Consider the following 122,952-nt stretch of genomic DNA (forward strand, 5'->3'; position numbering starts at 1 on the left):
TTCTAAAACAATTTATATATGAAAACAATTGAAACAATTAAAATGATTATATTATATAATTTATACAGAATGACATCACGAGCTATTACATAATTTACATAATTTATATGTTAATATGCACAAATTAAGGCTACAGTTATCTCCTATTAATTTATATAGATTTATCTGGAAAAACAATGCTTGCAATATGTTCAGTGTCAAATTATGTTCAAAAAAATCAGTGTTCTCAAAAGCACAATCAATGTTTTCTGTACTGACAGCTGGATCTTAAATGTTTAACATATCAGTTCAACAACATACAGTCATCTTGGATTCATTTACAGTTAAAACACCATAACTACTATACACGGAAATGATTTCTTCTTGAAAAAAATCATGAATAGAAGAAACCGAACAAACCAGCGAAAACGGAAAGTATCTGGTTTTAAAGGCTAAATATGACACAAAATTAACAGAACAGAGTTTTGCAATTGTCTATACGTTGCTCAATTATTACATATTTGCTGTAAATGTCACATTTTATTATTATTTACACACAAACGAGTTTGACAGGGGTGACAAACATCTGCATTCTCTTGAAATATGGGATTCTGTGCTGCATCCAGTTTCAAATTGTTTGACCACTTCAGGCTGTTGGTACATCATAATCTGCAAATAACACGAATGCAATGTTTTTAACAGAATAAAAGTACTAGCTACAACTGTGAAGGTATATATACCAGTTAACAATCATTTAAGGCATACGCAGTTCTATATGTAGTCATAAATTTGATGTAGTCACATAGTCATAGTGTAATTTGACGGATTCAAAGATCAAGACAAAATAGATGAAATAGATTCTGTTTAAATATTTTGCAATGAGTATTAAACAACTCCCAAGGTAATTGACTATAAAAATGCATTTTGGAGGAGTCAGAAATGCACTTGATTAGAATCTCTTCTTACTTGAAGACAATTTCCATTCTCTGGAAGTGGTATGGAATTCCAGACAGAACTATCTTGAACAGGAGTTTTGTCCATAAAGGTCCTCTAGAGCTTCAGCAACCAGGTGGCTATAAAAAAGAACTTATACATTTGCGCTTTTACACAATGTTGAAATGTATTAAGAAGTATTGAGGGATTAGTCAAAAACCTGAAATTTATAAAACAGTAAACAAAATAGTTTCACAAAATTGAAAAACACGGAGAGGTTGTTGTTTCATTAGAAAATGATATAATCTCATGGTCGTGACCGGAAATAATTTACAACCAGCATGAAACAATGTTATTAAGGAATGAAACAAACAGAAAAGATAAACTTAAAAATTCAAACCCGCTACTGTTTGGATACATTTTCATAAAGTGAATGTAAAATACAAATAAATTACCGCATGATGTCTACTCCAATTTAAGTTCGGCTGGCCGGTCTGACATCATCTCCAACCTGTTGCAAACAATAAAAAAATAATAAGTAGTTATTATGGAATTGGATTACTAAAAATGTGCACTATACCTGGTTGATGTAATTACTAAAATCTTATTTTCATAAGGACATTCACTAAAGACTTCGAGTTGGGTTAGTGAAGCTGGCGTTTATGCACCAGTCAATTGTAACCACGCCCCCTCCAGGTCCGGGGAAAAGCGGGGACTTTGACTTACGGTCAAGCCAATCTCGGCTAAAATCCCCGCCCTGCGGGGACGAACAAATATATATATAAGAACAAAAACATACACATGAGTATTTAATAAACACGACATAGATGTATAAAATTACGTCTAAATGACTAAATGAACGCTGAATATTTTCTCTTTCTCTTTCACAATTTTCAATGTTTACCTGTCAATTAAAAACGATACAGCAATAAGACTAGCGCAATCACTGTTCATTTATTTCATTCAGTAATTTCAGTAATACGTTCAATCTTAAAAAAGAACAGCATTATTCTTCACGTATTTAAAAAGTACAGAACGTATCGTTTCTGGTCTGTTTTTGTGTGTAATGGGTCATAATGCAGATCGTTCAAAATATTCAAAATGGCTGCAGCTGTCTGCATGACATCAACAAATTATTTCAACTACTATAAGATCTTGTTTAGCAGCATTTCATCCCCAAAAGCGTTGTAAAAACGAAACATAACTGTTTAATGTGATGCAAACAAATAAAAAATGAGAAAACCATGTGAAATAAAAGTGGAAAGGGCAATATCTACATTGTGTCAGAAGCGTATTGGAAACGGACGTCGGAGAATTCGTACCCATTCAATATCGTACCGGTATGACTAGTTAGAGGAAAAAGCAATTTCCGCGGAAAGTACGAAATCGGTGAATGCTCCTGATACGATAGTTTAGTGGTTACTGGTACGAAATCTCCGTAAATCTGGCAAACCCCGTACCTTGATTGGAACGCGAAGATAGATAAACGTGAAGTTTCTAGATAAACAGTTTTCAAAATATGTAATTCAATAAAAAATTAAAATTAAAAGTCTTGTTTGCTATGCTTCCAAACTGGGAGTAGGATTTGTTACGGCTTCATTTGTTGTTGTTGTTCCCTATAAACAAAATGGCGTCCAATGCTCGGTTGAAATCTTCATCAAGTTCATTGTAGCGTGAAATGCGGATTAATATATTCAAGTTTGATTCCATAAGCATTTAGTTTCAGCGATACTTAGTGATTTTGTCGGCTGTCATAACTGCTTCAATGACAAATATTTTTAAGCTTCATACTGTATTGCGTATAAGTAAAACATGCTTTCCTATTAAATGAAGTACTATTTTTAACTCATATCCATATATGGAAGTTCCGATCTACACGGTTCATGTACCCCGGGTGTTTCCGTAATGAATTTTCATTGGTTTACGGAGGTCAAACCCCGCCCAAAACATGTACAATTTGCTTGCCAGCGTGCACGCGCTTTATATGAACAATGCATGAATAGCGTTTCTGGTTCTCATTTTCATGGTTCAGTGGTGCCCAAATTTTTTCATACCTATCACTCCGGCAAAAAGAAGTAGTCCCTTGCATATACGTACAAACTGTAAGAGGGCTTGTACAGACAGACACTTATTTGACGCGTTTGTCTTCATGCCCGTATTAATTGTTGTTGAGGCAATAAAATTATTTAGTATGTTCCACAACTGTTGTGTTTCATAGCAATCCCAATATAGATGGTCTATGTATTCAACACCTGAATGGCAAAATGAGCATAATCTACAATCGACAAGTTTGAACTTTAAAAGTAATGTATGTGTTGGTATTATTCTTAAAAGGAACTTGTAATAAAAACTACGTAAGGTGGTGTCTATTATTGATTTGTATATATTACTATATATCTGTTTCTATTCCATATGTTCATTTTCGCTTGCTAAGTTTCTGTCCATTTTAATTCTGAAGTTGGTGTTAATGTTGTTTGAATTAATATTAAGTTAAGAAAACTGTTTGATTGTTTTGATTGTACAACTATTTCTTTGATAATATGTTGTTAGTATGGATAATTCCATCTTTAGTAAGCTGTATTCTCGTTTCCATCGGCATTGATTTAATGAGGGTTTAGAATATTACGAAACCGGAGCTTTGTATGCCGTATAAATATTCAATTTGATAAAACTTGTAAAATGTATTGGTTCTATAATCAAAAATGTGCTCAACGTACTGTATCCCTTTCATACCCTTTTCATGCATTGTTATCTTGTACCAACAACTTCCTGTACTGCTCTAAAGTTTTCTTCAAACGCTCTGTATTTGAGATCTGATAAGCAGCACAATGCAATTATTATAAGATCAATACACACAATTTGTGTACCATACATGGAGGGGGGTCACTTATAGAAGGCTTAAACTAGGCCTTTAATGTGCATTTGGGTTTGGGGTACTCCTCCAAGGTTATTTAATAACAACTTCTCTCCTATATTGAAATAAAAAGTTTACTTGGACCCTTTTAGGGGGAGGAGATGCGCCCCACCCGGATCCATTGTGACTGTAACTTTTGTAGATCCGTTAGAACCTTTTGCCGTCGCCTAAGTGTAAATTGTTGCAGTGTTAAACCATTATCACATTTAAAAACGGTTTAATATGTAACGCTTTAGCAACAATATCAATACAGCACGAGTTATAACCAGCTACTGTAGGACGAATTAATATTAAAACAAGATGAAAGTGAAGTACGAAGAACTAAATTTGTTTAATCTTGGACTGCAAAACAGTAGCAGTTCCGTAAACTTTTGTCATTAAAATAACAGTAAAGACGAATTTGATTGGAGTTATTTAAAATGATGGCGTACGTAATGTTTAAAGCAAAGGGTTTGCTAGAGAAAAAAAATCCCACATAGGTTTGTATTATTGGTATTATTCCAGCAGGGAAAATAATGTAATCAGGCTTATCATTAGATCTGATGGTTTATTTTCTGATTGAAGGGTCAGTACTCGACCAATTCACCGTAAAATAACATGTGAGCTATTTATTCAGTTGTCAATTAGCAGTCATTAACCATCTCATTCTAAGTTATAAGGCATTTGTTGAATGAGGCAAATTCCTTGTTGCACACGTGCATAAACGCATTTCTAAATCCTGGCCTGACCCGGCCAGGCCTGGCCTGGCCCGGCCTGGCCCGCTGACTCAGCATTTTTTGTCGATACATATTGAGAGTACAAGCTCTGAATAAATTGAAGAAAAAAAAACAGTGATAGAACTTTATTTAGAAATTAAACTACATGTTACATAACACCGTACTTGATTTAGCATAGGATTATTGTAAATAATAATCGGATAAATTTATATTTTAGTACACCAATCAAGGTTTACAGATCAATTCTTAAAAACAATATGTTAATATATTTATTTAGTGTATGCCTATCAATTTTCTTTCCCATATTTAACACTAAAAATACAGCACACCGTATTGAAAGATCCGTATCACTACACTGCCGTTTTCTGATTCCGTATCATGCGAGTACCGTGTGTAGTCTCAGAACTACTTTCGCGTTGCTAAAATAGCGTGCCAAGAAAACGGGTAAAACCTGTCAACTTTTAAATACATAAAATTATTGAACTTTACTCATGTAAATATTCAGGAACATTGTTCTTAAAAGAAACATTAGGATAAGCACTAAGTAGAGAACACTTCCAGTCTATCAAGACACCTAGTTGTTTGCCATTTCGAAGTTAATAAATTGTAGCATTATCATTTACATGAGCAGCACGCCAATACAAAGAAGAAGGCGAATTCGCGTCATCGATAGAAATAGCGATTGACTCACGAACTTCCCTCATTTCTTCATATAATGATCGTCAAAAATCCCACGAATATTCACTTTGTTTAAAATTGCCGCGTTAAGTCTACAGGAAATAGCGATAAGTGTATACTCGTAAAATAAGTACCGTTTTTTGTTGTTGTTTTTTTTGTGGTGTGACATTCAATAATTGTTTTCGTATAAGCAATTTTTTTCATTTGACTAAGATATTAAATATTTTCATCTCATTTTACTCAATAAAATTAATTCTGACTTCTATATTAGCCTCCCTTGACTTCAATACACAAAAGTAAGTACGTAACAATTTCATTCGTGCAAGTCATTCCATATGTTGACATTTGGCAGATGGCGGTAAATTTAAATCAAATTGAAACCGACAAAATAAATATTTAGATAGGCAGGTATATAATAAATGGAATATTGCTATAAAACCCTTTTCTGGTGAGACGGATACATGTTTACTCACTTAACTCGACGTGATACAGGGCACCAGTGATCTACATGCATAGTTTAATTGAAAACATGATGTTTGTTAAAGTAAATTAATTAATTATGAAGTTTAACTTCATGATCATTACTCCGATGAATAAGTCGTTGCCGAGTATATAAGTCATCAGTTATATATTCATTATATCCTTTTTATACAAATTATCCTAAGCATCATATTGATATTTAATTGCGAGTGTAAATTTTGTATTAAAACCTTGTATTTTACTGGTATTTTACTGATTCAGTAGAACTAAACTTAATCAACTGACATTTCTCTTGTTATGAATAAAATCTGCCCTGGCCTGGCCCTTCCTTGCCCGACACAAAATGTTGAGTCAGGAAACCAGGCCAGGTCGGGAAGGCCGGGACAGGCCAGGCCAGACCAGGTTTTATAACATGCCGTGCCTAATTAAGCTAGGATGTTGGTGAAACAGACCGAATGATTCAATAATTGCCTGTCTATAGCTATTCGCAGGCAGCAGAATTCAGGCTTTAATCAATGGGCTGTAGTGCCTTCTTTGCGTGTGGGTTTCAGATCGATTTTCAATTGTATGACAGATAACCAGAATGAACAGGTTGCAACACTTAATTGGTATTATATACAACTAAGCCAATGCAGAAGTATATTCATTATGTAATAGTTACCTGTCTAAGAGACACTTTCTTCAAGAAGTTAAACACACTGATCTTCTCTTTTTTTGTTATGCGTGTATAAAGGTATATTGGTATAATATAATACATATAATAATCCAAGAACATCTAATCTTTGATTTGTTGAGACATCTTGGGACCTTTGTCATGTATGTATCATGTATGCAGTGGATGAAATAATATGAATGTGCATTATGCTTTACATTCAAAACAATGTTGTTGGAGCACATTTCTTCGGTTAAAATATTTAATTCACGGTCAATAAATTTCGTTTCGGTCGCTTTGTATTGAAGAAATTTATATCAAACAGAATAAAGCCTACGACCTCACCACATTGAAATTTAACCTTATGTGACGAATATCATATGGCTATCGTATGCCATTTAAGAACTAAAATCTTAAAAACATTTTTTTAAAAGGATGCAAAATGTATGCGAAAAGCTACAGAAACAAGCTCAGTAGCAAAAAGTTTAAACATAAACCCGGTTTAATGGCACTGGGTAATTGCCAAAGACATAGAACATAAAATCACAAACAAGAAACATGGAAGAACAGCACAAAACTCCACAAGCAGCACAGTGCATACATACTATATATAAAACACTAGGCAAGGTTTTTGACGTCTATTTTAAAACAACCATGAACTATGAGGAGCGTTCGCTTAATTTTATTTCGATGAAATACCGTTAAACACATTCTTACCAAGATGGTTACCTTCCTTAAAAATAGTTTACCTCACAGGCGTTGAACCCCTTTGCAGGCTATCTGTTCAGATGCTAAAGTACGGCAGATCCAGGATGGCACATCGAGATCGAAAACGGAAAACCTCGAAGAGCTTTTTAATTAGTATAGAGTTTTAATATCTCGCGAATAGGGTAGGTATGTCAGCACAGATACAAGTATTTCTTTCAGTAACGAATTCAAGAAAACGTGTTTGTTAAGCAGCGTTAACGCGTGTCTGTCCGTTCAATACAACAACTTGGTGAAGCTTTTTTCACAATGTTTTAAATGGACTCGCTCATGTTTTGGAACCAAAAATATTTTACACGGTTAATAATAATAATAATAATAATAATAATAATAATAATAATAACTTTATTTAACGAAGGTTACATACTAAGTGTACAATCATTACAGACATACTACTTATTTCCAGCATGGCATTCACAAATAAAGTATTACAAAAACACATATACTAAGTTACATATATTAAGCAACATAAAACAAAAACATACAAACACACTATCACTATCATACATTTCTTCGACAAACACAACTCGGTTTAATATGATGATTATAAATTACAATAATTTCATACTTTAAATAATGTAGATATATTCAGTAAAACCTCATTCAATCAATATATTTTCCACATTAACATATTTGGTAGTATCCATTACAAGTTGTTGCAAGAATGTCATATACGTACATTAACACAATTCACAATTTATGTAAACAATGAACTTTTTATTATAATGTGAATTAAATAAAGTGTCAAGATTGTTTTTCATGTGATAAAAAATTTCTGCCAATAAGTAGCCTTTTAATGCATGTTTAAAGGCTGGTAGCTAATCTTTACATTTAATGTATGTAGGAAGAGAATTCCAAATTTTCATTGCTTTATAGGCAAATGTATTTTTGATATAGTTTGTTCTAGGTTAAACAACAAAAAGATCCTTGTTTTCTGAAGAACGCAAGCTATAGGGCTCATTTTTGGCAAATGTTAACAATTCTGTGAAGTACGAAGGAGTCAAACATTTCATGCTTTTGAAAACAAGTAATGAAAGATGATAATAGCACCTGTCTTCAAAAGAAAGCAACCCTGACTGTTTGAATATGTTTCCACAGTGGCTAGTTCCCGACTTCATTATTAGCTTAATCGCTCTTTTCTGAATATAAGTGATTTTTGTGGTATCTGAGGAATGTGTAAGTCCACAGACACTACAACAGAACTCCATGTTTGACATGATATATGCATTATAATACAATAATTTCATCTCGTCTGTTAGATAATATGCTATTCTTCTTAGAAGTGCCAATTTTGAATTAAGCTTATTCACTACAGTCTTAAAACACTTGCATCCATAACACTTGAAGTTTCATTATTTTACCCTTTGACATCGAAATTCAGAAAACAAACTATTGAAGTATAAACAATACATGGCTGTAATGGGGATCGAATCGACACTGGTTCAGTCATGAAAAAACTATTTCCAATATAATATTCACTCGACCACTGGGATTCATACTAAACCGTCGGAAAACTAAAATTTTATTGAAATTATTGCTAGCATCGCTTAATAACGACCAATCAACCAATCGCTACAGCCTAAACTTGAATCGCGTTAGTAACGCAATCAGTCAATATTTGAGGATATATCAAAAGTTGTTGAATTGTTTCAATTGTCTTTATTTTAGTTTTAACACTCTCCTTATGATTTGCCACACTTTATTTCGTAATAAAAACATTTTACAAACCATGAACGAGTCCCTTTAAAGTTTGAAGTTGATATACTGATCCGAGATATATCTCAAACCTTTAAGTCATTGAGAGGTATCAATCGAGCATCGAGTTCCAGAAAATTGTAAATTATCTTGACTGTTTAAAGATACACTCTTACTTCAAATTAAGATTTACCACAATGAATACAATTGTTTAAATATACCAAAAAGGATGAATAAATGTCGAAAACAATGGTTCTTATGAAGGGTACCGTGTTTAATATGAGATAAAGGTGCAGAAAACACGTTAGTTCCACCTTATAAAACGATATTAGATCACAGTAAATATTCTAGCATTCACCAATCATTTAATACTTTTTGCGTTTTCAGCTATTAAATACACAGTAACAATCTTGTTATCAGTTATTAATATTTTCCATAAATGCATTATTTAGTAAGAAGTTAAAGGTTTATCAAAACTCAAAGTTTATGTTTGTTATACATGTGTTTGTATTCATTTTGAATAAGAGTGTCAATTTAAGATTCCACATCAATGTAACTTAGGAATACCAGGATTGAGTTGGTCTTCAACAGTGAGTACATTGTGTAACGATTGGTAATGATACTCCATGACTTTCACATATGTATTGCGTGTATACTGATCCGACGGATAATTGTGAGATATCAATCAAGCATCGATTTTAATAAATCGTGAATTAACTTGGTTGTTTAAGGTTCCACATCAATGTTATGAATACCAGAATATAGGGCTGGTCTTCTAGAGTGAGACCATTGTGTAACGATTGGTTACAATACTTCATGACAATCCAGGTGCATCACATATGAACAACGTGGTACAATTCTTTGAAAAAACTTTCTTCTTTCTTCTTTATTTCATTAAAAATTGTGTTGACTGGTATTACTAACCTAACGCGAGTTATAATCATTATTTAACCACGTACACTGTATTTGTGTTCGATTTTCACTTAGCATAACTCTGCACAGTATATTGAAATGTACCCTATATCAAAAGCTTAATAATAAACGATTCTGGACAGATTTTAAAACCCGTTGTATTATGAGGATGATAAAGAACCGGAGAACTTACGCGTAAAACCTTTTATGCAGGTAATGTGACAAAACCAAATGAACGCTCCCAATATTGTTTTATCCAGACTTTGCAAATATAAGTTTATTAAAGGCAGAACGTGTAATAGTTTAAAAAATAGAAAAAGGGTGAGTTCGCTCCGCCAATCTAAACCATTACAATTTTACATATTAGAAAAGAAAATGTGCATATGGTCGTTCTAGTAACTGTTTGCGTCTTACCCTATTGTTAGCTTCAAAACCATACTCCATACATTGTACATGCATTTTTTAAATGGACTGGCACCAAAAAAAATATTTCTGTAACGAATCTCAGGACAATTATTTAATAGAATGTGTTACACTTTGATTTCATAATTGTAAGTACCAAGTTGTAAAACAATAATTGTGTCGGAGACCGGGTTCGAACCAGTGTCGCCAAAATTGCCGTCCTGTGTTGTATTCACTGTGCTATGAAGGCTTACTCCAAACGAGCGGTATATATAAGCTATATACCTTACTTGGTAATATCACGTAACAACATCGACTAGCCAATCACGCATAAGAAATGAATTCTACTAGGTAGACATACCCAGTAATCTTTTTTAATGGAAAAATACGAAATAACTGCTAAACTTAAATAAATTGTAAACTATGTGGTACTTCAGTTAGTAATTTTCAATGCATTGTACACATTAATGCAAAGTTAATGTCAGTCTTCAACAGATTTCTTTGTTTTTCAAATTGATCATCTAGTGCACAGTTGCAACATAACATAACTCGTCGATTAAACGATCAAATAATGGTGTTAAAATCACGAAAGGCATTTCAAATCATGGAAACTGCATATTATATAATATAAGGAGTTATATATATGTACTCGGATTGTAATGTATACCTAGATGTGCACATTATACTTATAAGGGACTTGTTAACATATTTAGGGTAAAACATTGAACATAATAATTATGAAAGTAGTCTGAGATGTAAACAAAATGCTTGTCTCAATGATAAAGCGTCGTGAAAAGTTCAATATACAGCTTTATTAGTATTAATTATTTCAAAATGTGACATGACTGAATGCTCTTTTTCCCGAAAAAAAAATAGTTACGCTTTTAAATTGTCAAGGATTTTACGACTGGATTTAAAAAGTTCTTGTCAAATGAGAACCTGCTAGTTGCTTTTTGGTGTTTGTTCATAAAAGTAAGTAAGTATTTAAAGAAAAACAATATTGGCTTACAAAACATCTGTGCAAGAGGGCATAGAAGTAAGTAAATAAACCAATGCGAGAATAAGTCAAGTTGTTGTTCCTAATAGTAAACTGAAATAAATAAGCACATGCATGAGTGATATAAAAGGCTCGCTACTTTCACAGATTAACTTACTTATATATACTTAATTATAGCCACACTAAAGAATTGCACAATGTATTATGTCGAGCCACAGTTTTTGTTTACGTGACAAAGGAACAACTAAAAGCATGTGAATGTGTATGTTGCCTTTCCCTGTAACACAGAGTTTCTCATCAGAAAAATATCGACTGAGACGTTTATAAAACGGTACCTTATTTTTACAGTAAAACAACGTAGGCGCCGTATTGTAAACACTTGCTTTGAATTCGAAAGTAGGAAACGTAAACAATGTTTGATTACAAATTCTGGCTTTTTATTTTGCCCTTTTCAACAATATCGGCAATTGTTTATATTGTCACAAGAAAGAAGGAAAAAGAAACGTATACATCGTTGGAAGAAATAGGATTGTTTGATTTAATTGTAAAGCTTGGTTATAAACTTCTCAGGTGTCGACGGCAAGGGGAGTTAAAGATCTCAGATAAGCTCGTTTATACTGCGGGCTCTGATTCAAGCTATTCTTTGATAATCTATCCGAAGAATAATAAAGTTGGATCAAAATCTATCAGGTAGGACATAAAAGTTTCGTTTATTTCTTATACAGACAGAGAAAACATTTTATAACGTCGATATCAAAACGAAAGTAGGAATTCCACAGCCATTAATGAAATCGAAACTAATGGTAACACACTCTTTTGTTTTGTATATTGAGTACCAATAAACTGTCGATCACAATGCTCACTTTTTTACTTGAAATTTAAAAAGTTTTAGATGGACAAATGAACCCTATTAGAGGGATGTGTCGTAAACATGTCTTTAAATTAGTTTAATCAATTGTAGTAATTACATGGTTTTTCATTCTGAAACTTCTTAAAAATGTTAACAAAAAATGAACGCACTCTTTTACCCTCCATTTAAGATTAAACAGAGACCACATCGACCAGTACAAAGCTTTGTGTGGGTATGGCGGTCATGGGCACGGAGTGCCCGTCTGCTATGCGGAAACAATCTTCTTCAAGCTTCTGGCGACCTTAGTAGCGTCCGACCGCTTCTGTCTCTCTCCGTTAGGTACTGCTGTGTTTTGTTCAGATGATTAAGATGATTTAACTATAAAAAAGCCAACTTATTTCCTAAGTCACGACTGCCTAGAAACATGTTATTCTTTAAAAATAATTAATGCACCAGTCAATCAACTGACTTTCGGTCATTCCAATCCCGGGGAAAATCCCCGCCCTGCGGTGACAAACTTGGCTAGTAAACATGCCAAAAAAATCCTATCCAATTTTCGATTAAGAAGGAAACCCCTGTATGCCAGCATATACCTGGATCAGCATATGCATTATGTTCAATTCAGTAGTTTTGTGCTAAGGGTTAAAGGGCTGACTTGGTTCTCCATGTAATTTTTATCAGTTATCTACTGTAACAGCTAATTCATTTCATTTAATGGGCATTACGAAATTAAATTCAGGGGAGCAATGTTTTCGTTCATTTTTCGGAAAAATCTTTCTAGTGCAAGTTTCTTAGGTTTAACGCTTCATCTCTTTTTGTTTATTTAATACGACACTTGTCAAAAATAAAACAAAAAAACTCAGTAATAGTTTATTATTAAGTATTGACATGATTTTCTTAACTATAAAATGTATAATTATTAATTAACTAAGCTAAGCATTACATCTTTGATATTGTTTATGAACAATCTCCTTGATAACAATATTAAACTATCTAAACCACACTCTTGAATTATGTTTAAAGATTGAAAACATCAAGTACAAATGTACTAACTATATTTCTTAGTTCCCCAACAGCTTAATATTTTCCTCACGCCTCTTATAGAACAATACCGTAATCAAGTCGTTTAATTTAACAACTTGATTACGGTATTGTTCTATAAGAGGCTATTAGGATTTGGCCGGCGTGAGGATGTATTTTGACCCAAATAGAATCACGAACTCCAGTCAAACTTATCGACTACCGGCTCAAAATGTTATGACTCATGTATATTTAATAAAATGATAACGGGGAGTCGTTTATCTGTGGATGTCGAAAATCTGCTTAAAGGGGCTTACTCCGTATGATAAAATAGCGAAAAACAAAAAGAAAATAGTCGAGAACTGACATAAACTTGGCATCGATGTATACAATGCATTGAAACTTACTAACTGAAGTACCACATAGTTTACAATTTATTTAAGTTTAGCAGTTATTTCGAATTTATCATTAAAAATATTACTGGGTATGTCTACATAGTAGAATTCATTCCTTATGCGTGATTGGCTAGTCGGTGGCTAGTCGGTGTTATCACGTGATATTACCGAGGTACGTTTATAGCTTAATTATGTAATTAATAGAGTAAGCCGTCGTAGCTGGATACGACGCTGGACTGCAATTTTGGCGACACGGGTTCGAACCTGGTCTCCGACACAATTTTTTTTACATATTACTACTTTTTTTACAATTATGATATCAAAGCGTAACACATTCAATTAGATAATTGTCCTGAGATTCGTTACAGAAAAACAAAAATTTTGGTGCGAATCTGGTGTACAGTCCCTTTAAGGTTTCATTGTACTTTGCGCTCATTATAAATAGATAAATGTAGGGTCTTCGCATTGATACAAAAAGCTTTGTTCCTTTATTCACAACAACATATAGTTGATTAACGCGAGATAAGCAGCATCAGTAGTAGTTATATGATAGTTAGTAGAAGGAATAGTAGTAGCTGTTGTTGTAGAAGTGGCAACAACAACATCAACAATTCAGCAGGAGCGGCAGTAGTTTTAGGGGTATCATCATCATCATCATCATCGGTGGTGGTGGTGGTGGTTGTGGTGGTGGTGACAATGGCAATAGCAGAAGCAGTATGGGTAGTATCAATAGCAATAGCTGCAGCATTACCACCTGTATTACTAAGACTTAAGAGCACATGTATTAAATGACCAACATAGTCGGTTCTGTTCGGTGGGGTTAAATACCTATTTACAGTAACGATTGTTGGGAGTCATGTTATTATTTGGGGTTTGGGGGTGTGTCAATATTTTACAGAAAAGGAGTCACTTAAGGACAGCGACCATTGTCGTGATTTTATGTGGGTCAAAATATGTTCTTTCACCGGTCACGGTATGGAGACAATGCCAGATGAACACAAAACTAAGCAATTTTCAAGATTGAAACATTGCAAAAACAAATCGCAATCAGTTATACGAAAATGCATTTTAAACGCCTCAGAATGTGTTCATGATGATATGAACAAAATTGAAGTAAAATTAACATTTGGAGATTCAGTTTCGCCAATGTGATGTATTTTTTTCAAGTTTCGTTTGTATTTTCCATTTTCCATGGTGTATACGTATACTTACGAACTCAATATTTTTTACAGTGAAAAAAACAACAAAGCTTTAAAAAGGAATAATAAGAGTGTGTGTTTTTGTTAAAAAATGCGAACCCAATAAATCTGACATTTTAAAATCAGTATCCATACGCTTAGTAAAGCATAAATAAAATAAAATATAATTCGACCTATGAGACGACCAGATTCATATATAATGTAATATAGGTAACATTTTCATTCAAAATAAAGCGGTTGGTTAAGCACACCATTTTCATTAACATCTGTCATATGTCTAAACAAATAATGTTACTCATCAAAAACAACATATTTTTGTTTAAGAATAAGTAAATAATAAGTTTTACTAAATTAAGTACTCAGTAATTATGTCTAACACTTGATACTTCTTCACGTCTTTCTGGGCAAAATTAAATACATTTTTCCAAGTCTTGACCCGAACTACAGCAACTCCCTTGATATGATAACATGATTTAACACATGGTCAGAATCTCGGTCAATTAGGGGTTAATGTGTTGCTGAAATTGACTCTCGTGTAGATATGAAAAGTGGAAAAATTGGCTGGTATTTCTTGGTATGTCCCCGAAAAATGCCCCCGCACCCCTGGGACATCCTAGATGAGTCCCATTCCCCGCTATTTTCGGCGCGAAAACAAAACACCTCATTCACCTGGCACTGCGGGTTCACTTGGAAGGTAAGAACACGACCCATTTCACCCGCTATCCCTGGGGACCGTGGACGTGGTTACAATTGACAGGTGCATAACCGTGTCATTCTGGACCATTGTGCGTGCGCACTGTTTGAATTGCGGTACGTTTTGGGTAATAGGTCGATAAAAAAATGCATTAATTGCCCTTGCTGAATCTATGAGACGGAGGTGGCCGTATCTAGATGAAATGACGAATTGATAAGTATACGTTTGACGCAGGATTACGTAGTTCATCTATGTTGATGTCAGTCAGAAATGTTAATATTGCTTTCTCTTGTTTGCAGGCCTTATTCATATCGCCCAAACAATCAAGCAGCATGAATCCTTGGGGAGGTTTTTGGACAAGGAACTGTTCGCAGAGGTCGCTGTCGTGGAATACAGGTATTTTGATTCCGGTATCTCCCCATTGTATATCGGCTGGTATTTGCTTACAACCTAGTGCCTAGTCAACATAATAAACTTCCCCATAATGTTAGGATTTCATTTTCCCAAACATAAGGTATAAGGATTCTGAGCAGTTTTGACATTTATTTTTGACAGTGTTAGGAGGCTGAGTATTACTGAGACATTTGCAATGCATAGATATATATAAATATATATATATTGTCTTTAGTTATGTTGATTTTGCAAAAATCTGATCAATATAATGAGAATCAACATTGACATCATATTAGTACAGGCTAGTGGTATTCGGTAAGCGATAAGACTTGAACGCACACATGTATATACATACATTGTCCGCTAAATTCAACTTGCTCGTTGAGAGGTCGAGGTAAAAGTTTGTGTTATTTTCTCTTAGGAAAGGCGAAAAGGGCGTGGAGGTAGATTTCCGGTTACGTCTGATGGCATCTCGCACTTACTGTGTATGGGAGGGGCTCACCACGTGCCTGTCAAGGTCACATGACCGAGCGGCTAGGTCACGCCCACTCGAGCCTGAAGGTATCTTTTGCTCAGTTTATTTGTTTTCTATGTAAATGGTAATATAACGAACGTATATATGCGCATAAATTGTACGAAAATTGTTGTTTACGTTTATTGTACAGACTGCGCTCAGAACAACAGTGTTATAAAAATATACATTCACAATAAAAAAATAGAATTTGATTTTTCTTTCGATTCTCACTGATTGTATCCATTCTGTTACGTTATGCCTTTTGAGTAGGGATCAACTTGTTGTTAATTGTGCTTCTGACAAAAGATTTTTATCCTGCAACACTAGAACATGTAGTTGTGAAATGTACAGACAATCGATGTATATGGTACTATATTCTAGTTTACCAAATTCTATTTCAGACAATATTCACCAGTACAGTGAGGACATTCCTGTAGCTGATGACTGTGGAGTAAACTACGCACGCCTGACAGGCGACTGGAACCCGCATCATCTGTATCGCTGGAGCGCTTGGCTGCTCGGATACAAGCGCCCCATTGCACACGGAATTTGGACTCTGTCGAGGGCTATTGCATCCCTCGAAAAACGTACGTTTGGTCAGCGCTTCATCATACTTTTGTTTTATAATATCCAAAATGAAGGGCTACCATTTGCATATAACATGCACTCGCGTCAATTACTTTGCCTATTTTTATTCTGGCAAAACTTTTTTTTAACTTTTATTCTTTGATTTGAACTTGCAAAGCACAAATGTAATATACCTGGCTTAACGTTTCGTGTTTTCCTAATTGTTGTGATATTATATTCTTTTCGAATACCTTTAATTAGTTGAAACTATCGATGTTATTTCGCAGACTCAAGTTCAGACAGTGTAAAACAGGAGGTTCGCTGTACCTTCAAGGGGCCTCTGTACATGCCCGGGCGCATGCGCGTCCAATTCGAGGATCCGTCCTACGCGCAGACCACTTCCGGTTGCCGTCTTCTGGTATCCAACCCTGACACCGGGGAACCGCACGTGGAGGGTGTGATAAAATATATCGGCAGAGAGTAGAAGGGCGTTTGAAAGAAGTGGCACCTACTTCTGTGTTTAACATTATCACGTGTCCCTTTCTTTCCACAACTCTGCAAAAACAATGTCTTTGGTGTCGTATCTATCCAAATCTGTTAAATGATTTTCAAAGATATGAATTTTGATTAAACAATATTCTTTTCAGTATTTTGCGACTAAAACTGCACTCTCACAGATAAACCGTTTTTACAACTTTTTTGTTGTTGTCTTGGAATGAGCAAAGTTTGCGTAAATATCTGCAAACCAGTGATAAAAGTCTGCTGACAAAAGATTAGAACGCAGATTTTCATATTTCCGTTCGAAAATTAATGTTTTATGGCTAAAAGCGTTACTAATGGTTAAAGATATAGCATCGGTATCATTTTTTGAACTTAAATATAAAAATCTCCGATTTTTTTGTCAGCAGTCTTATATGACTGGTTTACATGCATTTTCGCATAAATTGGCTCGTTCCAAGACATAAGTTAAAAAGTTGTCAAAACGTTCAATCTGTGAGAGTGCAGCTTTAATGTCAAAGGTAAACGTGTTGTTTTCGTGTGTATGCAAGGGCTTAGGCAGTGTATGTTTTGAATTAATGACACAATTGTTTAGTAATACTCACTTTTATTATCACTAGTGTAGTTTGTTTGGAAGTGCATGTAAGTCGTATCAGCGTTTATCGTTTTAAAATCATTAAAAAGATAAAATAATTGTGTATCGTTGTATATAATAAAATCGTTCACTTATGCTCTTATTGATGTATTACTGTAAACAAAACCTTTAAGTTGGCCAGCTTATCGATTTTAAACTGGCCAGTTTGTTGAAAGATGTTTCGCCATCATTACGGTATTTGTCAACATGATGGACAATAAACACACATAGTAAACATTCACTAATCGCTTTAATAAACTGATCAATCGCGCTAATAGGATTCAAAACGTGCTTGAAAGTTTTCAAGCAATACTTTGCTTATATCAAATGCACTCGTTGTGGGTATTTGAATTATAAGATGGAGGATTTAAAAAATCTCATTAGGCACTTCTTGGTAGTGCTTATTATGTTTCGTGGTAAGAAATTGTATTTCAGACATAAATTCGTTAAAAAAAATCGTCTTACATTTAATTGTTTTGCATGACAATAAAATAAACTATTTCACTAGAATTATGAATTGCTTTGTATCAATGTATTAATTAAAAAAACCAGCATTTTAACCAACAAATTCTCTCAAAAGTAAGATGTTTACCCGCGTCTAGAAAACTTTTAAAGGTTTAAAAATCTTTAGTTTTGAAGAAGAATTACACTTATTCCGAAAGGTGATGTAAGCTCGGTGTTTATCCGTCTTCCCCCCGCCAACGTTACGGTACTTCAGGGCTGGGAGGCGAGATTCTTGTGCCAGATTCGAGAACAGCGCGGCACTGACTACGTTTTCTGGAAGAAGGTTCGTTGACAACTAGATCGAGCGAAATGTTAGATATTGATGGTAAAGAAGGATGGTTAAAAAAGCAAAGTGGCGTTCTATGGTAACGAGTTGATATTGATGGTCGGGTAGGCTGGTGGCGTTCTATGGTAACGAGTTGATATTGATGGTCGGGTAGGCTGGTGGCGCTCGATGTTAACGAGTTGATATTGATGGTCGGGTAGGCTGGTGGCGTTCTATGGTAACGAGTTGATATTGATGGTCGGGTAGGCTGGTGGCGTTCTATGGTAACTAGTTGATATTGATGGTCGGGTAGGCTGGTGGCGTTCTATGGTAACGAGTCGATATTGATGGTCGGGTAGGCTGGTGGCGTTCTATGGTAACAAGTGGATATTGATGGTCGGGTAGGCTGGTGGTGTTCTATGGTATCTAGTTGATATTGATGGTCGGGTAGGCTGGTGGCGTTCTATGGTAACTAGTTGATATTAATGGTCGTGTAGGCTGGTGGCGTTCTAGGGTAACGAGTTGATATTGATGGTCGGGTAGGCTGGTGGCGTTCTATGGTAACGAGTTGATATTAATGGTCGTGTAGGCTGATGGCGTTCTATGGTAACGAGTCGATATTGACGGGAGGGTAGGCTGGTGGCGTTCTAGGGTAACGAGTCGATATTGACGGTAGGGTAGGCTGGTGTTGTTCTTTGGTAACGAGATGATAATGTTGGTAGGGTAGGCTGGTTAAAAAGAATCGAAGTTGCGATCTAGTTATGGTAAGGAGTCGAAGCAGGATTTTGAACTGTGCCATTTCCTAATACATATACAGCAACGATTATTTTAAATTTTATTTAAGATTAATTTGAAATTTGTAATGATCTTTTGGCAGAACTGTTATCAATTTAAAATGTTAAGCGGTTGGAAACTAAACATGCACATCTTATGTAGACGAGACATCCAAAAACTACCTATGCCCCTTTATATACATGAGTATCTGTAAATTATATTTCTTATGCTACTGTGTATTTTTCTAGGTTCACAGCGATGGATTTACAGACCTAATTTCATATAACCGGAACGTGGTTAACACAAATAAGTACACGGTGGAAAGTGACTACACGATGAGGGTGCGAGATGTTATTTTGGACGACGAGGCTTGGTACGAATGTCAAGCAGGGGTCGATAGAGCAAAGGCTTTCCTCAGCGTTAGCGGTACATATAGAATTTAAGACTTTATTTAAAATCATTTGGCAATAATAATGCTCATATAAACACAAGTACTTAAACATATTTGTGGTATATAAAAAACAAGGGTCGTTGTATATGTTCAAATGTTAACATGTGTGTGAAGTTGGCTCAGCCATCGGCAATCGACAATCGACAATCGACATTCGATATTATATAGCAAATCTTCAATGTCGAGCTGGACGGAATTTTAGCTCGACATTCGATATTTAATTGCAAATATTCAATGTCGAGCTGCAATGTCGAGCTGGACGGAATTCTAGCTCGACATAAGATATTATATAGCAAATCTTCAATGTCGAGCTGGACAAAATTCTAGCTCGACATTCGATATTATATATAGCAAATATTCAATGTCGAGCTGCAATTTCGAGCTGGACGGAATTCTAGCTCGATATAAGATATTGTATAGCAAATCTTCAATGTCGAGCTTCAATGTCGACCTGGACGGAATTCTAGTTCGACATTCGATATTATATAGCAAATTTTCAATGTCGCGCTGCAATGTTGAGCTGGACGGAATTCTAGCTCGACATTCGATATTTTATAGGAAATATTCAATGTCGAGCTGCAATGTCGAGCTGGACGGAATTCTAGTTCGACATTCGATATTATATAGGAAATATTCAATGTCGAGCTGGACGGAATTCTAGCTCGACATTCGATATTTTATAGGAAATATTCAATGTCGAGCTGCAATGTCGAGCTGGACGGAATTCTAGTTCGACATTCGATATTATATAGGAAATATTCAATGTCGAGCTGCAATGTCGAGCTGGACGGAATTCTAGCTCGACATTCGATATTATATAGCAAATCTTCAATGTCGAGCTGCAATGTCGAGCTGGACGCAATTCTAGCTCGACATTCGATATTACGTATAGCAAATCTTCAATGTCGCGCTGCTATGTCTAGCTGGAGGCAATTCTAGCTCGACATTCGATATTATTTAGCAAATATTCAATGTCGAGCTGCAATAACGAGCTGGACGGAATTCTAGCTCGACATTCGATATTATATAGCAAATCTTCAATGTCGAGCTGGAATGTCGAGCTGGACGGAATTCCAGCTCGACATTCGATGTCATATAGGGAATTTTAAATGTCGAGCTGGAATGGCGAGCAGAACGCAATTGTATCTCGACATTCGATAATATATAGGGATTTTTCAATGTCGAGCTGGAATAGCGAGCTGGACTGAATTTCAGCATGACATATGATATAATTTAAGGAAATCTTTAATGTCCAGCTTGATGTGGATGTTGAATTGGACGGCATACATCTCGATATTTCAAAAATATAAAGCGAATTTCAATATCGAGCTGCAATTTCGAATTGGAAGGGATCCAAGCTCGACATTGAAGATTTGCTATATAATATCGATCCAGCTCGACATTCCAGCTCGACATTGAAGATTTGCTATATAATATCAAATGTCGACCTAGAATTCCGTCCAGCTCGACATTGAATATTTGCTATATAATATCGATCCAGCTCGACATTCCAGCTCGACATTGAAGATTTGCTATATAATATCAAATGTCGAGCTAAAATTCAGTCCAGCTCGACATTGAATATTTGCTATATAATACCAAATGTCGGGCTAGAATTCCATCCAGCTCGACATTCCAGCTCGACACTAAAAATCTGTTATATAATATCGAATGTCGAGCTAAAATTCCGTCCAGCTCGACATTGCAGCTCGACATTGAATATTTTCTATATAATATCGAATGTCGAGCTAGAATTCCGTCCAGCTCGACATTGAAGCTCGACATTGAAGATTTGCTATCTAATATATTATGTCGAGCTAGAATTCCGTCCAGCTCGACATTAAAGATTTGCTATACAATATCGAATGTCAATTGTCGATTGCCGATGGCTAAGCCAACTTCACACACATAATGTTAACACCTATCAGTTAATAATACAGTATTTTTGAAAACATGTGAAAATATACCAATATTTCCAACACCTTGATTTAGCTATTCATCTTGAAACCCAATTCTTTGTGATAACCTTCTAACCATATATACCAACGACTTACTATTTGTGTGTCTATCTAATTCCATTCACGTTTTGACATGTACATAATTTTAACATGTTTAATAAATGCAGATTTGCTATTTCTAGCCAATATTTCATCAAATTTAATAAGCAGTGACATTCTACCGAGCTCTCTATAAACAAAGTTTTTCTGAGTTTGAGTTTCTAACCCTTGTAATTCTTGACAAAACATTAAATGAACTATTTTTATTTGCGGAATATCAAAAAGAGCCAAAAATTAAGAGCCATTATATTTATTAGTTTATGAATTATGTCTAGTCTGTGCTTGATGTAGGAAATTAAGACAAGCACTGTCTAAGTTTAAAACATGGCCTTTTAAGCCACACACTCACAAGATATGAAACGATGTCAACGATTTTTAAATTAAATTAATATTTGTGATAATTGCATGTTTCTGTGTAAGATTGCAAAATATTTCAGCGATTGAGCACCAAAAGCAATATTTAATGCCGTCACAATTATGCAATGGATGCTACAAACCATTTTCCTTTTTATTATATTCCTAAAAAGGATATAAAATGACAGTAAATTGTAGTTTCCGACACTGTTTTAAACAGTGAAATCAAATCTTTATTTCAGTTATAAATATCCACTAACCACCAAGACATATACTTCAAGACAATATTGGTCGTACTTGTTTCCAAAGCATTCCTTTGACACAAATGCCATCTGTGTTATTTGCAATATTCATTACCAAAACTCAATTAAAATATACGTACATGTTGAATACAATAACCTGTATACCCTCCCTAGTAATGGCAGCAAACATGACATTGTCGGTGTACCCTGCACCCCCGTTTACCGGAAGTACGTTGGTCAACCTGACGTGCCGCGCTCATCACAGTCGCCCACCTGCAGATATCCACTGGTTCCACGGAAAGACTGACGTCACTACGCTCTCGTCTGTCACATGCCTCAAAGCCGTTGGCGTTGATGGTACGTGTTTAGTCAGTTCAAAAGACCAAGTGAAAACCTTGGTTCTACGTTATATAGGCTTCTTTCGTTGATTTTAAAGCTACGGGATGATTTTAATTAATTCAACGATCTTTCTTCTTTCTACAGTATGACTATGCGTAAAGCACTTTGGCCGTATTCATAAAGCACCATAAGTCATTTCCTAATTTCAGTCGAGTTCTTAAAACTCCACTCTCACAGATTGAACGTTTTGACAACTTTTTTTTTTATTTTTTTGTCTTGGAACGAGCAATTTGTGCGAAAATCCATGGAAACCAGTTATATAAGATTGCTGACCAAAAATAGATCGCAGATCTTTATATTTAAGTTAAATAAATTGATGTTTTATGCATTTTTTTTAAAAAGTTAGTAACGGTTTAAGCCATAAAAACATTAATTATCGAACGGGAATATGAAATCTATGATTTGAATTTTTGTCAGCAATCTTTTATCATTGGTTTGCAGATATTTACGCAAAAATTTGCCCTTTTCAAGACTAAAAATAAAAAAGTTGTAAAAATTGTAACTCTGTGAGAGTGCAGCATTAAAATTTTGAAAGTCGAAAATAACGGAAAATTTACAAGTATACGTGAGTGTTTTTAAAATAAATGGATGTAAATACAAAAATAAGGAAAGAGTCTTAAGTAACTTTAGATGCTTTATGAATACCGTCCCTGATCATCCAATACCTTATCAAAATATCACTTGAATTTGGATGAAAAAGTTGAACTCTTTTTAGGTTTCGGGAGCACATCGAGCGTTTTAACCGTTGCGGTATCAAATGACGGCCTCTCGTATCGCTGTGTAGCCTCACTTCCGGGAACTGACGCAACACTGGACCAGATATTCTCACCACTTACTTACGGCGCATCAAGTAATTTTGTTCTCCCTGTAAAGGCTGGGGTATTTGCTTATTTTAATGACTCCCCAGGAACTATTCGTACCATTTTATAAGCATAGGCACTTGCTTTGTGTATGTGTATGTTTGTCTACAAATGCAAATAATTTATAAAAAGACAAACCTTTAACTGTTCAAATATGTAGAATTATTTAATATCATTATTATACTTCCGACAGATGCAATGCTTCAAATGCTCGAAAATGCCTCAGTGAAAACTGTTTGCCATTGATAGTTCTACTCAAAAAAACATGTACATTATGTATTTGAATTGTCTTTCAGGCGCTGCATCTATCGTTATTCCAGACGTGTTGTTCATGACGATGATTTTTCTTATAAGCAGTTTCTGAATTATGTTAATTTCAATGGAAGTACTCTCAACCAAATGATGGGTAACATTTTTTTTCTGATATTTGGTTTAAAAAATGTTCTAAACTATGTGCATTGTGCCCTACCACTGAATATGTAGATGTATGCCTGATTTGAATTTTCCCAATATCATTTTGTTAATTACCAGAATAACTTTTCATGCTTGGAAACCGATTTTTGTTATTCATTTGTTCTCAGCCGAAATCCCACTAACAAAGAATTGAATATCATATTATATGTATGAATTCATGCCTTAGTTTATATATTGCAATGGAAATGGCCTGGTATCGTGCTGATTTGCCAATAAACTTTAAAACTAAAAATGTATCTAGATGCTTAGGTAGAAAGTTCATCTATTTTTCTTCATTTTTCTAGAATCTAGAGTGATTGTTTGCACTTAACTTAATCTTAAGACAAAAGTCCACACAAAAGTGTAAATATTTCAATCATAATCGTCTTGGTTATAACAATGATAAGAGGAATAATACAATGAACACTACAGGATCGAGCCCAGTGGTCAACAATGACGCGTGTCATTTCACTTCAAACATAATGAACATTATTAGCTGTCAAATGGGTTTTAAATTAACAAAATGTTATCGTTGATCTTTAAGTTGTAACAACTTTTCAACCCGATCACATTAGGTTTTTATCCATTCATTAATTTTCTCGATTTTATTCCTCAAAGGCGGTATCTGCATTTGTTTTGTTATGACACTTTGTTACTCTCGCTGAGTGTCTGTAAAGCTTTTATCAATGTGCCTTGAAACAAGCCATTGTTAAGTATTTGACTGCTGGTCTTCTCCCTATAGGTTCCAGTGTATTGCTTCATCATTTTCGTTGGTAAACCTCAGTTATTTTGGCAAATGGTATATATAATACTGACGTTTTGTAACATTTCTTGTCTATTGTCTTACTCTTGTTTAATTGTATGAATAAAATTCATATTACAATGGTTACAACAGTGGCAACACCAGCAGCCATACAAACTGTGACATTGTTGAATAACAAATTGATCACCCGTCAAAGTCCAACATACAATTCAACGCAAGCTATGAAAAAAGTCCACCAGAACCTTACTCTATGCGAAAACAGAAATTGTAAAATGTTATATCTCTGTCCCAAATTATAAGGATTCCTATTCCATCCACAATTATTTTTGAATTGTATAATGTCACACTTACGCAACAATATACCGGAAACAATGTTTGCGAGTTGTGGACAACTTTAAAATGTCCCCAACAGAGAGGAAATAATACATTTAAGTACAAATGATGCTTTGATTATTTATTCAGTGTATAATTGTACAGGAGATGTTTTTTTGTGTTTGCTTATAAATTGCTACAATATCTTTCAGTTAAAAGTTTTAAAAAGTACAGTTATAAAATTATTAATATGTTTGTTATTAAAAGCAAATACATGATCTTGAAAATTGAATTACATTATACTTTACTATAAAATAACGTTGAAAAGAAAAACGTTATTTAAATTCTGTCAGTTTAAAGTTGAGAGTCAATCACAGTAAAATCACAAAGTATGTCCATTTGGTTTTGGCAGTTGGGTCCTAGATAACTTCTAAGCTCAGCGGCATTTGCCAGTGCCAACTTCCCAGGTCTTCACAAAGCGGTCAGCATTGTCACTCGGCTTTCCAAACGACGTCATCATGTCGTTGTAGGGCTCGTTGTCATAGCTACCGAGGAGTCCGTTTGTCTTTCCGAAGTAGAAGCCGTTCATCACAATAGTGTACGAGTCGAGCTCTTTAACGTAGTCAACGTCAAGATGGCCAGCAACATTGATTTTCACGTGGCCATTCAGTGACGTCATCGTTATGTCTCTAAAGACCGCTGGTAATGCAGTTAGCTGGCGATCAACCTTGATCTGTTGATTGGATAGAGAACGTGCATTAAAGAAAAATAGAAAACCTAAATTTCAAATAAGGATGTTTTTAGTGAGTTTTCAGTATAAAGCTTTAAAGATCTTATGTTATGTTACATGCTAATCTTACCGATGTTCCATTGAAAACAATAGCATCATTGCAGTAATTGCAGCCTATGTTCCTAACATAAGAGATAAGCAAACACACAAACACACACCTGTCCATCGGCTAAGAGCTCAATGGCCTTCCCGTCAGCGATAATAACCAGGGTTTTATTGTTGTTTTCTTTGTTGAGGACCACTGTGAAATTACCGTTGACGTTGTCTTTAGCTAGGAGGAAAGTGCAGCTCTTGGTCAAGTCGTAGGTCAGCCCATCGAACGTGGTAATAGTGTCACCCTCAATGGTAGCGATGGCTGTAAATATTACCAACATAAATCATTTATTGTTACATTTTAAAGAAGATACGCTACTAAAGTTAAAACTATTAAAAGACGAGAGTAAACTAGATGTAATTAACTATCAATGTACCTTCATAAGGGGGCAGCCATTTTGAGACATCAGATGACGGCAGCGAGATAGTTGGCATTTTGGGAATGTACTTCTGTGTCTTTGACATGTCCATTTCTATTACTGGAACAGCATCTAAAGTCTTGATTGGCAACGGCAAATGGATTTCAGCTTGAATTTCACCGTGTTTCGGGTCATAAACGGTGATCGTACTCTTTTTAAGGTTCAGGAGTGTGGCTTTAATATCTGAAAGTTCTATCTCGATTTCTTCTTTAATCCAATCAATTATTGCTTGTGCAATTATTTCTGCATTTTCTCTAATTTCCCAATATTTGTAGGCATTGTAACCCTGAAAAATATCGAATCATGTAAATATTACATAAATAATGAAATAACGAATCCAGCTAAAAATGTTAAATGCAAATCTATCAATGTTTAAATTCATCTGAAAGCAACAAATATGTCTTACGTGCTGGTAGGCGCCACCAACTTGTTTATTTGCCAACAAGCGAGATAATCTGGTATTGATAGCGTCATTTACACCATAAATTGCAGATGTGTACTTGTCAGCCATGTTTGTCATGTGATCATTGCTCATTTGCGACATATAGTTAACGTAAGTATTGTACTTGTCGTTCACAGAGGTCATAACTGGTGCGGTGATGTTGTAAACATGGCCTGAAATACAATAGTGTTTTTCATATAGCAAACGCATTGTTTTAAACTTAGGTAAAATAATGAGGTCTCCTACACAACCTGACAAAATATAACCACACATAGACAATGCTTCTTTCAATATAACAAACGAACATTTACCTGAGTATATGTTGTAGACATTCTCAGCAGACTGCATGATCATCCCCGATGATTTCTCAACCTCCAGTATTATGTTCTACAAAAATATTTTCAACACTGTTATTCAAATGATTTTGGTGTGACAATTAGTACATCCCTACATTCCGCTAAATATCATGACATGATGCGTTTTCAAATTTAAAAAGTGTAGACAAACCTTGATCGTTTCCTTGGAGACTCCCATTGACTTTGACAGTTCATCGGACAGATTGTTCATGCACTCACTGGTCGCCAGAGACATGTCGTGTAGTTTGAGTCTAATAATATATGAAGATGAATGCAACGTGTTCACTTTTTTACCATAACATTTATAAGACAAACACAAAATGATTTACATTTCACGATTGCTGAAGATCATAATATGTTAGCATCCTTAACAACGGTTATATTAAATGAAAACTAAAATAAACAACGTAGGTTTACATACTTTGTCTTTTCAGCAGCAGCTAGAACTGCATCGACGATATCACGCATGTGATACTGATTGAGCTCATACATGATGGCCAATCGCTCAAGTTGTTCAGTGGCAGTGGCAACAAACGGTTCCGATTCCTCCATAAAAGAACGATTGATGATACTAGACTTTTGTCTAAGTTCGGCGCTAATACTCTCACTTACAGCATCAGCAAAGCTGGAGAGCTGGCGTTTGTAGGTAGAAGACTTCTTTGCTGTGTATTCCTTTAATAATTCAATTCATAGCGAATAAGAAAGGTACAAATTACATAGATAAATATTCAATATACAAACAGATAGAAAGGAATCAACTTTCCAATTAAGTTAAACTTACTTTTAGATCAGCAATCATATCTGGTCGCCAATGGATTCTGCTGTGAAGGAGATGAGAGCTGTTTAGACGTAAAGCAAGCAGTCCGTCACTTATTCTCTGTCTGTTGATCATATGGTACAATTCAGCTGCAATGGCAGAATTATTCACGTACTTCGCGCTTACATGAAGCTCACTGGTTGGGTTTTCTGAAATGAAAAGTCGTAAATGTTGCCAATGACAATTAAAATAAATCCATTTTAAAACTTTCACAATTGTATTCTTCTATGATATAACCTTTCATTATATTAAAACGTTAGAAAGGAACGATACATTTGTCCAATACAGATGCATCGAAAGAAGTTAACTTTCAACCTTACCCAAATCGTAGTTCATCTGAAAGTCGATGCTGCGTTTAACGGAATCAAACGAAACAATGGTATTCAGTGGTTTTTTGTTGTCATATTTGTTGACCAAGGAAAGGCGATATGGGGATCCAGCCTGGATGTTTCCGTTGATTCCAACCTTCTTCATTGGAGTGTCAATCTTAGAATAAAGAAATATAAGACAAACATTATAAAATTATGAAGCTTAAAATGTTTAAATTCAAATATAATCAGTTCTTGTTATATGAATAAAATGGTTCTTTTGAAAAAAAATCTGATAAAATACTTACATTTAGTTCGACGCCTTTACGGATTTTGTCAAGTTCTCCATTGACTGTGAACTGTTTAGTCTCGCGTCTTGCAGTAAGGTATTTGACATCAACTGCTCCTGTCATTTTTTCGTTTGAATTTCCCACATGAGAAACGACCTCAACATTGACGCTAGTGTATGGGTGACTTATTCCGAATGTAAAGCTGTAATTTCTAGAATCCCAAGAAGATATGTCCTCAACACGAGAGTTAATTGTGATTTTTTTTCGGGAATCTTTAGAATAGGTTAGTTCTGTTTTTCCGTCAAATATGATACGCCCTCTGTTCAGAATCATTTCGGAATCGATCTGAAGATCCTGCAAGTATAAAACAATAATGACTCCGTATGCAATTGAAACTGCAATAACGTGCCTGATATCAAGAATGTTGCGAATCAAACCATTTGAAATATAATAAAATTCTTAGTCAATCCTAATTCAAAATTGTAATTATATAAAACTAGAAAATATTTACTTTGATTGTAAACGTTTACCTTTCCTAGGCTTGGCAACATCACTGTCATGTCAGCCTTCATCGAATCGGATTGAGATTTGATTTCGGAGCGGAATCCAACTTTCTTTGTTTCATCTTTGTCTGCGTCCCAAAACAGGAAACCTTCGGTAGCCCCGTTTTGTACTTTGCCGGTTACTTTAAGACTTCTTGTAGGAAGAATAATTTTTGCGAACGACTCGGATATCTCGTACCCATAGCGATCAGTATTGATGACTAGGATTGATTTCTTAAGAGAACCGTTCAAATCCAGCTGCATTGTTGGACAGTTGTACTTAGCAACCACGCTCTTTGCGATTGGGTCAATTGTTCCGGTTAGTGTCAATCCGGTGTTCTTTTCGAAAATATCGTTTGTAAAAGAAACAGATCCTTGATAAACTTGTCCGATGTTACCACTGACGTCTGCAGAAAAGGTTGTTGGAGAGCGCATTGTTACAGACAAAGCCTTGTTCTGAGCGCTGCTAAAAGTAATATCACCGGCTACAGTGGTTTTTCCGTTAAAAACTGGGGATATCTTTCCAGAGTAGATAATTCCTTGTTTCTTTTCCATTTTGATATCAACACCCGCTTGTCTAACCATATCGAAAGGTGTTCTTAAATTTATGTTTCCAGTAGTTGAAAGACTATTGTCAGTTAGAGTTCCATCAAGGACAATGGACTGTGAAGAAGACCAACTTATTTCTGACTTAGTTGTATATTTACCTCTGTTTTCTTCGTTTGTGACGGTTATTTTGATGTTTTCGAAATTTCTAATCTGACTGGTAAGACTTACGGAGCCGTCCAAATTCAGCAGTGAGAACAAACGCAGATTTGCCTGGGCCCTGATGGATGGAGCAGCAGATGATGTAAAGGCAGCTGTTGATTGGAAGTTACGCATTTCTCCATTGTATGACAGTTGCACTTCGTGATTTTCATACCCTTGGAAGGGGGTGGACAATTTAAATGTAAGGCTGTTGCTGTTCATATCAATCGACGCAGAAAGTGTCTTATCTTGCATGTAGGCAACATTAACTTGTCCGTTTATTGAATCTTTTCCAATGACATATTTGACATCTGCACCTAACTTTTCAAAACCGGCGAACGGTGTGGTAAACGAAACAGTTGCTGTTGGGGGGTTATTATTAATTGTCAAAGTGCCACTGATATCCTTATTCATAATGGATATGTCTGCATCACACTCAAAGCCATCTGATAGAGAAGCATGTCTATATGAAGCTTTGGTAAATTCACAGCCCTGAAATGGTGTTGTCATGTCTAAGGACATTGAAAGTCTTCGCCATCCGTAATTAGAATACTGGAGGTTGGATTCAAACAAACTTTTATTTTTTCCTTGTACTGTTGACTTGGTGGTAAATCGCCTGTAGGTACCCGAATGCTCAAATGTGACTGCAATGTCACTTAAGTGTTCGAATGGTGTATCAAGTTTGAACAATGCGTTTATTTCATTTGAAAGGTCCAAGCTAGCTTCAGTCGAGTACAAACTTCCAAGTATTTTAGCATCAGCAGATGCTTTAAAATTCGGCAAATCGGCATCGTACTTAACCTGTATATGCTGGTCATCTACGTATCCAGCAAACGTCGTTTTAAGAGAATAATCTAGATTTAAGGACGATGTGCCGATGGAGAAAGTTCCGGTAGATATTAAATTGTTGTCTTCACCCATTGAAACAACGAGCGATTTCGAAAATTGACTTGGTTGTCCCGTCAGAGTTAATTCAATGTTAAGGTCTTCCGTGTAAGGTGTTTCAAGCTTTGCCACTGTCTGCACATTTTTTCCCGAAATTGTTGACTCAAACGAAGCAGCAATTTGTTTTCCGGTCAGATAATTTATTTGTGTGTCAAAAGATACACTGTCTTTGTTGCTTGCAAAATGGATGTTACCTCCAACGTTTTCATATCCACTGAATGGTGTAGATATGGCAAGTGTAGCGGATAGCTTGGGCTGAGTCTGGATTTCACTGTAGAAAGAAAATTTATTTCCAGGGATTGAAACTGTTAAATCGGCCTTGGCATTTGGATACTGTCCACTGTATGCAAATTCTGCCTCACTGTTTCCATATGGAGAAGTCATGGAAATGCTAGATTTAATTCCTCGTTCTGTATTCAGTTTACCGTCGAGTGTCATTTTCTTTCCTAGTGCTTCCATATTAACACTGCCTGTATAGCTTGAGTAGCCCCTATTTAAACTGCCAGATCCTCGAATTGTTCCAGTTACATGTGAGTTCATTGAAAAGGATGCACCCATATCGTTACCAAAGTAAAAGCTAGTATCTAAAGAATTTGGTTGGCCGTTAAATGTAGCTTTTATATTAATTGAATTTCCATTCAACTGAGGTTCCACGTTGAAGGAACCAGTTACTGGTTCCATATACGGAGTGACGACGGCAAAGGAACCCTGTGGGTACGGTGTCGATTGAAAAGAAATATCGGTCGTGAATGGAGTGCCATTGAAACGAAGTTCAGCTCTAGTTGTGAATTTCTGCATATCTCCGGAGTGGTCGAACGAAATCTGAAGTGCTGGTGTAAGGACTGACTGACCAACAATTTTCAAAGAGATTCCTTTCACATTAGATAATTGAAAGTTACTTGTCAAGAGTGTCCTTCTTCCTGTCTTAATTTGGATAAGGCCATCTGAGTTAGGAAATATTCCATTATATGACAACTTAGATGTTACAGTTTTGTAACCTTCAAATGGTGTCTTTACTGTCATAAAGGTGTCAATGCCATTGGTTGTGTCAACACTGGAATCGAAGGAAAATGTATTTTCGCCGACAGAATATTCCATTGCACTTTGGAACTTTTGGGCATTGCCAACAAATTCGAGTCCCAATCCAGTTGAAGGAAAATATGGACTTGAAGCTGAGATTTTCATTTCAGATTTCGACCCGATGTTGAATAGCATATGCGCTTCTGTTTTTTCTCCATTTATTGTTATTTCTGCTTGGTTTTCAAAGTCAAGAACTTTCCCTTTATGACTAAATGATGCAGACATGGTTTTAATATATTCATTCGTGGACTTCAAAGAAAGGCTTGCCCGCAGAGGTGAAGTTTCAAAAGACAATTTGCTTGAAAATATTTCTTGGGTTCCTTTTGCAAAACTAGCACTTCCCAAAATACCACCATCCGACTTAAACTGAATATTCATGAAGCTAGATTGTCCATCCACCGCTAGTTCTCCCTTAACGTCAAAGTGGTCATAGGTCCCGTCAACGAAAATGGATCCCGACAGTGTTTTGACAGGTGTTCTGAAATTAAAAGACCCTTGAAGAGGATTAACGTTTGCGGAGAGGTCAGAATCTAAAATGGTTTCGGATGCAACGATGAGCTGAGCACTTGACTGAAAATTTGTCCACGGTCCGCTTTTTGAGAGAGTGGCTTGGATATCTCGTATTGGGTTTTTTATAGTAAGGTCGAGATTAATTGGGTTTGACCGAAATGGTACTTCGCTGTCAAGCATCACTGTCGATCCAATGGTGAACTTAGCCTGGGTTTTAAAATTTCGTACAGATCCGTCAACTGCATAAGAGGCAAAGATATTCTTAAATGGATTCTTTAAAGTGATGCTTCCGCGAATAGGGTTTGTACCAAGCGAAACTTGACTGTCTATTATTGTTTTTGACTCTGTTGATAGTTTTGCTATTCCACTTAAAGGCCCTGTTTGTCTTATTTCGATGTTTCCAATTTTATCGCCGATCTTTACTTCGCTAACAACCTTGTACGTTAATGGAACAAGATTTATGGAGAATTTACCCTGAATGGGTTCTACCATTGGCGATTCAATGCTAAGGAATCCCTCGGCGTCATTCATAATCGACAACCCGGCATCAAGGCTATGTTTATCATTATCCAATTTAACTTCACCGTGAGATTTGAAGTTAGTCAGTTCCCCGTCATGTTTAAATCCAACGGCAATCGGAATTACTCTGGGTGATCGGATATTGATCTGACATTCATATGTGTCTATTGTATTTACAGAGCCCGTCAATTTATGCATTTCCTTTCCATATTTTGCTGACGAGTCAAGGGTGAACTGTCTCGGTGTCCCATCAATTTCACATTCGAACTCGATCGGCTCGGTGAAAGGCGTCTTAATACTCAGAATTCCATAAATACCATTTTTTGTATTAAACTCAAGGTCGGCTTCAACTGTATTAGTTATGTAGGTTCCTTCCAAATGACACTTTGGACTACTGAGTGTACCAGAGATTTCAATTTTACTAGACATGTATGGAAGTGATGGTGACGTAATGCTTACTACGCCTCCTAGTTTATCGGACTTGGAAATGTATGCTTCTACGCCATGCAGTTGTCCTGCTATATCAATCGTAAAATGTCCGCCAACTTCACCTTCTTTTCTGTATGTTAATTCTGATGTTTCATATCCGTTAACTGGAACTTGCACTTGAACAATCCATGTGTAAGGAAGATTGGCATCTAATTTAATGGCAAACAAGGTTGTAACGCCATACGCAACATTGACATTAGAATTTCCGTTCATGGTATTTGCGTTGTCCCTGTCAAAGGAAGCTGTGATGTCTTTGAAAAACGGCGTTTTTAATATAAATGAACCTGATGTAGGTTTGAAAGAAAGATCTCCAACGAGATTTTGTTTGTTGTATGTTACCTCGGCGTGCGATGCAAAATCTGTATAAATGCCATCGTGGGTCACTTTTACGGAAACAATCTTTAATTGAGGCAATACTGAGGTGATAGTAATCCCAACGTTGATCGAACGCTCGTGATTAATTCTTGAGTCAATGCTTAAGAGAGACTCAGTTCCATATTGGACATTTGCAGACGTGTGGCTGTTTGAGCAAGGTCCTGTGTGCGATAGTGATAATTTCATGTCTTTCGACATTGGAGTAGTCAGGGTAAATGTTGCTACAACAGTTGGAGAAGTTTTTACATCCATACTCAAAGTGCTCTTTTGTCCAGCGTAGATAACTCGAGCGTCAGTTACAAAAGCAGTCAAATCACCCTTATGTGTGAAGCTGGTCTCCAAGTTATTTATGTGTGGAGAAATTATTCTTAAATCACCTGAAAATTGATCTTCAATGTTGAATGACATATCAACACTAATTCCACTTCGTCCGCCGTAAGTCATGTCAATATTTGACTTGAACTTTTTCATGGAACCCTCGTAAATGAATTTTCCTACCAGTTCCTCGGCAAGCGGAGAGGAGATTTTGAAAGACCCTTGTATGTCCGGTGAAGTTGTCAATTCAATTTCTGTTTCAAATCGCTTTCCGAAAACATTTACTGCTGCATTTGATCTGAGCCCGTTCGCATTGCCATTATGATGGAGTTGAAGTTCAGAAGATTCGTATCCCTCAAGAGGTGTGATGACTGAGACAATGGCCGATACTGTTGGTTGAATAGTCAAATCAGACTGAAGTCCAAATTGTTTAACACCGTCATACCTCACAGACACATCAGAATTCGACGACGTATCGGACTGGACATGACTAATGACAATTTCTGCCTTCTTCGTCATAGGTGTTTCTCCAGTCAATCTGGCTTGTATGCCATTAGACGAATCAAAGACCAGGTTAATCGCAGTTGCTCCACCGGGACAGTTTGTGTTGACTGATGAAGTGAATTTCGACATGTCCCCTTCGTGTGAGAAGGATGCAGCATAATCATCTATTCCAGGTAGTGTTGACTTAAGTGAGACGCTTCCTGATTTCGAAATACCGTTCTTGAATGAAGCTTCTCCGAGCAAACTTTTTTTATTGCTTGAACATTGCACAATTGTATTGAAGTTGTTCATGTCTCCATTATGAGTAACTGTAAGCGTTAGATCTTTAAGGGAATTAAAAGAGTTAATCATTGTCACTTTTCCGTTAATACCATTGGTTGAGTCAAATGATATATCGATGGTGCCTGACTTTTTGTTTAATGAAAATTCTCCATGACTCTTGAAATTGTGCAGGTCACCTGAATGAACAACGGCCGTTTGTATGTTCTTATAACCATAAAATGGTGTAGCGACTGCAATGCCACCCTTCAGTCCGTTGACTGTGTTCATGTTGATATTGGCTTCAACTGTATCTTTTCCCATAGAAACACTTGCTGATGATTTGAAATTCTGAATTTTACCTTCATGGTTTACAGATGCCTTTATCGTACTGAATGAAGGTCCTTTAACTGTTAATTCACCTTTAAGAGAGTTCAAGTTCTGGAAAGTTGCATCACCGATGTAGGTGTCGCCATTGCACTTGTACTGCAGATTGCACTTGAAACTGTCGGCTGTACCAGAGTGCTTAAGAGACAGCTGGTGACTTTTCAGCCATGAAATAGGTGATTTAACTGTGAAAAGTGCATTAACAGTCGGCTGCATTTGGAATTTGGCATTTGCTATAAGGCGCATGCTACCTGCGCTTGCACGAAGCTTGCTCTGGAACCTCGAGAGTTTACCCCAATGATCGAAAGTTGCTTTGATTGTGTCGGTATAAGGACTTCGCAGAGTGAAGTCGACGTCTATTTTCTTAGTGGCGTCTACATTTAGATCAAGTTCTGTTATATCTTTGTTAAGCTGCATTTCCCCATGAAACTTGAAATTGTTAATCACACCTTCCGGTGAAATGGAAATACGGGCTTCTCTTAATGCCTTGTATGGTGTCTTCAGAAGAGTTTCGGCAATAAATGCTGGCTCAGTGTTCACCTTGGTTGAAGCGAAATATATATCCTGATTTCTTTGCAATTCAATTTGAGTTTGGAACTTTGAGATGTAGCCTTCATGTGTAAGGGATCCTCGTAGATCACTGAATCCTCTAATAGGTGTTTTTACAATAGCCGAAAGGTTGATTGTCGACTGAAGATCAACATTGAAATCGGATGAGAAAACGCCGATATCACTTACTGAAAGTTCCATTTGGTTTGAAAACGACAACAAAGGGCCTTTGTGTGAGGCAGAAAACCTGGCGTTTCGAATTGGTGTTTCAATGGCTAACGAGGCTTCTACACCTGGGCTTGATTTAAAGTTTAGACTTCCGCCATATTTTGTATTATCGAATAAGATATGGCTAGAGGATTCAAAGTTTTTGAAGTTGCCTTTGTGTTTTAATTCAACATGGACATTAGATGTGCATGACATGTCAACATCAGCTTTAAAGTCAAGAAGACTTCCCTCGTAGTTGAATGAAGCCGATATATCTTCATAAAATGGACTCCGAATAATGAGAGATCCGCTTTTGGTTTCAACGCCCGAATATCGAGTTTCTATTGACATCACTTTGCCTCGCTGATATTCAATTTCACCGTTGTTTGAGAATCGTCGAAGGTCTCCAACATGATTGATCGAAACTCTGGCGTATGGCATTTGGTCAAATGGTGACGAAAATTCCAGAGACATCGCCAAGTCGTTGACACTTTGAAAGCTATACTTACTATCGAGTCGAACTGTTTTTCCGGGTAAATATTCAACTGAAAGTGATGACTGTCTCTTATTGTCTACCATATAACTTACAAATGTAATCTGTGAATATGGCACACTTGCAATTGGTGTTGTCAGTTTTACATTACCAGATAATCTTTCGTTGATATCAAACGATGCTGATACTAGCCATGCTCCCAACAATGGTTCAGCGTCAATCTTTGCTGATGTAGTAAGGGTGTTTCCTGTTCGTTTGTACATTGCATTTGTTGCAAAATCGCTTGTGAAAGGTGAAGAAAATTTGAGAGAAATTTCATTGGGATTATGGAAACTATCCAGTTGAATGTTTTTGCCTGACATGTACTGTAGTTGCAGTTTCGATTCAATACCTGTTTTCTTGACAAAGCGTGATCCATATAATATGACTGCTGGGTTGTTTGGAGTATTCGCGCTTATTGAAATGTCCATGTCTCCTGAAGTTTCTTTTCTGTACGTTCCATCGATACTGTAAATCTTGGATGGGGAAATCGACAATTCTAAATGTGCCTTTGATGGACTCGCGGAGTAGTCAGCATTTAAAATGACAGAGACATCATCCCCAAGAAGCGAATTAGATGTTGTGAATTTAGATTTTACTTGGTTATTCGATCGCTCGTACTTTCCTTCAACAGTAACAATTGTCATTCCTTCGTTTGAAATATTTACTACAGAGTCGAAATGGCCTGACCTATGCTCATGTATTATCTGCAGGACGGTTTCTTTCATCACTCGATATGGTGTATTTATTTGCAATGTACTATGCACCTTTCCTGAGGCCAAGCTCATGTCATGAATGCTCTTAATGTCAAGTGAATATTGGTTTCCGTTAAGAATAAGTTCCGATGTAGATTGCATATTGCTTTTGGTATTTCTGTGATTCCAGGTTAAGGATACACCATTAGAAGGTAAAGTAATCGTAACGCTTCCATCAGTTGCAATATTCATACCATTCATTGTTGCAGTGATTGTACTTTTCAGCCCGTATTCTTTATTGTTGTATTGTAGAAGTGCGTTTGTGTTGACATCTCGGCCATTGTTGCTGTGCTCCAACAAGATGGATCCTTTCTTCATGTTCTGCATTGATGATTTAAAATTGAGCTGTCCTTTCAAATTGATGTCGTTTTCATTTCCGTTGTTAGTAAGGTGAATATCGGCGTTCAAAAATTGTTTGTTGAAATTGAATTTGGCCACTGTTGACACGCCATCTGTTACCGAATGCTGCAAATTGGCCTGGGATGATTTCAAACCATATGATGGAGCCTTCGCAATCAACACAGCATCGATATTTCTTATGTTGATTGGCCTCTGAACTTTCAGTTCGGCAGAAATGGAATCATCGGTATCAAACTTTAGGTCAACCTGGGTATTATAGTTTGTTGTTGCTATTTTATGGTTCAGGGAAAGTTCGACAGATTTGAGTTGCTGGATTGGGGTTGAAAGCTTTACACTGCCAATTAGGTCCCGACCATCCCGGGCGGCAATGCTGCCAAATACTGTATCAATAGATACGGAATTGCTGACACCCCATTTCAGGTCCATATGTGACAAATATTTGTTAGTGTAAGTTTGCTTGACATTTACAGAAACGGTTCGGCTTGGGTACTGGACAGTGAGCGATCCATCCATGTTTGACATGTCCTGGTATTGGCCACTTCCACTGACGGTTATCCTTTGTGAATCATCACGATCTGCATTCCATCTTAGATCAGAACGACTGCTGATTCTTCCGTTTGCCATAGAGCTTTCAAAGTTTCCAATGATGTGCCTGGTTGGGTATACTATATCGGCTAAGCAGCGAACAGAAGTTGCAGTTAGCTTTTCAGATGACAACTGCGCAGAGTATTTTGAAGATCCTCGCATGATCTCACCACCAATTTTGTATTGCGCTGGGTCTAAGTTGAAATCGCCTTCAAGTTTTAAAGGTGTCATACTATCTAACTGAACATTAGATGAGACAGTAAAGGCTTTAGCTGATGGGGTTTTCCATGATGCGTCGAATGTATTTTCGGAGCGACCAACTTTAACTTTTGATGACAGATCATAACTGTTTTCGGAAGACTGCTTAAGTGCATGGGTCATGAGTATCTTTTTACCTGGAATATCAATACGCCAAATTCCGTTCAGATTTTTCAATGTTGTTGACTCATCCTGAAGTTGAAGGTTTGATTCCATGGCGTTTTTGTTAAGTCGCAGAGTGGCAGTCGAGTTCAAGGCCTTGGAGTTGTGGGAGTGTGTTACTTTTGAGACAAGTCTGAAATTCTGCAACAGTAAATCATATATAGTTATAGGTCATTAGCAATCAGTATGTACCTAAGCCCAGATATAATATACAAATTCAAAACTGACTTAAAAAATGAGTATCGTGAACAATTAGTGAACTTTAAATGCAGGGCTTTCAATTGCATATATATTCTTTCCAATATTGTTTTCAAAATTTCAAGACGACTCACCGTTCCGATTTCCATTTTTCCAGAAAAGTCAACAGCCGCCATTGACCAACTTTTTATTCTTCTGTCAAGTTTACCATCAACGGTTATCTGTTTATCTGCATCCTTAAAGTTTGGTCCATAGTTTATGCTTGCATCAAATCCAGAAGTTCTCTTGTTGTGATTAACGTTGGTAATAAGTTTGAAATTGAGGTCAGAGTTTTTCTTCGATTCAGCATTCCTAAAACAAGACATGATAATCAGCGTGTTTGAAAGTCTTAAAATTAAATTAAATTAATATCTGTTTAAACAAGTCATAGATATATAAGCTGTTTAATCTTTCTTTTCTTAAAACTAAATTTTGTTTATACTGACTAACGATAGGCACTTAAATTAAACTTCGATGTTTTCTTTTAATGTATAGTTAAAGTTCAAACAAAAACATATTACTCACATTGACAGTCTTGCTTTCGTCAAAGTTTTCGTACTCCAATTCATCAATTTTGATGCAAATTTAACGTTGTCCCGGGCAATGCCCTTGATGATGTATGTAAGGTCAATATCGGCGGCCAAAGTTTTCATGTTCCTGTTGTCAAACTTGCCTTTAGTTTTTATGTACATTGGTGTCGATTCAAAAGCGAAATTAACATAGTTAAGTGACCTTCCTCGTCTGTAAGACTTAAGCCTCCATTTAGCTGAAATTGCAATAAATACCACATGTGGAAATATGTTGAAATAGATCCGTCGGATGTATAAAATACATACAAAACAAAGACACAGTAGTGTCAGTTTGGTAAACATTTCATTGAAACAGGGATAATTGCCAACAGCCCTAACTCTATCATTCTTGCACTGGTATGAATCACTGCAAAATGCACTGGACAACAAACGATTGAAAAATAGAGTTTAGTTAAATTTACCTGATAATGAAACTGGTTTAGCAACAACTTTGTCGAGGACAAAGTTCAGGTCAATCGAGTTTCCGAAAACATTCGTGTAAGTTCCACCAAAAGCAAACACCTCAGTAGATGGAGTTCGAATGCTTATCTGAGGCTTGTATACAATTTTCTTCTTGTAAACCGTTTTCTGGAGGGATGAGGATAGGGTGTACGTTGATTTAGGCCCAGTTGTAAGGGTGGCATCAAATCTCATTCCTTTATCTTTATTGGAAATTTCCGCTAAAAGCATAAAAAATACAAAAATAATTTGCTATTCTATCTGATGATAAAATACCACACAATTTTTACAAATTTAACATCAACACGATAGAAGCTTCAGAAATACTGCAAGCAGCCAATCGATTTACTATGAATTTGTTGAAAGGCACAGAGATTAAAGCTTAGACAACAGCTACCTCCAGCCGGCCAATCATAGGCCTGCAAAAGTGTTTCATAAATCTCACACACAACTGTTTTTCTGTCGGATATTTTCAACAGGTCAATTACGTGCAAATCGTGCACCTACTTATGTTACAAGGACGTTCTTAATACTACAGAAATGTTTGTTTCCTGTGCTTTCCTGACATTTTTCACATACAAATCTATGGTATCGGACTGAAAAACAAGCAATACACTTTCTGTTGTCTAAGTCGGATAGATCACGAGTAGCCGTTTAATATGCCTACGCTCGCTGATAAATTCCATATCAAACGGCTACTCGTGATCTATCCTATACATAATAAACGCTCAACGGACAACACACAAAACAGCATACACAAATAACACATTAATTAAATTGTCGAAGTGGCTTACATTTCATTACGATAGGTGATTCACTCAATCCCGCAATAGTCATTTGTGTATCCAAAAGTGTCCAAGGCCTATATTCCATTGATCCCTTCATATTGATGGATTTAAAGTTAGGAATGTCAATCGAGATTGTTGGTTTAATAATTCTTCCTGGGCCTGACGTTTCCAATTTAAGATTGGCATTGACGTTAAAGCGTAGCGTGTTATCCCAGTTCATTCTGCCGCTGACACCCATTTCAGATTTCGAATTGACCAACGTACCTATGTAAATAAAATAATGTCATTTTGATAGGGATTTTGTCGATAGCTTCGAAAGTATATGTTTATTTCTTAACTTCTAAAACACAAAAAACGTTAAAAAAATAAATAACAACTCAGTTATGTTTTTATTAAAAATACTCATCAATTATTAGATCGAACCTCTAAAGTCTCCTTTCTTCCAAGGCGATGCTATGCTAGCGTCAAATGTTCCGTTTTCCTTATTGAGACTAAAGTCAACGCCCAATGCTCTGTCAATTTTGGAGTTAGGTGTTGAAAAGGCGAATCGAACGATGTTTTCCTTGGCGTTCTACAACAAGAAATGTAAATAAAGTACGTGTAATAAAACAATACAATATACAAGGTCATGCCCAATAGCCTACAATTCAACCAAACTCTTGTCTTCGTGCACAATGACCAAAACAGAACAAAACAAACACCAAACAATAGCAACAATGCTAAAAAACAACAAACATTAAACACACACGAAAATATCGCCATTGGTAAAAGTTTGGATAAGTTAGATAAAAGATAAAACTACAAAAAAAAGCAAGCAGCCATTGCAAAATTAGTTCTTCATGTGTATATGTGGGCAATATTTTACCAATAATTACTTTTGACCATTACTGTTAACGAATCAAATCTCTGTATGTATTTATATATGTATATACGGAATATACTTACGTGCGTCGATCTGGCCTCAAGCTTGTACCCAGTCATCTTTATATCTCTCTTGTAAAGAGTAATGCCAGCGTTCATCGGTCCAGTGATTGGGAAATATGGTGCAGTTTCCACAAGCGATGCGTTTGGAAAGCTCATTTCAGCGCAAATCTCTACGCCTGCGACTTTGACAAGGTTCGGACCAGAACACGCGCTATGTGACTGGCGATTGCTTGTTATCATTTTCTGCAGTCTCTCTGATTCACGATGCATAGTATAAAACTCTGATCTTGAAATAAAAAAGTATATATATTTTATGTAATTTTACAAATATGAACTGTATATGTATATTTCAATTTATATCGTTGTTTTTTTTTTGTTAAACAGGCCCAAACTATTATTGTTTGTACACACTAATCAATAATGAGGATTTAATGGTAATGTGCAACATACTTCACGCTAATGATGTCCATCTTTTCGTCTGGAAGATCGAACTCTGCGGTCAAAATGGATCCATCGACTATAGACATTTTTCCTTGAATTGCAGAGCTTGAGTGAAGTGTTGAGATCATTTTCACTCCGACCTGGTTTGACAGTACGTCGATTCCCATGACACTTGACACAACAACGGCTGCGCTATAACCAAATAGATTTACTGACATTATGTAGTGCGCTTATCGTTTGACATGTTCGATGTTTTACTGTTTGAGATAAATTTTCAGAATAGGACGGACAGATAGGACATATGAAACACATTTATTGGGAGGATCAAGATGTAGGCAACTTACCTTGGTCGAATGATACCATGAATGTCCAGCGACCTAGGTGATGACGCCATTTTCATAACGTCCACCATTCCAGATGCTTTCATATCAATAGTTGCTGATCCATTCACAGTTAGATTGAGTGGGAATCCAGAACTTGTAGGGATGACAATAGTGCTATCAATAAACATTGTGCTGTGGGTGAACTGGTAATCGTTTTCATTTGAGAGTTTCATAAGTACTTCTAAAAAGTTGAAGCTGTTCTGAGAAAGCAGAGAGTCGAGGCCTTTGAAGTTCATATAGCGCAGCTCGTTGCCAAACACGCGCATGTAGAGAGAACCACGAAGATCGTCCATTACAGATTCCATCTAACATAAATAAAACCAGTCGTCCGTGTATCATAAAGTTATAACTACCATTAATAATAGAATTCAAATTAACATCTCGCTATTATTTTTACATTTCGAAAAGTATTAAAGGCGAAAAGAAGAAAATCAACACAAACCCTTTTATCAATACGGCTGACTTTGTCTGCCTTGATAAGGTCAACGGCTGTTTCGTCTACAGCAGACTTTACTTCTTTTTCACTAAAATAACCATTTGGTCCGAAGTAGGATTCCAAGAAATATTCCAGACCTTCGACGCGTCCGCCAATTTCGAACAAATTGATGGCATTGCCGAACAAATCAACGGTAAGGTTGAACATGCCAGATCGCGGAATGAAGGATTTTGATGACCAAATGAGATCTCCCTCAACAGTTGCTCCAGTGTTGATCTTTTCAAGGAAAAGGGAACCTTCATAATTGCGGGAAAACTTCCTCTTATCCATATTAAATTCTTGCTTCAGCGTATCATCCTCAAGGATCGATCTAATGGACTGCTTGTGTGGGTCAGATGTTTCCATAAGATTGGTTAAGTGAGACCAAATGTATGATCCAACTTGGTTGACTGACTCCTTGCTTAACACTATCTTGACTTTGCTTATGGTTTCGTCTGAAGCACATTCCATAATGGACTTGTATGCTGCGATTCTTACTTCCGAATCTTCTTCTGTATTGCCAAGAATCTCGAAGAGAATAGGCTTCTAAAAATAGAAAGACAAATACATAAAATGCTCAACAGCTCAATGACAGTATGTGTGATAAATTGACAAGTGACCGCAAGTGTATTGAGGTGTATTTCTCTATAAATAGATATTTGAAAAAAAAGGCTTACATCAGTGGAGCATGGAATGCGACGGAAGGCTTCGATGGCTGACAGACGGATCTCGATTGGGTTCTCAGTGCGGCGGAAACACTTCTCGAGTGTGGAAATAGCGTTTGTGCCGAATCCAGCGTTTCCAATCGCTCTGAGTGCCAACAGACTCTGTAAGTCAATGTAAGTTGTAAGATTTATGTAAATCAGTACACAATACACATTAAGAGTACAATTTCGACATTAACTGTACGCTACTTGTAAGTTATGGAGTCTTCACTTACCATTTTATAGTCACCGGAAATGCTGCAGGATGGAGCTATTTTGCTTTCAAGGAGTGAAATGATCTTCTTTACTTCAATGTAGTTTTCGCATGCCGGGTTGTTTCTGCAGACACTGTGCACGAGGGAGCTGACGGACAGCATTGCCTTTTCTTGCAGATTTTCAACTTTCAGCAAGTCCTAGAATCATTTAAAGCATATTTATTTATCCCACCTAAATATTTTCAAAAGAAGATCATATGATTTACTGATAGGTACCAAATACAGCCTTAACGTTTCCAATCAATACTTATACATATTTTATTACATTACCTTTACTTCGTTCAGCATGGCGACGGAAGGCTGCTGTAAAAAGGCAAGGGAGGTCATCCACATTTCTGCCTCAATACCAGACACATCTCCACTGGTAATCAGCTGGGTCATGAACTTCACACTCTCAGTTGTTCCCGTCATTGGCACGGCGTCCATAAAGAACTTGCTGTGAGAGAAATAATACATTTATCAATTAAATATTACCAAACTGTTAATGCAAAGATATATAATTTAAGGTAACTAGTATTTAAAAAAAAATATTAACAAAGTATGTAATCCATAGTATTGTAAAATACATGAAGCTTAAATTTCTATGACATAAAGCTGTAGATGCTAAGTAAAGCAAATGTGATACTTTGTATAGTACGTACATAACACGCTTGTTGTTGCTTGAGCAGAGTTTCAGGGTTTTGATCTTCTTGTACACGACGTTCATGTCCATGGCAGACATTGACTTCATGGACAGCACAAGGGATGTAAACATCTTGGGCGTCTCAGGTGTCACACCGTTGGAAGTCACATCGCAAATAGTCGTCAGTTTGTTTTCAATATCACCCATGGCAGACAGACCATTTCCGTTGGAGTGTTCAAACTTCAGAGAAGTTCGAGATTGGACCGTAGCTAAAGAACAATAAATATATTGTTTAATGAAAAGTGATCAATTGATAAGGTAAGATAATGTAGGGAAATGGTTTGCTATACAATATACTAGAGTAAAAAAAACAGGAGAAACATGTCCAACTATACCTGCTCTGGGCCTTGAAGCGTATTCCTTGACGTAGGTAAGAGTTTGCGTGCTGTGGGTGATTGCACCACTGTCTTGGCGAGAGAACGGAACGAAAGCGTGTTTCTCACGGCAGGTGGCTACATTCAAACGGCCAGTGTCTTTCGCAATCTCTTGTTCGCATTCCTGTGTGCTCTTTACGATAGGAATACTCTGGATTCCCTGTTCAATTTGCAATGTTGAAATAAATCGAACGATAGCAACTATATCGTACATTTACATTAACGAGTAATTCTTTGAAATCGGTCAAATAAAATGTTTTACTTATATGTAAGTCCAAAGCATTTCCATATTAATTATAAGATACCATATCTGACAATGCAATGCGTAACTGCTACAGTGAATAAAGCGATAACTAACCGATTTGGCCTGGTATGGGATGCCCTGGACAGCGCTGTTTCCGTTGTGGCGTTCTGTACAGCCCAACAGGTCCTTGGACTTCTTGATGATCTGTTTGTACCAGCCCTTGTCCTGGGAGGAATACTCGGTTTCACAGGTTCCGGCAACGTCCGACTGAAAACGAAATATTGTTATGTGTGTTGTTGTTATTAAATGGGATATTTGATTTCACAAGACCTGCACTATTGAACAGATCATTATTATCGTATACAAGTATTTCTGTCTACTTTTATATGAATATAATAATAATTATTGTATTTACGCCGCTAGATGCTAGGATATATACTCATCCGGTACAACTAATTGAATATAATAATATACTTGCCTCGCTGAGAGTCTGAGGCTTGGTTATATCGTCCATGTTGTTCTGAATCAGTGACAGAATACCTCTCTTAATGTTCAAGGTCTTATCAGACTCGACCTGTGACAGACATAGATCTTCGATTGTGCCGTCTTGGAAGGACACCGTCAGAGGTTGTTTTTCAAGGTCTGCTAGTTCGGGAGATGACACCGGCTTCATGGTTGACGTTTCTGGGTCGTGTTCGCTCAGTTTAACGTCACTCAGCTGCAGAAATCATATCATGCTATACATATCTACAATTGTATATTGTAAAGTTAAACTATACTAGGCTGGGGTTAACTAACGAATGTTAAACTGTTAAAATCCTATTCTATTATCATACTAATAAATGATTCAATATCACTTACCCGCATGATCATTTCACATTTGGAAGCAAAGTCCAAGTAGACTTTGGATGTAAGGTGGACTCCAGCATGATCCTCCGAGGCGCCCTGTACAGCCGTCCGTATGTCCGTCTCATATGTGAATTCATAGGTCGTTCCGGGTTCGTAGTTGAATTGGTTTGATACAGCGCATTGTCTTGCACATTTGTCTGATATCTGGATCTTTTGTATAGGACCTAAACAACGATTAGTTCGGTTTAATCATTTAGTTAAAGTAAAGTAACTTCACCCAGTGTGAACATCGAGAATACATTGAGTTTGCAAAAAAGCTCTTTTTACCAAAACTCGACTCGACTCCACCACACTTAATATTGCCTAAATGTATATGAACCATGTGTGTGTTTTTCAAAGAGAGCTGTGTTTTCCGCCATGTTATACTTAGTACAGATTAGTTTTATAAATTTGAAACTATTGAATCAACATTTACTAGGTACAATTCAATAGCAGTCGAAAAAGGCTAATGTTTCAAAATGGGTTTGGAAGTAATGGTCCCAAAAATATAATTATTAACAAGTTTGAAATTGTACATCACTCACACACTACATATATACTAGCGGGAAAAAGAAACTGTACATGCCAAAAAGTCCAGTTTTGAAATGACCCCAGAAAAAGAATTATATAAAAAAAAATGACTTAATTCTGAAAAATGTCAGTACCTCTCTGTATCACAGTCACATTTATGACATATATAGCTGAGGTAAACGTCATGTCATCATCGAAAAGCTTGACGTTATTTTCGACAATATTCATATTAGACACAGTTTCTTTTTTCCGCAAGTATATAAAAAATGTGTACACATTAAATATATGTTGATACTTTGATATGATGAAATATTTCATCAAAGATTTCTAACAAATATAAAGAATACATCTATTAAGTTGTTAAAATACATGAACACATTTTACAGTACGACAGCAACAACCACAACATTAATAAAATTTAAAAAAACAACAATAACATAAACAATATATAAAAGAAAATCTTACCTGCTTGTAATCCCGCCACAAGGGCAAGGATGAAAAATAGTGTGTGCCCCATTATGGGCTAGCAGGCTCAAGTATCTCGCTGTATTGTTTTTCGTCCGTCCGTTCATCGCTTATATACACGGCTGCTGAGCTCAGTATGGGCAAAGTCCTCTCGGTCACACGAGGCTAGCATGGATTGAAGTTATCGCTTGGTCAAAAGTTTCTTCCCACCAATAACCGTATTTACTGTGGTAAGTATAGCGCACTTGGGTCACTTTTTTAGTGTACGATAATAAGCATTTATAAAAAATAAAAATAATAATATTCTGAAATGAATATCCTTCGTAATTACAAACTACATAATATATGCTGTGCGTTTTTTTTTTAAAATAAATGGTGTCGAAAATAAATATTTTTTGACATCAATATGGTAAACGATTATTTCTCCATGTTGTGAAATATATCTTGGTTATCAACATTTTCAGATGCATATCAGTTTGGACGATTCAAATGACTTTATCATCTGATATGAATGTTCATAATATAAAATTAACAATATAACAAAGATATCACTTTTGATATGAGAGGCAAAAGTGTTCATAGTAATACAGAGGACTGCCATTCAAATACCCGTGAAAACATTCGGCATTTGAATTCAGTGTACCATTACCATACGAAATACGTGTAAATTGTATAGATAGTATACGAATCATTATGGACATATTAGTCTCTTTACTGTCATTTAATAGGTACTGAGTAATAAATGGTATACCATTTATTGTTCGCACCTTTTGTGTCTAAACCGTCATAAGCAAGACTCGAACACTGTCTATACATTGGCAAAATGATACAAACGATGCGTAATCCAAACCAAATTTGATTTGCCAAAATTGACAATCGCAATGTACATGAGGATGATACATAATATTTCAAGTTTGTTTCGATTCGAAATTTAGCCTCGTGGTTTATACTTACATGCAACAACATCATAACTGAGATGCTCATAAAAGTATGGTTAGTACAGTTGATGAAACCAAATATATATGATAACACAGTAAATATTGTTTGGAACCACAACAAACAACAAACTTATTAACATGAACATTGTCTTTTTAAATATCCGCTTGTTGTTTTCTTGACGGTACCAAATTTAGTGTAGTTCAAATAATATATTGTACCTTAAATAGAAATAATAACATGCTGGAACTTTCTGGACTTGGTTCCAATGGGTACAGATTCCTGCCTTATTTGTAGACATGACTTATCGTATATGTAAAGCTGGGTACATCAATACAGAAATTTAGAGAGCATTTAAGTAATGTAAATTGCTACCCTTCACGGTATGCCGGAATCAATGGCTACATTCAGGAAGAACTTGCAATAGTCTCATAGATGATGCATACAGAGACACTTGATAATCAGAATTAAAATCTGCTATCACCTGAAAGGTCTCGTTTGAATGATAGCCATGAGTATTTGGGCCTTTATACACATATAACCTTTTGTATCTGATTAATGTTCATGACGACTTTCAAGTACATTAAAGTATGAACGCGAAGAGGATAAGTCACTGGGTGCGAATTGGTGACTGTCACACTTTTAAATGAAAACTTTCATGTTAAAGGGACTGGATAACTTTTAGGTGGTTGGTGTAGATAAATAAGTTGATCATGTTAACTACAAGTATAGTTTCCGGTGTAAATATGCCTCATCGCATGTAGTGTTCAAACGACCAATCAAGTGTGAGGTTCCTTCGCCCAAGTGTCATTAGTTATTTACCTTAACCTTTATTTTACTGACCTCAAAATCATTATGAATTATGTGCTGCTCATGACCAACATACTTACCAAGATTGAGGTCCGTGGATCGCAGCGATGTTCAGTAATTGATCTTAAACGGTTTTAAAGCTTAATGTCAAACCCAATAGTGTTCATATTCTAGTCATGACCAACTTACCTACCTAGATTGAAATCTCTGAGCAGCGATTATCAGCTATGTATAGGACACATATTTTCATCACAAGGTCATCAAGATTTTGACATTTGATCTACTGTATGTGCCACCTTTCGAAAGAATATTAAATGTTTATAAAAATGGAAAAGAGGTCATTTAAAACACACCTATGAACTTTTAGTTCATCAAGAATTTGCCAATATAGGGCTATTGCAAGAATCAAATCGACCGACAGAATGTGTCACACTTTATCATAATGCAATTTCCATCGAATAAGATGTTCGAATGCGTGTTTTGATTTATTCTGCGTGTACAGTGTTTCTCAACGGACTGAGATCGACTACTTTATGGAACGTTACCTCATTTCCACAGTAAAATTACCCAGGTTTTGTATTGTAAACATTTCTTTTGAAATCGAAAGTAAGGAAAACGATTTCAATGTTTGATTTTGCAATTTATGTTGTTGTATTTTTATTTTCCCTTTTCAACAGTGTTTGCCTTGTAAATAGTGTCATTAGAAAGATGGAAAAGGGAACGTATCAATCTTGGATAATATCAGACTATGAACGATTCATCTGATTCAAAATGCTGTTTTAGAAAACCTTGACCAATATCGGGCTTAGTGCGCGTATGGCGGCTAGTCGCCAATCTGCTATGCAGAAACCCTACTTCTAGTGACCTAGTGACTACACAATGGCCAAAAGAAGGAGATGTAATTCAACTATTTAATGCTTTGTATTGGAAAAAAGGTCGTCAAAGTCACTCATCTTGAGTGCCATTAGCCGGGTTTATGTTGAAACTTTTTGCTGCTGAGCTTGTTTGTGTAGCTTTTCGCATAAATTTTGGACATAAACGGACTGTTAGTGGTAGCTTAACCAGACATACTACCATAGATTTGCAGCATACTGCAACATAAAGTCAACCACAATATATAACAAACCGGTCTCTTTTCAACTACAGCACTCAAAACCCAGTATCGTTCACCAGAGTTACGTACCTTTTACCTAAGTGACGTACCACACTCTGGTTCAAACGTCCCGATTCTGATTGCCAACAGCGAAACTCGCAGCCAATCAGAGACGTTTCGCTGTTTTCTATTTATAGATTCGCTAGGAGTGCTCATTCCCTATGACCAATGAAAAGGAGTCTTACAAATACAATTGTAACTAAAAAATACCTCAGATTTTTCGTTTAACAAAAACAAGATGGACGCTAGCGACGAGAAAAAAAATGTAATTTCTTTTATATCGATGCCCCCTTTCAACATCAGAAATTTTCAATAAAAACCATTCTTGATAAAACGATGTTCTCATTTCAACGAAAACCAGCAGTGGGAAGTCGTTGTGTTACCAGGCATAACCGGTATTGACGAGATCGAGTGTGTTGGTGTTCTCGCCGTTGATTTCAATAATGGAAGATCAGGTTTAATTCCTGAATAGCTTTGGACTCAATTTTACTTCCATTGGAAAAGACAATAAAGACAATGATCGTGTTAAAAAGGGTGATTTCGACGTTATGTTCACCAGTCCTGAGACTGTGCTAGGAAACAAAATATGGAAAACACTGTATTATGTGAAGTTAGAAAACCACATTGAATCTAGAAAAGCCATGTTCCCTTCCACAAAACTTTGTTGAACAAAGTTGGGGATAACATAGCCAAAATGGGCAATAACGAAGGCACTTTGTTGCCTTATTTTCAACTGCAACAAGAACACTTCAACAAAGCTGCATTGTTGGTGCGTGCATCAACAAAGGCACTTTGTACTTTGAGCAACAATAACACTTCAACAAAGCTGCATTGTTGGTGCGTGCATCAACAATGGTACTTTGTACTTTGAGCAACAAGAACACTTTAACAAAGCTGCATTGTTGGTGCGTGCATCAACAAAGGTACTTTGTACTTTGAGCAACAAGAACACTTCAACAAAGCTGCATTGTTGGTGCGTGCATCAACAAAGGTACTTTGTACTTCAAGGAACTAGAACACTTCAATAAAGCTGCATTGTTGGTGCATGCATCAACAATGCAGCTTTGTACTTCAAGGAACTAGAACACTTCAACAAAGCTGCATTGTTGGTGCATGCATCAACAATGCAGCTTTGTACTTCAAGGAACTAGATCACTTCAACAAAGCTGCATTGTTGGTGCATGCATCAACAATGCAGCTGTGTACTTAAAGGAACTGGAACACTTCAACAAAGCTTCATTGTTAGTGTGTGCACCAACAAATCTGCTTTTCACTATTAAGCGAAATGAACATTACAGCAAGTCAACTTTTCACTTATAACCAACAATTGCATTTCAACAAAGCTACCATATCGGACCCTGCTACTTAGCTTATTTGTGATTTTAGAGTGGTTGATCTTAATGTTCACTGCCACACAATAGGTATCTGGCCACTTTTATGCTTTTGTTTGCTTTTTTCAGCAATTGAATACTTCACAAATTCATTATGTATGTGTTTTTGACTGGTTTTATTGAAATATGGTAACACTAGATGCCCATAGTCCACTAACTACCTATTTACATGCTATGGTGTTTATAACATAGTGATATGGTAGGCGGTAAAATTGTTGATATGCATGATGGCTGTACCATATATATGCTTGTGTGCACGCATGTTTCTTGTGTATCCTGCATTGCATATCCCTGTCACACATGACCGTTCTGGATTAATGAATTTTCAGAGCCCTTTTCAAATTGTTAAAGAGCTTGTTAATCTGACATGGCCTCTAACTTTGGAAGCGATAGGCACTGAAAATTCATTCCAACCATTCATCCATTCTTCTCATTACTTCAATTCATACTAACTCCTAGTAGTTTGCAGTGGGTGATGGTTGATTAACAAGGCAACCCCAGTGTGCAGGGGACCTTGGGGCTCACCATAGGTGTTCGCCATTTTACTTTTGTTAACATGTAATCCTTGTATAAGTCAGGTAAGTGGTTCATGAAAAACTCAAGACTGTATCAGGGATGGTATGCATTTATTTTGGGGCTAGAAATGACTTTATGTTTTGTTATTAACTCTAATTTTTCCCAAATATACATGCTTATTAAGGTGAAAGTTCCATATTCTTCAAGACAACCAGTCAATTGGACAACTATAACTAGAGCTATCACTGAAGGTGATTAATACCCCCGAATGCCGCCTCTCATTTATCATTGTATGAAGTTTTATGAAATTCCATCTAGTAGTTTTAAAGTTACTGTACGGACAAAAAAACAAACAGAAAAAGGCAATAACTCTGTAATTTGCTAAAATAGTGAAATGATTCATGTACACTGAACTCCATCTCATTGTGCTTTATCATTGTATAAAGTTGTATTACATTCAATCCGCTAGTTTTCAAGTTATGCTCCAGACAAGAAAAATGTAACAAAGGGCAGTAACTTTGTAATTGTCTGAAATAGAATTGCGGTTCCTGTACACGGCACTTTCTCTCATTATGATCTATCACTGTATGAAGTTTTATTAAATTCCATCTAATAATTTTCAAGTTATGCTCCAGACAAGAAAAGTTACAAAGGGCAGTTACTTTGTAATTAGCTGAAATAGAATTGTGGTTCCTGTTCACTGCATTCCCTCTCATTAAGATCTATCACTGTATGAAGTTTTATTAAATCCCTTCTAATAGTTTTCAAGCTAAGCTCTGGACAAGAAAAAAATAGCAAAGGGCAATAACTCTATAATTAGCTGAAATAGAGCTATGGTTTTTGTGCACTGCACTTCCTCTCATTGTGCTTTACCATTGTATTATTAAGATTTAATAAATTCCATCTAGTAGTTTGCAAGTTAATGTCTGGAAAAATATTTGACAGCAAAAAAACAAATAAAGGGCAATAACTCAGTAATTAGCTAAAGTAGAGATATGGTTCTTGAACACTGCACTTCCTCTCATTGTGCTTTACCATTGTATGAAGTTCCAATGAATTCCATCCAGTACTTTTCAAGTTATACTCCGGACAAAAAAAGTAACAAAGGGCAATAAGTCAGTAATAAGCAAGAATAGAGTTATGTTTATCGTACACTGCACTTCCTCTCAATATGCTCTATCATAGTATGAAGTTTAATCCACTTCAATCTAGTAGTTTTTTAGTTATGCTCCGGACAAGGTAAATTGCAACGGGCTGACCAGCCGACCGACCGACTGACCGACCGACCACAGGGTGACTCCAATATAACCCCTTCAAACTTCGTTCGTCAGGGCTATAATGAACTGACATACTTGCAAATCTGAATTATTTTTTCAAAATCAAAATGATTGCAAAATTGGTTCCCTGTACATGACGAGTAGCTCAAACAATGAAAACATGGCTAAACAAGATAGAATTAACTCTTAAAGGGGATGTCTCAGGTATGATAAAATAACGAAAAAGAAAAGAAAATTGTTGAAAACTGACATAAACTTGGCATCGATGTGTACAAGCATTAAAACTTACTAACTGAAGGTTTTTGGTAGTTTTTTTTTACAATTATGATATCAAAGCGTATCACATTCTATTACATCATTATCAAAAGATTCGTTACAGAAAAAACTTATTTGGTTCCAATACGTGAGACAGCCCCTTTAAAGTGGATGTGTTCACTTAAACATAGTTTTGATTATCGATTCTGTATTTTAAGTACAATTTAGAACGTTTCCTAAATTGGTTCAAGTTAAAGACTTAGAGTTTATATACGGCGCTGGTGTGCCGTTTGTCCATTATGGCACACCTTGTCTGTAATGGCCCTAGGGCCATCGAATACCAGGTGTGCCATTATGGACAGATGGCACACCGGCGCCGGTTTTTAACCTTTTTATTGCATATGTGTTTTTTTATATTTCATTTTATAAGAAAAACACCATTTCCTTCAATATACAATAAAAAATTCATTGATTTAATTGGACAATTATCAAATATCGCACCGATTGACCTATGACGTAGCTATTGTAATCGTGACGTTATCAGAGTCATTGTTTCCAGGTCAAAATAGTGTGGTGTGGAATGATAAGTACTGGATAAATTTAAGATATTTCCTAAGGTAAGGTCATTTAAAACTTAGATATGCTATATAACAAGAGTATGTTTAAGCAACATCAAAATCACACCACCTCGTGTTTGTGTTTTAATGAATACTATTTGAAATTGTATTATTTTTTGGTTTTAAAACAACAAAAATGGATGACTGAAATATGTCGATGACATATTCTTGACAACTGTCAATGCAGAACTTGGAGTAATATGAATGTAAGGTACGATCATGTGATGCAAAGCGCCAATGCTTGGGTTATGTATCGTTTGGTCGTGGAATACACTAGACATCGTTTACTTCTACTGAAAATGGCAGTGGAAATGATGGTATAAAAAGATGTATCAGACAGTTATAAGCATTCTGTAAGGTAAGATTTTGTTTACATCTATATTGTTTGTTATTTTAATTACTCGCTGAATAGGGGCTTGCCATGCAAGCAACCTTTCTGCGGCCATGTTTGCGTTGCTAATTTCCTCAAACTCTGCCGTTACCAGTTCAGGTGCGCGATTTACCAGAAGTTGTCTCATTATGGATTTTTGGCCATATCGAGGTGTTTTGGATTATTGGCACACCATCCATTACAGCGTTGAAACCCTGTCCGTAATGACCCTCTTTTGGCCTAAAATGTTTCTATATATAGTAACATATGCAATAAAGTATGTTAATGAGGTGTGTTAACAACTGAACAAAACTCTAACCTAATTGCACTTTTTGTATGCTACATTCCAGGAGAAATTTCTTCACCTGAAGGAAGGGGGAGATATGTCACTTTTGTGAACAAACTTTCATTGAACAGTGACAATCGTGTAATCATTTCCATAATTGTGAATGGAATTGAGAGGACATTCGACAATGAGATACTCGGGAAGAAAATAAAGGAAATCAAGACCTTGGTCGAAAATGAAATACTGAATGAGGAATAATGCAATTTTATTATAGTAAAGCACTTCGTCCGTCTGTCAGTTCGTCCGTCCGTCAGTTCATCCGTCCGATGTCCGTCTGTATCATTTATTGTCCGGCCTATAACTTATTTATGCATTGATTGATAACCATATTACTTGGTACAAATGTTGTCCTCATTGAGACGATATGCAGTGACCATGACCCGGATCCATACATCAAAGGTCAAGGTCACACGAGACATTAAAATGTCAGAGTACACATGCTAGTGTCCGTGCTAAAACTTACTTATGCATTGATTGATTACCAAATTACTTGGTAAAAATGTTGTCCTCATTGACACGATGTGCAGTGACCTTGAATAGGGTCAATACCTTAAAGGTCTAGGTTACATGAGAATTTTTTAGGTCTGAGTACACCCGCTCGTTTTCGTACTTATGCATTTATGGATTACCAAAAAAACTATAACTTGGTACTAATGTTGTCCTTATTGTGCAATGATCTTGATCTGAGTCCATTATTTTATGGTCGAGGTCACATATGCCATTTGAAGGTCATAGTACACATGCTTGTGTCCAGGCTTTTTACATTTAGCAGTGAAGGCATGTCAATTATTACTATATTTATTGACCTTATACATTTCATGTACTTTTAGCAATAACAACTGAATTGATCCAAGAACTGTACCAATTGCAATTCGTCCATCATTACGTTTTGGGTCCATATTATGACAATGCTAAATAGAGGATAAGATATTAATGCTATTTGAAAGTGTTTTAACAAGTTGCACAGATTTATATTTGCGCATTCTATCAAGCATTATCATTATGTGCAACAAGCTTAATATTTAAAAATGAAATGGACTCAAATGCGATTATAAATTTACAACATGTGTTTTCTCTTCAAAAGCACTAAAACTATGTTATGACGTCACCACAATACATATGTATCACTTTATCAAAAATAATTAAGGCTTGCTATTTCATCAATTATATACATCAAGGACTAATTTTCCTTCCTATTTAAGGTCAAAATAATCTTTAAGAATCTTTAAAGAATATCAAAGGTTACCGATCAAACTAATTGTATTACCTACATTTCCACTCTTGACCAGTTGTGTAAAATTTTGGTCAGATTCAACGTACCAGTCAGGTTGCGAGATAAACAAAATATACTAAAAAACAACGGTAGGGGACTGCCTTGTTCCAATTAATAACTATAATAGAGTGCACTGGCCAAGACCTGAAAAGGGATGATTTATTTAATCACTTGCAAAGGACAATGATCACTACCTATTGTGCATGTGCTGCAAATACTTTTACTTGGTTTGCCATGAATACTTTAGCTGTTATATATACTTCAATGTCAACAGAACCGATGTTTTTTTAGGAATGAATTGTGGGGTTTGATGTCATTTCGGTTATCAATGCAAATGGGCTGGTTAAAGTGTGTGGAGTCCAAAAGACTCATTGCATACTTTGACCAGCCAAAATGCGTTCATATCCCCGAAAATGACATCGGTCCCGCAATTCATTACTTCTATTAAAACCAATAGTTCATTACTTTGAAATAACACTAAGTATTTAGATAGATGGCTTGAGAGAAGATGCATTGCGCTGGAACCATAATCCTTTAATGCATAGTTATAAAATCCACCCCACAGCCATTTTTCACAATTATGCTTGTCCGGGCAATATCTGCAAAACTACTGATGGGACTGAAATGATACTTTGTATTTACACAAATTGCAATGAGAGTGAGTGTACTGCACATGCATCATAAGCCTATCATTCATATTAAGGTAGCACATTCATTATGAGAACCTCCACTTGAAACTTGTTAACCTCAATGCTTTTCACCCCTTGCTGTATACAAACATGACTACCAAACTTTTGGGGGTTTCAAGGTAGCGGTACAAATACATCAAGAACCATCATAAATGTTTTTTCGTTTTCATACATTTATTGGCAGGAGTTCATCTGCTCCATACCTTCAATATTTATGGATTTCAATAGCTGCTTTTGTGTTTCATTCATTGAAAATTAGCGTTAAATTTATTATTCAAACCTGCCCACATCTCTCCATATTATTAATCTTTCCAACTGTGTATAATAATGCTACAACAATTTAGTTTTTACTAGCAATTGTATTACAAGTTCTGCTTTTTCATAGCAAACGGGCGTTTAGAATCATTCATCGCTTTCAGCGATATTGTATAGCCATATTATCATTGTTTGAGCTATTCCTCATGTACAGGGTATTACAAATTTGGACATTGTTATGTTACGAATACAATACTTGTTCTTCATTTGCCTTCTGAATGTAACATAAAATTGACTGAGAATGACTGCCTTCTGGATTTATCATCAAAGATCTAAATAGATCATTTGTCACATTCAATTACAACAGTCACTGCCACAAGTCATACCTAATGATGACTACTAAAACGATAACCTTCATGCATTGGTACTCTTTCATTGTAAGAAAGCTTCTCATGTAATGGTTATGACTTAAAGTAAAGAAATTGGGTATTACCGCTGGTCCTAATTTGAAAAAGTCAATCTGATATTCATGATGAAGGTAGATATAAATTGTGCTGATGTGTATTACATGTTCGGAGTCGACGAAAGTTATTTTCAAATACAATTGTGCGCAATATTGTGATAAATGAAACTAAATGTAATTTTTCTTACCTTTTAAACATATGATGAAAAGGATAGTGTTTGTTTCATTTGTAGTTGTGTGTTTATGCTGTACAAAATGACCACTCTAAATTGTTCATTTTTCAATTCACAACCAGCAAACAGTATTACATTTTCCATAATAATATAGTAACATTAACTGAGATTGACAATTATAAATTTTTGTAAATCATTTCCATAGAATTTCATAATGGGTTATAAAGTCTAAGTTACTTTTTTACTACTTCCATTTCAAAAGCCATAAACAAATTTGTTGCAAACATTGTCTAAAACATACGTTATTTTACTGCGAACTGGATAAACCTTCTTTACCAAAAACACCTTAGTACATCAAAACTATGAATTATTGAATGCATCCCCTTTAAGTGTTAATTCTATATTGTTTAGCCATGTTTCCATAGTTTGAGCTACTCCTCATGTACAGGGAACCATTTTTGCAAGCATTTTGATTTTGAAAAAATAGTTCAGATTTGCAAGTATGTCAGTTCATTATAGTTGTCCAATTGACTGGTTGTCATGAAGAATATGGAACTTTCACCTTAATAAGCATGTATATTTGGGAAAAATCAGAGTTAATAACAAAACATAAAGTCATTTCTAGCCCCAAAATAAATGCAAACCATCCCTGATACAGTCTTGAGTCTTTCATGAACCACTTACCTGACTTATACAAGGATTACATGTTAACAAAAGTAAAATGGCGAACACCTATGGTGAGCCCCAAGGTCCCCTGCACACTGGGGTTGCCTTGTTAACCAACCATCACCCACTGCAAACTACTAGGAGTTAGTATGAATTGAAATAATAAGAAGAATGAATGAATGGATGGAATGAATTTTCAGTGCCTTTCGCTTCCAAATGTCAGATTAACAAGCTCTTTATTAAGACAAAACAATTTGAAAAGGGCTCTGAAAATTCATTAATCCAGAACGGTTATGTGTGACAGGGATATGCAATGCAGGATACACAAGAAACATGCGTGCACACAAGCATATATATGGTACAGCCATCATGCATATCAACAATTTTACCGCCTACCATATCACTATGTAATAAACACAATAGCATGTGAATAGGTAGTTAGTGGACTATGGGCATCTAGTGTTACCATATTTCAATAAAACCAGACAAAAACACATACATAATGAATTTGTGAAGTATTCAATTGCTGAAAAAAGCAAACAAAAGCATAACAGTGGCAAGATTCCCATTGTGTGGCAGTGAACATTAAGTTCAACCACTCTAAAAACACAAATAAGCCATGTAGCAGGGTCCGATATGGTAGCTTTGTTGAAATGCAATTGTTGGTTATAAGTGAAAAGTTGACTTGCTGAAATGTTCATTTCGCTTAATAGTGAAAAGCAGATTTGTTGGTGCACACACCAACAATGAAGCTTTGTTGAAGTGTTCCAGTTCCTTTAAGTACACAGCTGCATTGTTGATGCATGCACCAACAATGCAGCTTTGTTGAAGTGTTCTAGTTCCTTGAAGTACAAAGCTGCATTGTTGATGCATGCACCAGCAATGCAGCTTTGTTGAAGTGTTCTAGTTCCTTGAAGTACAAAGTACCTTTGTTGATGCACGCACCAACAATGCAGCTTTGTTGAAGTGTTCTTGTTGCTCAAAGTAGAAAGTACCATTGTTGATGCACGCACCAACAATGCAGCTTTGTTGAAGTGTTCTTGTTGCTCAAAGTACAAAGTGCCTTTGTTGATGCACGCACCAACAATGCAGCTTTGTTGAAGTGTTCTTGTTGCAGTTGAAAATAAGGCAACAAAGTGCCTTCGTTATTGCCCATTTTGGCTATGTTATCCCCAACTTTGTTGAACAAAGTTTTGTGGAAGGGAACATGGCTTTTCTAGATTTAATGTGGTTTTCTAACATCACATAATACAGTGTTGGAGGGATGTATTGATGTGCAGTCAGTTCAGACAGCCTCTGAGCGCAATTGTGGTGGATGAAGCACACACAGTTGTCCACTGGTCAGTTTTGTTAATGTCCACGTTTTTATACTTTATTTTCAAATCATCAGATGCATTATTCATTATTTCTAAATTTAGGTTTTCTTTTTCAAGATCTTTCGCTTTGTGTGCCAATGGCAATACATGCAAGATTTAGTATGTACATATTTTTGCACCAGCATTGTTTTTACAATGATTAACTCTTATACATGTACATACATTCACTGATTTTTTGTCAAAAGCTGGTTCCATTATGGCAGTGTCGGACATAAGACAGAGGGGCAATCAGAAATATGTCCGCGAACCTAAACGTTAGCCCACAGTCAAAGAAGAACTATATACGAATCTATATCATTTTAGGGGTGAAGGTACTAAGAACAGTGACCCCTCCCGTGAATTGTTCGGTAAAATTGGTAAAGTACGCTCACTGTGCCCAGGGGTACCATTTCTAGTCTTAACAGCCACTGCCAGCAAAAGAACAAGACAGACTATTGAGAAAAAACTGTGTATGGATCTTCCGGTAGAAATTGTGGAATGCCCAGATCGTGTCAATATAAAATTGAATGTGAAAGTAGAAAAGTCCTCCTAAGAGGTAGAAGTGATGTTCCAATGGCTACTCTGTGCTCTTGAAAAACGAAACGAAACTCTTCCAAGACATATAGTGTTTTGTAAAACGATAAGAGATTGTGCAAAACAATATACAATGATCAGACTGTGTCTTCCAGCTTGTATGGAATATGTGCAAATGTTACACTTATGCACCCCTAAAGCAGTGAAAGATTTAATAATAGATGACATGAAATCTGAGGAGGGAATGTTCCGGATTCTGATTTGCACAAATGCTGCTGGAATGGGAGTAAATTTCCATGGTGTGAACCTTATCGTGGCAGGAGTGGTGAACACGCCTATCATCTTCTACTTACAACAAAACAACACTTAAGACATACTGATCAAGAATTACGGGAGTATGCTCTTAATGACAAGAGGTGTAGAAGGGATGTGTTGTTAACCAATTACACACTTGTAAATCATGCTTCTGTGGTATCTCACAGTTGTTGCGACATTTGTGTTTGCAACTGCGGAAGCATCGATTGCTCATCAGAGAGGTTTATGCGCCTTGCACATCGTTTCACGAAAGAGGACTCTGACACTGATGACACCGATTCTGGTGATTGTATGGAAGATGATGACAGTGACTATACAGATCTTTATGAATATGATTTAGAAGATCAAGTCATGTGCATGTAGTTGCATTGTTGTGTATGTAATTGAAATAAAATTGTATCTCTGATGAAATGGTGCTTGATCACTTGACATATTAGGAATTTTTAAAGACTTTAAACAATTCATATGAAAATCAAGTAGTAGTAACCATCTAATAACAATAACAAATTCTGCATAAGAGTAATCGTACTTGTTTGTTCTTGGGTTTTACACTCATGATTTTGCTGTGTTATAATTTGGAAATGGTCAGTCATATAAATAAAAGCATGAAAGGCAATTAATGTACATTTATTGTTCAAATTAGTAGGCAATTAATTGCTAATCATTTTGGCTGTATCCCAATAAAAAAAAAACAGATTAACAGCTGCAGGTATTGAACATGAAATATACGAATTATGAACACTTAGCCTTTAACCATCAATTTTCAAAAGTAATGTTAAAATTCTTCTAGATATTTATGCAAAATGGTCAATCTGTGGGAGAGCAGCTTTAAGTTTAAACTCTTGCTAAGTTCTGCACAAACAAGTGAACCTTTTTCCAAGTTACATCCAAATTCTTCAAGAGGTTCAGCAGATATGAAGCAGACATAAAGTTAATGAATATTTGACCATATGTTGTGAAATTGAGACTGATTTGCTGAATTGTCTCTTCCATCTGAACATTTTGCATACATTTCATCAATCTCCCAGTAGGTGGTTAGGTAGATATGTAGCAGACTAGGAATCAACTAGCCGAATCAAGGGTTCTGTACATAATATTCATGAGATGAACATTTTACTCCAGATTCAATTCAAATCAATTAAGAGAATAGGGAATAACAAGCGGTCATAAAAATTTAATGGGCAGAAGGCCAATATCATTCTAATGGCCTGTTCGATACAGCTGTGTATAACGTAGCAGAGAAGTTGTATGTAACGATGCTGTCATAAAATTATGAAGTGTTGTATAATGAAGCAGTACAGTTGTACATGTATGTTATGATGCTGATAGTAAATAATGACGTCATCTGCAACTATGATGAAGCACAACCGACTTTGCATGAAGCTTGACACCGACTCTCATAGCGTAAATATTGTACGCTGCCAATACCGATATGAATGTTGTTTTTCTGAAAAATTAGATGCCCAATGTTTCAAATAATTAGATGGAAATCAAATAAAAATAATTCTAATCATTAAATGAATTTTTGTACTATGACAGTATAAAAAATTGTTTACTAATTAGACTTATATTCTTATCAATAAATCAACTGAACACATAAATAACTTTCCATGATCTACATTTATTTACAACATTATAAAATTCTGCTCAGCAAAAACATACTCAGGTAGATGTGGTCAAAGATACATTTCAAGACAAAGCTACTACAAATACAAATACAGAGAAGGTGAACGGCAACAGTGGTGACAGACAGAATAATCGGGAAATATCACATATATTACATATTATCACATCATCTCAACAGAATATCACATATATTACATATTATCACATCATCTCTACAGAATATCACATATATTACATATTATCACATCATCCCAACAGAATATCACATATATTGCATATTATCATATCATCTCAACAGAATATCACATACATTATCATTATCACATCATCTCAACGGAGTATCACATATAATATGAACTAAAGCGCTGCCTCTTCAAGCTTGAAGTGTTATTGTCGGACACTTTTAAGCTCACTAAATGACTAAGTGAAACATATTAGCAGAAAAAAGGGAAACGTTTTTCGTATATGTTAATGAAATATTTTAATAACAAGCAGTTCTGTTGCTGTTAGCAATTTATTTAGTATATTCACAACCATCTACAATAATAGTGTATACATTATATATAATGCAGTACTATATATTTTATATCGAAGTTTGGAGTTGTTCTTCTTATCTAATTTAAATAAAGCTACAATGCATTTGAGATCAAGTACATAAACGCTTTGAATAATATGTTACAAACAGAAAGTAAATAAAAACGATCACATACCAATGATGTTGCACTGAAGTATATTACAATAATAATTACAGGGGTAATTATAATTTTAAGTAGAATTGAATGGGCAAAAATCCATTTAAATAAGATGGTAAAACATGGCAAAACATTTACTCAATTACTAATAATAATTAAACAAAACTCCCTAACCAAAAACATTGAAGGAATTATTGATTATATATGAACAATTTGTAGCAAAACATCTGACTGGGAATATAGAATAAAATCTTATTTGTTTGTTGTAAAAACATAACCCCCCCCCACACACACACACACACACACACACACACACACACACACACACACACACACACAACAAAGATTGTAGTAGCCTAGTCATACGAGGAGCACCTATAACCAGTATTGTACAAGAAGGAGTCCAAACTGCGATAATCAATATGGGTTTGGTGCAACATGTCCAGCGAAGGGGGAGAAGTGCTATTACTGCAAAAAAACAACATTCAGTGCGGTATGCAGAGCAAAGAAACGTGAACAAAAAGCTTATCATGTAAATTATTTGTTTCTTGACCAATATTACAGTGTTAGCAATTCAGATTCAGCTTACACAGTTAATATTTCTAAGACACTATACAGCTGAACGAAATAAATCGAAGGTATTTTCGAATGTTGCTGATGGACCGAAACCAGTTACTTTTAAACTGAATTCGGCAGCCCAAATCAATATCATATCAAAGGTTACAATAAAGACACTTGTGGTTATAGGTCGCATTGGTTATTGTAACAAACCACTCACGACAAACATTGGATCTGAGCTCAAGGTCAAATTAACATGCAAATCACAAACAATATATATAATATATTGTGTTAATTTATACCGTGTTGATACATCATCACGTCCCATGTTAAATTTAGGTACATGTCGTCTGGAACTCAGCCTATTGAAATTAGTGCCCCTAATCCTGAGCCATGCACAAAATAACAAATAATGTTAAACCACAATTATGAATAAACTGATTTAGGTAAGTTATCAGGTGCATGTGACGTTCATCTGAAACCCGACGCTACACCAATCAAAAGCTCAAAAGAGTAAAGACAATGTCAATGCAGTAGTAACAATATTTATAAGAAAAACTACAGCAAGAAGTTGTCAAAAGTTAAAACATAAAGCCCGTTCATTTGGTGATTAACATAGCACAGTTTATAAACTCAATGGAATACTAAGATTTCTAGATCTTAAAATCTTATCGTAGCGTTGCTCAGACGGCACTATCCCTCAATGTTACTAGAGGAGATTTTACCATACCTTACATGGGCGACTGTTTTCTTACTATTCATTTTAAGTACCGCTTTCTACGTCTACTATACGGACAAGAAGGACATACTTTTAGAAGGCCTTCCGGGGATCAATGTCATTTTTATGTCATTGTCAGTTTCGGCTCAGACAGAACGGAACCCGACGCAAACCCCGACATACTAATGCAAAGATGTCGAAAAGGGAATCAAGTTAAACGCTGACAAAACGAAAAATGAAGGTCTAAAATTATATTTACTGAAACTGCATGGACTTAGAATATACCCACAAAAGGCCAAAGTATTAAATAAAATCTACCAAACTACCTTCAACCATTTGCACCAAATATTGTAGAGATGGCCAGTTCATTCAGAAGTCTGCTGAAGAATGTGCTTTTTTCCGCTGGAAAGCGTATAATGAAAATATACCTTGCAAAATATCAAGATCACTTCATAGCCTTGTTTAGTACAGACATAGTTTAATACCAATGCAAACTCAATACAACAGGTAGACCCAAGCTCAAGTGGTCTTGGCTGTGGCTGAAAAACGACAAAACTGGTAGTTGAACTTTGAAATCATTGACCAATGCGGACAATAAATGTTTTGCTCCTACCGCATGAATTTGGTGATTTATAATACTCAAGAATGTATTAATTTCTTTTCTCCATTTTTTATTTTGTGCACATGCGTTTGATAGTCTTAATCTATCGTTCAGCTACGACACTGCCTTATGAGTACAATGGAAAAGATGTGATGATTTCAAATCCAACATTTATCGCCTAAAATTACAACACACAATAAGGATCAGATTCTCTATTGCCCAGTATTTTTTGAGAACAAAAATACTAACGCAAACAGCCTATGTTTCAGAACACCGTTCGGGATCAACCCTGGACAATCCTTGCCACTGACATAATTATTTCACTGCACTGACACTATCTTAGTAGCAGACCAGTATTCAATATTATTTTGTTTGATCGACTACCAAATCTCAGGTCAAATACTGTCATAACAAGATTATAAGTATCTTCCATGACCGAGAGTTTAAGATTGGTTCATCCAAACCCGAGCTTAGGGTGTTTTACGGAAACGAGGTTTACCGAGTTTCCGCAGAACACCCTGCGCGAGGGTTAATATGAGCCTATCTTACATGAGCGGTTATAGTATATACTTTATACTCCCACCTCAGTTAAACAAAATAAAGTAAAATTGTATTTTTTCATTTGAACATTTGTGTGCGTAGTGAAATAAATGCGTATAGATTTGTGATAATTCGTGGTTGTCATATATATGCGCGCAGAGATTTACATGTTAATAGTCAAATCGTTCTTGAAATAGTTCTGCGTAGATGGCAGCTTTTTTTTCTTCAATGGAGCGTGATAACCTTTTATGGTGCCATTTGAAGTGAGAAATAATTATGTTTTTTCGTCTTTTAGGTTTCTAAATATTGCCACATTACAAGGTTTCTATGATGCTACAGACGACGGACTTCAACAAGGGAGGTAATTGTGTCATGACATTAAAAAAGGAGTTCCATACGGGTACTTCTTTTAGTTTTGCCTGTGGGGAAGATAAGAATTCCTAGCATGGTCGAATATTTGGATCTACTTATCTGAGGTGGGAGATAAAATTTATCTTTGCATCATCATTTGGTATCCCTCATAAAGTTACATCTGATAATGCCGGATCATACCATAGCGAAGAGTTTAATCAATTTGCAAAAGAGTGCGCACACATCACACGCATTATACCATGTCATACAGTTCGAACATTTCTGATCAAGAACTATCTAATCAAAAACTATCAAATACTGGTATATCGTCGCAAACATTAGAAATTGTCACCCAAACGTTCAAGTGCAACACAACCAATGACTTTCCCAGCATTGCAACAGCAAAACAACAGATGATAGTGACAATGCTTAAAATGATAATGTCACACAATCTGAGCCCCTTGACTACTGAAATTAGAAACACACATTAAAAACAGTGATTCTGCTACAGTATTTGGGTGAATATTCAAATATTGTAATTTCCGTAGTATCTGATTAATTTGTGCTGTGAAAAAGACATACGGTAGTAACTTTGCCCTTGATAAAAATAAATTTAATTTTACCATTACCACTTCAAGCTTCATGAATTTCATAAACAAATTGTGTGAATTGAAATAAATTGTCTCTTAAATTTACTGGAGAACTCAAATTTTCTATCTAAAATGAAATTGTCGTAAACTTGATTCTTTGAATGTATTTATTAAGAATAACAGTTGGGTTTTCTATGGCCCACACCACTCAAAATACTACAACAAACAATTAGTTAAATTGAATTACTTCCCTTTGATCACAAACTCTATTGTATGCATTGTTTATCATACACTGATGATGTACATCTGATAGCACTTGCTAATCAGGCATCAAAACGTTGTCTTTTTTACACAACACAGTCATCCCATTAACTACAAAAGTCGTGACCTTAGAACGTTTATTTATATTTGATTTTCGTTAAGTTTTGGATAATAAGTCGATTGAAAGTAAGGAATGCATAAACAAGCATTCTTCAAACTCTAAGAGAGAGGTTTGCATTAAACAGATAACATATAGAAATGTTAGGAAACGTGTAAGGAAGAAATACGTAGTTCATCTATGTTGAGAGAGCTTAAGATTGTTTACTTATTTGTGTCGTTGTTATTCATATAACACAAACAAGTATCATACGCAACGCATTTCATCGTCAGATTCCTGACGACGTGACCTAGTCACTCGGTTATACGACCTTGACCCACGTGGTGAGCCCCTCTAAAGCCCAGTAGGAAGCCGATGTCATCAGATGTAACCGAAAGTCATCCTTCACGTTCTTCTCGCCTGTCCTGAGACAGAATATAAGCAAATATATTATGTAAATTGAATACAAAATAATTATTATGTTAACTTTGGCAGTGAGGGAATGTTTCATAACTACTATTTTAAGTTAAATTATGTATAGGTGAGTTGCGTTTAACAAATGCTTCTTTAATATATTTAATATATTTACAAACAATTATAACTTCCTTTTTATCACATGATACCAATAATTGATGATTTGAATATAGATGGATTAACATAATATCATTGTTTTATATAAGTTACACTTAACTGACGATAACATGGACAAATACATATGAGGTGATATTCATCCTCTATGTCCCTACTATTACAACATAAACAATATCGTTCGTTACGAGGTATATTATTACATGCATAACATCCTGTTTGTATTCTTAACGGGTGTGCAGAAACTATCAATCTAACAAAGTATAAACGTAAATTCTTTGGAACTAAATCTAAATATATTTCATAATCAAAGGAAGTTTTTAAAATTCTATACATATCCAAAACAGAACGGTTACTAATATTATCATACCCTTCTTGTTTAAATGTATCCATAATTCTACATTTAAATTCGTTTATAAATACATTAACATGCACAATATTTGGGTTATTAAATACATATGCACAACCATAATCATTTAACAGTTTTTCAACTTAGAAACCGAGTTAATACAGCCCTTATTACAGTCATCAATGGCCTGTTTATACACGGACTTTATTATAATGTTATTACTGTTGCAAATCTCAAACCAGTATCTAATAATTCTAACATATCTATTAATGTATAGAGGATATCTACCTAATTCTCCATACACTGTAGCATTACATGTGTTCATTTTAACATGTAATAATTGCTTACAAAATTTTAAATGTCTTTTGACTTACTAAAACCCCAAATTTCACAGGCATAATTCAATATTGAGTCAACAAAAGAATTAAATAATTGACAAAATATTTTAGGTTTAAGGTCGTATTGTTTTTACTTATATAAAGTATTCATGGCCTTAAGGGCTTTTCCAACCAAATGCTCTTGATTCAATGCAACACTTCCACACAGTACCTAAAAAATTAAAGTTATCAACAACATCTTGATGAGAAGATTAAGTGGCTTGAATCCAACCCTGAGGCTGACACTGAGGAATACAAGGAACAGAAGAAAGAACTGGGTGAAATTGTTCAGCCAATCATTAGCAAACTTTACCAGGGTGCAGGTGGTGCCATTCCCACTGGGGAAGAGGAGCACGATGAGTTATAAAAATGGGAGAACTTAGGATATTCAAATTAACAAGGAAAGTCAGACACCCAAATGTTAGTGTGTTCAATTGACTTACTTCTAATACTGCAGAAAACATCACTTGTGTTTTCTCAAGGGTCTTACATTTTGAGATGTATTTTAGTTCCGACCTTGTATTAAGTCTCAAACTTTACACATTTTTAAGATCTTAGACATCTGCATTCCATTCACCAGTTCAGAATCTACATATTATAATGAACAGTGACATTTCATTAAAATATGCTGAAAAAATATCTGTGATTGTATTTGTAATAAATTGATAAACTCATCGCAGCGAGATCAATGACCATTATTGTACCAAACAAATTTACGAAAATATCTATCAAGGCATAGAAATGACTTCATATTTTCATTGTGCAAGAGTTTCATAGAAAATGATATTTTTCATGGATAAATGATTCACATTAAAACCATTAACATCATGTGTACGAATATTTGATTCATTTGTTTGTTGAATTTTTATGGGGCATAATTATTGATGTGTGTTATTTGAATGCTTGCATTGCTCAGTGCTGTTAAATTATTTTATCAAAAACTGTGTACATAAGCTTGTTGGTTATTTTCACCAACGGTGTTACAAATGAACTAGCGAGGGTTTTTATCGAGGGTATGGATAACATGGTGATTGTTCGAAAGTGGTAAGAATAATATAATGACAGGAAAATTATTTTTGTGATAGTTTTTGTAGTCATTTGTATTCATTGTTATGTGAACTATTGTGTTGTATCGACATAATGACAAATTTATTAAAATTCTAAAAACCCTAAAAAAAAAAAAAAAAAAAAAAAAACGTTATCAACAACATCGATATTATGGGCATTATATGTCTTTGATGTATTTACATATAACCCCCATGCTTTGCAATACGAGTAAAGAGTGTTTAAATGGTTTTGGACTTCTTCGGGCGATTGCCCTAAAATGGGCATATCATCAGCAAACAGCAACATAATCAATACAATATCATTAATACTTAAACCGGAAGTGATGCTATCTTGTATATATAGTTCTAAGTCCTCTACAAACAGGGAAAAAGAATCGTGGATATAACCTCCCACTGGCGCAGGCCAACGGCATAACTAAAGTTTTCAAAGTAAGATGTACATGATTTCACACAAGATTTAACATTTTCATACATATCTTTCACTATTCAAAGTAGTATACCTTTTATACCAGAGTTATACAATTTAAGCCATAGAGCATTGCGATAAATACTATCAAAACACTTCAACATGTCGACATAAATAACATATAATCTTTTATTATCATTAATATATTTTTGCACAATAGACATTTAAATATAAATTGCGTCAACCGTTGAGCAACCTTTTCGAAATCCGAATTGTGCATCCGAAATAGTGGCATTAGCTTCACAAAATAACTTGATGCGCTTATTTAAAATTGTTGTACTTTTGAAAAACAACTAACAAGTGTAATTCCTCTGTAATTATTGACATCATTAACAGAACCTTTTTATGGGGAGGAATAATGGCACCTTCTGTCTCTTTTCCGAAAAAAAGCAGACACTAAAATGCTATTAAATACATCACAAAAGTGGCTTGTTAATATGTCAACGCATTCAATAAAGTACCCATTTAATATACAGTCGCTACCAGCCGATTTATTACGTTTTAAATGCTGTATTGCGCTACAAACTTCAATAACAGAAATAGGTTGGTCTAACTCTATAAATGTATAGTTATCTTCATCAAAACTGCTCAGCCTCATCGTTATTGCAATCAAACGTATTATGGCTAAGATTTTCAAAAAATGTTTTAAAATCTTCCAAAGGGATATAACAATTGTTAACTTTATTATTTGATTTAAAATTTCCAAAATTCTCTAGGTTTGTTTTCCCTTAAATTCTCAATATCCTTCTTTTTTTGACGATAAGCAAAGGTTTATTTTACGAAGTAAATCTTTATAAGACTTCTTTTGTGCACACTGAGTAACACTATTAATATCAGTTTTATTCGGATTAAAAATATGTAAAGCTTCTTGGTATAATTGTCGTGCATTTACACATTTGTTATAAAATCAATCAGCATTTTCCGTACAACTATCAATATCAAACAATGGTTTGTTACTGTGAGTAAAACGTTTAGAAAATAACGGGTCCGCGACACTGCAGATTGTAGCCGTAAATCTATCTAAATCATCATTAATTGAAATCTATTTAAACAGTATATATTGTCAACAATATCATCGAAAACAGGTAATTTTGTACTAATCCCATTGCGAAATTGTCCACGTAGAGTATTATCCCATTTAAATTTAAACTCAGTGTATGTCTTGTAACTAGTCGAAAAATTATTACAATATAATGAAAAATGTATTGGGGCGTGATCGCTCCATTCATTGAAATCGCCAATAGTAAAGTTGGATATCATTGAAAAGTTACATTCATGGGTCAGTAAGTAAGCAATTACAGAAGATCCGTTATGCGAATAAAAAGTATGTTTGAAACTGTTACCATTTCTACCATTTATAATGCGAATACAAGTTGATTTACAAAGATCAAGAAATTTAATCACATGACTGTTATGTACATTTTCAACAGAGGCCCTAACAGATGCATAATCAGGTTATCAAGAACAGTATTAACATTATCATGTGTAATAAAATCGCATTAGTTGCCGACACGGCTATTAAAATCAACAGATAAAAATATTTTACCAATTTCAGAAATCTATGTGATGTCATTTTCTAGGATTTCAAAAAGATCTACGTTAAATGTATTATAAACTGGCGAACCTTCGCCCCATATATAAGATATACACATCTTCCTCAGTATTAATGAACTTACGATCTAATTTTAACCAGATAATGCTATCATAATGATTTTTTACAATTTGAATGCCGTTTACTAGATGGTCTTTAAAGTAAATAACAATACCACCGCTATTTTTACGGGCGTTTATGTGTTGAAATTTTCTGTAAAAATTATACGAACTGTAACCGCTTAAATTAACGTTACTAGATGAATTTGTCCAAGTTTCATATAAAAAACAAATATCAAATGAGCTTAACAAATCAGTAAAATCAGTATTGTCTTTTTTACAATAGGTTAAACCAGTTATGTTCCACGACAGGATAGAAATCTCACCTCCGTCGTGTCCCTATGCCCTCACAGCTTCTTTCTCTTCTGGATGACATCGGGGGGGGGGGGGGGAAATTGTTCAAAAACTCGGAACTGGGTCCAATCAAGCTGCTTCCATGATTTACGATCCTTTCCCGGTCTTTGAAAAAAGTAAACTTTGCAATTATATTTCTGGTCTTGCCCGCATTTGGGGAACCTGGTAAACCCTCTCAAACCGAATGTGTCCGCTAACTCACGGGCGATCTTGAAAGTGTCCTAGAGATGCTGACGCAGCTTCCGCACTGTTGCTTCCCGTCGGCTATAAAAATTGTGTTCATTATAAATAAGCAAATGCCTAAGCGTGAACAGGAAGATTGTCTTTAAATGCAAATAATTCAAAACAAGATAAACTTTTAAATATCTTATAATGTATAAAAATAGAGTATTCCATGTAATGTCATACTTATGTTTTCTAAAATGTGAAATTCCTCACATGTTCGCCAATGCCTCAGTGAAAACTGTTTGACTTTTATAACTCTAACTAAGTTTAAACGCAAAATTACATATGTATGTTTGTTTTCTTTCAGGCGCTGCATCTTGCGTTACTCCAGACGTGTTGTTCATGGCGAGGATTTTGTCTTATTAGCAGTTCATGATTTATATTCAAGTTCATAATAGCTCTCTCAACCACATTATGGGTAACATTTTAATCAGATAATGTGTTTGAAGAGGTGTTCTAAGACATGTGCACAATGGCCTACCACTACATATACAGTTGAATTACTATACATATATTTTGAACTCGATTATATAGTTTTCATTCATAATTAGGTGAGACTCACAAAACTTACTAATATTTGAAGTTCCAAATTGAAATTTTTGTACTAACTGTATTATTTATAGCTGCACTTTAACCGTATGTAACGGTTTTATTCTTCCTATACTTAAACGTTTTTGTTGGGTTAAGTTATTTTTGTACTAAAGCATAATTTGGGTTTTCAGATTTATTTACAGTTGAACACCGCTATTCCGAACACCGTTTTTCAGAAATTATCGTTATTTCGAAAACATTTCCGTCCCGATATTTCTCCTTTTTTGTTCAACAAAATGTTTAACCTTTAATCCAAAATCGCTATTCCGAAGTAAAAATTACGGTCCTGATTTGATATTTCACACCTATTTATCTATCCTTATTTTGAACTCGATCATCTCATCATTTTTCACACCATACTACGAATACACTCGAGCATCGAATTAATGTGACAATGGAGCACAATTAGGGCTTGTTAAAGAATGACATTGAGATCGCATACTTTACAAACATCGTTGTCAGAAAATCAGTGATTTATTTCGGTGATGAAGTGTGTATATAATTGCTGGATAACACAACCAGAATATCATTCGAAAATATCTCATCAGGTTTGAATGCCGCACTGCTCACTCGAAACGCTACCAAGCAATCTGGTTAATGGCCCGGTAACCTATCCGGGAGGAAACAATTTGCATATATGTGCTGTCATTTTGTTTTAAATGTTTAATGTTGTTTTAATAAAGAAAAATAATGATGAATTACTTGTTATCGCTTTATTAAACAATAATTCAACGAACATGTATACGAAAGATCACTTAAACCGAATGCATCGTATTGGTAACGTCAAACCGACATTGCAATCTTCACGACTTAATATTCCACGTCATATATAATTCGCGAACGCTGTCATTTTCTGAAAAGTGTTCATCCGAACTATCGATTCTTCGAAATAATGTCTTGGGTCCCTACGATTTCGGATTAACGGTGTTCAACTTTATTTTACAATATTATTTTGATAATTACAAGCATAACTTTTCATCCTGTAAAAAAGAAATTTGTAATCCAATTGGTCTAAGCTGAAATCCGACGAAAAAATAATTGAATATCATAATTATTATATGTATAAATGTATGTCTTAGCCTTTAAGTTTATGCGTTGAAATATAAATTGCCAAAGGTATTGTGCTAATTAGCAAATATCGTTTTACAGAAAATGCATTTAGACATTGGCTTATACGCGGGGAATAAGGATCATTTATTTTTGTTCATTTTCTCGAAAGAATCATGGGTGGTCGTCTGCACATTTAATGATGAGAGAAATATCGTGCAAAATTGTAAATTTATAAATTACCAGCATTGTGTGCTTCCTTTGTTTCAAGTTGTTTTGGTTTACTAATGCTTATTTCAATGATAAGAGTTTAGCTTTATAATTCAATAGTACAAGGACAACTTCAGGGACAAGGTCAGTAGTCAACAATGCAAGTATATCCGATCAAAGCGTTTATATTTTACCGTAAGCACGTTCCATTCCCCTTGTTTATATTCAGAATTAGTAGCAGTTAAATGTGTTTTAACCTAACAATGTGTTGTTGATGATCTTCAACTAGTAACAATTGTCCTGTCAACCTCTAAGACGTCATAGGAAAGATACGTGTCAAAATATTAGTGTAATTTTCGCCGTTCATATATTTTGTCGATTATTATTTTGTTAATGTTGTCACTGACCGCTTATAGGCGGTATCTGAATTTATTTTTTGTGACGGTATGATTCTCTCGCTGAGTGTCTGTTAAGCTTTTATTACTGAGCCATGAAGAAATCTTGTGGAACAATGGATACTTCAGTGGCAAGACCAGCAGCCATACAAACTGTGACGTTGTTGAATGACACACTGCCTAAGTTCAACATACATTTAAACGCAAGCTAAGAAAGAAGTCGACCAGAACCTTACTCAATGCGAAAACATTAAACAATGTTATATCTCTGTCCCAAATTATAAGGATTCCTATTCCATCTACAATTATATTTGATTGTATAATGTCACACTTACGCAACAATATACCGGAAAAAATGTTTGCGAATTGTGGACAACTTTAAAATGTCCCCCAACAGAGAGGAAATAATACATTTAAGTACAAATGATGCTTTGATTATTTATTCAGTGTTTAATTGTACAGCAGTTGATTTTTGTGTTTGCTTATAAAATACTACAATATCTTTCAGTTTAAAGTTTTAAAAAGTACAGTTATAAAATTATTAATATGTTTGTTATTAAAAGCAAATACATGATCTTGAAAATTGAAATACATTATACTTTACTATAAAATAACGTTGAAAAGAAAAACGTTTTTTTAAATTCTGTCAGTTTAAAGTTGAGAGTCAATCACAGTTAAAATCACAAAGTATGTCCATTTGGTTTTGGCAGTTGGGTCCTAGAGAACGTCTAAGCTCAGCGGCATTTGCCAGTGCCAACTTCCCAGGTCTTCACAAAGCGGTCAGCATTGTCACTTGGCTTTCCAAACGACGTCATCATGTCGTTGTAGGGCTCGTTGTCATAGCTACCGAGGAGTCCGTTTGTCTTTCCGAAGTAGAAGCCGTTCATCACAATAGTGTACGAGTCGAGCTCTTTCACGTAGTCAACGTCAAGATGGCCAGCAACATTGATTTTCACGTGGCCATTCAGTGACGTCATCGTTGTGTCTCTAAAGACCGCTGGTAATGCAGTTAGCTGCCGATCAACCTTGATCTGTGGATTGGATAGAGAACGTGCAATAAAGAAAAAAAGAAAACCTAAATTCCAAATAAGGATGTTTCTAGTGAGTTTTCAGTATGTGGTGAAAGCCAAGTGGTAGGCGTATCGGACTCTGAATTAAAAGGAAACAAAGTAAGATCACCGCTCGTAGTTTCGTCGATGATAATAGTGTTTGACAACAAGAGTGGTGAAGTCACATGTCTCAATTCAATGTACATATCAGATAACAATGTTCATATTTTCATCGCTAAAAAGCTTTAAAGATCTTGTGTTATGTTACATGCTAAACTTACTGGCATCATTGCAGTAATTGCAGCTTATGTTCCTAACATAAGAGATAAGCAAATTAACAAACACACAAACACACACCTGTCCATCGGCTAAGAGCTCAATGGCCTTCCCGTCAGCGATAATAACCAGGGTTTTATTGTTGTTTTCCTTGTTGAGGACCACTGTGAAATTACCGTTGACGTTGTCTTTAGCTAGGAGGAAAGTGCAGCTCTTGGTCAAGTCGTAGGTCAGCCCATCGAACGTGGTAATAGTGTCACCCTCAATGGTAGCGATGGCTGTAAATATTACCAACATAAATCATTTATTCTTACATTTTAAAGAAGATACGCTACTAAAGTTAAAACTATTAAAAGACGAGAGTAAACTAGATGTAATTAACTATCAATGTACCTTCATAAGGGGGCAGCCATTTTGAGACATCAGATGACGGCAGCGAGATACTTGGCATTTTGGGAATGTACTTTCTGTGTCTTTGACATGTCCATTTCTATTACTGGAACAGCATCTAAAGTCTTGATTGGCAACGGCAAATGGATTTCAGCTTGAATTTCACCGTGTTTCGGGTCATAAACGGTGATCGTACTCTTTTTAAGGTTCAGGAGTGTGGCTTTAATATCTGAAAGTTCTATCTCGATTTCTTCTTTAATCCAATCAATTATTGCTTGTGCAATTATTTCTGCATTTTCTCTAATTTCCCAATATTTGTAGGCATTGTAACCCTGAAAAATATCGAATCATGTAAATATTACATAAATAATGAAATAACGAATCCAGCTAAAAATGTTAAATGCAAATCTATCAATGTTTAAATTCATCTGAAAGCAACAAATATGTCTTACGTGCTGGTAGGCGCCACCAACTTGTTTATTTGCCAACAAGCGAGATACTCTGGTATTGATAGCGTCATTTACACCATAAATTGCAGATGTGTACTTGTCAGCCATGTTGGTCATGTGATCATTGCTCATTTGCGACATATAGTTAACGTAAGTATTGTACTTGTCGTTCACAGAGGTCATAACTGGTGCGGTGATGTTGTAAACATGGCCTGAAATACAATAGTGTTATTCATATAGCAAACGCATTGTTTTAAACTTAGGTAAAATAATGAGGTCTCCTACACAACCTGACAAAATATAACCACATATAGACAATGCTTCTTTCAATATAACAAACGAACATTTACCTGAGTATATGTTGTAGACATTCTCAGCAGACTGCATGATCATCCCCGATGATTTCTCTACCTCCAGTATTATGTTCTACAAAAATATTTTCAACACTGTTATTCAAATGATTTTGGTGTGACAATTAGTACATCCCTACATTCCGCTAAATATCATGACATGATGCGTTTTCAAATTTAAAAAAGTGTAGACAAACCTTGATCGTTTCCTTGGAGACTCCCATTGACTTTGACAGTTCATCGGACAGATTGTTCATGCACTCACTGGTCGCCAGAGACATGTCGTGTAGTTTGAGTCTAATAAGATATGAAGATGAATGCAACGTGTTCACTTTTTTACCAAAACATTTATAAGACAAACACAAAATGATTTACATTTCACGATTGCTGAAGATCATAATATGTTAGCATCCTTAACAACGGTTATATTAAATGAAAACTAAAATAAACAACGTAGGTTTACATACTTTGTCTTTTCAGCAGCAGCTAGAACTACATCGACGATATCACGCATGTGATACTGATTGAGCTCATACATGATGGCCAGTCGCTCAAGTTGTTCAGTGGCAGTGGCAACAAACGGTTCCGATTCCTCCATAAAAGAACGATTGATGATACTAGACTTTTGTCTAAGTTCGGCGCTAATACTCTCACTTACAGCATCAGCAAAGCTGGAGAGCTGGCGTTTGTAGGTAGAAGACTTCTTTGCTGTGTATTCCTTTAATAATTCAATTCATAGCGAATAAGAAAGGTACAAATTACATAGATAAATATTCAATATACAAACAGATAGAAAGGAATCAACTTTCCAATTAAGTTAAACTTACTTTTAGATCAGCAATCATATCTGGTCGCCAATGGATTCTGCTGTGAAGAAGATGAGAGCTGTTTAGACGTAAAGCAAGCAGTCCGTCACTTATTCTCTGTCTGTTGATCACATGGTACAATTCAGCTGCAATGGCAGAATTATTCACGTACTTCGCGCTTACATGAAGCTCACTGGTTGGGTTTTCTGAAATGAAAAGTCGTAAATGTTGCTAATGACAATTAAAATAAATCCATTTTAAAACTTTCACAATTGTATTCTTCTATGATATAACCTTTCATTATATTAAAACGTTAGAAAGGAACGATACATTTGTCCAATACAGATGCATCGAAAGAAGTTAACTTTCAACCTTACCCAAATCGTAGTTCATCTGAAAGTCGATGCTGCGTTTAACAGGAATCAAACGAAACAATAGTATTCAGTGGTTTTTTGTTGTCATATTTGTTGACCAAGGAAAGGCGATATGGGGATCCAGCCTGGATGTTTCCGTTGATTCCAACCTTCTTCATTGGAGTGTCAATCTTAGAATAAAGAAATATAAGACAAACATTATAAAATTATGAAGTTTAAAATGTTTAAATTCAAATATAATCAGTTCTTGTTATATGAATAAAATGGTTCTTTTGAAAAAAAATCTGATAAAATACTTACATTTAGTTCGACGCCTTTACGGATTTTGTCAAGTTCTCCATTGACTGTGAACTGTTTAGTCTCGCGTCTTGCAGTAAGGTATTTGACATCAACTGCTCCTGTCATTTTTTCGTTTGAATTTCCCACATGAGAAACGACCTCAACATTGACGCTAGTGTATGGGTGACTTATTCCGAATGTAAAGCTGTAATTTCTAGAATCCCAAGAAGATATGTCCTCAACACGAGAGTTAATTGTGATTTTTTTTCGGGAATCTTTAGAATAGGTTAGTTCTGTTTTTCCGTCAAATATGATACGCCCTCTGTTCAGAATCATTTCGGAATCGATCTGAAGATCCTGCAAGTATAAAACAATAATGACTCCGTATGCAATTGAAACTGCAATAACGTGCCTGATATCAAGAATGTTGCGAATCAAACCATTTGAAATATAATAAAATTCTTAGTCAATCCTAATTCAAAATTGTAATTATATAAAACTAGAAAATATTTACTTTGATTGTAAACGTTTACCTTTCCTAGGCTTGGCAACATCACTGTCATGTCAGCCTTCATCGAATCGGATTGAGATTTGATTTCGGAGCGGAATCCAACTTTCTTTGTTTCATCTTTGTCTGCGTCCCAAAACAGGAAACCTTCGGTAGCCCCGTTTTGTACTTTGCCGGTTACTTTAAGACTTCTTGTAGGAAGAATAATTTTTGCGAACGACTCGGATATCTCGTACCCATAGCGATTAGTATTGATGACTAGGCTTGATTTCTTAAGAGAACCGTTCAAATCCAGCTGCATTGTTGGACAGTTGTACTTAGCAACCACGCTCTTTGCGATTGGGTCAATTGTTCCGGTTAGTGTCAATCCGGTGTTCTTTTCGAAAATATCGTTTGTAAAAGAAACAGATCCTTGATAAACTCGTCCGATGTTACCACTGACGTCTGCAGAAAAGGTTATTGGAGAGCGCATTGTTACAGACAAAGCCTTGTTCTGAGCGCTGCTAAAAGTAATATCACCGGCTAAAGTGGTTTTTCCGTTAAAAACTGGGGATATCTTTCCAGAGTAGATAATTCCTTGTTTCTTTTCCATTTTGATATCAACACCCGCTTGTCTAACCATATCGAAAGGTGTTCTTAAATTTATGTTTCCAGTAGTTGAAAGACTATTGTCAGTTAGAGTTCCATCAAGGACAATGGACTGTGAAGAAGACCAACTTATTTCTGACTTAGTTGTATATTTACCTTTGTTTTCTTCGTTTGTGACGGTTATTTTGATGTTTTCGAAATTTCTAATCTGACTGGTAAGACTTACGGAGCCGTCCAAATTCAGCAGTGAGAACAAACGCAGATTTGCCTGGGCCCTGATGGATGGAGCAGCAGATGATGTAAAGGCAGCTGTTGATTGGAAGTTACGCATTTCTCCATTGTATGACAGTTGCACTTCGTGATTTTCATACCCTTGGAAGGGGGTGGACAATTTAAATGTAAGGCTGTTGCTGTTCATATCAATCGACGCAGAAAGTGTCTTATCTTGCATGTAGGCAACATTAACTTGTCCGTTTATTGAATCTTTTCCAATGACATATTTGACATCTGCACCTAACTTTTCAAAACCGGCGAACGGTGTGGTAAACGAAACAGTTGCTGTTGGGGGGTTATTATTAATTGTCAAAGTGCCACTGATATCCTTATTCATAATGGATATGTCTGCATCACACTCAAAGCCATCTGATAGAGAAGCATGTCTATATGAAGCTTTGGTAAATTCACAGCCCTGAAATGGTGTTGTCATGTCTAAGGACATTGAAAGTCTTCGCCATCCGTAATTAGAATACTGGAGGTTGGATTCAAACAAACTTTTATTTTTTGCTTGTACTGTTGACTTGGTGGTAAATCGCCTGTAGGTACCCGAATGCTCAAATGTGACTGCAATGTCACTTAAGTGTTCGAATGGTGTATCAAGTTTGAACAATGCGTTTATTTCATTTGAAAGGTCCAAGCTAGCTTCAGTCGAGTACAAACTTCCAAGTATTTTAGCATCAGCAGATGCTTTAAAATTCGGCAAATCGGCATCGTACTTAACCTGTATATGCTGGTCATCTACGTATCCAGCAAACGTCGTTTTAAGAGAATAATCTAGATTTAAGGACGATATGCCGATGGAGAAAGTTCCGGTAGATATTAAATTGTTGTCTTCACCCATTGAAACAACGAGCGATTTCGAGAATTGACTTGGTTGTCCCGTCAGAGTTAATTCAATGTTAAGGTCTTCCGTGTAAGGTGTTTCAAGCTTTGCCACTGTCTGCACATTTTTTCCCGAAATTGTTGACTCAAACGAAGCAGCAATTTGTTTTCCGGTCAGATAATTTATTTGTGTATCAAAAGACACACTGTCGTTGTTGCTTGCAAAATGGATGTTACCTCCAACGTTTTCATATCCACTGAATGGTGTAGATATGGCAAGTGTAGCGGATAGCTTGGGCTGAGTCTGGATTTCACTGTTGAAAGAAAATTTATTTCCAGGCATTGAAACTGTTAAATCGGCCTTGGCATTTGGATACTGTCCACTGTATGCAAATTCTGCCTCACTGTTTCCATATGGAGAATTTATGGAAATGCTAGATTTAATTCCTCGTTCTGTATTCAGTTTACCGTCGAGTGTCATTTTCTTTCCTAGTGCTTCCATATTAACACTGCCTGTATAGCTTGAGTAGCCCCTATTTAAACTGACAGATCCTCGAATTGTTCCAGTTACATGTGAGTTCATTGAAAAGGATGCACCCATATCGTTACCAAAGTAAAAGCTAGTATCTAAAGAATTTGGTTGGCCGTTAAATGTAGCTTTTATATTAATTGAATTTCCATTCAACTGAGGTTCCACGTTGAAGGAACCAGTTACTGGTTCCATATACGGAGTGACGACGGCAAAGGAACCTTGTGGGTACGGTGTCGATTGAAAAGAAATATCGGTCGTGAATGGAGTGCCATTGAAACGAAGTTCAGCTCTAGTTGTGAATTTCTGCATATCTCCGGAGTGGTCGAACGAAATCTGAAGTGCTGGTGTAAGGACTGACTGACAAACAATTTTCAAAGAGATTCCTTTCACATTAGATAATTGAAAGTTACCTGTCAAGAGTGTCCTTCTTCCTGTCTTAATTTGGATAAGGCCATCTGAGTTAGGAAATATTCCATTATATGACAACTTAGATGTTACAGTTTTGTAACCTTCAAATGGTGTCTTTACTGTCATAAAGGTGTCAATGCCATTGGTTGTGTCAACACTGGAATCGAAGGAAAATGTATTTTCGCCGACAGAATATTCCATTGCACTTTGGAACTTTTGGGCATTGCCAACAAATTCGAGTCCCAATCCAATTGAAGGAAAATATGGACTTGAAGCTGAGATTTTCATTTCAGATTTCGACCCGATGTTGAATAGCATATGCGCTTCTGTTTTTTCTCCATTTATTGTAATTTCTGCTTGGTTTTCAAAGTCAAGAACTTTCCCTTTATGACTAAATGATGCAGACAGGGTTTTAATATATTCATTCGTGGACTTCAAAGAAAGGCTTGCCCGCAGAGGTGAAGTTTCAAAAGACAATTTGCTTGAAAATATTTCTTGGGTTCCTTTTGCAAAACTAGCACTTCCCAAAATACCACCATCCGACTTAAACTGAATATTCATGAAGCTAGATTGTCCATCCACCGCTAGTTCTCCCTTAACGTCAAAGTGGTCATAGGTCCCGTCAACGAAAATGGATCCCGATAGTGTTTTGACAGGTGTTTTGAAATTAAAAGACCCTTGAAGAGGATTAACGTTTGCGGAGAGGTCAGAATCTAAAATGGTTTCGGATGCAACGATGAGCTGAGCACTTGACTGAAAATTTGTCCATGGTCCGCTTTTTGAGAGAGTGGCTTGGATATCTCGTATTGGGTTTTTTATAGTAAGGTCGAGATTAATTGGGTTTGACTGAAATGCTACTTCGCTGTCAAGCATCACTGTCGATCCAATGGTGAACTTAGCCTGGGTTTTAAAATTTCGTACAGATCCGTCAACTGCATAAGAGGCAAAGATATTCTTAAATGGATTCTTTAAAGTGATGCTTCCGCGAATAGGGTTTGTACCAAGCGAAACTTGACTGTCTATTATTGTTTTTGACTCTGTTGATAGTTTTGCTATTACCACTTAAAGGCCCTGTTTGTCTTATTTCGATGTTTCCAATTTTATCGCCGATCTTTACTTCGCTAACAACCTTGTACGTTAATGGAACAAGATTTATGGAGAATTTACCCTGAATGGGTTCTACCATTGGCGATTCAATGCTAAGGAATCCCTCGGCGTCATTCATAATCGACAACCCGGCATCAAGGCTATGTTTATCATTATCCAATTTAACTTCACCGTGAGATTTGAAGTTAGTCAGTTCCCCGTCATGTTTAAATCCAACGGCAATCGGAATTACTCTGGGTGATCGGATATTGATCTGACATTCATATGTGTCTATTGTATTTACAGAGCCCGTCAATTTATGCATTTCCTGTCCATATTTTGCTGACGAGTCAAGGGTGAACTGTCTCGGTGTCCCATCAATTTCACATTCGAACTCGATCGGCTCGGTGAAAGGCGTCTTAATACTCAGAATTCCATAAATACCATTTTTTGTATTAAACTCAAGGTCGGCTTCAACTGTATTAGTTATGTAGGTTCCTTCCAAATGACACTTTGGACTACTGAGTGTACCAGAGATTTCAATTTTACTAGACATGTATGGAAGTGATGGTGACGTAATGCTTACTACGGCTCCTAGTTTATCGGACTTGGAAATGTATGCTTCTACGCCATGCAGTTGTCCTGCTTATATCAATCGTAAAATGTCCGCCAACTTCACCTTCTTTTCTGTATGTTAATTCTGATGTTTCATATCCGTTGACTGGAACTTGCACTTGAACAATCCATGTGTAAGGAAGATTAGCATCTAATTTAATGGCAAACAAGGTTGTAACGCCATACGCAACATTGACATTAGAATTTCCGTTCATGGTATTTGCGTTGTCCCTGTCAAAGGAAGCTGTGATGTCTTTGAAAAACGGCGTTTTTAATATAAATGAACCTGATGTAGGTTTGAAGGAAAGATCTCCAACGAGATTTTGTTTGTTGTATGTTACCTCGGCGTGCGATGCAAAATCTGTATAAATGCCATCGTGGGTCACTTTTACGGAAACAATCTTTAATTGAGGCAATACTGAGGTGATAGTAATCCCAACGTTGATCGAACGCTCGTGATTAATTCTTGAGTCAATGCTCAAGAGAGACTCAGTTCCATATTGGACATTTGCAGACGTGTGGCTGTTTGAGCAAGGTCCTGTGTGCGATAGTGATAATTTCATGTCTTTCGACATTGGAGTAGTCAGGGTAAATGTTGCTACAACAGTTGGAGAAGTTTTTACATCCATACTCAAAGTGCTCTTTTGTCCAGCGTAGATAACTCGAGCGTCAGTTACAAAAGCAGTAAAATCACCCTTATGTGTGAAGCTGGTCTCCAAGTTATTTATGTGTGGAGAAATTATTCTTAAATCACCTGAAAATTGATCTTCAATGTTGAATGACATATCAACACTAATTCCACTTCGTCCGCCGTAAGTCATGTCAATATTTGACTTGAAAGTTTTTCATGGAACCCTCGTAAATGAATTTTCCTACCAGTTCCTCGGCAAGCGGAGAGGAGATTTTGAAAGACCCTTGTATGTCCGGTGAAGTTGTCAATTCAATTTCTGTTTCAAATCGCTTTCCGAAAACATTTACTGCTGCATTTGATCTGAGCCCGTTCGCATTGCCATTATGATGGAGTTGAAGTTCAGAAGATTCGTATCCCTCAAGAGGTGTGATGACTGAGACAATTGCCGATACTGTTGGTTGAATAGTCAAATCAGACTGAAGTCCAAATTGTTTTAACACCGTCATACCTCACAGACACATCAGAATTCGACGACGTATCGGACTGGACATGACTAATGACAATTTCTGCCTTCTTCGTCATAGGTGTTTCTCCAGTCAATCTGGCTTGTATGCCATTAGACGAATCAAAGACCAGGTTAATCGCAGTTGCTCCACCGGGACAGTTTGTGTTGACTGATGAAGTGAAATTTCGACATGTCCCCTTCGTGTGAGAAGGATGCAGCATAATTATCTATTCCAGGTAGTGTTGACTTAAGTGAGACGCTTCCTGATTTCGAAATACCGTTCTTGAATGAAGCTTCTCCGAGCAAACTTTTTTTATTGCTTGAACATTGCACAATTGTATTGAAGTTGTTCATGTCTCCATTATGAGTAACTGTAAGCGTTAGATCTTTAAGGGAATTAAAAGAGTTAATCATTGTCACTTTTCCGTTAATACCATTGGTTGAGTCAAATGATATATCGATGGTGCCTGACTTTTTGTTTAATGAAAATTCTCCATGACTCTTGAAATTGTGCAGGTCACCTGAATGAACAACGGCCGTTTGTATGTTCTTATAACCATAAAATGGTGTAGCGACTGCAATGCCACCCTTCAGTCCGTTGACTGTGTTCATGTTGATATTGGCTTCAACTGCATCTTTTCCCATAGAAACACTTGCTGATGATTTGAAATTCTGAATTTTACCTTCATGGTTTACAGATGCCTTTATCGTACTGAATGAAGGTCCTTTAACTGTTAATTCACCTTTAAGAGAGTTCAAGTTCTGGAAAGTTGCATCACCGATGTAGGTGTCGCCATTGCACTTGTACTGCAGATTGCACTTGAAACTGTCGGCTGTACCAGAGTGCTTAAGAGACAGCTGGTGACTTTTCAGCCATGAAATAGGTGATTTAACTGTGAAAAGTGCATTAACAGTCGGCTGCATTTGGAATTTGGCATTTGCTATAAGGCGCTTGCTACCTGCGCTTGCACGAAGCTTGCTCTGGAACCTCGAGAGTTTACCCCAATGATCGAAAGTTGCTTTGATTGTGTCGGTATAAGGACTTCGCAGAGTGAAGTCGACGTCTATTTTCTTAGTGGCGTCTACATTTAGATCAAGTTCTGTTATATCTTTGTTAAGCTGCATTTCCCCATGAAACTTGAAATTGTTAATCACACCATTCCTGTGAAATGGAAATACGGGCTTCTCTTAATGCCTTGTATGGTGTCTTCAGAAGAGTTTCGGCAATAAATGCTGGCTCAGTGTTCACCTTGGTTGAAGCGAAATATATATCCTGATTTCTTTGCAATTCAACTTGAGTTTGGAACTTTGAGATGTAGCCTTCATGTGTAAGGGATCCTCGTAGATCACTGAATCCTCTAATAGGTGTTTTTACAATAGCCGAAAGGTTGATTGTCGACAGAAGATCAACATTGAAATCGGATGAGAAAACGCCGATGTCACTTACTGAAAGTTCCATTTGGTTTGAAAACGACAACAAAGGGCCTTTGTGTGAGGCAGAAAACCTGGCGTTTCGAATTGGTGTTTCAATGGCTAACGAGGCTTCTACACCTGGGCTTGATTTAAAGTTTAGACTTCCGCCATATTTTGTATTATCGACTAAGATATGGCTAGAGGATTCAAAGTTTTTGAAGTTGCCATTGTGTTTTAATTCAACATGGACATTAGATGTGCATGACATGTCAACATCAGCTTTAAAGTCAAGAAGACTTCCCTCGTAGTTGAATGAAGCCGATATATCTTCATAAAATGGACTCCGAATAATGAGAGATCCGCTTTTGGTTTCAACGCCCGAATATCGAGTTTCTATTGACATCACTTTGCCTCGCTGATATTCAATTTCACCGTTGTTTGAGAATCGTCGAAGGTCTCCAACATGATTGATCGAAACTCTGGCGTATGGCATTTGGTCAAATGGTGACGAAAATTCCAGAGACATCGCCAAGTCGTTGACACTTTGAAAGCTATACTTACTATCGAGTCGAACTGTTTTTCCGGGTAAATATTCAATTGAAAGTGATGACTGTCTCTTATTGTCTACCATATAACTTACAAATGTAATCTGTGAATATGGCACGCTTGCAATTGGTGTTGTCAGTTTTACATTACCAGATAATCTTTCGTTGATATCAAACGATGCTGATACTAGCCATGCTCCCAACAATGGTTCAGCGTCAATCTTTGCTGATGTAGTAAGGGTGTTTCCTGTTCGTTTGTACATTGCATTTGTTGCAAAATCGCTTGTGAAAGGTGAAGAAAATTTGAGAGAAATTTCATTGGGATTATGAAAACTATCCAGTTGAATGTTTTTGCCTGACATGTACTGTAGTTGCAGTTTCGATTCAATACCTGTTTTCTTGACAAAGCGTGATCCATATAATATGACTGCTGGGTTGTTTGGAGTATTCGCGCTTATTGAAATGTCCATGTCTCCTGAAGTTTCTTTTCTGTACGTTCCATCGATACTGTAAATTTTGGATGGGGAAATCGACAATTCTAAATGTGCCTTTGATGGACTCGCGGAGTAGTCAGCATTTAAAATGACAGAGACATCATCCCCAAGAAGCGAATTAGATGTTGTGAATTTAGATTTTACTTGGTTATTCGATCGCTCGTACTTTCCTTCAACAGTAACAATTGTCATTCCTTCGTTTGAAATATTTACTACAGAGTCGAAATGGCCTGACCTATGCTCATGTATTATCTGCAGGACGGTTTCTTTCATCACTCGATATGGTGTATTTATTTGCAATGTACTATGCACCTTTCCTGAGGCCAAGCTCATGTCATGAATGCTCTTAATGTCAAGTGAATATTGGTTTCCGTTAAGAATAAGTTCCGATGTAGATTGCATATTGCTTTTGGTATTTCTGTGATTCCAGGTTAAGGATACACCATTAGAAGGTAAAGTAATCGTAACGCTTCCATCAGTTGCAATATTCATACCATTCATTGTTGCAGTGATTGTACTTTTCAGCCCGTATTCTTTATTGTTGTATTGTAGAAGTGCGTTTGTGTTGACATCTCGGCCATTGTTGCTGTGCTCCAACAAGATGGATCCTTTCTTCATGTTCTGCATTGATGATTTAAAATTGAGCTGTCCTTTCAAATTGATGTCGTTTTCATTTCCGTTGTTAGTAAGGTGAATATCGGCGTTCAAAAATTGTTTGTTGAAATTGAATTTGGCCACTGTTGACACGCCATCTGTTACGGAATGCTGCAAATTGGCCTGGGATGATTTCAAACCATATGATGGAGCCTTCGCAATCAACACAGCATCGATATTTCTTATGTTGATTGGCCTCTGAACTTTCAGTTCGGCAGAAATGGAATCATCGGTATCAAACTTTAGGTCAACCTGGGTATTATAGTTTGTTGTTGCTATTTTATGGTTCAGGGAAAGTTCGACAGATTTGAGTTGCTGGATTGGGGTTGAAAGCTTTACACTGCCAATTAGGTCCCGACCATCCCGGGCGGCAATGCTGCCAAATACTGTATCAATAGATACGGAATTGCTGACACCCCATTTCAGGTCCATATGTGACAAATATTTGTTAGTGTAAGTTTGCTTGACATTTACAGAAACGGTTCGGCTTGGGTACTGGACCGTGAGCGATCCATCCATGTTTGACATGTCCTGGTATTGGCCACTTCCACTGACGGTTATCCTTTGTGAATCATCACGATCTGCATTCCATCTTAGATCAGAACGACTGCTGATTCTTCCGTTTGCCATAGAGCTTTCAAAGTTTCCAATGATGTGCCTGGTTGGGTATACTATATCGGCTAAGCAGCGAACAGAAGTTGCAGTTAGCTTTTCAGATGACAACTGCGCAGAGTATTTTGAAGATCCTCGCATGATCTCACCACCAATTTTGTATTGCGCTGGGTCTAAGTTGAAATCGCCTTCAAGTTTTAAAGGTGTCATACTATCTAACTGAACATTAGAGGAGACAGTAAAGGCTTTAGCTGATGGGGTTTTCCATGATGCGTCGAATGTATTTTCGGAGCGACCAACTTTAACTTTTGATGACAGATCATAACTGTTTTCGGAAGACTGCTTAAGTGCATGGGTCATGAGTATCTTTTTACCTGGAATATCAATACGCCAAATTCCGTTCAGATTTTTCAATGTTGTTGACTCATCCTGAAGTTGAAGGTTTGATTCCATGGCGTTTTTGTTAAGTCGCAGAGTAGCAGTCGAGTTCAAGGCCTTGGAGTTGTGGGAGTGTGTTACTTTTGAGACAAGTCTGAAATTCTGCAACAGTAAATCATATATAGTTATAGGTCATTAGCAATCAGTATGTACCTAAGCCCAGATATAAAATACAAATTCAAAACTGACTTAAAAAATGAGTATCGTGAACAATTAGTGAACTTTAAATGCAGGGCTTTCAATTGCATATACATTCTTTCCAATATTGTTTTCAAAATTTCAAGACGACTCACCGTTCCGATTTCCATTTTTCCAGAAAAGTCAACAGCCGCCATTGACCAACTTTTTATTCTTCTGTCAAGTTTACCATCAACGGTTATCTGTTTATCTGCATCCTTAAAGTTTGGTCCATAGTTTATGCTTGCATCAAATCCAGAAGTTCTCTTGTTGTGATTAACGTTGGTAATAAGTTTGAAATTGAGGTCAGAGTTTTTCTTCGATTCAGCATTCCTAAAACAAGACATGATAATCAGCGTGTTTGAAAGTCTTAAAATTAAATTAAATTAATATCTGTTTAAACAAGTCATAGATATATAAGCTGTTTAAACTTTCTTTTCTTAAAACTAAATTTTGTTTATACTGACTAACGATAGGCACTTAAATTAAACTTCGATGTTTTCTTTTAATGTATAGTTAAAGTTCAAACAAAAACATATTACTCACATTGACAGTCTTGCTTTCGTCAAAGTTTTCGTACTCCAATTCATCAATTTTGATGCAAATTTAACGTTGTCCCGGGCAATGCCCTTGATGATGTATGTAAGGTCAATATCGGCGGCCAAAGTTTTCATGTTCCTGTTGTCAAACTTGCCTTTAGTTTTTATGTACATTGGTGTCGATTCAAAAGCGAAATTAACATAGTTAAGTGACCTTCCTCGTCTGTAAGACTTAAGCCTCCATTTAGCTGAAATTGCAATAAATACCACATGTGGAAATATGTTGAAATAGATCCGTCGGATGTATAAAATACATACAAAACAAAGACACAGTAGTGTCAGTTTGGTAAACATTTCATTGAAACAGGGATAATTGCCAACAGCCCTAACTCTATCATTCTTGCACTGGTATGAATCACTGCAAAATGCACTGGACAACAAACGATTGAAAAATGGAGTTTAGTTAAATTTACCTGATAATGAAACTGGTTTAGCAACAACTTTGTCGAGGACAAAGTTCAGGTCAATCGAGTTTCCGAAAACATTCGTGTAAGTTCCACCAAAAGCAAACACCTCAGTAGATGGAGTTCGAATGCTTATCTGAGGCTTGTATACAATTTTCTTCTTGTAAACCGTTTTCTGGAGGGATGAGGATAGGGTGTACGTTGATTTAGGCCCAGTTGTAAGGGTGGCATCAAATCTCATTCCTTTATCTTTATTGGAAATTTCCGCTAAAAGCATAAAAAATACAAAAATAATTTGCTATGCTATCTGATGATAAAATACCACACGATTTTTACAAATTTAACATCAACACGATAGAAGCTTCAGAAATACTGCAAGCAGCCAATCGATTTACTATGAATTTGTTGAAAGGCACAGAGATTAAAGCTTAGACAACAGCTACCTCCAGCCGGCCAATCATAGGCCTGCAAAAGTGTTTCAAAAATCTCACACACAACTGTTTTTCTGTCGGATATTTTCAACTGGTCAACTACGTGCAAATCGTGCACCTACTTATGTTACAAGGACGTTCTTAATACTACAGAAATGTTTGTTTCCTGTGCTTTCCTGACATTTTTCACATACAAATCTATGGTATCGGACTAAAAAACAAGCAATACACTTTCTGTTGTCTAAGTCGGATAGATCACGAGTAGCCGTTTGATATGGAATTATCACCTCGCTACGCTCGCTGATAAATTCCATATCAAACGGCTACTCGTGATCTATCCTATACATAATAAACGCTCAACGGACAACACACAAAACAGCATACACAAATAACACATTAATTAAATTGTCGAAGTGGCTTACATTTCATTACGATAGGTGATTCACTCAATCCCGCAATAGTCATTTGTGTATCCAAAAGTGTCCAAGGCCTATATTCCATTGATCCCTTCATATTGATGGATTTAAAGTTAGGAATGTCAATCGAGATTGTTGGTTTAATAATTCTTCCTGGGCCTGACGTTTCCAATTTAAGATTGGCATTGACGTTAAAGCGTAGCGTGTTATCCCAGTTCATTCTGCCGCTGACACCCATTTCAGATTTCGAATTGACCAACGTACCTATGTAAATAAAATAATGTCATTTTGATAGGGATTTTGTCGATAGCTTCGAAAGTATATGTTTATTTCTTAACTTCTAAAACACAAAAAAAACGTTAAAAAATAAATAACAACTCAGTTATGTTTTTATTAAAAATACTCATCAATTATAAGATCGAACCTCTAAAGTCTCCTTTCTTCCAAGGCGATGCTATGCTAGCGTCAAATGTTCCGTCTTCCTTATTGAGACTAAAGTCAACGCCCAATGCTCTGTCAATTTTGGAGTTAGGTGTTGAAAAGGCGAATCGAACGATGTTTTCCTTGGCGTTCTACAACAAGAAATGTAAATAAAGTACGTGTAATAAAACAATACAATATACAAGGTCATGCCCAATAGCCTACAATTCAACCAAACTCTTGTCTTCGTGCACAATGACCAAAACAGAACAAAACAAACACCAAACAATAGCAACAATGCTAAAAAACAACAAACATTAAACACACACGAAAATATCGCCATTGGTAAAAGTTTGGATAAGTTAAATAAAAGATAAAACTACAAAAAAAGCAAGCAGCCATTGCAAAATTAGTTCTTCATGTGTATATGTGGGCAATATTTAACCAATAATTACTTTTGACCATTACTGTTAACGAATCAAATCTCTGTATGTATTTATATATGTATATACGGAATATACTTACGTGCGTCGATCTGGCCTCAAGCTTGTACCCAGTCATCTTTATATCTCTCTTGTAAAGAGTAATGCCAGCGTTCATCGGTCCAGTGATTGGGAAATATGGTGCAGTTTCCACAAGCGATGCGTTTGGAAAGCTCATTTCAGCGCAAATCTCTAAGCCTGCGACTTTGACAAGGTTCGGACCAGAACACGCGCTATGTGACTGGCGATTGCTTGTTATCATTTTCTGCAGTCTCTCTGATTCACGATGCATAGTATAAAACTCTGATCTGGAAATAAAAAAAGTATATATATTTTATGTAATTTTACAAATATGAACTGTATATGTATATTTCAATTTATATCGTTGTTTTGTTTTGTTAAACAGGCCCAAACTATTATTGTTTGTACACACTTAAAATCAATAATGAGGATTTAATGGTAATGTGCAACATACTTCACGCTAATGATGTCCATCTTTTCGTCTGGAAGATCGAACTCTGCGGTCAAAATGGATCCATCGACTATAGACATTTTTCCTTGAATTGCAGAGCTTGAGTGAAGTGTTGAGATCATTTTCACTCCGACCTGGTTTGACAGTACGTCGATTCCCATGACACTTGACACAACAACGGCTGCGCTATAACCAAATAGATTTACTGACATTATGTAGTGCGCTTATCGTTTGACATGTTCGATGTTTTACTGTTTGAGATAAATTTTCAGAATAGGACGGACAGATAGGACATATGAAACACATTTATTGGGAGGATCAAGATTTAGGCAACTTACCTTGGTCGAATGATACCATGAATGTCCAGCGACCTAGGTGATGACGCCATTTTCATAACGTCCACCATTCCAGATGCTTTCATATCAATAGTTGCTGATCCATTCACAGTTAGATTGAGTGGGAATCCAGAACTTGTAGGGATGACAATAGTGCTATCAATAAACATTGTGCTGTGGGTGAACTGGTAATCGTTTTCATTTGAGAGTTTCATAAGTACTTCTAAAAAGTTGAAGCTGTTCTGAGAAAGCAGAGAGTCGAGGCCTTTGAAGTTCATATAGCGCAGCTCGTTGCCAAACACGCGCATGTAGAGAGAACCACGAAGATCGTCCATTACAGATTCCATCTAACAAAAATAAAACCAGTCGTCAGTGTATCATAAAGTTATAACTACCATTAATAATAGATTTCAAATTAACATCTCGCTATTATTTTTACATTTCGAAAAGTATTAAAGGCGAAAAGAAGAAAATCAACACAAACCCTTTTATCAATACGGCTGACTTTGTCTGCCTTGATAAGGTCAACGGCTGTTTCGTCTACAGCAGACTTTACTTCTTTTTCACTAAAATAACCATTTGGTCCGAAGTAGGATTCCAAGAAATATTCCAGACCTTCGACGCGTCCGCCAATTTCGAACAAATTGATGGCATTGCCGAACAAATCAACGGTAAGGTTGAACATGCCAGATCGCGGAATGAAGGATTTTGATGACCAAATGAGATCTCCCTCAACGGTTGCTCCAGTGTTGATCTTTTCAAGGAAAAGGGAACCTTCATAATTGCGGGAAAACTTCCTCTTATCCATATTAAATTCTTGCTTCAGCGTATCATCCTCAAGGATCGATCTAATGGACTGCTTGTGTGGGTCAGATGTTTCCATAAGATTGGTTAAGTGAGACCAAATGTATGATCCAACTTGGTTGACTGACTCCTTGCTTAACACTATCTTGACTTTGCTTATGGTTTCGTCTGAAGCACATTCCATAATGGACTTGTATGCTGCGATTCTTACTTCCGAATCTTCTTCTGTATTGCCAAGAATCTCGAAGAGAATAGGCTTCTAAAAATAGAAAGACAAATACATAAAATGCTCAACAGCTCAATTGTGGGATAAATTGACAAGTGACCGCAAGTGTATTGAGGTGTATTTCTCTATAAATAGATATTTGAAAAAAGGCTTACATCAGTGGAGCATGGAATGCGACGGAAGGCTTCGATGGCTGACAGACGGATCTCGATTGGGTTCTCAGTGCGGCGGAAACACTTCTCGAGTGTGGAAATAGCGTTTGTGCCGAATCCAGCGTTTCCAATCGCTCTGAGTGCCAACAGACTCTGTAAGTCAATGTAAGTTGTAAGATTTATGTAAATCAGTACACAATACACATTAAGAGTACAATTTCGACATTAACTGTACGCTACTTGTAAGTTATGGAGTCTTCACTTACCATTTTATAGTCACCGGAAATGCTGCAGGATGGAGCTATTTTGCTTTCAAGGAGTGAAATGATCTTCTTTACTTCAATGTAGTTTTCGCATGCCGGGTTGTTTCTGCAGACACTGTGCACGAGGGAGCTGACGGACAGCATTGCCTTTTCTTGTAGATTTTCAACTTTCAGCAAGTCCTAGAATCATTTAAAGCATATGTATCCCACCTAAATATTTTCAAAAGAAGATCATATGATTTACTGATAGGTACCAAATACAGCCTTAACGTTTCCAATCAATACTTATACATATTTTATTACATTACCTTTACTTCGTTCAGCATGGCGACGGAAGGCTGCTGTAAAAAGGCAAGGGAGGTCATCCACATTTCTGCCTCAATACCAGACACATCTCCACTGGTAATCAACTGGGTCATGAACTTCACACTCTCAGTTGTTCCCGTCATTGGCACGGCGTCCATAAAGAACTTGCTGTGAGAGAAATAATACATTTATCAATTAAATATTACCAAACTGTTAATGCAAAGATATATAATTTAAGGTAACTAGTATTTAAAAAAAATATTAACAAAGTATGTGATCCATAGTATTGTAAAATACATGAAGCTTAAATTTCTATGACATAAAGCTGTAGATGCTAAGTAAAGCAAATGTGATACTTTGTATAGTACGTACATAACACGCTTGTTGTTGCTTGAGCAGAGTTTCAGGGTTTTGATCTTCTTGTACACGACGTTCATGTCCATGGCAGACATTGACTTCATGGACAGCACAAGGGATGTAAACATATTGGGCGTCTCAGGTGTCACACCGTTGGAAGTCACATCGCAAATAGTCGTCAGTTTGTTTTCAATATCACCCATGGCAGACAGACCATTTCCGTTGGAGTGTTCAAACTTCAGAGAAGTTCGAGATTGGACCGTAGCTAAAGAACAATAAATATATTGTTTAATGAAAAGTGATCAATTGATAAGGTAAGATAATGTAGGGAAATGGTTTGCTATACAATATACTAGAGTAAAAAAACAGGAGAAACATGTCCAACTATACCTGCTCTGGGCCTTGAAGCATATTCCTTGACGTAGGTAAGAGTTTGCGTGCTGTGGGTGATTGCACCACTGTCTTGGCGAGAGAACGGAACGAAAGCGTGTTTCTCACGGCAGGTGGCTACATTCAAACGGCCAGTGTCTTTCGCAATCTCTTGTTCGCATTCCTGTGTGCTCTTTACGATAGGAATACTCTGGATTCCCTGTTCAATTTGCAATGTTGAAATAAATCGAACGATAGCAACTATATCGTACATTTACATTAACGAGTAATTCTTTGAAATCGGTCAAATAAAATGTTTTACTTATATGTAAGTCCAAAGCATTTCCATATTAATTATAAGATACCATATCTGACAATGCAATGCGTAACTGCTACAGTGAATAAAGCGATAACTAACCGATTTGGCCTGGTATGGGATGCCCTGGACAGCGCTGTTTCCGTTGTGGCGTTCTGTACAGCCCAACAGGTTCTTGGACTTCTTGATGATCTGTTTGTACCAGCCCTTGTCCTGGGAGGAATACTCGGTTTCACAGGTTCCGGCAACGTCCGACTGAAAACGAAATATTGTTATGTGTGTTGTTGTTATTAAATGGGATATTTGATTTCACAAGACCTGCACTATTGAACAGATCATTATTATCGTATACAAGTATTTCTGTCTACTTTTATATGAATATAATAATAATTATTGTATTTACGCCGCTAGATGCTAGGATATATACTCATCCGATACAACTAATTGAATATAATAATGTACTTGCCTCGCTGAGAGTCTGAGGCTTGGTTATATCGTCCATGTTGTTCTGAATCAGTGACAGAATACCTCTCTTAATGTTCAAGGTCTTATCAGACTCGACCTGTGACAGACATAGATCTTCGATTGTGCCGTCTTGGAAGGACACCGTCAGAGGTTGTTTTTCAAGGTCTGCTAGTTCGGGAGATGACACCGGCTTCATGGTTGACGTTTCTGGGTCGTGTTCGCTCAGTTTAACGTCACTCAGCTGCAGAAATCATATCATGATATACATATCCACAATTTTATATTGTAAACTATACTAGACGGGGGTTAACTAACGAATGTTAAACTGTTGCAATCCTATTATATTATCATACTCATAAATGCTTCAATATCACTTACCCGCATGATCATTTCACATTTGGAAGCAAAGTCCAAGTAGACTTTGGATGTAAGGTGGACTCCAGCATGATCCTCCGAGGCGCCCTGTACAGCCGTCCGTATGTCCGTCTCATATGTGAATTCATAGGTCGTTCCGGGTTCGTAGTTGAATTGGTTTGACACAGTGCATTGTCTTGCACATTTGTCTGATATCTGGATCTCTTGTATAGGACCTAAAGAACGATTAATTCGGTTTTATCATATAGTTAAAGTAAAGCTACTTCATCCAGTGAGTACATCGAGAATACATTGATTTTGCAAAAAGTTATATTTACAAAAACTCGACTCGACTCCACCACACTTAATATTGCCTACATGTATATGAACCATGTGTGTGTTCTTCAAAGAGAACGAGCTCTGTTTCCGCCATGTTAATACAGATTAGTTTTATAAATTTGAAACTACTGAATCAACATATACTAGGTACAATTCAATACCAGTCGAAAGCGCTAATGTTTCTAAAAGGGTTTGGAAATAATGGTCCCAAAATATAATCATTAACAAGTTTGAAACTATACATCACTCACACACTATATATATATACTAGCGGGGGAAAGAAACTATACATGCCAAAAAGTCCAGTTTTGAAATGACCCCAGAAAAAGAATTATATAAAAAAAAATGACTTAATTCTGAAAATTGTCAGTACCTCTCTGTATCACAGACACATTTATGACATATATAGCTGAGGTAAACATCATGTAATCGTCGAAAAGCTTGACATTATTTTCGACAAAATTCATATTAGGCAGTTTCTTTTTTCCGCAAGTATATAAAGAATTTGAAGATATAAAATATATGAAATATCTCATCAAAGATTTCTAACAAATATAAAGAATACATCTATTAAGCTGTTAAAATACATGAACACATTTTTCAGTACGACAGCAACAACCACAACATTAATAAAAAAAACACAATAGCTTAAACAATAAATAAAAGAAATTCTTACCTGCTTGTGATCCCGCCACAAGGGCAAGGATGAAAAATAGTGTGTGCCCCATTATGGGCTAGCAGGCTCAAGTATCTCGCTCTATTGTTTTTCGTCCGTCCGTTCATCGTTTATATACACGGCTGCTGAGTTCAGTATGGGCAAAGTCCTCCCGGTCACACGAGCCTAACATGGATCGAAGTTATCGCTTGGTCAAAAGTTTCTTCCCATCAATAACCGTATTTCCTGTTATAAGTATAGCGCACTTGAGTTGCTGTTTAAGTGTACGATAAAAAAACATTTAGAAAAATTAAAATTAATAATATTCTGAAATGAATATCCTTCGTAATTACAAACTGCATATTATATGCTGTGAATTATTATTTGTAAGTACGATTCATTTCACGGTTGTTTTTTAAACAAATGTTGTCGAAATAAATATTTTTTGACATCAATATGGTAAACGATTATTTCTCCATGTTGTGAAATATAACTTGGTTATCAACATTTTCAGATGCATATCAGTTTGGGCGATTCAAATGACTTTAACATCTGATATGAATGTTCATAATATAAAATTAACAATATAACAAAGATATCACTTTTGATATGAGAGGCAAAAGTGTTGATAGTAATACAGAGGACTGCCATTCAAATACCCGTGAAAACATTCGGCATTTGAATTCAGTATACCATTACCATGCGAAATACGTGTAAATTGTATAGATAGTATACGAATCATTATGGACTTATTAGTCTCTTTACTGTCATTTAATAGGTACCGAATAATAAATGATATACCATTTATTGTTCGCACATTTTGTGTCTAAACCGTCATAAGCAAGACTCGTACACTGTCTATACATTGGCAAAATGATACAAACGATGCGTAATCTAAACCAAATTTGATTTGCCAAAATTGACAATCGCAATGTACATGAGGATGATACATAATATTTCAAGTTTGTTTTGATTCGAAATTTAGCCTCGTGGTTTATACTTACATGCAACAACATCATAACTGAGATGCTCATAAAAGTATTGTTAGTACAGTTGATGAAACCAAATACATATGTTAACACAGTAAATATTGTTTGGAACAAGAACAAACAACAAACTTATTAACATGAACATTTTCTTTTTTAATATCCGCTTGTTTTTGTTTCTTGACGGTACTAAATTTAGTGTAGTTCAAATAATATATTGTACCCTAAATAGAAATAATAACATGCTGGAACTTTCTGGACTTGGTTCAAATGGGTACAGATTCCTCCCCTATTTGTAGACATGACTTATCGTAGCTGTAAAGCTGGGTACATCAATACAGAAATTAAGGGAGCATTTGAGTAATGTAAATTGCTAATCTTCACGGTCATGCTTAAGGTATGCCGGAATCAATGGCTACATTCAGGACGAGCTTGCTATAGTCTCATGTATGATGCATACAGAGACACTTTGACGTACACCTGCTTTGTTACTGTAGTTCCTCGTTGGTAGATGGCGCGGATTAACTTGTTCGTACAGAAATTAATACGCACGTATGGTTTTAATTAAGCGTCTTACTCATTCACCTCTTTAATAATATATAAAATTGTTTTAAATTGACATTGACATGCGAGTTGGAAATCGAAAATCGGTGGGACTAGCCAAATACTGTTATGAGACTTGCATGAGGGGGAACATATACATCTAATGCCGCATTTAAATCTGTGGGAGTAAGCTTCAGATTTGTATGTAGCCTTAGGTTATAATTCTTATGTTATCAGACTTTGTGAAAAATGACATCATACAATGTTTGATACTTGAGTAAACAGGCCCCATATCTCGAAACACCTTAATTCACTTATAACAGGATTAAGCTAATCTCACTATTTTTGTTTCCCTGTAATTTGTGTAATATTATATCTTACTAGATAAGATAATTTAGACTTTAAATAGGAATTATGTTAATGATAATCACAATAAACAATTGTGCATTTATCGAAATCAAACTTGAATATGTATTTTGGTTAAGTAAATTAAGCTTCATAAGCCTGTTAAGTTTAAGATGTTTCGAAAAATTTGGGCCTTGGCTAGAATTAAAACATTTTGATAGCGTCCAACCATACGTGAATAATCCTCGTACAGCTCGTTTCTATATAACCATCGAAAGCCTTTGCATTGAACGGCAAAATCAGAATAAAAATGTGCTATCATCTGAAAGGCCTCGTTTGATAGATAGCCATGAGTAGTTTGGCCTTTATACACAGATAACCTTTGGTATCTGATTAATGTTCATGACGACTTTCACAATCATACAGTTATTGATCTCTAACATTAAAGTATGAACGCAAAGATGATAAGTCACTGGGTGCGAATTTGTGACTGGTACACTTTTAAATGAAAACTTTCATGTTAAAGGGACTGTATAACTTTTAAGTGATTGATGTAGATAAATAAGTTGCTAATAATAACTGTTTACAAGTCTAGTATCCGATATGAATACCCCTCATCGCAGGTAGTGTTCAAACGACCAATCAAGTATGAGGTTCCTTCGCCCAAGTGGCATTAGTTATTTACCTTAACTTTTATCTTACTGACCTCAAAATCATTATGAATTATGTGCTGCTCAAGACCAACATGCTTACCAAGATTGAGGTCCGTGGATCGCAGCGATGTTCAGTAATTGATCTTAAACGGTTTTAAAGCTTAAGGTCAAACCCAATAGTGTTCATATTCTAGTCATGACCAACTTACCTACCTAGATTGAAATCTCTGAGCAGCGATTATCAGCTATGTATTGGAAACATATTTTCATCACAAGGTCATCAAGATTTTGACATTTGATCTACTGTATGTGCCACCTTTCGAAAGAATATTAAATGTTTATAAAAATGGAAAAGAGGTCATTTAAAACACACCTATGAACTTTTAGTTCATCAAGAATGTGCCAATATAGGGCTATTGCAAGAATGAAATCGACCGACAGAATGTGTCACACTTTATCATAATGCAATTTCCATCGAATAAGATGTTCGAATGCGTGTTTTGATTTATTCTGCGTGTACAGTGTTTCTCAACGGACTGAGATCGACTACTTTATGGAACGTTACCTTATTTCCACAGTAAAATAACCCAGGTTTCGTATTGTAAACATTTCTTTTGAAATCGAAAGTAAGAAAAACGATTTCAATGTTTGATTTTGCAATTTATGTTGTTGTATTTTTATTTTCCCTTTTCAACAGTGTTTGGCTTGTAAATAGTGTCATTAGAAAGATGGAAAAGGGAACGTATCAATCTTGGATAATATTAGACTATGGACGATTCATCTGATTCAAAATGCTGTTTTAGAAAACCTTGACCAATACCGGGCTTAGTGCGCGTATGGCGGCTAGTCGCCAATCTGCTACGCAGAAACCCTACTTCTAGTGACCTAGTGACTACACAATGGCCAAAAGAAGGAGTTGTAATTCAACTTTTTAATGCTTTGTATTGGAAAAAAGGTCGTCAAAGTCACTTATCCTGAGTGCCATTAAACCGGGTTAATGTTTAAACTTTTTGCTGCTGAGCTTGTTTGTGTAGCTTTTCGCATAAATTTTGGACATAAACGGACTGTGAGTGTTAGCTTAACCAGACATACTACCATAAATTTGCAGCATACTGCAACATAAAGTCAACCACAATATATAACAAACCGGTCTCTTTTCAACTACAGCACTTAAAACCCATTATCGTTCACCAGAGTTACGTACCTTTTACCTAAGTGACGTACCACATTCTGGTTCAAACGTCCCGATTCTGAGTGCCAACAGCGAAAATCTCAGCCAATCAGAGATGTTTCACTGTTTTCTATTTATAGATTCGCTGGGAGTGTTCATTCTCTATAGCCAATGAAAAGGAGTCTTACAAATACAATTGAAACTAAGAATACCTCAGATTTTTCGTTTAACAAAAACAAGATGGATGCTAGCGACCAGAAAAAAATGTAATTTCTTTTATATCGATGCCCTCTTTCAACATCAGAATTTTTCAATAAAAAACATTCATGATAAAAACGATGTTCTCATTTCAACGAAAACCAGCAGTGGGAAGTCGTTGTGTTACCAGGCATTACCGGTATTGACGAAATCGAGTGTGTTGGTGTTCTCGCCGTTAATTTCAATAATAGAAGATCAGGTTTAATTCCTGAATAGCTTTGGACTCAATTTTACTTCCATAGGAAAAGACAATAAAGACAATGGTCGTGTTAAAAAGGGTGATTTCGACGTTATGTTCACCAGTCCTGAGACTGTGCTAGGAAACAAAATGTGGAGAACACTGTATTATGTGAAGTTAGAAAACCACATTAAATCTAGAAAAGCCATGTTCCCTTCCACAAAACTTTGTTGAACAAAGTTGGGGATAACATAGCCAAAATGGGCAATAACGAAGGCACTTTGTTGCCTTATTTTCAACTGCAACAAGAACACTTCAACAAAGCTGCATTGTTGGTGCGTGCATCAACAAAGGCACTTTGTACTTTGAGCAACAAGAACATTTCAACAAAGCTGCATTGTTGGTGCGTGCATCAACAATGGTGCTTTGTACTTTGAGCAACAAGAACACTTCAACAAAGCTGCATTGTTGGTGCGTACATCAACAAAGGTACTTTGTACTTTGAGCAACAAGAACACTTCAACAAAGCTGCATTGTTGGTGCGTACATCAACAAAGGTACTTTGTACTTCAAGGAACTAGAACACTTCAACAAAGCTGCATTGTTGGTGCATGCATCAACAATGCAGCTTTGTACTTCAAGGAACTAGAACACTTCAACAAAGCTGCATTGTTGGTGCATGCATCAACAATGCAGCTTTGTACTTCAAGGAACTGGAACACTTCAACAAAGCTTCATTGTTGGTGTGTGCACCAACAAATCTGCTTTTCACTATTAAGCGAAATGAACATTACAGCAAATCAACTTTTCACTTATAACCAACAATTGCATTTCAACAAAGCTACCATATCGGACCCTGCTTCTTAGCTTATTTGTGATTTTAGAGTGCTTAATGTTCACTGCCACACAATGAGAATCTGGCCACTTGTATGCTTTTTTCAGCAATTGAATACTTCACAAATTCATTATGTATGTGTTTTTGTCTGGTTTTATTGAAATATGGTAACACTAGATGCCCATAGTCCACTAACTACCTATTCACATGCTATGGTGTTTATAACATAGTGATGTGGTAGGCGATAAAATTGTTGATATGCATGATGGCTGTACCATATATATGCTTGTGTGCACGCATGTTTCTTGTGTATCCTGCATTGCATATCCCTGTCACACATAACCGTTCTGGATTAATGAATTTTCAGAGCCCTTTTCAAATTGTTTTGTCTTAATAAAGAGCTTGTTAATCTGACATGGCCTCTAACTTTGGAAGCGATAGGCACTGAAAATTGATTCCAACCATTCATCCATTCTTCTCATTACTTCAATTCATAATAACTCCTAGTAGTTTGCATGGGTGATGGTTGATTAACAAGGCAACCCCAGTGTGCAGGAGACCTTGGGGCTCACCATAGGTGTTCGCCATTTTACTTTTGTTAACATGTAATCCTTGTATAAGTCAGGTAAGTGGTTCATGAAAGACTCAAGACTGTATCAGGGATGGTATGCATTTATTTTGGGGCTAGAAATGACTTTATGTTTTGTAATTAACTCTGATTTTTCCCAAATATACATGCTTATTAAGGTGAAAGTTCCATATTCTTCATGACAACCAGTCAATTGGACAACTGTAACTAGAGCTATCACTGAATGTGATTAATACCCTCAAATGCTGCCTCTCATTATGATTTATCATTGTATAAAGTTTTATGAAATTCCATCTAGTAGTTTTAAAGTTACTGTACGGACAAAAAAAACACAGAAAAAGGCAATAACTCTGTAATTTGCTAAAATAGTGTAATGATTCATGTACACTGAACTCCATCTCATTGTGCTGTACCATTGTATAAAGTTGTATTACATTCTATCCGGTAGTTTTCAAGTTATGCTCCAGACAAGAAAAAAGTAACAAAGGGCAGTAACTTTGTAATTGGCTTAAATAGAATTGCGGTTCCTGTACACGGCACTTTCTCTCATTATGATCTATCACTGTATGAAGTTTTATTAAATTCCATCTAATAATTTTCAAGTCATGCTCCAGACAAGAAAAAGTAACAAAGGGCAGTGACTTTGTAATTAGCTGAAATAGAATTGTGGTTCCTATTCACTGCATTCCCTCTCATTAAGATCTATCACTGTATGAAGTTTTATTAAATCCCTTCTAATAGTTTTCAAGTTAAGCTCTGGACAAGAAAAAAATAGCAAAGGGCAATAACTCTGTAAATAGCTGAAATAGAGTTATGTTATTTGTGCACTACACTTCCTCTCATTGTGCTTTACCATTGTATTATTAAGTTTTGATAAATTCCATCTAGTAGTTTGCAAGTTAATGTCTGGAAAAATATTTGACAGCAAAAATACAAATAAAGGGCAATAACTCAGTAATTAGCTATAGTAGAGATATGGTTCTTGAACACTGCACTTCCTCTCATTGTGTTTTACCATTGTATGAAGTTCCAATGAATTCCATCCAGTACTTTTCAAGTTATACTCCGGACAAAAAAGTAACAAAGGGCAATAAGTCAGTAATAAGCAAGAATAGAGTTATGTTTATTGTACACTGCACTTCCTCTCAATATGCTCTATCATAGTATGAAGTTTAATCCACTTCAATCTAGTAGTTTTTCAGTTATGCTCCGGACAAGGTAAATTGCAACTGACTGACCAACGGACCGACCGACCGGCCGACCGACCGACTGACTGACCGACCACAGGGTGACTCCAATATAACCCCTTCAAACTTCGTTTGTCAGGGGTATAATGAACTGACATACTTGCAAATCTGAATTATTTTTTCAAAATCAAAATGATTGCAAAATTGGTTCCCTGTACATGAGGAGTAGCTCAAACAATGAAAACATGGCTAAACAAGTGTAATAGTCCGCTTAAATCATGCTTTTAATATATATTAAAGTAACTTACATTTCATATTTCTGTCATCATTTCATGTGGCTCCTAGCTTTACATATCTGTAGCTTTACATGTTCTTTAGTATTAGTTTCGTGTTCGATGATATTATTATGTCCCTTTCATGTTCTTATAAAATTATAAGATATTACATACAAAATATATATTTATTGTTAAAACTTATGAATCATTTTATATTCATTATAATTATATTGTTTTGACAATGTTTATTTGTATGTATACTTAATACCCTATTAAATTGCAATCTGGGAGTTGAGCTAGTGAAGGGTCCCGAATCCTTGTATCACCATCTCGCTCCAAAAGACCAAAGAGGTTTTAAATCTCGCATTGGTTTAGTTATTACAGGTTGTAATTGATATTAAAGGGGGGTTGTAGCGAATGAATTAAAAACTTTAAAAGAGTTTTATCTAGTCTAGTTTTCCTTTTCCTAGAGATTCAAACACACTTCCGTCCACACCTCAAGCCCGAAGAGCCCGGTTACACAAGATAGAATTAACACTTAAAGGTGATGTCTCATTTATGATAAAATAACGAAAAAGAAAAGAAAATTGTTGAAAACTGACATAAACTTGGCATCGACGTGTACAAGCATTAAAACTTACTAACTGAAGGTTTTTGGTAGTTTTTTTACAATTATGATATCAAAGCGTATCACATTCTATTACATCATTGTCCAGAGATTCGTTACAGAAAAAACTTATTTGGTTCCAATACGTGAGACAGCCCCTTTAAAGGGGATGTGTTCACTTAAACATAGTTTTGATTATCGATTCTGTATTTTAAGTACAATTTAGAACTTTTCCTAAATTGGTTCATTACAAGTTAAAGACTTAAAGGTTAATATACGGCGCTGGTGTGCCGTTTGTCCATTATGGCACACCTGGTCTGTAATGGCCCTAGGGCCATTGAAGACCAGGTGTGCCATTATGGACAGATGGCACACCGGCGCCGTTTTTTAACCTTTTTATTGCATATGTGGTTTTTTTTTTATTTCATTTTATAAGAAAAACAACATTTCCTTCAATCTACAATAAAAAAATTCATTAATTTGATTGGACAATTATCAAATATCGCACCGATTGACCTATGACGTAGCTATTGTAATCGTGACGTCATCAGAGTCATTGTTTCCAGGTCAAAATAGTGTGGTGTGGAATGATAACTACTAGATAAATTTAAGATATTTCCTATGGTAAGGTCATTTAAAACTTAGATATGCTATATAACAAGAGTATGTTTAAGCAACATCAAAATCACACCTCCTCGTGTTTGTGTTTTAACGAATACTATTTGTAATTGTATTATTTTTTGGTTTTAAAACAACAAAAATGGATGACTGAAATATGTCAATGACATATTCTTGACAACTGTCAATGCAGAACTTGGAGTAATATGAATGTAAGGTACGATCATGTGATGCAAAGCGCCAATGCTTGGGTTATGTATCGTTTGGTCGTGGATTACACTAGACATCGTTTACTTCTACTGAAAATGGCAGTGGAAATGATGGTATAAAAAGATGTATCAGACAGGTATAAGCATACTGTAAGGTAAGATTTTGTTTACATCTATATTGTTTGTTATTTTAATTACTCGCTGAATAGGGGCTTGCCATGCAAGCAACCTTTCTCCGGCCATGTTTGCGTTGCTAATTACCTCAAACTCTGCCGTTACCAGTTCAGGTGCGCGATTTACCAGAAGTTGTCTCATTATGGATTTTTGGCCAAATCGAGGTGTTTGCCGATTTTGGATTATTGGCACACCATCCATTACAGCGTTGAAACCCTGTCCGTAATGACCCTCTTTTGGCCTACAATGTTTCTATATATAGTAACATATGCAATAAAGTCTGTTAATGAGGTGTGTTAACAACTGAACAAAACTCTAACCTAATTGCAATTTTTGTACGCTACATTCCAGGAGAAATTTCTTCACATGAAGGAAGGGGGAGATATGTCACTTTTGTGAACAAACTTTCATTGAACAGTGACAATTGAGTAATCATTTCCATAATTGTGAATGGAATTGAGAGGACATTCGACAATGAGATACTCGGGAAGAAAATCAAGGAAATCAAGACCTTGGTCGAAAATGAAATACTGAATGAGAAATAATGCAATTTTATTATAGTAAAGCACTTCATCCGTCTGTCAGTTCGTCCGTCCGTCAGTCCATCCGTCCGATGTCCGACCTATAACTTATTTATGCATTGATTGATAACCATATTACTTGGTACAAATGTTGTCCTCATTGAGACGATATGCAGTGACCTTGACCCGGATCCATACATCAAAGGTCAAGGTCACACGAGACATTAAAAGGTCAGAGTACACATGCTAGTGTCCGTGCTAAAACTTACTTATGCATTGATTGATTACCAAATTACTTGGTAAAAATGTTATCCTCATTGACACGATGTGCAGTGACCTTGAATAGGGTCAATACCTCAAAGGTGTAGGTTACATGAGAATTTGAGGTCTGAGTACACCCGCTCGTTTCCGTACTTATGCATTTATAGATTACCAAAAAAACTGTAACTTGGTACAAATGTTGTCCTTATTGTGCAATGATCTTGACCTGAGTCCATTTTTTATGGTTAAGGTCACATATGCCATTTGAAGGTCATAGTACACATGCTTGTGTCCAGGCTTTTTACATTTAGCAGTGAAGGCATGTCAATAATTACTATATTTATTGACCTTATACATTTCATGTACTTTTAGCAATAACAACTGAATTGATCCAAGAACTGTACAGATTGCAATTCGTCCATCATTACGTTTTGAGTCCATATTATGACAATGCTAAATAGAGGATAAGATATTAATGCTATTTGAAAGTGTTTTAACAAGTTGCACAGATTTATATTTGGCGCATTCTATCAAGCATTATCATTATGTGCAACAAGCTTAATATTTAAAAATAAAATGGACTCAAATGCGGTTATAAATTTACAACATGTGTTTTCTCTTCAAAAGCAGTAAAACTATGTTATGACGTCACCACAATACATATGTATCACTTTATCAAAAATAATTAAGGCTTGCTATTTCATCAATGTTATACATCAAGGACTAATTTTCCTTCCTATTTATAGTCAAAATAATCTTTAAGAATCTTTAAAGAATATTAAAGGTTACCGATCGAACTAATTGTACTACCTACATTTCCACTCTTGACCAGTTGTGTACAATTTTGGTCAGATTCAACGTACCAGTCAGGTTGCGAGATAAACAAAATATACTAAAAAAACAACGGTAGGGGACTGCCTTGTTCCAATCAATAACTATAATAGAGTGCACTGGCCAAGACCTGAAAAGGGATGATTTATTTAATCACTTGCAAAGGACAATGATCACTACCTATTGTGCATGTGCTGCAAATACTTTTACTTGGTTTGCCATGAATACTTTAGCTGTTATATATACTTCAATGTCAACAGAACCGATGTTTTTTTTAGGAATGAATTGTGGGGGTTGATGTCATTTCGGTTATCAATGCAAATGGGCTGGTCAAAGTGTGTGGAGTTCAAAAGACTCAATGCATACTTTGACCAGCCAAAATGCGTTCATATCTCCGAAAATGACATCGGTCCCGCAATTCATTACTTATATTAAAACCAATAGTTCATTACTTTGAAATAACACTTAGTATTTAGATAGATGGCTTGAGAGAAGATGCATTGCGCTGGAACCATAATCCTTTAATGCATAGTTATAAAATCCACCCCCACAGCCATTTTTCACAATTGGTGCTTGTCCGGGCAATAACTGCAAAACTACTGATGGGACTGAAATGATTCTTTGTATTTACACAAATTGCAATGAGAGTGAGTGTACTGCACATGCATCATAAGCCTATCATTCATATTAAGGTAGCACATTCATTATGAGAACCTCCACTTGAAACTTGTTAAGCTCAATGCTTTTCACCCCTTGCTGTATACAAACCTGACTACCAAAATTTTGGGAGTTTCAAGGTAGCGGTTCAACTACATCAAGAACCATCATAAATGTTTTTTCGTTTTCATACATTTAATGGCAGGAGTTCATCTGCTCCATACCTTCAATATTTATGGATTTCAATAGCTGCTTTTGTGTTTCATTCATTGAAAATTAGCGTTAAATTTATTATTCAAACCTGCCCACATCTCTCCATATTATGAATCTTTCCAACTGTGTATAATAATGCTACAACAATTTAGTTTTTACTAGCAATTGCATTACAAGTTCTGCTTTTTCATAGCAAACGGGCGTTTAGAATCATGCATCGCTTTCAGCTATATTGTATAGCCATATTATCATCGTTTGAGCTATTCCTCATGTACAGGGTATTACAAATTTGGACATTGTTATGTTACGAATACAATACTTATTCTTCATTTGCCTTCTGAATGTAACATAAAATTGACTGAGAATGACTGCCTTCTGGATTTATCATCAAAGATCTAAATAGATCATTTGTCACATTCAATAACAACAGTCACTGCCACAAGTCATACCTAATGATGACTACTTAAACGATAACCTTCATGCATTGGTACTCTTTCATTGTAAGAAAGCTTCTCATGTAATGGTTATGACTTAAAATAAAGAAATTGAGTATTACCACTGGTCCTAATTTGAAAAAGTCAATCTGATATTCATGATGAAGGTAGATATAAATTGTGCTGATGTGTATTACATGTTCGGAGTCGACGAAAGTTATTTTCAAATACAATTGTGCGCAATATTGTGATAAATGAAACTTAATGTATTTTTTCTTACCTTTTAAACATATGATGAAAAGGATAGTGTTTGTTTCATTTGTAGTTGTGTGTTTATGCTGTACAAAATGACCACTCTAAATTGTTCATTTTTCAATTCACAACCAGCAAACAGTATTACATTTTCCATAATAATATAGTAACATTAACTGAGATTGACAATTATAAATTTTTGTAAATCATTTCCATAGAATTTCATAATGGGTTATAAAGTCTAAGTTACTTTTTTACTACTTCCATTTCAAAAGCAATAAACCAATTTGTTGCAAACATTGTCTAAAACATACGCTATTTTACTGCGAACTGGATAAACCTTCTTTACCAAAAACACCTTAGTACATCAAAACTATGAATTATTGAATGCATCCCCTTTAAGTGTTAATTCTATATTGTTTAGCCATGTTTTCAAAGTTTGAGCTACTCCTCATGTACAGGGAACCATTTTTGCAAGCATTTTGATTTTGAAAAAATAATTCAGATTTGCAAGTATGTCAGTTCATTATAGTTGTCCAATTGACTGGTTGTCATGAAGAATATGGAACTTTCACCTTAATAAGCATTGTATATTTGGGAAAAATCAGAGTTAATAACAAAACATAAAGCCATTTCTAGCCCTAAAATAAATGCAAACCATCCCTGATACAGTCTTGAGTCTTTCATGAACCACTTACCTGACTTATACAAGGATTACATGTTAACAAAAGTAAAATGGCGAACACCTATGGTGAGCCCCAAGGTCCCCTGCACACTGGGGTTGCCTTGTTAACCAACCATCACCCACTGCAAACTACTAGGAGTTAGTATGAATTGAAATAATGAGAGGAATGAATGAATGGATGGAATGAATTTTCAGTGCCTTTCGCTTCCAAATGTCAGATTAATAAGCTCTTTATTAAGACAAAACAATTTGAAAAGGGCTCTGAAAATTCATTAATCCAGAACGGTTATGTGTGACAGGGATATGCAATGCAGGATACACAAGAAAAATGCGTGCACACAAGCATATATATGGTACAGCCATCATGCATATCAACAATTTTACCGCCTACCATATCACTATGTTATAAACACCATAGCATGTAAATAGGTAGTTAGTGGACTATGGGCATCTAGTGTTACCATATTTCAATAAAACCAGACAAAAACACATACATAATGAATTTGTGAAGTATTCAATTGCTGAAAAAAGCAAACAAAAGCATAACAGTGGCAAGATTCCCATTGTGTGGCAGTGAACATTAAGTTCAACCACTCTAAAAACACAAATAAGCTAAGTAGCAGGGTCCGATATGGTAGCTTTGTTGAAATGCAATTGTTGGTTATAAGTGAAAAGTTGACTTGCTGAAATGTTCATTTCGCTTAATAGTGAAAAGCAGATTTGTTGGTGCACACACCAACAATGAAGCTTTGTTGAAGTGTTCCAGTTCCTTTAAGTACACAGCTGCATTGTTGATGCATGCACCAACAATGCAGCTTTGTTGAAGTGTTCTAGTTCCTTGAAGTACAAAGCTGCATTGTTGATGCATGCACCAACAATGCAGCTTTGTTGAAGTTTTCTAGTTCCTTAAAGTACAAAGCTGCATTGTTGATGCATGCACCAACAATGCAGCTTTGTTGAAGTGTTCTAGTTCCTTGAAGTACAAAGTACCTTTGTTGATGTACGCACCAACAATGCAGCATTGCTAAAAGTGTTCTTGTTGCTCAAAGTAGAAAATACCATTGTTGATGCACGCACCAACAATGCAGCTTTGTTGAAGTGTTCTTGTTGCTCAAAGTAGAAAGTATGATTGTTGATGCACGCACCAACAATGCAGCTTTGTTGAAGTGTTCTTGTTGCTCAAAGTACAAAGTGCCTTTGTTGATGCACGCACCAACAATGCAGATTTGTTGAAGTGTTCTTGTTGCAGTTGAAAATAAGGCAACAAAGTGCCTTCGTTATTGCCCATTTTGGCTATGTTATCCCCAACTTTGTTCAACAAGTTTTGTGGAAGGGAACATGGCTTTTCTAGATTTATTGTGGTTTTCTAACTTCACATAATACAGTGTTGGAGGGATGTATTGATGTGCAGTCCGTTCAGACAGCCTCTGTGCGCAATTGTGGTGGATGAAGCACACACAGTTGTCCAATGGTCAGTTTTGTTAATGTCCACGTTTTTATACTTTATTTTCAAATCATCAGATGCATTATTCATTATTTCTAAATTTAGGTTTTCTTTTTCAAGATCTTTCGCTTTTTGTGCCAATGGCAATACATGCAAGATTTAGTATGTACATATTTTTGCACCAGCATTGTCTTTACAATGATTAACTCTTATACATGTACATGCATTCACTCATTTTTTGCCAAAAGCTGGTTCCATTATGGCAGTGTCGGACATAAGACAGAGGGGCAACCAGAAATATGTCCGAGAACCTAAACGTTAGCCCACAGTCAAAGAAAAACTAAATACGAATCTATATCATTTTAGGGGTGAAGGTACTAAGAACAGTGACCCCTTCCGTGAATTGTTCGGTAAAATTGGTAAAGTACGCTCACTGTGCCCAGGGGTACCATTTCTAGTCTTAACAGCCACTGCCAGCAAAAGAACAAGACAGACTATTAAGAAAAAACTGTGTATGGATCTTCCGGTAGAAATTGTGGAATGCCCAGATCGTGTCAATATAAAATTGAATGTGAAAGTAGAAAAGTCATCCTAAGAGGTAGAAGTGATGTTCCAATGGCTACTCTGTGCTCTTGAAAAACAAAACGAAACTCTTCCAAGACATATAGTGTTTTGTAAAACAATAAGAGATTGTGCAAAACAATATACAATGATCAGACTGTGTCTTCCAGCTTGTATGGAATATGTGCAAATGTTACACTTATGCACTCCTAAAGCAGTGAAAGATTTAATAATAGAGGACATGAAATCTGAGGGAATGTTCCGGATTCTGATTTGCACAAATGTTGCTGGTATGGGAGTAAATTTCCATGGTGTGAACCATATCGTGAATTTCGGCCTATCGCCTATCATCTTCTACTTACAACAAAACAACACTTAAGACATACTGATCAAGAATTACGGGAGTATGCTCTTAATGACAAGAGGTGTAGAACGGATGTGTTGTTAACCAATTACACACTTGTAAATCATGCTTCTGTGGTATCTCACAGTTGTTGCGATATTGTGTTTGCAACTGCGGAAGCATCGATTGCTCATCAGAGAGGTTTATGCGCCTTGCACATCGTTTCACGAAAAAGGACTCTGACACTGATGACACCGATTCTGGTGATTGTATGGAAGGTGATGACAGTGACTATACAGATCTTTATGAATATGATTTAGAAGATCAAGTCATGTGCATGTAGTTGCATTGTTGTATATGTAATTGAAATAAAATTGTATCTCTGATGAAATGGTGCTTGATCACTTGTCATATTAAGAATTTTTAAAGACTTTAAACAATTCATATGAAAATCAAGTAGTAGTAACCATCAAATTACAATAACAAATTCTGCATAAGAGTAATCGTACTTGTTTGTTCTTGGGTTTTTACACTCATGATTTTGCTGTGTTATAATTTGGAAATGGTCAGTCATATAGATAAAAGCATGAAAGGCAATTAATGTACATTTGTTGTTCAAATTAGTAGGCAATTAATTGCTAATCATTTTGGCTGTATCCCAATAAAAAACAGATTGACAGCTGCAGGTATTGAACGTGAAATATACGAATTATGAACACTTAGCCTTTAACCATCAATTTTCAAAAGTAACGTTAAAATTCTTCTAGATATTTATGCAAAATGGTCAATCTGTGGGAGAGCAGCTTTAAGTTTAAACTCTTGCTAAGTTCTGCACAAACAAGTGAACCTTTTTCCAAGTTACATCTAAATTCTTCAAGAGGTTCAGCAGATATGAAGCAGACATAAAGTTAATGAATATTTGACCCTATGTTGTGAAATTGAGACTGATTTGCTGAATCGTCTCTTCCATCTGAACATTTTGCATACATTTCATCAAACTCCCAGTAGGTGGTTAGGTAGATATGTAGCAGACTAGGAATCAACTAGCCGAATCAATGGTTCTGTACATAATATTCATGAGATGAACATTTTACTCAAGATTCAATTCAAATTAATTAAGAGAATAGGGAATTACAAGTGGTCATAAAAATTTAATGGACAGAAGGCCAATATCATTCTAATGGCCTGATCGATACAGCTGTGTATAACGTAGCAGAGAAGTTGTATGTAACGATGCTGTCATAAAAGTATGAAGTGTTGTATAATGAAGCAGTACAGTTGTACATGTATGTTATGATGCTGATAGTAAATAATGACGTCATCTGCAACTATGATGTAGCACAACCGACTTTGCATGAAGCTTGACACCGACTCTCATAGCGTAACTATTGTACGCTGCCAATACCGATATGAATGTTATTTTTCTGAAAAATTAGATGCCCAATGTTTCAAATAATTAGATGGAAATGAAATAAAAATAATTCTAATCATTTAATGAATTTTTGTACTATGACAGTATAAAAAATTGTTTACTAATAAGACTTATATTCTTATCAATAAATCAACTGATCACATAAATAACTTTCCATGATCTAGATTTATTTACAACATTATAAAATTCTGCTCAGCAAAAACATACTCAGGTAAATGTGGTCAAAAATACATTTCAAGACAAAGCTACTACAAATACAAATACAGAGAAGGTGAACGGCAACTACAGTTGGAACTTGCAATGAAGAAATAACTTTTATTGTAGGTGATTCGATATCTTAACATGTAACTTGGATTTTTTGTCAAAATCAAATCATTACAATCAGGAAACATTTGAACATAGTCAATAATTTCAAAACATTGCACTAAAATATGAACATGAAGGTTACAGTATCACATATATTACATATTATCACATCATCTCAACAGAATATCACATATATTACATATTATCACATCATCTCTACAGAATATCACATATATTACATATTATCACATCATCGCAACAGAATATCACATATATTGCATATTATCATATCATCTCAACAGAATATCACATATATTATCATTATCACATCATCTCAACAGAGTATCACATATAATATGAACTAAAGCGCTGCCTCTACGGGCTTGAAGTGTTATTGTCGGACACTTTTAAGCTCACTAAATGACTAAGTGAAACATATTAGAAGAAAAAAGGGAAATGTTTTTCGTATATGTTAATGAAATATTTTAATAACAAGCAGTTCTGTTGCTGTTAGCAATTTATTTAGTATATTCACAACCATCTACAATAATAGTGTATACATTATATATAATGCAGTACTATATATTTTATATCGAAGTTTGGAGTTTTTCTTCTTATCTAATTTAAATAAAGCTACAATGCATTTGAGATCAAGTACATAAACGCTTTGAATAATATGTTACAAACAGAAAGTAAATAAAAATGATCACATACCAATAATGTTGCACTGAAGTATATTACAATAATAATTACAGGGGTAATTATAATTTTAAGTAGAATTGAATGGGCAAAAATCCATCTAAATAAGATGGTAAAACATGGCAAAACATTTACTCAATTACTAATAATAATGAAACAAAACTCCCTAACCAAAAACATTGAAGGAATTATTGATTGTATATGAACAATTTGTAGCAAAACATTTCTGTGGGAATATAGAATAAAATCTTATTTGTTTGTTATAAAAACATACCCCCCCCACACACACACACACACAAAACAAAGATTGTAGTAGACTAGTCATACGAGGAGCACCTATAACCAGTATTGTACAAGAAGGAGTCCAAACTGCGATAATCAATATGGGTTTGGTGCAACATGTCCAGCGAAGGGGAAGAAGTGCTATTACTGCAAAAAAACAACATTCAGTGCGGTATGCAGAGCAAAGAAACGTAAACAAAAAGCTTATCAGGTAAATTACTTGTTTCTTGACCAATATTACAGTGTTAGCAATTCAGATTCAGCTTACACAAATGAATATTTCGAAGACACTATACAGCTGAACGAAATAAATCGAAGGTATTTTCGAATGTTGCTGATGGACCGAAACCAGTTACTTTTAAACTGAATTCGGCAGCCCAAATCAATATCATATCAAAGGTTGCAATAAAGACACTTGTGGTTATAGGTCGCATTGGTAATTGTAACAAACCACTCACGACAAACATTGGATCTAAGCTCAAGGTCAAATTAACATGCAAATCACAAACAATATATATAACATATTGTGTTAATTTTTACCGTGTTGATACATCATCACGTCCCATGTTAAATTTAGGTACATGTCGTCTGGAACTCAGCCTATTGAAATTAGTGCCCCTAATCCTGAGCCATGCACAAAATAACAAATAATGTTAAACCACAATTATGTATTAACTGATTTAGGTAAGTTATCAGGTGCATGTGACGTTCATCTGAAACCCGACGCTACACCAATCAAAAGCTCAAAAGAGTAAAGACAATGCCAATGCATAAGTAACAATATTTATAAGAAAAACTAAAATCTTATCGTAGCGTTGCTCAGACGGCACTATCCCTCAATGTTACTAGAGGAGATTTTACCATACCTAACATGGGCGACTGTTTTCTTACTATTCATTTTAAGTACCGCTTTCTACGTCTACTATACGGACAAGAAGGACATACTTTTAGAAGGTCTTCCGGGGATCAGTTTCGGCTCAGACAGAACGGAACCCGACGCAAACCCCGACATGCTAATGCAAAGATGTCGAAAAGGGAATCAAGTTAAACGCTGACAAAACGAAAAATGAAGGTCTAAAATTATATTTACTGAAACTGCATTGACTTAGATATACCCACAAAAGGCCAAATTATTAAATAAAATCTACCAAACTACCTTCAACCATTTGCACCAAATATTGTAGAGATGGCCAGTTCATTCAGAAGTCCGCTGAAGAATGTGCTTTTTTCCGCTTGAAAGCGTATAATGAAAATATACCTTGCAAAATATCAAGATCACTTCACAGCCTTGTTTAGTACAGACATAGTTTAATACCAATGCAAACTCAATACAACAGGTAGACGCAAGCTCAAGTGGTCTTGGCTGTGGCTGAAAAACGACAAAACGACAATAAATGTTTTGCTCCTACCGCATGAATTTGGTGATTTATAATACTCTAGAATGTATTAATTTCTTTTCTCCGTTTTTTATTTTGTGCACATGCGTTTGATAGTCTTAATCTATCGTTCAGCTACGACACTGCCTTATGAGTACAATGGAAAAGATGATGATTTCAAATCCAACATTTATCGCCTAAAATTACAACACACAATAAGGATCAGATTCTCTATTGTCCAGTATTTTTTGAGAACAAAAATACTAACGCAAACAGCCTATGTTTCAGAACACCGTTCGGGATCAACCCTGGACAGTCCTTGCCACTGACATAATTATTTCACTGCACTGACACTATCTTAGCAGCAGACCAGTATTCAATATTATTTTGTTTGATCGACTAACAAATCTCAGGTCAAATACTGTCATAACAAGATTATAAGTATCTTCCATGACCGAGAGTTTAAGATTGGTTCATCCAAACCCGAGCTTAGGGTGTTTTACGGAAACGAGGTTTACCGAGTTTCCGCAGAACACCCTGCGCGAGGGTTAATATGAGCCTATCTTACATGAGCGGTTATAGTATATACTTTATACTCCCACCTCAGTTAAACAAAATAAAGTAAAATTGTATTTTTTCATTTGAACATTTGTGTGCGTAGTGAAATAAATGCGTATAGATTTGTGATAATTCGTGGTTGTCATGTATATGCGCGCAGAGATTTAGATGTTAATAGTCAAATCGTTCTTGAAATAGTTCTGCGTAGAGTGCAGCATATTTTTCTTCAATGGAGCGTGATAACCTTTTATGGTGCCATTTGAAGTGAGAAATAATTATGTTTTTTCGTCTTTTAGGTTTCTAAATATTGCCACATTACAAGGTTTCTATGATGCTACAGACGACGGACTTCAACAAGGGAGGTTATTGTGTGATGACATTAAAAAAGGAGTTCCATACGGGTACTTCTTTTAGTTTTGCCTGTGGGGAAGATAAGAATTCCTAGCATGGTCGAATATTTGGATCTACTTATCTGAGGTGGGAGATAAAATTTATCTGTGCATCATCATTTGGTATCCCTCATAAAGTTACAGCTGATAATGCCGGATCATACCATAGCGAAGAGTTTAATCAATTTGCAAAAGAGTGCGCACACATCACACGCATTATACCATGTCATACAGTTCGAACATTTCTGATCAAGAACTATCTAATCAAAAACTATCAAATACTGGTATATCATCGCAAACACCAGAAATTGTCACCCAAAGGTTCAAATGCATCACAACCAATGACTTTCCCAGCATTGCAACAGCAAAACAACAGATGATAGTGACAATGCTTAAAATGATAATGTCACACAATCTGAGCCCCTTGACTACTGAAATTAGAAACACACATTAAAAACAGTGATTCTGCTACAGTATTTGGGTGAATATTCAAATATTGTAATTTCCATAGTATCTGATTAATTTGTGCTGTGAAAAAGACATACGGTAGTACCTTTGCCCTAGATTAAAATAAATTTAATTTTACCATTACCATTTCAAGCTTCAAGAATTTCATAAACAAATTGTGTGAATTGAAATAAATTGTCTCTTAAATTTACTGGAGAACTCAAATTTTCTATCTAAAATGAAATTGTCGTAAACTTGATTCTTTGAATGTATTTATTAAGAATAACAGTTGGGTTTTCTATGGCCCACACCACTCAAAATACTACAACAGACAATTAGTTAAATTGAATTACTTCCCTTTGATCATAAACTCTATTGTATGCATTGTTTATCATACACTGATGATGTACATCTGATAACACTTGCTAATCAGGCATCAAAACGTTGTGTCTTTTTTACACAACACAGTCATCCCATTAACTACAAAAGTCGTGACCTTAGAACATTTATTTATATTTGATTTTCGTTACGTTTTGGATAATAAGTCGATTGAAAGTAAGGATTGCATAAACAAGCATTCTTCAAACTCTAAGAGAGAGGTTTGCATTAAACAGATAACATATAGAAATGTTAGGAAACGTGTAAGGAAGAAATACGTAGTTCATCTATGTTGAGAGAGCTTAAGATTGTTTACTTATTTGTGTCGTTGTTATTCATATAACACAAACAAGTATCATACGCAACGCATTTCATCGTCAGATTCCTGACGACGTGACCTAGTCACTCGGTTATACGACCTTGACCCACGTGGTGAGCCCCTCTAAAGCCCAGTAGGAAGCCGATGTCATCAGATGTAACCGAAAGTCATCCTTCACGTTCTTCTCGCCTGTCCTGAGACAGAATATAAGCAAATATATTATGTAAATTGAATACAAAATAATTATTATGTTAACTTTGGCAGTGAGGGAATGTTTCATAACTACTATTTTAAGTTAAATTATGTATAGGTGAGTTGCGTTTAACAAATGCTTCTTTAATATATTTACAAACAATTATTACTTCCTTTTTATCACATGATACCAATAATTGATGATTTGAATATAGATGGATTAACATAATATCATCGTTTTATATAAGTTACACTTAACTGACGATAACATGGACATATACATATGAGGTGATATTCATCCTCTATGTCCCTACTATTACAACATAAACAATATCGTTCGTTACGAGGTATATTATTACGTGCATAACATCCTGTTTGTATTCTTAACGGGTGTGCAGAAACTATCAATCTAACAAAGTATAAACGTAAATTCTTTGGAACTAAATCTAAATATATTTCATAATCAAAGGAAGTTTTAAAAATTCTATACATATCCAAAACAGAACTGTTACTAATATTATCATACCCTTCTTGTTTAAATGTATTCATAATTCTACATTTAAATTCGTTTATAAATACATTAACATGAACAATATTTGGGTTATTAAATACATATGCAAAACCATAATCATTTAACAGTTTTTTAACTTAGAAACCGAGTTAATACAGCCCTTATTACAGTCATCAATGGCCTGTTTATACACGGACTTTATTATAATGTTATTACTGTTGCAAATCTCAAACCAGTATCTAATAATTCTAACATATCTATTAATGTATAGAGGATATCTACCTAATTCTCCATACACTGTAGCATTACATGTGTTCATTTTAACATGTAATAATCGCTTACAAAATTTTAAATGTCTTTTGACTTACTAAAACCCCAAATTTCACAGGCATAATTCAATATTGAGTCAACAAAAGAATTAAATAATTGACAAAATATTTTAGGTTTAAGGTCGTATTGTTTTTACTTATATAAAGTATTCATGGCCTTAAGGGCTTTTCCAACCAAATGCTCTTGATTCAATGCAACACTTCCAGTGTAATTTATCACAGTACCTAAAAAATTAAAGTTATCAACAACATCTTGATGAGAAGATTAAGTGGCTTGAATCCAACCCTGAGGCTGACACTGAGGAATACAAGGAACAGAAGAAAGAACTGGATGAAACTGTTCAGCCAATCATTAGCAAACTTTAGCAGGGTGCATGTGGTGCCATTCCCACTGGGGAAGAGGAGCACGATGAGTTATAAAATGGGAGAACTTAGGATATTCAAATTAACAAGGAAAGTCAGACACCCAAATGTTAGTGTGTTCAATTGACTTACTTCTAATACTGCAGAAAACATCTCAAGGGTCTTACATTTTGAGATGTATTTTAGTTCCGACCTTGTATTAAGTCTCAAACTTTACACATTTTTAAGATCTTAGACATCTGCATTCCATTCACCAGTTCAGAATCTACATATTGTAATGAACAGTGACATTTCATTAAAATATGCTGAAAAAATATCTGTGATTGTATTTGTAATAAATTGATAAACTCATCGCAGCGAGATCAATTGATGTGTGTTATTTGAATGCTTGCATTGCTCAGTGCTGTTAAATTATTTTATCAAAAACTGTGTACATAAGCTTGTTGGTTATTTTCACCAACGGTGTTACAAATGAACTAGCGAGGGTTTTTATCGAGGGTATGGATAACATGGTGATTGTTCGAAAGTGGTAAGAATAATATAATGACAGGAAAATTATTTTTGTGATAGTTTTTGTAGTCATTTGTATTCATTGTTATGTGAACTATTGTGTTGTATCGACATAATGACAAATTTATTAAAATTCTAAAAACCCTAAAAAAAAAAAAAGGTTGTCAACAACATCGATATTATGGGCATTATATGTCTTTGATGTATTTACATATAACCCCCATGCTTTGCAATACGAGTAAAGAGTGTTTAAATGGTTTTGGACTTCTTCGGGCGATTGCCCTAAAATGGCCATATCATCAGCAAACAGCAACATAATCAATACAGTATCATTAATACTTAAACCGGAAGTGATGCTATCTTGTATATATAGTTCTAAGTCCTCTACAAACAGGGAAAAAGAATCGGGGATATAACCTCCCACTGGCGCAGGCCAACGGCATAACTAAAGTTTTCAAAGTAAGATGTACATGATTTCACACAAGATTTAACATTTTCATACATATCTTTCACTATTCAAAGTAGTATACCTTTTATACCAGAGTTATACAATTTAAGCCATAGAGCATTGCGATAAATACTATCAAAACACTTCAACATGTCGACATAAATAACATATAATCTGTTATTATCATTAATATATTTTTGCACAATAGACATTTAAATATAAATTGCGTCAACCGTTGAGCAACCTTTTCGAAATCCGAATTGTGCATCCGAAATAGTGGCATTAGCTTCACAAAATAACTTGATGCGCTTATTTAAAATTGTTGTACTTTTGAAAAACAACTAACAAGTGTAATTCCTCTGTAATTATTGACATCATTAACAGAACCTTTTTATGGAGAGGAATAATGGCACCTTCTGTCTCTTTTCCGAAAAAAACAGACACTAAAATGCTATTAAATACATCACAAAAGTGGCTTGTTAATATGTCAACGCATTCAATAAAGTACCCATTTAATATACAGTCGCTACCAGCCGATTTATTACGTTTTAAATGCTGTATTGCGCTACAAACTTCAATAACAGAAATAGGTTGGTCTAACTCTATAAATGTATAGTTATCTTCATCAAAACTGCTCAGCCTCATCGCTATTGCAATCAAACGTATTATGGCTAAGATTTTCAAAAAATGTTTTAAAATCTTCCAAAGGGATATAACAATTGTCAACTTTATTATTTGATTTAAAATTTCCAAAATTCTTTAGGTTTGTTTTCCCTTAAATTCTCAATATCCTTCTTTTTTTGACGATAAGCAAAGGTTTATTTTACGAAGTAAATCTTTATAAGACTTCTTTTGTGCACACTGAGTAACACTATTAATATCAGTTTTATTCGGATTAAAAATATGTAAAGCTTTTTGGTATAATTGTCGTGCATTTACACATTTGTTATAAAACCAATCAGCATTTTCCGTACAACTATCAATATCAAACAATGGTTTGTTACTGTGAGTAAAACGTTTAGAAAATAACGGATCCGCGACACTGCAGATTGTAGCCGTAAATCTATCTAAAACATCATTAATTGAAATCTATTTGAACAGTTTATATTGTCAACAATATCATCGAAAACAGGTAATTTTGTAATAATCCCATTGCGAAATTGTCCACGTAGAGTATTATCCCATTTAAATTTAGACTCAGTGTATGTCTTGTAACTAGTCGAAAAATTATTACAATATAATGAAAAATGTATTGGGGCGTGATCGCTCCATTCATTAAAATCGCCAATAGTAAAGTTGGATATCATTGAAAAGTTACATTCATGGGTCAGTAAGTAAGCAATTACAGAAGATCCGTTATGCGAATAAAAAGTATGTTTGTTACCATTTCTACCATTTATAATGCGAATACAAGTTGATTTACAAAGAAATTTAATCACATGACTGTTATGTACATTTTCAACAGAGGCCCTAACAGATGCATAATCAGGTTATCAAGAACAGTATTAACATTATCATGTGTAATAAAATCGCATTTGTTGCCGACACGGCTATTAAAATCAACAGATAAAAATATTTTACCAATTTCAGAAATCTATGTGATGTCATTTTCTAGGATTTCAAAAAGATCTACGTTAAATGTATTATAAACTGGCGAACCTTCGCCCCATATATAAGATATACACATCTTCCTCAGTATTAATGAACTTACGATCTAGTTTTAACCAGATAATGCTATCATAATGATTTTTTACAATTTGAATGCCGTTTACTAGATGGTCTTTAAAGTAAATAACAATACCACCGCTATTTTTACGGGCGTTTATGTGTTGAAATTTTCTGTAAAAATTATACGAACTGTAACCGCTTAAATTAACGTTACTAGATGAATTTGTCCAAGTTTCATATAAAAAACAAATATCAAATGAGCTTAACAAATCAGTAAAATCAGTATTGTTTTTTTTTACAATAGGTTAAACCAGTTTTGTTCCACGACAGGATAGAAATCTCACCTCCGTCGTGTCCCTATGCCCTCACAGCTTCTTTCTCTTCTGGATGACATCGGGGAGGGGCGAATTGTTCAAAAACTCGGAACTGGGTCCAATCAAGCTGCTTCCATGATTTACGATCCTTTCCCGGTCTTTGAAAAAAGTAAACTTTGCAATTATATTTCTGGTCTTGCCCGCATTTGGGGAACCTGGTAAACCCTCTCAAACCGAATGTTGTCCGCTAACTCACGGGCGATCTTGAAAGTGTCCTAGAGATGCTGACGCAGCTTCCGCACTGTCGCTTCCCGTCGGCTATAAAAAATGTGTTCATTATAAATAAGCAAATGCCTAAGCGTGAACAGGAAGATTGTCTTTAAATGCAAATAATTCAAAACAAGATAAACTTTTAAATATCTTATAATGTAGAAAAATAGAGTATTCCATCTAATGTCATACTAATGTTTTCTAAAATGTGAAATTCCTCACATGTTCGCCAATGCCTCAGTGAAAACTGTTTGACTTTTATAACTCTAACTAAGTTTAAACGCAAAATTACATATGTATGTTTGTTTTCTTTCAGGCGCTGCATCTTGCGTTACTCCAGACGTGTTGTTCATGGCGAGGATTTTGTCTTATTAGCAGTTCATGATTTATATTCAAGTTCATAATAGCTCTCTCAACCACATTATGGGTAACATTTTAATCAGATAATGTGTTTGAAGAGGTGTTCTGAGACATGTGCACAATGGCCTACCACTACATATACAGTTGACTGACTATACATATATATTGAACTCGATTATATAGTTTTCATTCATAATTAGGTGAGACTCACAAAACTTACTAATATTTGAAGTTCCAAATTGAAATTTTTGTACTAACTGTATTATTTATAGCTGCACTTTAACCGTATTTAACGGTTTTATTCTTCCTATACTTAAACGTTTTTGTTGGGTTAAGTTATTTTTGTACTAAAGCATAATTTGGGTTTTCAGATTTATTTACAGTTGAACACCGCTATTCCGAACACCGTTTTTCAGAAATTATCGTTA

The 122,952-nt window shown here is 35.7% G+C and overlaps 6 protein-coding genes and 1 pseudogene across 7 annotated transcripts; 3 read left to right on the top strand and 4 right to left on the bottom strand.

Moving 5' to 3' along the window:
- The first annotated feature begins 11,501 nt into the window (after positions 1–11,501).
- LOC128212861 (3-hydroxyacyl-thioester dehydratase X-like) lies at positions 11,502–17,983 on the top strand. Its single transcript, XM_052918236.1, has 6 exons — positions 11,502–11,813; positions 12,164–12,312; positions 15,581–15,677; positions 16,096–16,235; positions 16,590–16,775; positions 17,043–17,983. Exons 1-6 carry the CDS (start codon positions 11,536–11,538, stop codon positions 17,237–17,239), a joined length of 1,047 nt encoding a protein of 348 aa, XP_052774196.1. The 5' UTR covers positions 11,502–11,535; the 3' UTR covers positions 17,240–17,983.
- Positions 17,984–18,214: 231 nt separating this feature from the next.
- LOC128215036 (cell adhesion molecule 2-like) lies at positions 18,215–24,198 on the top strand. The gene is made up of 6 exons (XM_052921768.1): positions 18,215–18,225; positions 18,527–18,674; positions 19,679–19,856; positions 22,709–22,891; positions 23,649–23,783; positions 24,090–24,198. The coding sequence occupies exons 1-6, from the start codon at positions 18,215–18,217 to the stop codon at positions 24,155–24,157; spliced, it is 723 nt and encodes a 240-aa protein (XP_052777728.1). The 3' UTR covers positions 24,158–24,198.
- Positions 24,199–25,455: 1,257 nt separating this feature from the next.
- On the bottom strand, positions 25,456–47,406 carry LOC128215037 (uncharacterized). The gene is made up of 29 exons (XM_052921769.1): positions 47,355–47,406; positions 46,332–46,543; positions 45,949–46,188; positions 45,585–45,737; positions 45,188–45,386; positions 44,812–45,061; positions 44,441–44,606; positions 44,132–44,308; positions 43,869–44,018; positions 43,159–43,737; positions 42,678–43,021; positions 42,343–42,525; positions 41,914–42,178; positions 41,392–41,539; positions 40,975–41,232; positions 40,144–40,401; positions 39,678–39,918; positions 39,248–39,464; positions 29,367–39,056; positions 28,855–29,190; positions 28,559–28,724; positions 28,203–28,387; positions 27,843–28,093; positions 27,573–27,672; positions 27,377–27,452; positions 27,030–27,238; positions 26,582–26,909; positions 26,270–26,466; positions 25,456–26,054 (listed from the first exon to the last, which is right to left on the bottom strand). Exons 1-29 carry the CDS (start codon positions 47,404–47,406, stop codon positions 25,758–25,760), a joined length of 15,927 nt encoding a protein of 5,308 aa, XP_052777729.1. The 3' UTR covers positions 25,456–25,757.
- Positions 47,407–50,609: 3,203 nt separating this feature from the next.
- Positions 50,610–68,463, top strand: LOC128215038 (bifunctional 3'-5' exonuclease/ATP-dependent helicase WRN-like; annotated as a pseudogene).
- Positions 68,464–74,608: 6,145 nt separating this feature from the next.
- On the bottom strand, positions 74,609–82,256 carry LOC128213063 (uncharacterized). 2 transcript variants are annotated; one of them, XM_052918572.1, is made up of 9 exons: positions 77,799–77,909; positions 77,443–77,627; positions 77,083–77,333; positions 76,813–76,912; positions 76,616–76,691; positions 76,269–76,477; positions 75,820–76,148; positions 75,508–75,704; positions 74,609–75,132 (listed from the first exon to the last, which is right to left on the bottom strand). In XM_052918572.1, the coding sequence occupies exons 1-7, from the start codon at positions 77,812–77,814 to the stop codon at positions 75,849–75,851; spliced, it is 1,137 nt and encodes a 378-aa protein (XP_052774532.1). In that variant the 5' UTR covers positions 77,815–77,909; the 3' UTR covers positions 74,609–75,132; positions 75,508–75,704; positions 75,820–75,848. The 2 variants fall into 2 exon arrangements, with proteins under 2 accessions (XP_052774532.1, XP_052774531.1); XM_052918571.1 differs by lacking the exons at positions 74,609–75,132; positions 75,508–75,704; positions 75,820–76,148; ... (2 more) ...; positions 76,813–76,912; positions 77,083–77,333 and adding exons at positions 78,096–78,431; positions 78,608–82,256 and having other exon boundaries at positions 77,489–77,627; positions 77,799–77,965.
- Positions 74,836–75,723, bottom strand: LOC128215039 (apolipophorins-like). Its single transcript, XM_052921770.1, has 2 exons — positions 75,508–75,723; positions 74,836–75,132 (listed from the first exon to the last, which is right to left on the bottom strand). The coding sequence occupies exons 1-2, from the start codon at positions 75,721–75,723 to the stop codon at positions 74,836–74,838; spliced, it is 513 nt and encodes a 170-aa protein (XP_052777730.1).
- A 2,936-nt stretch (positions 82,257–85,192) lies between the features above and the next one.
- Positions 85,193–96,641, bottom strand: LOC128215040 (apolipophorins-like). Its single transcript, XM_052921771.1, has 19 exons — positions 96,565–96,641; positions 95,574–95,785; positions 95,197–95,436; positions 94,833–94,985; positions 94,436–94,634; positions 94,061–94,310; positions 93,691–93,856; positions 93,386–93,562; positions 93,123–93,272; positions 92,422–93,000; positions 91,941–92,284; positions 91,606–91,788; positions 91,174–91,438; positions 90,653–90,800; positions 90,235–90,492; positions 89,391–89,648; positions 88,925–89,165; positions 88,495–88,711; positions 85,193–88,303 (listed from the first exon to the last, which is right to left on the bottom strand). Exons 1-19 carry the CDS (start codon positions 96,614–96,616, stop codon positions 85,193–85,195), a joined length of 7,203 nt encoding a protein of 2,400 aa, XP_052777731.1. The 5' UTR covers positions 96,617–96,641.
- Between the last annotated feature and the right edge of the window lie 26,311 nt (positions 96,642–122,952).

This window comes from Mya arenaria, chromosome 13, assembly GCF_026914265.1.
Source record: "Mya arenaria isolate MELC-2E11 chromosome 13, ASM2691426v1".
Classification (NCBI taxonomy): Eukaryota; Metazoa; Mollusca; class Bivalvia; order Myida; family Myidae; genus Mya; species Mya arenaria.

Bases quoted from the DNA above. Each gene is read 5' to 3' on its own strand.
- LOC128212861 (XM_052918236.1), top strand. From the start codon at position 11,536: ATGTTTGATTACAAATTCTGGCTTTTTATTTTGCCCTTTTCAACAATA. The intron at 12,313-15,580 runs GTACTGCTGTGT...TCTTGTTTGCAG, and splicing joins CTTCTGTCTCTCTCCGTTAG to GCCTTATTCATATCGCCCAA. The intron at 15,678-16,095 runs GTATTTTGATTC...ATTTTCTCTTAG, and splicing joins GTCGCTGTCGTGGAATACAG to GAAAGGCGAAAAGGGCGTGG.
- LOC128215036 (XM_052921768.1), top strand. The intron at 18,675-19,678 runs GTTCGTTGACAA...GTATTTTTCTAG, and splicing joins ACTACGTTTTCTGGAAGAAG to GTTCACAGCGATGGATTTAC. The intron at 19,857-22,708 runs GTACATATAGAA...TACCCTCCCTAG, and splicing joins GGCTTTCCTCAGCGTTAGCG to TAATGGCAGCAAACATGACA.
- LOC128215037 (XM_052921769.1), bottom strand. From the start codon at position 47,406: ATGGGGCACACACTATTTTTCATCCTTGCCCTTGTGGCGGGATTACAA. The intron at 44,309-44,440 runs GTAATGTAATAA...AAATGATTCTAG, and splicing joins CCATGCTGAACGAAGTAAAG to GACTTGCTGAAAGTTGAAAA. The intron at 42,179-42,342 runs GTATGTTGCACA...TTTTATTTCAAG, and splicing joins ATGGACATCATTAGCGTGAA to ATCAGAGTTTTATACTATGC.
- LOC128215039 (XM_052921770.1), bottom strand. From the start codon at position 75,723: ATGTTGGTAATATTTACAGCCATCGCTACCATTGAGGGTGACACTATT. The intron at 75,133-75,507 runs GTGTGTGTTTGT...TCCAATCCACAG, and splicing joins AGCTCTTAGCCGATGGACAG to ATCAAGGTTGATCGGCAGCT.
- LOC128213063 (XM_052918571.1), bottom strand. From the start codon at position 82,081: ATGCTTGACAGCGAAGTAGCATTTCAGTCAAACCCAATTAATCTCGAC. The intron at 78,432-78,607 runs GTAAACGTTTAC...TTATACTTGCAG, and splicing joins TGTTGCCAAGCCTAGGAAAG to GATCTTCAGATCGATTCCGA. The intron at 77,966-78,095 runs GTAAGTATTTTA...CTTTATTCTAAG, and splicing joins GTAAAGGCGTCGAACTAAAT to ATTGACACTCCAATGAAGAA.
- LOC128215040 (XM_052921771.1), bottom strand. From the start codon at position 96,616: ATGGGGCACACACTATTTTTCATCCTTGCCCTTGTGGCGGGATCACAA. The intron at 94,635-94,832 runs GTTAGTTATCGC...CAAATTGAACAG, and splicing joins TCCCATACCAGGCCAAATCG to GGAATCCAGAGTATTCCTAT. The intron at 93,273-93,385 runs GTAAGTGAAGAC...ATTGACTTACAG, and splicing joins TTTCCGGTGACTATAAAATG to AGTCTGTTGGCACTCAGAGC.